Source organism: Salvelinus alpinus, chromosome 11 (genome assembly GCF_045679555.1).
Source record: "Salvelinus alpinus chromosome 11, SLU_Salpinus.1, whole genome shotgun sequence".
In the NCBI taxonomy this organism is placed as follows: Eukaryota; Metazoa; Chordata; class Actinopteri; order Salmoniformes; family Salmonidae; genus Salvelinus; species Salvelinus alpinus.
In genome coordinates, this window is record NC_092096.1 from 22,582,875 (window position 1) to 22,711,887 (window position 129,013).

At 43.5% G+C, this 129,013-nt stretch overlaps 8 protein-coding genes across 11 annotated transcripts; 5 read left to right on the plus strand and 3 right to left on the minus strand.

Annotated features, from left to right (window-relative positions):
* The first annotated feature begins 13,416 nt into the window (after positions 1 to 13,416).
* Positions 13,417 to 17,715, plus strand: pmpcb (peptidase, mitochondrial processing subunit beta). The gene is made up of 13 exons (XM_071332115.1): positions 13,417 to 13,573; positions 13,952 to 14,089; positions 14,182 to 14,268; positions 14,373 to 14,502; positions 14,639 to 14,837; positions 15,272 to 15,351; positions 15,575 to 15,687; positions 16,065 to 16,208; positions 16,294 to 16,454; positions 16,669 to 16,754; positions 16,920 to 17,008; positions 17,128 to 17,203; positions 17,496 to 17,715. Exons 1-13 carry the CDS (start codon positions 13,472 to 13,474, stop codon positions 17,558 to 17,560), a joined length of 1,470 nt encoding a protein of 489 aa, XP_071188216.1. The 5' UTR covers positions 13,417 to 13,471; the 3' UTR covers positions 17,561 to 17,715.
* Positions 17,645 to 23,409, minus strand: dnajc2 (DnaJ (Hsp40) homolog, subfamily C, member 2). Its single transcript, XM_071332114.1, has 16 exons — positions 23,190 to 23,409; positions 22,383 to 22,573; positions 21,847 to 21,922; positions 21,604 to 21,702; positions 20,920 to 21,142; positions 20,678 to 20,743; positions 20,250 to 20,341; positions 20,004 to 20,125; positions 19,746 to 19,895; positions 19,520 to 19,608; positions 19,359 to 19,428; positions 19,073 to 19,254; positions 18,654 to 18,754; positions 18,457 to 18,567; positions 18,076 to 18,230; positions 17,645 to 17,797 (listed from the first exon to the last, which is right to left on the minus strand). The coding sequence occupies exons 1-16, from the start codon at positions 23,245 to 23,247 to the stop codon at positions 17,729 to 17,731; spliced, it is 1,854 nt and encodes a 617-aa protein (XP_071188215.1). The 5' UTR covers positions 23,248 to 23,409; the 3' UTR covers positions 17,645 to 17,728.
* Positions 23,410 to 23,612: 203 nt separating this feature from the next.
* On the plus strand, positions 23,613 to 28,375 carry psmc2 (proteasome 26S subunit, ATPase 2). Its single transcript, XM_071332119.1, has 12 exons — positions 23,613 to 23,801; positions 24,274 to 24,311; positions 24,574 to 24,655; positions 24,882 to 24,981; positions 25,126 to 25,257; positions 25,374 to 25,446; positions 25,977 to 26,072; positions 26,323 to 26,487; positions 26,756 to 26,843; positions 27,078 to 27,280; positions 27,812 to 27,908; positions 28,129 to 28,375. Exons 1-12 carry the CDS (start codon positions 23,729 to 23,731, stop codon positions 28,284 to 28,286), a joined length of 1,305 nt encoding a protein of 434 aa, XP_071188220.1. The 5' UTR covers positions 23,613 to 23,728; the 3' UTR covers positions 28,287 to 28,375.
* A 38-nt stretch (positions 28,376 to 28,413) lies between these two features.
* Positions 28,414 to 43,100, minus strand: slc26a5 (solute carrier family 26 member 5). Of its 2 annotated transcripts, none has more exons than XM_071332116.1 (18): positions 42,928 to 43,100; positions 41,527 to 41,809; positions 40,839 to 40,978; positions 38,089 to 38,199; positions 35,429 to 35,616; positions 34,874 to 35,038; positions 34,347 to 34,582; positions 33,875 to 34,022; positions 33,584 to 33,697; positions 33,018 to 33,095; positions 32,642 to 32,737; positions 31,938 to 32,044; positions 31,667 to 31,736; positions 31,335 to 31,427; positions 31,001 to 31,129; positions 30,490 to 30,705; positions 30,188 to 30,242; positions 28,414 to 30,040 (listed from the first exon to the last, which is right to left on the minus strand). In XM_071332116.1, exons 2-18 carry the CDS (start codon positions 41,679 to 41,681, stop codon positions 29,901 to 29,903), a joined length of 2,241 nt encoding a protein of 746 aa, XP_071188217.1. In that variant the 5' UTR covers positions 41,682 to 41,809; positions 42,928 to 43,100; the 3' UTR covers positions 28,414 to 29,900. The 2 variants fall into 2 exon arrangements, with proteins under 2 accessions (XP_071188217.1, XP_071188218.1); XM_071332117.1 differs by having other exon boundaries at positions 41,527 to 41,806; positions 42,928 to 43,077.
* Positions 43,101 to 46,253: 3,153 nt separating this feature from the next.
* tspan33a (tetraspanin 33a) lies at positions 46,254 to 62,261 on the plus strand. 2 transcript variants are annotated; one of them, XM_071332120.1, is made up of 8 exons: positions 46,254 to 46,749; positions 57,269 to 57,326; positions 57,930 to 58,057; positions 58,671 to 58,745; positions 59,814 to 59,909; positions 60,290 to 60,418; positions 60,658 to 60,819; positions 61,188 to 62,261. In XM_071332120.1, exons 1-8 carry the CDS (start codon positions 46,651 to 46,653, stop codon positions 61,287 to 61,289), a joined length of 849 nt encoding a protein of 282 aa, XP_071188221.1. In that variant the 5' UTR covers positions 46,254 to 46,650; the 3' UTR covers positions 61,290 to 62,261. The 2 variants fall into 2 exon arrangements, with proteins under 2 accessions (XP_071188221.1, XP_071188222.1); XM_071332121.1 differs by lacking the exon at positions 59,814 to 59,909 and having other exon boundaries at positions 46,378 to 46,749; positions 61,188 to 62,179.
* A 4,992-nt stretch (positions 62,262 to 67,253) lies between these two features.
* Positions 67,254 to 79,738, plus strand: smo (smoothened, frizzled class receptor). The gene is made up of 12 exons (XM_071332118.1): positions 67,254 to 67,921; positions 69,597 to 69,805; positions 70,381 to 70,590; positions 70,939 to 71,111; positions 71,516 to 71,735; positions 72,095 to 72,218; positions 72,325 to 72,417; positions 72,814 to 72,922; positions 75,484 to 75,669; positions 76,212 to 76,360; positions 78,513 to 78,650; positions 78,986 to 79,738. The coding sequence occupies exons 1-12, from the start codon at positions 67,657 to 67,659 to the stop codon at positions 79,603 to 79,605; spliced, it is 2,496 nt and encodes an 831-aa protein (XP_071188219.1). The 5' UTR covers positions 67,254 to 67,656; the 3' UTR covers positions 79,606 to 79,738.
* A 3,856-nt stretch (positions 79,739 to 83,594) lies between these two features.
* cax1 (cation/H+ exchanger protein 1) lies at positions 83,595 to 100,509 on the plus strand. The gene is made up of 20 exons (XM_071332124.1): positions 83,595 to 83,788; positions 85,419 to 85,565; positions 87,459 to 87,574; positions 87,755 to 87,860; positions 88,228 to 88,344; positions 88,477 to 88,538; positions 89,026 to 89,178; positions 89,523 to 89,708; positions 89,917 to 90,016; positions 90,530 to 90,671; positions 91,300 to 91,483; positions 92,712 to 92,811; positions 96,550 to 96,668; positions 97,022 to 97,059; positions 97,562 to 97,707; positions 97,849 to 97,988; positions 98,382 to 98,476; positions 99,229 to 99,307; positions 99,481 to 99,589; positions 99,671 to 100,509. The coding sequence occupies exons 1-20, from the start codon at positions 83,719 to 83,721 to the stop codon at positions 99,742 to 99,744; spliced, it is 2,283 nt and encodes a 760-aa protein (XP_071188225.1). The 5' UTR covers positions 83,595 to 83,718; the 3' UTR covers positions 99,745 to 100,509.
* Positions 100,510 to 100,705: 196 nt separating this feature from the next.
* klhdc10 (kelch domain containing 10) lies at positions 100,706 to 114,190 on the minus strand. Of its 2 annotated transcripts, none has more exons than XM_071332125.1 (9): positions 113,953 to 114,190; positions 108,840 to 109,061; positions 107,273 to 107,427; positions 104,927 to 105,075; positions 104,652 to 104,736; positions 104,199 to 104,265; positions 104,055 to 104,102; positions 103,430 to 103,569; positions 100,706 to 102,902 (listed from the first exon to the last, which is right to left on the minus strand). In XM_071332125.1, the coding sequence occupies exons 1-9, from the start codon at positions 114,035 to 114,037 to the stop codon at positions 102,693 to 102,695; spliced, it is 1,161 nt and encodes a 386-aa protein (XP_071188226.1). In that variant the 5' UTR covers positions 114,038 to 114,190; the 3' UTR covers positions 100,706 to 102,692. The 2 variants fall into 2 exon arrangements, with proteins under 2 accessions (XP_071188226.1, XP_071188227.1); XM_071332126.1 differs by lacking the exon at positions 113,953 to 114,190 and adding an exon at positions 113,306 to 113,412.
* Between the last annotated feature and the right edge of the window lie 14,823 nt (positions 114,191 to 129,013).

The following is a 129,013-nucleotide window of genomic DNA, read 5'->3' on the forward strand; positions in this document are numbered from 1 at the left end:
TTCTGTTGAATTCCAAAACAAATCTCTCTATTTTTCTTATGAATAGTCAGTGTGAATTAATCTGTCACTTGTCTCTTCCTCGAACCATGTGTTTGTCATTGAAGTATGACAAACACACTCACGTCGTTTACATTTTGCCAAAGCAACCATGAGTCTGTCCTCTTGTTGTCCTATAGGTGATGCTGGAGTGGCATGGAGTTGTGACACGCATGCCACCTCACGACTGAGCAGAGGATACAACTGAGATACTTCACAATTAGTGTCATGAATTATCAATTTTTTTCCGTCTCCTTATTCTCTAGGTATCAATGTCATCTAATATCAACACTCATTACAACCACAAACGAATGATTGAGCATGATAAAGTCAAAACCTCTCACAGTTGGCAACTCCACAGTGTCCTCCTCCCAGAGTGCAAAGAACCTGGGCGTAACCCTGGACAACACCCTGTTGTTTTCTGCAAAACATCAAAGCAGTGACTCGCTCCTGCAGGTTCATGCTCTACAACATCCATAGAGTACAACCCTACCTCACACAAGAAGCGGTGAAGGTCCTCATCAAGACACTTACAGGCACTCATCAAGGCACTCATCAAGGCACTTAAGTTTACATACACTTACATTGGCGTCATTAAGGTGTACCTGTGGATGTATTTCAATGCCTACCTTCAAACTCAGTGCCACTTTGCTTGACATCATGGGAAAATCAAAAGAAATCAGTCACGACCTCAGAAAGAAATTGTAGACCACAAGTCTGGTTCATCCTTGGGAGCAATTCCCAAACGCCTGAAGGTACCACGTTCATCTGTACAAACAATAGTACGCAGGTATAAACACCATGGGACCACGCAGCCGTCATTCCGCTCAGGAAGGAGACACGTTCTGTCTCCATGAGATGAACGTACTTTGGTGCGAAAAGTGCAAATCAATCCCAGGACAACAGAAAATGACCTCGGGAAGATGCTGGAGGAAACAGGTACAAAAGTATCTATATCCACAGTAAAACGAGTCCTATATCAACATAACCTGAAAGGCCGTTCAGCAAGGAAGAAGCCACTGCTCCAAAACCGCCATTAAAAGGCCAGAATACAGTTTGCACACGTGGACAAAGATCGTACCTTTTGGAGAAATGTCCTCTGGTCTGATGAAACAAAAATAGAACTGTTTGACCAAATGACCATCATTATGTTTGGAGGAAAAAGGGGGAGGCTTGCAAGCCGAAGAACATCATCCCAACTGTGAAGCATGGGGGTGGCAGCATCATGTTGTGGGGGTGCTTTGCTGCGGGAGGGATTGGTGCACTTCACAAAATAGATGGCATCATGAGGTAGGAAAAATATGTGGATATATTTAAGCAACATCTCAAGACATCAGTCAGGAAGTTAAAGCTTGGTCACAAATTGGTCTTCCAAATGGACAATGACCCCAAGCATACTTCCAAAATTGTGGCAAAATGGCTTAAGGACAACAAAGTCAAGGTATTGGAGTGACCATCACAAAGCCCTGACCGCAATCCTATAGAAAATTTGTGGTCAGAACTGAAAAAACGTGTGCAAGCAAGGAGGCCTACAAACCTGACTCCGTTACACCACCTCTGTCAGGAGGAATGGGTCAAAATTCACCCAACTTATTGTGGGAAGCTTGTGGAAGGCCACCCGAAACATTTGACCCAAGATAAACAATTTGAAGGCAATGCTACCAAATACTGAGTGAATGTAAACTTCTGACCCACTGGGAATGTGATGAAAGAAATAAAAGCTGAAATAAATCATTCTCTCTACTATTATTGACATTTCACATTCTTAAAATAAAGTGGTAACTGACCTAAGACAGGGCATTTGTACTATGATTAAATGTTAGGAATTGTGAAAAACTGAGTTTAAATATATTTGGCTAAGGTGTATGTAAACTTCCGACTTCAACTGTATCTTCTGTCTAGACTACTGCAACTCTCTGTAGGCTGGGCTCCCTGCTTGTGCTATCAATTTATCCAGAATGCTGCTGCCCGTCTGGTGTTCAACCTTCCTAAGTTTTCCTATGTCACCACGCTCCTCCACACACTCCACTGGCTTCCAGTCGAAGCTCACATCATCTCCAAGACCCTGGTGCTTGCCTACGGAGCAACAAGGGGAACTGCACCTCCTTACCTTCAGGCTATGCTCAAACCCTACATCCCAACCTGAGCACTTTGTTCCACCACCTCTGGTCTCTTGGCCCTCCCACCCCTGCTCCCACTCAGCCAAGTCAAAGCTCTTCTATGTCCTGGCACCCCAATGGTGGAACAAGCTACCCCCAGCAGAGTCCCTGCCCATCTTTCGAAAATGTCTGAAACGCTACCTATCTTAAATTACTTTTATGGCACCCCTGACGTAAGTACTTCGTTGAGGGAAATGTACCGTTGAGGGAAATAACTGTGATGCGTTGTTGTCTCACCTAGCTATTTTAAGATGAATGCACTCATTATAAATAGCTGTAAATAAAGATTTTCCTTCAATTACTGTGTCTCTCTGTTGGCTTAGTATTATTCCACTTGTTTCTACAATCCTCCTACTCATTCAGATTTAGTGTAGGCCTAAGGACACACTGCTTTCAGCCTGATGACAATATGGCCAAATGGGAATATATGTCCCCTAGAATTTGGGATAGGACATCATGAAAGATGCCAATATGCCTCAGAGCCTCGGGAAGCCTGTGATGTCAGTATTGAGAGACCCATGGGCAAAAACGAATGGATATCTGGGTAGGACTGATAAGAAAATCCAGGAAACCCCATGCAAGCGAAGCCAACCTTAAAATAGTAGGCTATTTAAAGAAAATGGGGCCAGACTGGGATTTATTTTTCTAAAAACTAGCAAGGAATCGTTTAAACATGGTTCATGTGATGTGATTAAGTGTTCTCATTCCTGTTGGCCATCTTCCCTGACTTATTCCTGTTGGTCATCTTCCCCGTAATTATTTTATCAGGACCCTAGACTTCCCATACTTAAGCACAGGGTTTATCAGGACCCTAGACTGCCTATACTTAAGCACAGGGTTTTTCAGGACCCTAGACTGCCCATACTTAAGCATAGGATTTATCAGGACCCTAGACTGCCCATACTTAAGCACAGGGTTTATCAGGACCCTAGACATTCTCATACTTAAGCACAGGGTTTATCAGGACCCTAGACTGCCCATACTTAAGCATAGGGTTTATCAGGGTTGCAAAATTCCAGTAACTTTCCCAAAATTCCCAGGTTTTCCAAAAACTCCCCTTTGACTTTTAGAATTAAAAATATTTATATATACAGTGGGGCAAAAAAGTATTTAGTCAGCCACCAATTGTGCAAGTTCTCCCACTTAAAAAGATGAGAGAGGCCTGTAATGAGATGAGAGAGGCCTGTCATCATAGGTACACTTCAACTATGACAGACAAAATGAGAAAAAAAAATCCAGAAAATCACATTGTAGGATTTTTTATGAATTTATTTGCAAATTATGGTGGAAAATAAGTATTTGGTCACCTACAAACAAGCAAGATTTCTGGCTCTCACAGACCTGTAACTTCTTCTTTAAGAGGCTCCTCTGTCCTCCACTCGTTACCTGTATTAATGGCACCTGTTTGAACTTGTTATCAGTACAAAGGACACCTGTCCACAACCTCAAACAGTCACACTCCAAACTCCACTATGGCCAAGACCAAAGAGCTGTCAAAGGACACCAGAAACAAAATTGTAGACCTGCACCAGGCTGGGAAGACTGAATCTGCAATAGGTAAGCAGCTTGGTTTGAAGAAATCAACTGTGGGAGCAATTATTAGGAAATGGAAGACATACAAGACCACTGATAATCTCCCTCGATCTGAGGCTCCACGCAAGATCTCACCCCGTGGGGTCAAAATTATCACAAGAACGGTGAGCAAAAATCCCAGAACCACACGGGGGGACCTAGTGAATGACCTGCAGAGAGCTGGGACCAAAGTAACAAAGCCTACCATCAGTAACACACTACGCCGCCAGGGACTCAAATCCTGCAGTGCCAGATGTGTCCCCCTGCTTAAGCCAGTACATGTCCAGGCCCGTCTGAAGTTTGCTAGAGAGCATTTGGATGATCCAGAAGAAGATTGGGAGAATGTCATATGGTCAGATGAAACCAAAATAGAACTTTTTGCTAAAAACTCAACTCGTCGTGTTTGGAGGACAAAGAATGCTGAGTTGCATCCAAAGAACACCATACCTACTGTGAAGCATGGGGGTGGAAACATCATGCTTTGGGGCTGTTTTTCTGCAAAGGGACCAGGACGACTGATCCGTGTAAAGGAAAGAATGAATGGGGCCATGTATCGTGAGATTTTGAGTGAAAACCTCCCTCCATCAGCAAGGGCATTGAAGATGAAACGTGGCTGGGTCTTTGAGCATGACAATGATCCCAAACACACCGCCCGGGCAACGAAGGAGTGGCTTCGTAAGAAGCATTTCAAGGTCCTGGAGTGGCCTAGCCAGTCCAGTCTCCAGATCTCAACCCCATAGAAAATCTTTGGAGGGAGTTGAAAGTCCGTGTTGCCCAGCAACAGCCCCAAAACATCACTGCTCTAGAGGAGATCTGCATGGAGGAATGGGCCAAAATACCAGCAACAGTGTGTGAAAACCTTGTGAAGACTTACAGAAAACATTTGACCTCTGTCATTGCCAACAAAAGGTATATAACAAAGTATTGAGATAAACTTTTGTTATTGACCAAATACTTATTTTCCACCATAATTTGCTAATAAATTCATTAAAAATCCTACAATGTGATTTTCTGGATTTCTTTTCTCATTTTGTCTGTCATAGTTGAAGTGTACCTATGATGAAATTACAGGCCTCTCTCATCTTTTTAAGTGGGAGAACTTGCACAATTGGTGGCTGACTAAATACTTTTTTGCCCCACTGTATTAAAAATATGTTATTTATTAAGAAAAGCAATACCATAACATTTTTACATGGTCCATATTGGTCAATGGCAGACATGCATAAAGATGACAGCATCTATGCACTCACCACAAATGCCTTGTTTGCTAAATTCGCCGTATTACAGATTGCTCTCTGTCATGTGGGAACATGGGAAGATGTTTTGGGGTGCTGCAATTTTCTGTCGCAATTGTAGCATCTTCAGCACCACTACTTCCCGTGGCTATGCTCTCTGTTAGCCTGACCCTAACCCTAGCTTCATCTCCACACACTGGCCCAACCCTTAACCTCAACCACAACCCTAACCCTAGCTTCATCTCTAACCCTAACCCTAACCCTAGCTTCATCGCTAACCCTAACCCTAACCCTAGCTAACCCTAACCCTAACCCTAACCCTAGCTAACCCTAACCCTAACCCACACTGGCCTAACCCTTAACCTCAACCACAACCCTAACCCTAGCTTCATGTCCACACTCCGGCTCAACCCTAACCCCACAACCACAATCCTAACCCTACTGTACCTTCATGTCCACACTCCGGCTCAACCCTAACCCTAGCCTCAACCACAACCACAACCTTAAAACCTGTTTGGGTGCATGAACCGCTAGCGGGACACCTACGACAACATCCGGTGAAATTGCATAGCGCGAAATTCAAAATACAAACATCGTAATATTAAACATTCATGAAAATACAAGTGTCATACATCATTTTAAAGCTTAACTTCTTGTTAATCGAACCGCGTGGTAAGATTTAAAAAAGGCTTTACGGCGAAAGCATACCATGCGATTATCTGAGGACAGTGCCCCACATCAAAATACTTTTTCAACCAGCACAGGCGTCACAAAATCACAAATAGCAATTAAATAAATCACTTACCTTTGAAGATCTTCCTCTGTTTGCAATCCCAAGGGTCCCAGCTACACAATGAATGGTAGTTTTGTTCGATAAAGTCCTTATTTATATCCCAAAAAGTCCCAAAAATATCCCCCAAAAATGATATGCATATCCTAGCTCCTGGGCCTGAGTAACAGGCAGTTTACTTTGGGCATGTCAGTCATCTGAAATTCCGAACAATAACCAGTATGCCAAAGAAGTTAACCCTAACCTAACCTTACCTCAAACCCCACCTACCTCAAACCCCACCACCCCCTCCCTCTACTTCTAACCCAAGTGATGCTGGAGGTTCTAATTACAGGATGGACCATGCATCACAAAGGACTGTATGATCACCTCAAAACATTCACATCATATGCAATACAACACCGCCTCCTGTTCTAGCCTACAAGTCTTTCAACTCCAGCCTATTTGATCTTATGAAAATAAGGCACAGCATGTTGTATCCAAGCAACAAGATTGTTGCCAGGTGACAGACACAGAGGTCCTGAGACCAGAGTCATCCTGAGACTAAGACAAGACAGAATTTCTCTCACCTCAAAACTTCCTCAGTATCGTTCATATACCAATGTTGATTGGGAAAAGCCTATAAAAATAACTCAGGATTGCTATTCTACTACACTCACATATGAATTCAAAAGTACATTTTCAAGTCATTATATTAAGATACAGTATCATTATAGAAAAAGTATGGAAGTGTTCATAGGTGCAGAAAAACAGATCAAATGTATTTTACCTAAATTTGTCTAATTGCTGCAGTTATGGAAGCAGAGGCGGCTCATTATAAGAGAAACATCCCACAGCAAATATGGACACAGTCATTACTGGTGGGAATATCCAACGTTGCCGTCTGACTGAAAGCAGCCACTTTCATGGGTGAGCCATGTACCGAGATAATGATCATTTCCAAGGCGATACAGTGTTGACAAACGCCTTTTATTCTAGCCTGAAGCAGCTGAACTCAACACAAGACTTAAAATACCTTCATTAGATACAATCTTTTAGCAGGGAATGTTACTTTACAAAGAATCATCCTTTCAGTTATGCTTTAGTAAAACCCTCATTTGAGAGGCAAACGATACATGAAATGGTGGTTTCACTGTTTGATTTATCTGTACGTAGTGGATAAATTCTCAAAACTGTAACAAGGATCTGTGTTGTCCTGAATTTAACCCCTTCTGACCATCAGGAGATATGTTGAATAATGCGACAATTGTAATACTATGGACATAAAGGACAAAGTTGTGTGTCAAATGTGTCCCACAGCTGTAAACAGTATTCAATTAGACTAGTCCTACCCAAGAAAAAGCGGGCCACACTTTAGCCTACCTTGAACTACAAGGGGGACATAATAAGACTAGGATTCAATCAGATCCGCAATAACCCAGGTTAGTCTACTTTTTCTCCAACATTTTTTTATTGGATAACAATAATAGGCTACATTTCAAAACAGGGACATCAGTTGATGAAAATACCACCAAAAAAATGTATTAACTATAAATTGGCAGAGTCAGGATATGCAAGGCATTAATATACACGCTCAACACAACCTCATGAAGCAATATTTGAGACACAAAAAACTCCATAGTACTATTACAAATCTGCAAAGGTACTGGAGTTTGAACAGGCTGCCATCTACTGGACATCAGTAGTAAGTTCAGGATACGCCACAGAAACTAGGCACGGACCTGCTCTAAATTCTAGACATAGATATTTAGAGTTTTAGAATATGTGCGCTTTTACGCGGGGGTTTTGGTTTTCCAGCTGTTGTATTAGCTTAAAAGTGTGGGCAAAGAAACTTTTTTTGGGGGGGTTCATAGCAGCAGGAAGCCTAGCAGTTAAGGGTATTTGGCCAGTAACCAAAAGGTTGCTGGTTCAAATCCCTGAGCCAACTAGGTGAAATGTATGTCAATGTGGCCTTGAGCAAGGTACTTAACCCTAGCTGGTCTGGATATATATTTTTTTTTTTCACCTTTATTTAACTAGGCAATGAGTACAAATTCTTATTTACAATGACAGCCTAGAAACAGTGGGTTAACTGCACCTTGTCAGCTCAGGGATTTGATCCACCAACCTTTTGGTTACTGGCCCAATGCGCTAACCACTAGGCTACCTGCCGCCCTGCACTAGATCCCTGGGGAAGAGCACCTGCTAAATTAGAAATGTTTTACCTGTGAAGCCTGTTCTTATTCTCTGAATTGTGTTATTGTTGACATGGCCAAAAAACTTAAGCATAGATTGGTAACTCTTTTCTAATTTGGCACACAAAAACTAAAGGCCATGACTACGTTGGTCAAAAAGAATGGCACCGTTATAAGCAGTCTCACTTAAACCCTCATATCCATCGCCCCGTTTGACTTAGATACTTAGAAACTTGGAATGTTGGTGTCTTTCCTCACGCTGAACAAATTCACCTCAAGGGCCCATACGGTCAGTCAGGATAGATTTTCCTCCGTGTTGGAATGTTGGGAAAATCTTTGGGGGAAAAAACATATTCTCATGACCCATAAGTACAAATAACACCAAATTTGACTCAGTTTTTCACAATTCCTGATATTTAATCCTAGTAAAAATGCCCTGTCTTAGGTCAGTTAGGATCACCACTTTATTTTAAGAATGTGAAATGTCAGAATAATAGTAGAGAGAATGATTTATTTCAGCTTTTATTTCTTTCATCACATTCCCAGTGAGTCAGAAGTTTACATTCACTCAATTAGTATTTGGTAGCATTGCCTTTAAATTGTTTAACTTAGGTCAAACGTTTCAGGTAGCCTTCCACAAGCTTCCCACAATAAGTTGGGTGAATTTTGTCCCATTTTTCCTGACAGAGCTGGTGTAACGGAGTCAGGTTTGTAGGCCTCCTTGCTCGCACAGGCTTTTTCAGTTCTGCCAACAAATTTTCTATAGGATTGAGGTCAGGGCTTTGTGATGGCCACTCCAATACCTTGACTTTGTTGTCCTTAAGCCATTATGCCAAAACTTTGGAAGTATGCTTGGGGTCAATTTGTGACCAAGCTTTAACTTCCTGACTGATGTCTTGAGATGTTGCTTCAATATATCCACATATTTTTCTTTCCTCATGATGCCATCTATTTTGTGAAGTGCACCAGTCCCTCCCGCAGCAAAGCACCCCCACAACATGATGCTGCCACCCCCATGCTTCACAGTTGGGATGATGTTCTTCGGCTTGCAAGCCTCACCCTTTTTCCTCCAAACATAACGATATTCATTATGGCCAAACAGTTTATGTTTCAACAGACCAGAGGACATTTCGCCAAAAAGTACGATCTTTGTCCCCATGTGCAGTTGCAAACCGTAGTCTGGCTTTTTTATGTCAGTTTTGGAGCAATGGCTTCTTCCTTGCTGAGCGGCCTTTCAGGTTATGTCGATATAGGACTCGTTTTTACTGTGGATATAGATACTTTTGTACCTGTTTCCTCTAGCATCTTCACAAGGTCCTTTGCTGTTATTCTGGGATTTATTTGCACTTTTCGCACCAAAGTACATTCATCTCATGGAGACAGAACACGTCTCCTTCCTGAGCGGGATGATGGCTGCGTGGTCCCCATGGTGTTTATACTTGCGTACTATTGTTTGTACAGATGAACGTGGTACCTTCAGGCATTTGGAAATTGCTCCCAAAGATGAAACAGTTTTTTTTCTGAGGTCTTGGCTGATTTCTTTTGATTTTCCCATGATGTCAAGCAAAGTGGCACTGAGTTTGAAGGTAGGCCTTGAAACACATCCACAGGTACACATACAATTGACTCAAATGATGTCACTTAGCCTATCAGAAGCTTCTAAAGCCATGACATCATTTTCTGGAATTTTCCAAGCTGTTTAAAGGCACAGGCAATTTAGTGTATGTAACCTTCTGACCCACTGGAATTGTGATACAGTGAATTATTAGTGAAATAATCTGTCTGTAAACAATTGTTGGAAAAATTACTTGTTTCATGCACAAAGTAGATGTCCTAACCGACTTGCCAAAACTATAGTTTGTCAACAAGAAATTTGTGGAGTGGTTGAAAAACAAGTTTTAATGACTCCAACCTAAGTGTATGTAAACTTCTGACTTCAACTGTACATATTGTACCATATATGCTAATGCTTAAAATACTTTATAAAATCTTCTCATGAACCATAAATCAGATTGACTTCAGATTTTGTATATATATTCTAATGAATTGCCTTAACTAATGGTGTAAGGACTTAACTGTAGGCTATTTCAGTTTGCACATTACAATCAATACAATTCCTAAACCAAATTCACACCATAACACAAGAAACTACTTGATGAACACGCTCAAAGGGATGCACAAGGAGTCAATAGCAAAACAGTTAAAAGAACAATTCGAAAACCACAAATCATATTCCAAACATATTTGGTACGAGTTTAACAAAATAAGATCACTGCAATATACCAATAGACTAACGCTGAAATATTTTACAAATCTTAACCCCAGCATAGGTACACTATATATAAACTCAATACATTAAGTAATGACTTTAAGAATGATTACCTGCATTCAAGATAACCAACCTACAGCACTAGACTCAACTTCACTTGCATCATCCTTGTGGTACTGAGAGATAAACATGGTAATTATTTAACTAAAACAGAGAAAGCAACACCTCGCGGAACAACGCCTCTCCCCTAATTGACCTAGATAGTTTGTGTGTATGCATTGATATGTAGGCTACATGTGCCTTTTTAAAAACTATATGCAGTTTTGTCCTTGAGCTGTTCTTGTCTATTGATGTTCTGTATTATGTCATTCTGTATTATGTTTCATGTTTTGTGTGGACCCCAGGAAGAGTAGCTGCTGCTTTTGCAACAGCTAATGGGGATCCTAATAAAATACCAAATACCAAACTGATCAAATCAAATCCAATTGTATTTGTCAAATGTGCCGAATACAACAGGTGTACAGTAAAATGTTTACTTACAAGCCCTTAACCAACAATGCAGTTTTAAGAAAATACCTAATAAAAGTAATAGATAACAAATAATTAAAGAGCAGCAGTAAATAACAATAGCGGGGCTATATACGGGCGGTACCGGTACAGAATCAATGTGCAGGGGCACCGGCGTTGAGGTAATTGAGGTTATATGTATGTAGGTAGAGTTATTAAAGTGACTATGCATAGATAATAACAGAGAGTAGCAGCAGTGTAGAGAGGGGGGGGGGGGGGTAATGCAAATAGTCTGGGTGGCCATTTGATTAGATGTTCAGGAGTCTTATGTTTAGAAGCCTCTTGGACCCAGACTTGGCGTTCCGGTACCGCTTGCTGTGTGGTAGCAGAGAGAACAGTCTATGACTAGGGTGATTGACACAGGGATTTGAGGCGCTGGAGTCTTTGACAATTTTTAGGGCCTTCCTCTGACATCATCTGGTATAGAGGGCCTGGATGGCAGGAAGCTTGGCCCGGTGATGTACTGGGCCGTACTCACAACCCTCTGTAGTGCCTTGCAGTCAAAGGCTGAGCAGTTGCCATACCAGGCAGTGATGCAACCTGTCAGGAAGCTCTCGATGGTGCAGCTGTAAAACCTTTTGAGGATCTGAGGACCCATGCCAAATCTTTTCAGTCTCCTGAGGGGGAATAGGTTTTGTCGTGCCCTCTTCACGACTGTCTTGGTGTGCTTGGACCATGTTAGTTTGTTGGTAATGTGGACACCAAGGAACTTAAAGCTCTCAACCTGCTCCACTACAGCCCTGTCGATGAGAATGGGGGCGTGCTCAGTCCTCCTTTTTCCTGTAGTCCACTATCATCTCCTTTGTCTTGATCACGTTGAGGGAGAGGTTGTTGTCCTTGCACCACACGGTCAGGTCTCTGACCTCCTCCCTATAGGCTGTCTCATCGTTGTTGGTGATCAGGCCTACCACTGTTCTGTCATCGGCAAGTATAATGATGGGGTTGGAGTCGTGCCTGGCCGTGCAGTCAAGAGTGAACAGGGAGTACAGGAGGGGACTGAGCACGCACCCCTGAGGGGCCCCCGTGTTGAGGATCAGCGTGGCTGTGTTGTGTTGTTACCTACCCTTACCACCTGGGGGGTGGCCAGTCAGGAAGTCCAGGATCCAGTTGCAGAGGGAGGTGTTTAGTCCCAGGGTCCTTAGCTTAGTGAGGGCACTATGGTGTTGAACGCTGAGCTGTAGTCAATGAATAGCATTCTCACATAGGTGTTCCTTTTGTCCACATGTGAAAGGGCAGTGTGGAGTGCAATAGAGATTGCATCATCTGTGGATCTGTTTGGGCGGTATGCAAATTGGAGTGGGTCTAGGGTTTCTGGGATAATGGTGTTGATGTGAGCCATGACCAGCCTTTCAAAGCATTTCATGACTACAGACATGAGTGCTACGGGTCGGTAGTCATTTAGGCAGGTTATCTCAGTGTTCTTGGACACAGGAACTATGGTGGTCTGCTTGAAACATGTTGGTATTACAGACTCAGACAGGGAGAGGTTGAAAATGTCAGTGAAGACACTTGCCAGTTGGTAAGTGCATGCTCGGAGTACACGTCCTGGTAATCCGTCTGGCCCTGCGACCTTGTGAATGTTGATCTGTTTAAAGGTCTTACCCACATCGGCTGCGGAGGGTGTGATCATACAGTCGCCCGGAAAAGCTGGTTCTCTCATGCATGTTTCAGTGTTACTTGCCTCGAAGCGAGCATAGAAGTTATTTAGCTTGTCTGGTAGGCTTGTGTCACTGGGCAGCTCTCGGCTGTGCTTCCCTTTGTAGTCTGTAATAGTTTGCAAGCCCTGCCACATCCGACGTACGTCGGAGCCGGTGTAGTACAATTCTGTCTTAGTCCTGTATTGACGCTTTGCCTGTTTGATGGTTCGTTGGAGGGCATAGCGAGATTTCTTATAAGCTTCCGGGTTAGAGTCCCACTCTGTAATCCATGGCTTATGGTTGGGTATGTACGCACAGTCACTGTGGGGACGATGTCATCGATGCACTTATTGATGAAGCCAGTGACTGATTTGGTGTACTCCTCAATGCCATCATAAGAATCCTTGAACATATTCCAGGCTGTGCTAGCAAAACAGTCCTGTAGTTTAGCATCTGCTTCATCTGACCACTTTTTTTATAGACTGAGTCACTGGTGCTTCATGCTTTAATTTTTAATTGATTGCACATAAAGGAAGATTTCTACATGATAGAGTGCTTGCTTTGTTATCTAACTGATAGTGTGTCTTGACTGTCATCCTGTGAACCCCGTTCATTGCTGCCTGCAGCTATATTATTTTTTATTAATCAATATCAAGCACACAGGAAATAGACAGACTAAATAAACAGAGTATATGAAAAATTTAGAACATAACTACCAGGGGAGAGAATAGTAAAGCATTATGATAATAAAGTACATTCAAACCAAAACCTTTGAAAAAGTTACATACATTCACGGTCTTCACAGCTTTTTTATTACTAGAGGAGGAAATGGTTTTCAAGTATTGTACAATTTCATTCTTAAAGATGATAAACAATTGTTTTCTATTCATACATTTACAATTATAGCTACATTTGTACATGTATATTTATGAATATGACATTTTACTAATCATAATGACATGGCAAATGCTGGTGGGCGTGTTACATGCTCATTACGGCAGCTCACTAAATAATCGCACTTGCGCAATAGCCATGTCACAAATAATCAACATGGCGACGTCCTTACAGCGCCTTACCTCCGCTGGGAGATATCTTGTAAAACGGAATTTATTGAAGAGTAATGTCTTAACCAGGGTAAGTCTCGATATCCAGAAGGGTGACAATTTTAGCCTGTAAACCTTGGTAGAATTATCAATAACAGATACTTAGCTAACTATAGTAGCTAAATAAGAGGGATATCCAGGCAGCATTGCCTGTGTTCTGCAGGTCCTGAAGCTTTGATGAAGTATAATAATTCCTTCTAGTGATAATTGACTCTGCGTGTGAAATGATCACACAACTTACTTCAAACCAGTAGCATTACCTAGATATTTGTTTTCATAGTCTAGACTAGAATAAACTGTAATGCCCAGCCAAGTAAAACTTGCAAATGCGATCAACGTTCTCCTGTAGCTAGCTAACGTTAGTACCGTTAGTCGCTAATAGTACTCACTCCCACCCTTTTCATTGCAGTCCATAGTTGGATCACACAGACTATTGGCTACACAGGCCGCCAACCAAGTGATGTTAAATGTCCCTGAAACCAAGGTTACCACCTTAGAAAATGGACTACGTGTTGCATCTGAGGATTCCGGTCTTTCGACTTGCACGGTGAGTAACAGAGACCCTCCCACTGTTAAGTACAATCTGTCTACTATATAGTAGTGTGCTGAAGTCGGATGTCATCAATTGGTGCCTTGCAGGTTGGACTCTGGATAGATGCAGGGAGTCGTTATGAGAATGAGAGGAACAATGGCACTGCTCATTTCTTGGAACACATGGCTTTCAAGGTTAGATGACAAGTGCTACATTCACTGCAAATCGCAACCAAAGTTCCATTACCAACTTTGATACCGTTTGACATGTCTGTTCATCTGTGATGTGTGTCTGGCAGGGTACAAGGAAGCGCTCCCAGCTTGACCTGGAGCTGGAGATTGAAAATATGGGGGCCCATCTGAATGCTTACACCTCGAGGGAGCAGACTGTGTATTACGCCAAAGCATTCACAAAGGATCTTCCCAGAGGTATGACCACTGACTGTGTAGAGATTTGCTCCGCTGTCTTGTCACTGAACTGTGTGTGGCCACAGATGGATAGTGGACATTTTGCTATAAGTGTAGCAGAGACCGTTTATAATGCTCCCCCTCCCTTGTTCTCCAGCGGTAGAGATCCTGGCAGACATCATCCAGAACAGCACATTGGGGGGAGCAGAGATCGAGCGAGAGCGAGGGGTCATCCTCCGAGAGATGCAGGAAGTAGAGACCAACCTGCAGGAAGTGGTGTTTGATTACCTCCACGCCACAGCTTATCAAGCCACAGCGCTGGGCAGAACCATCCTGGGCCCTACGGAGAACATCAAGTAGGACTCTGTCTCACCTGCCTCAGCTGGGGCCTGGGTTCATTACGGCACAGAATAGGAAATGTTTTGCAACCGAAAACAAAAAAATCTGCATTCCTTATTGGACCAGGAAGCCTAGTCCCACTCGGATAGAGTCTTTCTTCCATTGTGTGCCTAATGAACATAACCCAGCTCATGAGAGAACAATGTTACAGAATGTTAACATAGAAATGTACTGTGCATAACAGGTATGATTGCCTGTCATACTGAACAGGGCATCCGGTTAACTATTCCATTACCTTTTATATCTGCAATGTTGTGAATTGCTCACTACTGAATAATATACCCCTAGACTTGGTTATTCCTATCAACTACTTAACTGTCAACTCAGATCAGTTTGCTTCATAGAAACCACAGGGGATATGCAGTGATATTTCTGCTGTCTGTGTTTATAGAACAATAAACAGAGGAGACCTTGTTGAATACATCACTACTCACTACAAAGGACCGAGAATAGTGTTGGCTGCTGCTGGAGGTAGGTTTTCTCATCTTAAAGGGACATTTAAAAAATGTTCCGGCACCATCCCAACATTTGTGAAAATGGCATGCTTTTGTAGTAATAAAGATAAGTGTTTCCAATGACATCAACCAATTAGTAGGAAATGCCTACACAATTGGTCAAAATCACACAATGTACACTGCCATTGAGAAATAGAATCCATGGAAGATATTTTGTGCTAACATTGTCTTTCAAACAGGGGTTTCACACAATGAATTGATAGATTTGGCCAAGTACCACTTTGGGACTCTTCCTGCCAGATACAAGGGAGAGGCGCCAACTTTCCCACAATGTGACTTTACTGGAAGTGAGGTGAGACTGAAGGCCCTTAATGTTTATCTCCAACAGAGGCAAACTTGCTCCCCATGGTCAACTCCATGGTAAGGGTGACACTCAGATTTCACTTTAAAGTGTATGTCAAACTACTATGCACAAAGAAATGTTTACAAAAACACATTTACTTGAGAACAGTGCAGATGCAAAGTTTGATAACAAAATGATAAACTGTCATTCTCTTACTTGAACAGTGAAAATGCAAAGTTTGGTAAGTGTTTAAAGTAGTCTTTGTGCATAAAGTTATATGGTTTGTTTAACTTTGCAGCAGTTGGTTTTTGTTTAATGTGAAATGAGTCATACTGTGGAATTTCCCCTTGTATATTGGCCAATTTGATTACGTTGTTGTTGGTTAGATCCGAGTTCGTGACGACAAGATGCCCCTGGCACACATTGCCATTGCTGTGGAAGCAGTGGGCTGGTCGCACCCCGATACCATTCCCCTTATGGTGGCAAACACACTCATCGGCAACTGGGACCGCTCCTTTGGTGGGGGTGTGGTAAGTTCTCATTCATGTTCCCAGGCATCAGGACTCCTTCCAGGTCGATTCCCCCTCTTACCATATGTGTATTGACCTTTGCCAGAATCTCTCCAGCAAGCTGGCGCAGATGGCGTGCCAGGGCAACCTGTGCCACAGCTTCCAGTCTTTCAACACCTGTTACACCGACACAGGCCTGTGGGGACTCTACATGGTGTGTGAGCCTGGCACCATCAACGAGATGATGCACTTCGCCCAGCTGGAGTGGTGAGCACTGACTGAGCCCAGCTGTCACCTGAGTGGGCAGTCAAACCAAGCTGGCCTGGTTATGCTGGAACAGGGCTGAAAATGACAATGTGAAAAATAATCTGACCCAGCATAGTTTGGGTCAGCACGGTAGTGTGAAAGGGGGTTGCCGCTCAGTTCATACTATGACTTCTTTCCAGTAAATTTGACTGACGTTTACTTTTGTTTACCTCAGGATGTCACTCTGCACTAGCGTTACTGAGAGCGAAGTTGCAAGAGCCAAGAACCTCCTCAAGACAAACATGCTTTTGCATCTTGATGGTAAGGCCACATGATCAGGGTTTGAATTACCAATGGACTTTTGGGGGTACCCAGAGTCTATCTGCGGGCACATTGACATTTCAATTCTTATGGAGGTATTTAGCCAGCCACCCTTTAATTCAAACCCTGCCAATGATCATAAAATCAAATTGACCTTTTTTCTAGGATCCACCCCCATCTGTGAGGACATCGGCAGACAGATGCTTTGTTACAGCCGTAGGATACCTCTGCATGAACTGGAGGCCAGAATTGATGTGAGTAAATGAATGTTTCGATGCCAAATGTAAGCTGTGATTAACATAGCGAAGACACTTGTGGACTGTATTGGGAAATTGCAGTGTCTTTATTTGAAATATTTTTATGTCCCTCGAAGGCCATAGATGCAAAGACCATCAAGGACGTGTGTACAAAATACATCTATGACAAATCGCCTGCCATCGCAGCAGTCGGTACGTTGTGATTTCTATTCTTATTGACATCGAGAACAGATTCTAATTCATTCTGTTTACTAGTGTGTCCCCCCTTCCAAATTAAGGCCATTAGGGGTCAAAGTTATGCAATTTCAGCTACAAATATACACACTTCATTTATGTTGCCAAAACAATAGATACAATATTGCACTCAGTCAAGACCTTACCTGTGCTGCTAGGTCAGAACAGTGGAATTGAACTGTTGAAGGTTGACTACTTACAAAACTGGTGTGGTATAAAGAGCATTCAGTACATTTCCCTCTTGTTTCAGGACCAATCGAGCAGCTCCCAGACTACAACCGAATTCGCAGTGGGATGTACTGGATGAGAACCTGAGAATTGGCGCTCTCTTTAGATACTTAGGAAAGTTAATAACAGCGAGCAGCCAACTGTACAGTATATCAACTTTTACAAACAGAGTTTAAGTTGTGGTTTCTTTTAATTTTATTATAAAATAAAGACCAACACAATAACGTTAAAAGAAGAACAGGGCTGTTTGTCTTGTCATTTTTTGCTTTTACTGCCAACTTGTTCCTGGGCGGCCTTCTTGGCTTTGACCATCTCCACCAGTTCCTGTAGGAGAGGAGAACTAGCTTTAGGCAGGCATTCAATCTGATCAGCGCTAGATCCCTTTTAAAAGGTCACTTCCCATTGAGTGGACATGTGCTCTATGCGGCGTTTACCGTGAATTCGGGCTCCACAAACATGGGAACAATGCCTTTAAAAAGGTGCGTAGCAGACTAAACGCGATCAGATTGTATCCCGGCCTGTATACTGTCATCTAAATTGTACATACAAACAGGGATTGAAACCACACACAGAAGGATCAATGATAACAAGGCCCAGCTTACCTTATATCTCTTCATACAGTCTTTCTTGGTACGTCCGGGCACAGCTGCAGCGATCTTCTCCCACCTCTCCTTGGTGCTGACTGGGTAGGTCTTCAACGCCTGCTCTAGCAGCTTCTGCTCCTCTGTGGTCCAGGATGCAGTGTTGGCTTCAGCACCTGAAGCAGTGAGAATTGAAGAGGACAGTGAATGGCTAACACTAGGAAACATCCAGAAAGAACCCGTAGTCACTACTACACCCCCCCCCCCCCATCCATCCCCATATTGCTTAATCAGATCCACAAGTGTAGAAAGTATGGAGTCAGTGACAAAGTACTTCAGTCATGGGTATAAATCCAATGGGCTTTTGTGCAAGCAAAAATTCACTACTAAATGACCACTCACCGTCGAATCTCTCAGAGGGCACTGCGTTGTCCACTGTCTGGGGCACGGCTGCATGCTCTTTGTTAAACTTCTCAAAGGCCTTCTTGTTAATCTCATCTTTCTGCCCGGGTTCTGAAAAAGTGGCAATAAAGTCAAGTGTTTTGCAGAGAATTACACTGACAAAGACTCCTACATCTGGTGACATGACAGTTGCTCACCAAGCTTTTGTAAGTTCTTGGCTTTGTTGATGACATCTTTGGCTGTCCTTTTGATGCCACTGGTGGAGTGCAAGTTCATGTAGTTGGCAATGACTTCCCATCTACAGGATAGAAAACAAAAGACGAATCGTTTAAAGTAAAAGCTTCATGAACAGAACACAGCCAAGTTCATTAGGCAAACATTGCAGATATAAATGTAATGAATATTGAACTTGTACCATTTATAGCCTCACTGTACCATTGTTTAAATGAAAGTGCCGGTTTCCCATGAGCAGTAAAACATGTCAATACAGAAATGTCATGAATAGAGTTGGTTCCTTATTCTACATATGAGAAGCAAGTTCATTATATATGTATTTTTAGGCTTGTTTGTTCTACTTCAACATTGTGTCCTGTTTAACGCAGCCCTGGGAGGGTACCTGGCGTTGGTTCCAGCAGGGAACAGGTTGACTGCTTTGATGAGCAGCGGGAGCTCTTCCTCATTCCAGCCCTTTCCACCACCCCCGCCTCCTCCGCTGGCCTGTACGGTAGTGCGGACAGCTTGCCTGGCCTGCACCTCCGCATCCTTCTCCTTTTGCAGCTGGGCATTCACCTCTTGCACCTGTACACACACACAAAACAATGTCAGTGGTACAGAAGGAAGCTGTGTACCATATTTACACCCAGTCATCATGTGGTGCCATGCCAATGTGTGGTGGTCTCTACCTGCTTCTCCACCGCTACCTTGCCCTCCTCCTTTGAACCCGATGCCAATCCTTCATTCAGGGATTGCAGACTGGAGAAAGAAAGTGATTCCCACTGTAGAGTTAAACTCCAGATTTGTATAAAGTATTACCAATAAGGCAATTTCTATTAATATCCTTTACCTCACAAGCTCCAAACGGTCACAAAGTTTCTCCACATCTTCCATCATTTTCACACTATCAGATTCATTGTCACCAAAGTAATTCCAGTTCTTCAGGGGAAAACAAAAAAAGAGGACAGGAAAATACTAAGATGAGTTGGGTACCTTAAACAGCATTACAATCTTGCCCACTAATCAGTAAATGTTAATTAATTCCCTGGAGAGAGGCCACCCCATTCAAGCAGCACCTTGCAAGTTGTCCTCAGTTTCTGCCTCTCTTTCTTGATGGCCTTCTTTTGGATCTCCTTCTCCTTCTTGGCCTGCTGGGCAACCAGTTTGGCCTCCTCTTCCTCCTTCTCTTTGGCCAGCCGTGCAGCATCCAGCTCTGCCTGCCGAGCCTGATACCAACAGAGTCAGAAACGCATTGAAGTCTATGCAGAAACAATCTGGACACAAGGGAGAGGCAAGAATAAAACAAAATGGATGTTCTAATGTGCCGGACTGACCCGCTCCTTCTCCTCTTGCTCTTTCCTCTTGGCGTCTGCTTTGGCCTTCTTCTCATTCTCCTTTCTGGCCTTCTCGTCATCTTTGAATTTCTTTATCCTGGGATCAAGGCTGTAGGCCGTGTCTTTCAACAGAAACGCACCCAAACAGTGTCATTCCATGAACCCATCTGCCAGGTATTTCAGTTTGGAGTTAGTCATTTTCTATTGCTCAAGTAAGAACAGGTATGCATGTCTAGTGGGCCTTACCAACAAGTGTCCGTAGTCTATTCATCTCTTCCTTCTTCCTGGTGGCTCTGGCTCCACGATTCTGCTTTTCAATCCATCTCCTCTCATCACGACTGAATTCAACAGATGAACGCATACAAATCAGACACTACTGAGAATGGAAGACACAGGCAGCCTAGCGGTTAGAGCTCTGGGCCAATAACCGAAAGGTCCCTGGTTCGAAACCCTGAGCCGACTATGTGAAAAAGAAAGAAAAAATTGGTTGATGTGCACTTGAGCAAGGCACTTAACCCTAATTTACTCCATGGGGGCACCGTACTATGGCTAACCCTGTAAAGCGACACATTCTGTACCTGGTGACAATAAAACATCTACAATACATAAATATAAGACAGTGCATTCCACATGGATGGTTTTGATATGACCCACCATGTTCTGATATTACTTACCATTCTGCCTTGTCCTTTTCCTCTTCATCCAAATAAGAAAACTCTCTCCATGAGTCAAAGTTGTACCTTGAGATTATGAATGGGAAACAAATTCACAATTCAAATCAATGAACAACAAATTGTGAGAAGTTTCTATACACCGCATGTCTACAATAAGTTGAGAAGGGCAGTAGTTCCCTTGTAGTTCAAAGTTTAAACTTAAAGGCATTTTCCGCATGATGGCCAGTGACGGTCTTACTTACCAAACAGAATAAAAATTATCCACATCCTCAAAGGAGGAATCCATAGTGCCAAGTTTGGGCACGTGTTTTTTGGAAGACCACCGGGCATTTCTCTCAAAAACAGGAGCATACGCCTCAAAGAAGTTATCTTTGCCTTCGCCCTTTGAGGGCACAGCGTTGTCAAAGGTAGGATCTACACTGTCAAATGCTCTTCGCTTCACAGGATCTGACAGAATTTCTATAGCTGGTATGAGATAAAAACACAAAATATTATTGTTAATAGGAGCTGAAACAGAATGTTTAGCCTCACATGATAAGAGATAACGTCTACTTTATTAGTCCACCAGATAGACATCCGTCTTCTGCTTTTATCCAACACCACCTCTCCCGTTATACACACAAACACACATTCGGTTGGAGCAGAGGGCAGCTGCAGTGCCCAATGAGCAGTTTAGGGGGTTAAGTTTGATGCTCAAGGGAACATTGGCAGATATTGATGCCAGCAACCCTCTGGTAAAACAATACTATATTTCATACTATAATCATTGTATTTGTATACAGAGGGAGTACTGTGAGGTATAACACCTATCTATCTAAGATAATTATCCAAAGGGACTTCCTTTTTTAGGATGTGCATGTGATCCCTGCGAGATTTGAACAAACCATAACCTTGGCATTGCTGACAATGTTTTTCAATGTCCTTACCTTTAGTTATGCAGGTGAAGTAGTCACCATCTCCTTCTACAATCTGCTCTCCCGCAGCTTTCCTTTTGTCAGGGTGATGCTTCAACACCATTGCCTTGTCTGTCGAAAAACATTAGACTTAATATACTGCGGTAAAACAAGCTGCTATTCTAATGAACTCTGGAAGTAATGCCAGAGAAACCTTATGGTCAACAAATATAATGTGGTTCAGAAGACGACAACAGAACACATGGAAATACTCACGGGCAGCTTTGATTTGTTTCTGTGTCGCCTTGTACCTCATATGAGCCAGTCCAAGGACAGCATAGTGATCTTGATTCTGAAAAGAGAAACGCCAAGGGGGAAGACATCCTTTACTACGTATTCCCAAAGGTAGAATTCAATACAGTGTTCCTAACGGTTCTGAAGCGAGGTCCCACTGATATAACGTCTAACTCAGTGGCAGTCGGTGCTGTTTAAGATGAGGGAGGACGATTTCTATTACAGCATATTGGATAAGTGCCATTCATATTCCATTCACCCAGCTCAATATAACGTCAATACCCATCATGAGGTTGCTACAACAGGTCAAGAGAAAAATTTGAGTAACGCAGTGTGACACATTTAATACCGCCTTGCACACTTCTTGCATGCATCTAGCTGATCTAGGGTGTAATCATTATTCCAACAGTTGCAAACGAGGGTTTCGATTGGACAAATTCAGGTATGTTTATCCCTGTTTCGTTTGTTTCCATTTAATGATTTTCAATAGAATCGGCAGAATGAATACACCCAACTACCTTCCAGTCTTTGGGGTCCAGTGTTCTCAGCAGGGGGAAATCCTCCAGCTGCAGCTCTTCATCCTCAGATTCCTCAGACAGCTCCTCCTCTTCCTCAAGCTCCTGGAAGGAGGCAGATACATTCCTGTTCCTCCTCTTCAGAAAAGCCTCGAACCACCGACCAACAGGTTCCACCTCGATCTGCACTGAGGCTGAGGGAGAGAGGAGGGCAACCATTATCACCTCCATCTGGCTGCATTCTCTAAATGGAGAATAACATTCTGCAACCTATCAAACAACTTAAATTCCCTTGTTAACAAAACATACATGTTGTATGAATAAGTGTGAGCTAGAACTGTCAAATATCCTTTAATAAGTTGAGTGGTGTCCTATTTTTTTATATATATATTTTTTAATACAAATGATCACTAAACGTCCACAAATGAACAAAACAATTGCCATGTTAAGTGTTATAGCTAGCTATGTGGGGCTACAGTATATGAACAAATCTGTGCAGCAGGTGTCTTTATTCCAAACTAAGATTCAGCAACAGCAAACACATGCACAACATCAATGCTGTCTCTCTTAGTAATTTAGCTAGTTAGCGTAACGATTTTCATAGACAGTAACGTTAGCTAGCTAGTAAGCTACAATGGTTATATTAACAATATTAATTAAATAACACTCCATACTCGTATGCGATAACTAGCTAACGTTAGCTGTTATCTGATATACCGGTAGTTAACTAGCATATTTGCTCGCTAGCTAGCTGCATGATAGCGAATTGTGTCAGTATCAGCAGCATTTTCACTCTCATTCAATGCTTACCAGAAATGGCATTACAGTAGACGACTGTAACATCCCCTTCTAATGCTTCTATCAGCATACTGGAAAGGTCTGCTATAACATTCAGCTGTGAAATGTATTCAGTTAAATGTTTTATAAAGTGCTAGTATGTCGCCCGGTTTTTCAGTGCACCACATGGGCCTGATTTTACAAGTGCCTTACTGGGTAGACCGGGCTTACACTCTTACAATTCCGATATCCCACATAGGATACCTTATGTTTAGTTCCTAAATAATAGTTTTAAATTTCAGAGACGATCTTCTCACAAACGACTGTTATGCTAATATTAAGTATGTCGCTTAATTTTTTTTAAAACATTCATACATTTGAACAGATATTGGTTGTATAAAATATGATTTTTTTAAAATTGGAACATTATGACAATGGGTCGTCAAATAAAGGTCCGACCTCCATTTCCGGTCAATTGTGCATAGCGGAAGTAACAAACCTGCTGTGTAATCCTTGTTGTGCTGAAGCACAAAATCTTCTAGTAAAACTTTATACACAGAATAACATTAGCAATGCCAGATTATTTGGGAGGCGATCAAAGGAAAATCAAAGATGTCAAAGAAGAGGAGGATAAACCTATCAGATGTATGTGATGATATTTTTGAGAACCACTGTTTATTAGCTAACGTTAGCTAGCTTGGTCAGTACGACAGTTAGCTATGATGGCTAATTTAAGTCATGTAATACATTGTCATGCACTGAATACTTTTAACAAAGATAGCTAGTTAATAACAATATGAGCTAGAACAAAAATCACACAAGCCACGGTGTTACGTGATCTTTCCTAGTAATGCTTAATATCATTAACGTTAGTTAGCTAGTTATCTAGCCAGGGCTAATGTTAGCTAGCCAGGGCTAACGTTAGCTAGCCCTGGCTAATGAATACTGCCATTTTTGTTTTGGACACCTATGTCACAGTGGGTTCTTTAAATGATCAATTATGCCTTGATATAAAGACAAGCTATTACAATAATGATATTTGCCTATTTAATAGCTATGAATTGGTTGTTCGTGAATGTCATGTAAATTCAAATTGAAATGTGTTTTTGCCCTCCAGCTTTGGATGAAGGAGACATTGCCTTATTGAAAACTTATGTGAGTATGAGCTAGTCTATACCTGTACATTAATTGATTGCTATTTCACATCTTGTAGGCCTAGCTACAATCATAATGACCCCTGTGATTATGTCTAATGGTGTAGGGCAGACCAATTCATTTTCCCGTTATTACCTATTGATTAAAGGTTGATTATCACTGATTGAAATGTCATTATCTGCTACAATAACTACATAGTCTACATTCCCTGAAAAACATGCAATTCCTTGACTGACATCTTTGTATTGCTGGTTGTGTACAGGGCCAGAGCACTTACTCCAGACAGATTAAGCAAGTGGAAGATGACATCCAAAACCTGCTCAAGAAGATCAATGAACTAACCGGTAGGCTGCAATGTGGTTATACGTAACATCCATGTGCATTATCACTCATTAAACATGTAGTGTATATTTAATAGGGATTACCTAGAGTATTCTACTCTCCCATGATGCTTGAAAATATTTAGAATGTGGCTTGCTTTTCCTTAGTGATAGCAGAACATCTGTTATTTGTTGCTTTCAGTCTGATAGACAGCGTACGTGCACTAACCTCAGCTATCTAACCATGCAGGCATTAAGGAATCGGACACTGGCCTGGCTCCCCCTGCTCTATGGGATCTGGCTGCAGACAAACAGACTCTGCAGAGCGAGCAGCCTCTGCAGGTGGCAAGGTATGGCACACTTCTCAATTTACTGTATCTCACCAGCATCATTTAATAGATTTAACGGTCTTTAAAAACAATGGATATTTTTTTAGGTTTTGTTTTCTAGTTTGAGCTAAACACCCACAAGCTTGTTGTATTTTGTTGTGGCAGATGCACAAAGATCATCAACGCGGACTCTGAAGACCCAAAGTACATCATCAATGTGAAGCAGTTTGCCAAGTTTGTGGTGGACCTGAGTGACCAGGTGGCCCCCACTGACATAGAGGAGGGTATGAGAGTCGGGTAAGGCTGAAGGGTGATATCTCTTGCTCCAATAAGTATCACGTGTGCCAATGTCCAATATTGCATTGGTACAGTATTATTGTTAGATACTTAAGTCTCCTGTGTTTATCTTTTAGTGTGGACAGAAACAAGTACCAGATCCACATTCCTCTGCCTCCCAAGATTGACCCCACAGTCACTATGATGCAGGTAAGACGTGACACAACCGCTTGATCTCAATTCAAGATCTGTTTCCTCACCTTTATCTGCACCGATTGGAAAAGTACTTGACAGCTGAAAACAATATGGTGGAAGCTCATCCTTAGGTTGGCTATCACCCGGTCCTTAGCCAACCTATCACCCCTCCTTTTGAGGAAGGGGTTTTATTCATTAGGGCAAACAGTAGCAAAACTTTTTGCAACAGAAAAAAATAAATGTTTCTTCTTGTTCAAGTTCTGAGGTGTAATCATTAGCCCAAAACATTTTTTCTACTGAAACTGTTTACTGCAAACGGAAAATTCTTTGTAACAGAGTTTCTATTGGACAAATTCAGGTAGGTCCCTCCCCCTTTGCTTCAGTTTGGTTCCTAGTGAATACACCTCAAGTAGTGCCTCCCCGTTTGTCAGTTTTCTGCTTTGTGCCTAATGTTTACGACCATGGCCTGAAGGATACTTGTCAACGTATTGTAGCTACCTGAACTAACAGCAACGTCTCTCCCTGTCTCTGTTCCTGTCTACTAGGTGGAGGAGAAGCCTGATGTGACCTACAGTGACGTGGGTGGATGTAAAGAGCAGATTGAGAAGCTCAGGGAGGTGGTGGAGACCCCACTGCTCCATGTAAGTGTTCCTATAGTCTCGATTTGTCTTTTATAATTACTCTACCAAATATCACAAAATGCGTATAAACTATACATTCATGACATTTAAAATGAGAAAGTATCAATAAGTAAGGCAATAAAAACATGGGTGAGTGCCCTCAGATTTCCTGCATTTGTGGCAGGGTTATTAGACATCTTGTACACTTAAAACATATTGGATCCTTTGTACCTCTGCTGATGTCTCCTCTCGTTGTCCGTTCTGCTTTCAGCCCGAGAGGTTTGTCAACCTGGGTATTGAGCCCCCGAAGGGGGTTCTGCTGTTCGGCCCACCCGGTACAGGTAAAACCCTGTGTGCCAGAGCCGTGGCCAACCGCACCGATGCCTGCTTCATCAGGGTCATCGGCTCAGAGCTGGTCCAGAAATACGTGGGAGAGGTGAGTCAATGATGGATGGTGAAGTTGCCCCCAGATACTGATTTTGGGTCAGTTTAGAATTTCCCCCAGTAATGGTTAATGTTAGGATCGGAGGATGGGAAGCTGATCCTAGATCTGTATATAGGGGAAACTTCAACCCTGAGCGAGTCGCAATCAAGTTGTATTGAATTGATTTGAGAACTCAGGATGATGGAGAATTAACTCAAGAATGTGGTCCTGAATCAGTGTGAGCTTACCTTGTTCTCTGTGCTTTGTTTCTCTTCCTCAGGGTGCCAGAATGGTGCGGGAGCTTTTCGAGATGGCCAGAACCAAGAAGGCATGCCTCATCTTCTTCGACGAAATTGACGCTATTGGAGGTCAGCACTTTAAAAAAAAAAAACTTGTGTACTGATTTAAATGCCAGACAACTCTGTAAAATAACACATTTATGCATTTCACAAGAAGTGGTAGTAAGTAGCCTTGTCCGAGCCAGAACAACCCATAGAGCAGGAGGCAGCTTGACGTGCACAGGATGCTCATCTTGTCACCAGAAATAGTAGCCCTGTCTGTTATTGTGCCTCGACTTACATGTGGGTTGTCTTGTCTTGTAGGGGCCCGTTTTGACGACGGAGCCGGTGGGGACAATGAGGTCCAGAGGACCATGCTGGAGCTCATCAACCAGCTGGACGGCTTCGACCCCAGGGGGAACATCAAGGTCCTGATGGCCACCAACCGGCCCGACACCCTGGACCCGGCCCTCATGAGGCCCGGGCGACTGGACAGGAAGATTGAGTTCAGCCTGCCAGACCTAGAGGTGAATACAATGTCTGATTAGAACGGGAGTAACTCTGATCTCTCGGACTCCAGTCCCTAATGGCACCCTATTCCCTTTGGATCCGGGTCTAAAGTAGGGCACTATATTAGGGAACAGGGTGCCATTTGGCTGGTCAAAAGTAGTGCACTATATTAGGGAATAATGTGCCATTTGGCTGGTCAAAAGTAGTGCACTATATTAGGGAACAGAGTGCCATTTGGCTGGTCTAAAGTAGTGCACTATATTAGGGAATAATGTGCCATTTGGCTGGTCAAAAGTAGTGCACTATATTAGGGAACAGAGTGCCATTTGGAACGTAGCCACTGACTCCTCCCTGACTTGGTGAATATGCAGAGGATTAGATTACATCATTACAAAGGTGGTAATAAAAAATGCATGAAGATGAATGAAGTTAGCTGCCAACAATTACTCCTACTAGATGAATAGTGAAGATGTGATTGGGTTGAGATGTACTCCTCAATATGAATGTAGTGGCCTGGCAGTGTGGTAAAGAATGAGGTGTTGTTTCAGGGTCGTACTCACATCTTCAAGATCCATGCCCGCTCCATGAGCGTGGAGAGAGACATCCGCTTCGAGCTGCTGGCTCGTCTCTGTCCCAACAGCACAGGTAAGATGACCCGACACCGCGTTGTTCCGGTGATGCGACACAAGGGGGCACCACTATTTTTAGTAATTGACATGTAAAAAGGTTGCGTTGGAATTCTCTACCCTGCACTCTACTGCAGCCCAATGACGGGCTCCAACCATGTAGCCCACACCCTGTCAAGCCGTATTTGGGATGCAAGGTAGTCAATCAAACAGTCACACCGTTTGTTTTGTCCTGTCAGGTGCCGAGATTCGCAGCGTGTGCACGGAGGCGGGTATGTTCGCCATCCGCGCCCGCCGGAAGATCGCCACTGAGAAGGACTTCCTGGAGGCGGTCAACAAGGTCATCAAGTCCTACGCCAAGTTCAGCGCCACCCCGAGATACATGACCTACAACTAAACAGCAGCGCCTGCATCTGGGCTTGTTTCCCAAGAGGCCATGCTCATTTTCTGTCATTCAACATTACACAATTAAAGTTTATTCCAGTTTGGACGTTTTAAAGTTTTCATTCAATCACACGTTCATCTGTACTATAAAACTGCATTGTTTATTGATGTAAAAGTCTTTAGCTGTAAGATATGTACAGTACATTTAAACCATCCATTTGAATGGTATATTATTATCACAAAAATATTGATAACTTTCCAAATGTACAAATTCATAGCTTTGTACCAACACAACATACAGCACTAGATGAGTGACTTAAATCGGACCAAACGCAGTGTTCAGCGGCTGTAGTGACTGGTTATTCATATAGTAAATTCAACTGCATATCACTGATTTAAAGACACTTGACAAAACAGCAGATTATTATCTGAAGTGGCCATCCTGACCCTGATTAGTTTGTTGTAGATTTGCACAATGACTGGAACTGTAATGATGCATTTCTTAGATATTCAGCAGGAAAGGGGTAACAAGAGGCCAATCGTTGAGGAAAACATCACAGTAAAAGTAACATCTATTCAACATGCCAGAGCTACAGTGGTGGGCCTATTCAGTGTTGCTCTCCTGGATCTCAAATGTAACCACTAAAGGGGGTGCTCTGAAAAGACCCTCGGCACTCAACAAAATGTGACCTAAAAACCTGAGTGTTGCTATTTCTCTTCTACTTTGGGACAATGCTGTGACGAACACAAGTGCTTGAAACCATTTCAAAGACGAAGTAAATTCATAAATGGCTTGCTCTTAGCATAAAACGCCAAGAGTACTGCACGCTGCAGCCCATAGGAATGTTAGCAAAAAACTAAACCCATCTTTATTAAATATATCTCAGCTTAAAACAAAAAGTTGCACTTGGAGATGGGCGTTCAGCCTATCTCCAGTCCCAACTCCCCTGGGTCACCTAAGCCTTGTTCACACTGCAGGCCTTAATGCTCAAATCAGGGTTTTTTCATCCATTTTGGGATACTGACTGTCCAAACTACCAAATCAGATTAGTTTGTGTTCAGACAGCAGTCAATTGCTGACATGGCTACGCTAGTTGTCATAGTAACAATGGGTGTGTGTGCAGTGGTGTAGGCTGATTGGTGGTGTTTGTGCTTCCTAGCACTCAGAAGTTATGTAGCAGGCTAAGGTGACGACTCCTGCCATGGACGTTTCCCAGTTGCTTTGAATGTTCAAAATCAAAATAATTTAAAACAATTAACAAGCTAGTTAACTACCACGTTCTTGTCAGAGTAGCTAGCAAGCATCAAGAGATGCCAAATAACAGTCTAAAAACACCTTGAGGGCAAATAAATCAGATTTCACTGTTCAAACATGTCAGATGGCCAGGAATCAGATTTGTATCTGACTTCCACCTACGAAGGTGGTTTGAAATGTGGCTAGAAATATCCTAATCCATTTGCTGTTCAGACTGCAGGAACAAAGGAACAGATTTGAATTGTTTATATATCTATATATAATAAAGGATTTGAGTCACTTCAAACTGCCAATGTGAACACGGCTTTAGAGCATCCTTAGGTGCATGTGGCCCTGTGTCCCCTCCCCCTTGATGTCCCCCGTCGGACAATGTCATTGGATGGCAGGGATGGTGGGCGGGGCAGTCCGGCGCCGACAGTGCAATACGGCATCATGGACGGTGGGGAAGACCATTTCTGGGGTCGCGACCCCGGTGAAAAACTGCAGGGTGCGGAGTTCAGCCAGCAGAGTTCCTGTTAGGAAACAACACACAGCTGGTAGGTAGGCCTATATCTGACTGACTAGTGTTATCGTTGCTCAGGCTAGTGTCTTAAACAACCTCTAGTTCAGTTACCCTCAGGTTTTTTAATAGTAATCTAGACCAGTATGTTATAACTCACTGCTGCAGCCAGCGATGAAGACACACACATCCACAGCTGCATACTCCTTGATCACCTGCAGAGAGAAAAACTAATGAGAACACCACGAAATGAGGAAGTTGGAAACTTAAGAGTCGATCAGCAGTAACACCAGAGTCCTGTTCAGAAGGGCCCAACATTACGATAGAAATGTCATGAACAAAGCTGACATTACGCCCAATTCTGCATGACAAAGGCATATCTGTTCTACAACATATCTGTTCTGTAACGTTACACTTCTGAACAGACTCCAGTGCTCTGCAAGTCGAGATAAGGTCCCTTACCAACTTAATTGCTTTGGCTCCCACAGAATCGATGAAGTTGACGGGGGTCCAGTCCAGAATGAGGGTGTGGACAGGACAGAGGGGCTCTAGGAACCGGGTCTCCTCAGAGTCTGACTCTGTGTGGGTCTCGGCCACCTGCCCGTTCCCCTGCACCTCCAAGTGGTTCTGGGAGCCGCCCCCTGCCACCACTTCGTGAGTTACGCCCAGCTCCACATCCTGTCCCAATCACAAAACGACGGAAATTGTATCAGCTAATCATATAGGAGAATGAAGGAAACCAAAATTGTACCAGGCAATCACACCTCTTTTGGCTTCAAACCAACCACAACAAGACTAACAGCAAAAGCCTCTTAGAAAATGACTACGGGAAGGCCTTCAATTCTGCCCGTCTGTCTGGTGTTCTGGTTACAGTGTCAATATGTGGCGTGTTTCAACAAGAAGCAGGGGAAGTAAACCAAATAGTGATATTGTGAGTGACAGAGTAGAAAAATCCCATATTGAATGGGCTCACCAGTTTGACGACAGCTCTCATTTTTTGTGGTGACTTGTGGTTCTGGCTCTCCCTCTCTGCGCTCTGCTTCTTGAGTTCTCTTTTTCGGGCTTTCCGTATAGCCTGGAGATGTACGGGGTCCACTCCTGTCTGTACACATGTTTAAATATGACGAGACAGGATGGGCCAAGCTGTTTTTTTCCCAATGCAAGGATCCCTCACTGAACTGTAGTGTAGCTACAGTCTACAGGAGAGATGGACTAGTTTGCTAGGCCTAACATAGTCGGACAAAAATGAAAACTTATGCAACTCTGCATATTCCACACACAGAAACACACACGGCAGCTGAGATTACCTTCTCTTTGAGGGCGTTCAAATAAAGGTCACTGTTTGCAAAGTAGATTGAAGAGTTTGAGTGGAAAATCTTAATCCCTGTGCATTCAGCTGCCTGGAACACAGAGGCAGAATCACAGGTCTCACTCCTCATCCAACACCATGTACCTTCTCAGTCTATCCAAGGGTAGTTACAGGCCAGTTACGGCCACTAAAAAGTTCATTTATAAAAACCTTGTCCGCCATTACAATTTTTTGTGACAAACTACCGCTAGGCAATTGTTCAATACTTTAATGAAACCTAGCTTTTTAGTGCCTGCAACTGTAAGACCATACAGAGAGTTACAATATTACTTTTTCATATTCATCCACGTCACAGTACAGGCCTGTGTCCAGGACCTGTCCCAGGATCACACTCTTTGGGCTGTGGAGAAGAAGGGGGCGAGAGATATTGAAACGTTTTAGCACAGTTATTTCATACATTTCCATTGGACAGATTAAAACTGAAAAAATCTAACTTTTTTCCAAATGAAGCTGGTGATATGAAATGGTTACCAGTGATCGTGAAGGGGATATTAGATTCTAAACTTGAATATATTTCAGAAGTAGTAGGATGGTTTAGTACCTCTGTGTTCTGTAGATGACACTCAGGATGGCAAATCCTAAGGCCACCAGAAGTCCAAGATCAAGGCCCAACAGCACAGAGGCCACAAAGGCTACCAGCCAGATAGCCTGGAAGACATACAGACCAAAGCAACAATGGTTACAGATCCATAGTATAGGCCTTGTCCCAGATCTCTTTGTGCTGTGTATCCAACTCCTACAGTCACTGTCATGCAATGACCATATGATCATACGGTAAGACAGCGCAAACTGATCTGGGACCAGGCTTCCATAGCAAACTGATCTGGAACCATGCTACCATAGCAAACTGATCTGGGACAAGGCTACCATAGCAAACTGATCTGGGACCAGGCTTCCATAGCAAACTGATCTGGGACCAGGCTTCCATAGCAAACTGATCTGGGACCAGGCTTCCATAGCAAACTGATCTGGGACAAGGCTACCATAGCAAACTGATCTGGGACAAGGCTACCATAGCATGACATGTACTGAAGGAATCTGTCCAATTGGGTTTTCTGGTGCGATGTGGTCATGGTGCGGTCAGATCATTTAAATTGTTTACATTTGAGTCAATTCAGAAAGTAAACCAAATTCTAAGTTTTCTACATTGAAAAGCATTTAAGATAATTGGAATTTCAATGTACTTCCTGAAATGACCCTGGGTCAGACGTAATCAGAAGGAGTTGTGTTGAGGTCCAGACTCACCAACTCGATCTTGCTGGTCCTCCACAGGGCAGGGATGTCCCTGAATTGTTTAAACATCCCCAGCAGGTTAACCATGATGATGGCAGCCAGCGCGGTCTGAAAGGACAGGGGGGAGGGATCAGGGTTGAGTTGGGGTGAATTACCATTCAAAAGAATAGGATTGGACATTTCAATGCAAATATTTATTATATAGGCTACTGTAATAGCGATTCAAATTCCAACATCAATGCGACTTTTTAATTGGTTGACATTTTGCAAGGGATATATTAAATAAAGATAGTGCCTCTGACAGGACTGTTTCCCTTCCTCATTCTTCCTTAGCCGTCTCATAGAACACCCGCTGTAGGTGGAGTTGGTCGGTAACAGTTACACCCACCTGTGGCAGAGGCTGGAAGACAAAACCAATGGCCACCACCACCAGCAACACCACCATAGACGACAACAGACCCGCAATCTGCAAAGACACACAGAGATAAGGTAACACACCTATCATTTAGCCTTCCTTGAGTCTGCACAGAAGCGTCTGTTGGTCTAATCTTTATGGCTTCACGGCGCCAATTTAGCTCCTGTTATGAGGTGACACATGTAATGAAAGGACAACTGTGTTATGTTAATGGCCATACACTCAGTGTGGGCCCAGCAAACAGGATGGGTGTGTGTATGTGTGTGTGTGTGTCACTGTATCAAATCAAATTTTATTTGTCACATGCGCCGAATACAACAGGTGTAGACCTTACAGAGAAATGCTTACTTACAAACCCTTAAAAGTAACAATTAAAGAGCAGCAGTAAAATAACAATAGCGAGACTATATACAGGGGTAACGGAACAGAGTCAATGTGCGGGGGCACCGGTTAGTCGAGGTAATATGTACATGTAGGTAGAGTTATTAAAGTGACTATGCATCTATGTATGTGTGTGTGTCTGCGCGTGCGTGTGTTACCTGCGTATTGCCCCCAGTGCTCTCCTGCACCAGACTGCGGGACATGGAACAGGTGATGGCGAAGGTGTGGAAGAAGGAGCTGACAAAGTTACACAGGCCCAGGGCAATCAGCTCCTACAGGGCAACACAGAGCCAACGGGTTAGACTCTGGGGTAAAGTATCCCATAGGTACAGATCTAGGATCAGCTTCCCTCCCCCAATCCTAACCATTAGTGGGGGAAATGCTATGATGTTCTTTGACATCTCCACTCTCCAAGGCTATAATAGCTACAGTACTGTGGAGAAACTGACCTGGTTACCATCCACACTGTAGCCGTGTTTCAGAGCAAAGATCTTGGCCAGAGAGATTCCCATGGAGAAGCCCACCACCGCTATGGCGATAGAATCCGTTACCAAGTTGGGCAACAGAGAGAAGTCTGGGATTGCAGGTGGAAGCAGCCTGGAAACAAATAACAAATATTGTCTGAAAAGTTGACTGAATAGTAACAACTGTTTGTACAGTACATGTCTTCTGATGTTGTTACTTGTGCATTTTGACTCACTAAACACTTTTTGGACCATAATATGCCACCAATACCTTTTCCCACTATAGAGCTGACCTGATCCGTACTGGCTTGGATATTGGGTTATCGTATTGTGCTTTTCAGGTTCTAGTAACCATGTAGGATGCATACAGTAACCCGTTTGGTTTGGCTGGGCCGAAGGCCAGTTCAGTACAGCTTGGTTTGGATCGAACCAGTAGTGTGAAAAGTCCTTTTCTTACCCGGATGGAATTGCCCCGACCACGTCCACTTGGTAGTTCTCTGACAGACTGAGACCATAGGAGATCCCCGTTGAGACCATGACCACAATGATCTCTCCAGGGATGGGCACAGGCAGCTTCTTCTTGAAGCGCTCGTTGAGGTCCTTCACGCAGTAGAGGACCACCATGCAGACCACGCCCACAATCAACGTGGTCACGTTGGTGCTGGTGATGTCACTGAACACGGCCGTAACACTCTGGGAGGAGAGAGGGGGTGTGAGAGACCTGGGAGTGTGTCCCCGAGAGCATTGCATAAAACTCACAATCTATATTTATCAGCAATTAATCATTTGTCGATTTGTAACTAAACCATGCAGGCTTGTAAACTAGGCCTAATGCCCATGTATTACAGCAGAGTACATCCACGGACTCCTATAATGTGGATGACTTTCCTGTCTGCTGCCGTTTAAAATTTAACCACTCCATTCCTCATGCAGGGGACCCCATCCAGCGGCAGAGGCCTCTGAGAGGCCCCGTCAGTGACTCACGTGAAGAGCGGACAGGGGCCCACTGAAGCGCGGGGTCTGGATGCCCAGCAGGTATTTAAGCTGAGAGATGAAGACGTGGACTGCCGCGGCCGTGGTGAATCCGCGTACCAGGGGCTCCGTGAGGTAGATGGCCACAAAGCCAAACCGCAACAACCCCAGGACCAGCTGGGGGGAAAGGAAAGAAGGAGACAGACAGAGAGAAAGACAAACAAGGGGAGAGTAGATTATGACGATGTACTTGCATAATAAATGTCAACATAGATAAAGTAGGTTGACATTAGGTCAACTAAGTTGCGGTCCTGTGGATCCCACTACGGTTGAGTAAACAGTGAGCGCTGAGCAACCTGTTGAAACCACAAACCCCCAAGGTTATGGGATGATCCTTATCTTCAACATGAAAACTTTGACCTCTTATTGAGAGACTGACTAGTGGTGGGAAAGCTAGTGGCAACAAGGAATAATCAGTGGTCTCATGCACTTACTGTCCAGCAGAGAGGATGCTGGGTTATTTGAGGGGACATTTTTCTGAAGGTGGAAGAGGGGAGTGTAACCCACCTGTATGACTCCCACCAGGGTGGTGAGGACTACGGCTACGTGGACCCTCCTGGCATCGCGGGCCTCTGTGTCGATGAAGACGGTGGTGTTGGTGGCGGTACCATTCAGGGCCTGGATGGTGAACATGGAGTCAGGGGCCTCCCTCACCACCACTCCTCCAATCATCAGGCTGATCACCGCAAACGTGCCTGCAGAGAGCACAGCCACAGCCTTAACATTAGGGGTGTCAAACTCAACTCCTGGAGGGCTGAATGTTAGCTGTTTTTGCTATTTCCTTTCCATTTGTGGTAGCAGGCTGCCTCATGGTTAAGAGCGTTATGACACTAACCGAAATGTCGCTGGTTCAAAATCACAGAGCCGACGAGGTGAAAAGTCTGTCAATGTGCCCTTGAGCAAGGCACTTAACCCTAATTGCTCCTGTAAGTCTCTCTGGATAAGAGTGTCTGCTAAATTACTCAAATGTAAATGCAAAATGTGTTCAATTAAGACCAAGACAACCAGGGAGTTCCTTACTAATTAGTGACCTTAACTGATCAATGAAGAACAGGAGAGAAGCGAAAACCAACCGACACTCGGCCCTCCAGGAATTGACTTCCGACACCGCTGGGGGTTAATGGTTTAGGGGTATGGGCTTTTAAGGGACAGGGTTAAGGAGTTATAGGGTTCAGGGACACAGACAAAGGGCTTAACACCTGGCAGCTTATTGATACTGAATATGATGACATCACTCAAATAAAACAACAGAAGTATAAATGAATTCAATGAAATGAACTATGAGGAGCACTCTCTCTTCAGCCGGGTGAGTCTGACTGACCATTGCCTCTCATCCTGTATGGCTCAATTGGTAGAGCATGAACCGCCAAAATTGTGGGTTCGCTTCCCGGGGCCACACACACGGAAAATGTATGCACGCATGACTGTAAGTCGCTTTGGATAAAAGTGTCTGTTAAATGGAATATATTATTATTTCATGACATTGACTCATAAAACAGTTTGACTTGGTAGCTTTGGCACTCCCCCTTGGTCAAATAATGATCATAGCACTCATTCCCCTCGAGGTTATCAGTCAGTCGCCAAGGTGCCAGGTTCTTTATCAGTAATTGTTTAATAGAGAGGGGAGACATCAGTGCCACACCAGTGCAAACAGCTGTGAACCCAGTCCAGGCGCCTCTGCCGGGGCAAGTCTCTGTGTCTGGTAAAAGAGGTATGAAGCCATGTAAAAAGTCATGTTAAAAAGGTGTTCTCATTTCCAGGTCAGGTTTGCTTGTGTTAGCTCGTTACGTTTGCAGCTAGAGATGTTGACACGGGCTTTTGCCCAAGACTTGAACGGGTGCCAAAATATTCCTTCATCCCTGCCTCAGAGGGAGAGAAAGCAGTCGCAAGTTACTACAGCAACTGCCCTCCTTAAGGCCACAATTTGGGCGGAGGCCATTTTGTTACAACTGCTGCCGCTAACTATTTCCAAGACGGTTTTAGTTCTTCTTTTCTTGTTGAAGTGTTTAATGTGATTCACTGACTCACCGAGTTGTCAAAAGGAGACAAACGTGACAGCTGAAATTGGAGACAAGGCTATGTCTGCCTTGAATGTTCCCATAAATCTAGCCTGTCTATGTGCAACAGATGGGGTCACTATATGCCAAGAGACCTGACCTCACCCAAGCTTAACAAGGACACCGATCAATTCCCAAAGTAAACCATTTCAAAACTTGGCTCATTTCCTGAAGTGTCATGAAAAAAATAGTTTAGCTATTATTCTGGTCACTTTATCTGTTACTCTTAAACATATTAATCTCTCAGAGGTAACACCCAGACTCTTGGTTGACTGGGCTCCCTGGGTGGATGAGAAGGCTTAGTCCCATATAGCACCATATTACCTTCAGAGTGCACTACTGTTGACCCGGGCCCCATAGGGCTCTGACCAACAGTAGAGCACTAAATAGGGAATAGGGTGCTATTTGGAATTCACCTGTAGTTGGCGTGGTTTGGAATGGTCAGTCTGTACTTGGCACAGCCATCGGAATACAAAACTCTCTGACCAAGAAGTGAAAAGGCCACGGCTGTCCAGGGGTCGAGACCTACGGGAAAACTATGTGAATACAACCAGGACTACTTCATTGGAACACCCAGTAGGAGTAACATCCATTATCACCACAGGGAAGCTGCAGGGGTAGTGTTCAGTAGGGCACAAAGTAACAAACCGGTTTGCAAGGGAAAACAAAAACCAATGTTCTTATTAGAGACGTTCGGGTAGTATCTGTACCTCCACGCTTCAAAACATTTACTTAAGCAATAAGGCCCGAGGGGGTGTGGTATATGGCCAATATACCACGGCTAAGGGCTGTTCTTAAGCACGACGCAACGCGGAGTATACAGCCCTTAGCCTTGGTATATTGGCCATATATCACAAACCCCAGAGGTGCCTTATTGCCATTATAAACTGGTTACCAAAGTAATTAGAGCAGTAAAAATAAATGTTTTGTCATACCCGTGGTATACGGTCTGATATACCACGACTGTCAGCCAATCAGCATTCAGGGCTCGAACCACCCAGTTTATAACACTGAACACGACTCCGCTCCTGGTTAGCCACATTATACATCTCAATAGTGTAAAGTGACTTCCTCTGCACTAGTTGGAGCTCCGTCGTCGGGATGGCTCACCTATAGATATGTGTCTAGAGGTCCCAAAGAAGGTGTAGAGCAGGACGGGGTAGAAGGAGGAGTACAGGCCATACACAGGAGGCACGGCAGCCAGCATGGCATAGGCAAGACCTGGGGAGAGAGGATGGGGGGAGAGATGGAATGATGTTCTACTACCCAGTGCATACACACATTGATACAACAGTAGCTAAGATTGGGAGAAGTCTGTCCATAATAAAGAACTACTCTACCTTCTTAACAGCAACGCAGGTCCTACAGGTTCTAGTTTTGTCGCACCTGGACTACTGCTCAGTCGTGTGGTCAGGTGCCACAAAGAGGGACTTAGAAAAATTGCAATTGGCTCAGAACAGGGCAGCACGGCTGGCCCTTGGCTGTACACAGAGCGCTAATATTAATATATGCATGTCAATCTCTCCTGGCTCAAAGTGGAGGAGAGATTTACTTCATCACTACTTGTATTTGTGAGAGGTGTTGACATGTTGAATGCACCAAGCTGTCTGTTTGAACTACTAGCACACAGATCAGACACCCATGAATACCCCACAAGACACACCACCAGAGGTCTCTTCACAGTCCAAGTCCAGAACAGACTATGGAAGGCACATAGTACTACATAGAGCCATGACTACATGGAACTCGATTCCTCATCAAGTAACTCATGCAAGCAATAAAATCACATTTAAAAAAGATAAAAATACACCTTATGGAACAACGGGGACTGAAGCAACACAAACACAGGCACATGCATACACACACACGATAACATATGCACCATACACCCACATGGATTTTGTGTTGTAGATATGTGGTAGTAGAGTAGGGGCCTGAGGGCACACACTTAATGTGTTGTGAAATATTTTTTAAATTGTATAACTTCCTTAATTTTGATGGACCCCAGGAAGAGAAGCTGCTGCCTTGGCAGGAACTAATGGGGATCCATAATAAATACAGTACCAGTCAAAGTTAGGACACACTTATTCATTCGAGTTAAAAAAAAAAAAAATTATACTATTTTCTACATTGTAGAATAGTGAAGACACACTCTTGGCATCCAGGTGAAGCTGGTTGAGAGAATGCCAAGAGTGTGCAGAGCTGTCATCAAGGCAAAGGATGGCTAGTTTGAAGGATCTCAAATATAAAATATATTTTGATTTGTTTAAAACTTTTTTTGGTTACGACATGATTCCATGTGTTATTTCATAGTTTTGATGTCTTCACTATTATTCCACAATAGTAAAAATAAAGAAAAACACTGGAATGAGTAGGTGTGTCCAAACTTGACTGGTACTGTATATGCTGAACAAAAATATAAACGCAACAATTTCAAAGATGTTGCTGAGTTACAGTTCATATATATAAAGAAATCAGTCCATTTAAATAAATATATTAGGCCCTAATCTATGGATTTCATATGACTGGGCAAGGGCGCAGCAATTGGTGGGCATAGGTCCACCCACTGGGGAGCCAGGCCCAGTCAATCAGAATGGGTTTTTCCCCACAAAAGGGCTTTGTTACAGACAGAAATACTCCTCAGAAGAAGCCGGACGTGGAGGTCCTGGGCTGGTCTGCGGTTGTGAGGCCGGTTGGACGTATTGCCAAATGCTCCAAAATTACATTGAAAGTGGCTTATGGTTTTAAAAAAATAACATTAAATGATCTGGCAACAGCTCTTGTGGACATTCCTGCAGTCAGCATGCCAATTGCACACTCCCTCAACTTGAGATTTCTGTGGCATTGTGTTGTGTGACAAAACTGCACAGTTTAGAGTGGCCTTTTGTCCCCAGCACAAGGTGCATCTGTGTAATGATCCTGCTGTTTAATCAGCTTCTTAATATGCCTCACCTGTCAACTGGATGGATTATCTAGCCAAAGAATGCTCACTAACTGGGATGTAAACAAATTTGTGCACAACATTTGAGAGAAATAAGCTTTTTGTGTGTATGGAAAATTGTTGGGATCTTTTATTTCAGCTCATGGAACCAACACTTTACATGTTGTGTTTATATTTTTGTTTAGTATAAAACAATCTCTTCAGAAAGGCAGCATCTGGCATTACCACTTCAACACTCGTCCCTTATCTCCAAGCAGAAGCTGGTGGCCTAGCAGCCTTGTTGTTGGCTCAGCTCATGGCCGGTCTCACCAGTGGTGTGGCACTTTTCTTTATAGGTTTGTACCGACAGATGTATCATTGAATAAAATCCTTTTACAATATGAAGAAAATACATCCTCCAAATGCAACATCTGTGTATACCTACACGTTGGCTCAAATACATGTTTTTTTTTTTATTACCCTCAAGCACTAAATTAGACCCTCCTAACGTCAAAATTGTCAATGATGGTGATCGCCTATCGTGAATGACAATTTGTCATGTTTTTACAGGTGACATTCCAAGCTGCATCTGCCAAACCAGACATTTGATCTCTGCGTTGTTAATGTTAAAAGAATATGGAGTCTTCTTGAATGATGTGTAACTACTGTTTCGTGAGTGAATTTTAAAGCACATGTCAACAACAAGCCATATCTGTATTTGATTTCAATCAAAGCATAAACTTGTAGGCTTTTTATTGGAACGTGTTGTTGAGTTTTAGTCGCTTTAAAGGGAAAAATCACAAACATTCAGCACAATCAACAATGATTCAGCTTCGATATAACTTTATTAAAACGAGCACCATTCTGAAAAGTGCCGCCCCTGACTCTAAACCCATCCTGGGAAGTGCAGCAGGATACCCCTGACTCCAACACCACTGACCTTGAGGTAGCTGCATGACCCCCGTGCTGAGGCCTGAGACCAGGTCCCCAAACAGGTACTCCTTGACAGGATAGGACGGCAGCCATGTTAAAATGGGCAGGAAGCTCAGAGCAATGGCTTTGGCCTTCTCTGATGAGCAGCTGGGAAGAGAGAGAGTGAGTGAGTAGGTGTGTGTGTGTGTGTGTGTGCTTAATCAGCTTATCTATTAGGGAAGCTTCCTAGCAGCAAGTAAATGGGTGTGTACTTCTACTAGTGTAATACTAGACAAATTGTCAGATAAAAAAATAATAATCATAACTTCACATAAGCTTTGAGTCGCAACAAATTTCCTGAAACAAGGTATTGCATAATTCCACATCCCAGTCACACACTCAGCAATGTTCTTCAATCCAGGTCATCAAAACACTGATAGGTATGTCTACTGGGCTGGAACAACACTTGAACACACTGTGGGTCCCAATGACCAGGATTGAAGAACACAACACTACAGTCTGTTCATATCTGTAACAGGGTTGTGTTCTTTAGTCGCCTGACGGCAGAAAACAAACTGTAACAGGGTGGGACTACCTGGACCTGTCCAATAAGAACCACAAATGTTTTCCATTTTCTGTTGCAAAACGTTTTGCTACAGTGTGTACTATTAAACACAACCCAGGTCTGTGGACACTAACTCGATGTATATGCTTACTGGAGCTGCTGTGCCAGTCTCTGCCTGATGGTCTTGGGGGTCCTCTCTCTCGGGTGCAGGAGCTGGGTGTGGAGGTAGGCCTCATTGAACACAGGCCGTTCCACACGGTACATCAGCGGTGGGGACGCATCCTCGCAGGGCGTCACATGTTCCATAACACAGACAGGACACTGGGCATGTCAGAGAAAGGGGGCAGCTCCTAGCTTAAGTAGGCTCTTTCTCTCTCTCTCTGTGTGGTTCGCCGTCTCCTTTTCCACACGTCCTGCTTCCTCCCGCTGCTCTGCTGAGAGAGGAAGACAAAACAGTCAGTAACTGTTTAGACCAAATGTTTTTGAAGAAAAGCGTTGTTTTGACCAAACTCCAGCAGGGTTGAGCACCATGCGGCTGGTAGTTCACATTAATAGAGTAGCCCTATTTATGGAGATTACAATGCGTTTCTGATTATTTTTGGGGGGGGGTAATGTTTTCAGACATATGGGCTATCTTTTCAAGCAAATATTTTTGAACTGATATTGCAAAATTGTGACCAAATTTTCTGCTCCATGTGGAAAAAGAAAAACAGGGGTTTATTCACTAGGAACCAAAGGGGAAGAAACAGGAAGTGAACTCCTGAACTTGTCCAATAAGAAACTGGTTTTCGTGGCAAAATGTTCTGTTGCAAATAGTTGTACTACAGTTGGCACTAATGAATACACCTCATGTGTGTTCTACATAAGAAAGTTTACACTCCAAAATCAATGCAGAGATAGGAGCCTATTCGTTGGGCTAAAGAACAGTCCAAACTACACTTCAGACTGACTGTGGTAGCCTGGCCTACACAACATGGCAAACCAGAGGATATTGACCTTTCAGGTTGAAAGCTACTTAGAGGAAAGGTCTCCAGCAGCCTTACTAAAAATAGACATCCATATTCTTATCATATACTTTATAGACTTCTGCGGCAATGGTAAACATGATCACATTACTCTTAATCAGAACAACGTCTAAAGCAGGGCTTTCCAACCGTTGTTCCTGGAGAGCTACCCTCCTTTATAGGCATTGACGTAAAGGTATAGGCTATGACTGACTACTTACTGTAAAATCAGAATATTTAAACAAAAATTCAACATGAAATTAAATATATTAAACTGAACTTCTGGAACCCTGACAACAAAGACGTGAAGTTATAACACCATGTGTATAGTAACTGGCTGTTCCTCGTGATTTTGTTAGATGCCTAGCGACTTGTGTCATCACTGACAAAACACAACCACATCCTCAAAATAAAAGGTAGCTAACTAACGTCAGCCACATGTTTTAACCTGAATTGCAGGTTACAGAGGAATGTGTAGCGGAAAAGTGATGGCTATCTACAGAATGAAAAGCGAACATGACAGATGCGAATGAAGGACCATTTCTTACCTTCCCGACCTCAGCCTAGGAAGTCACACTCTGACGCGATTGACCCGAATTCAATGTTAGAAACTGACCGCGCATCTAGGCTCCGGTTACAGCTTAACACCGGGAATGTAGTTTTACAACCGTCGACACTCGACAGCCGCATACTCCACCAGAGGAAGATCACTTGATGGAGTGGGGAGCACGTCAACTCTGACGTCACTAAACCAGTGATCATGGGACTTGTATTTTCTTTCCTACAGTAGTTGGATAATGATAGAAATGTATTCCCCTTTTCTTATTATCGTTATTGGTGCTATCTATATACGTATTATAGTTCTTTGGTTGGTGTTTTTCCGAAGTATATGCATCTACATTTCCTAAATACTCACCTAAATTAGAAAAAATATATATAAATTGGTTTTGTTTCAGTTTATCATACTACATAATTCCGTGAATGTTGTCAACACTGACAATTGCCTTGCAGATAAAAAAATAAAAGACAGAAGATCACTCATTCTCCCATGGAATAGTAGTCCGGTCGGCCTGGCCCTATTGATAGGCATTGCTATCCAGTGTCCTTGGGACGTTCCTACCCTAAACCCTAACAACCCAGTCTCACATATTGTGAAATAGACACGAATTGCCTATTGGAAATGTGTGACAGACACACGAAAAAGTATATGTTTTCGTGTGCAGTACACGATTTTGTATACAGTGCATTTCCATCACTGATAAAGACACTAGGTTACTTAATACAGAAACGAAAGGGAGGGGCGTATAACGCGAAAATCTAGCAAACCGAAGGTTGTGTGTTCGAATCTCTTCATGGATAACTTTAGCATTTTCGCTACTTTGCAACTACTTTGCATGTTAGCTAACCCTTCCCCTAACCTTAACCCAACTCCAAAACCTAACCCTTTAACTACTTAGCTAGCATATTAACCACAACCTTAACCCCTAACCGTGCTAATGTTAGCCTCGGCAAATTGGAATTCTTGAAATGTACACAAATGCGTCAAGAAAATAGTGTAATACACAGGAAATGCGTTGTGATGAAAATCGTGCCTGTCACGAATTTCGAATAAGTCATTTGTGTCTATTTCACAATAAGCCGTGACAGTGTGTTGAACGTTAACCCTTACCTTAACCATTTTAAATGTCAACTTCAATGGTCTACGGACCCCATACAGATACAAAGGCGCTCTCGAGTGGCCTTCTTGTGTAAAATAAATATATTCATGAAATATTATTAACGTGCTCAAATAATATTCCGACAGATGGCGCCATTGTGTGCTTTTTACAAGCTCGTGTCTCGGTTCTGCTTGTTTTTGAGCAGGGTACGTCACTAATCACTAGATGTCTCAGTTCTGCTTTTTGACATTATATTGCTGGCATTAAATTATAGATACTTGGTCAAAGGCTTAGGTCACCTATACTGCCTAAGTACTGTACTTTATAAAGGGGCAGGTGGGTCCTGCATTCAAACATATGGTTAGGAAATGGTCATGGATCTAAATGTTGGCTGTGTGTAAACTTGACAACTTCAAACCTTCAAAGTCAATCTTAAATGGCCAATTGGGTGTACCAATTTCACCACCACTACTATATCCACCACTAATTTCATTACTACTACTTATCAGGCAAAAAATAACAACTTAGGTTGGGTACATTCATGTATTTTCTCTACTCTATAGGCTAGGAGCATGCCGTACTGAACAGAGGACCCTTTAATCCATAGCCTCCTTGTAAAAATAAGAGGACCAGATCCAACTTGTCTGGTGCTAGCAGGCAGCCAGCTGGCACTAAAGGGCGACCCCAGAGGAGGGCTACCTGGAAGGCTGCCAGTGACTAAGAGAGTCCCAGTTCTCAAAAGCCTCCTGGACAGGGTCTGTGTAGTCTAATACCCTGCCATAACAGCATTCTCCCTTTACACATCACACCATTCATTACAGGCCATAAGAGTAAATTATTTGGTCCTTTTTATTTTATTTTGTATCACTTTAAAAAAAAAAGAATGGTGATCTCAGATGAAGGCACATGGTAATCTGAATTTCCTCACAATTCAAGGCATAAATACTATTCACTGTTCTCTCTTTGTGCATCTGTTTTACTTTGTAATCATATGAGAACATCAATCTCAAAGGAACTGCCTGTCTCAATTCTGCATGTCCGGACAAAGCCATGACCTAAGCAAAACTGTCATGTTGAGTCATTCACACTTTGTCAGATTATTTAAATGCCCATTGCAGTCAAAGTTCAGTTTTTCTATGTTTTGTAGCAATTGTACAACAGCTGATTAACTAACACTGTAAAAGCGTTTAAAAAATCCTGATAGTTGCTGCTTGAAAATCCAATCGACATAGGACCTTCTAATCAGCAGGTTTTCATGGGCGGGAGTTTCGGATTGCCAGGTGACGTCACCAGGCGGTAATTTGGTTAATAGACCAATAACAAAGAGAGTTCCAAACATAGAGATCCTATTAAATTACTAGAGGGGGTCTATGTTATAAACCCTCAAAGTTCCAGAATGGAGTGAAAATGGCAGCCAAATTGGTCAGGGACAAATCCAAACTAGTCTATGAATGGCCGTTGAGGCATAATCCAGATTTTACTTATGCAGAAAAATATATGTAAGGCATGTGATATACCCGAAATTGTGTATTAAAATATTGTCAGATCATTTTAAATACCGTTTTTATACACATTTTCTGTATAAATAGCCTCTAAAATACATGATCCTAAATGTCTACATTTTTGTTTTCTTGGAAAGCTGTGAGTGCTATATTTTAAATTCTTAAAATTTATTATTTTACACAATATCTGATCGGAATGGCTGACCTTTAGGCCATCATAAGAAGTGTCAAGTCTCGTCTAGTATTCTAATTCCTAATTCTGCCAATAACAGCTAGTTTTCCGTTTTCCCCTCCCAACTCAGACCACTCACAGAAAGTCCTAGCAAAATTCTTGCTTGAGAAATAGTTTTTTGCCCATTTTTTATTGAAATCTATTACATTAATGTACTTAGCTAATTGTTACCCATAAATTATTTGATATTGATATAAAAACGGCTAATTGGGCCTTTAATGTGAAACTGACAAACCCTTTACATTAAAGATATTTGACACTATGTTAGGCTAAATCATGTAAACTTGAGCAAGTGTGTATTTATTGTGTAATTTGTGTACCAGTTTGATCTTCTGTAGTCAAATGCACCTATAGCCTCAAACCTCAAGCATAACATTGGTTTGTTAATCATGTTTTAATTCATTAAAGCAAATTAATAGTTTTTATTTTGTATTGTTTTGTAATTGATTACATTGCAGATACCAAACAAATTCAAAGTTACGCATTCGGCTACATCCGTCAATCATTAATCACAGTAGGACAAGCAACTTTGAAACAGGTGACCCGCGTCGCACAATACTGAGAAAGACGCCCTCTTTACAAACCCAAGGTTGCGCTGCGGCTGTAGGCTTTTGCTCGTGTCTCTGTTGTGTATGTAGCCTATTTTCTCTAGACTTGTCTGAATAAGGAAATGTAATAGGAATCCAGCACCACCGAGTGTGAGTAGTGACTCGCCCTACAACTTAGGCTACTGTACTTTACTCCGTAAATTAAAACCGTAAATAAAAAGTAGCTATAAACGCACGTATGAATGCGTTGATATACCTGGACTATTGCGGAAAGACCAAGGAAGGTGATAGCCTACATTTACGCACGGATTGGGAATTCTGATTTTTAACCATGGGGAAAAGAGCCGCGCTGGCGACTTACGATAAAGAGTTCAGCTTTGTCAGCCCAGTTGTCAAATATCTACTTTTCCTTTTTAACTTAATATTTTGGGTAAGTATTTAATATGTTTAGATTTCTGCTGGTTTTGTCTGCTGATTTTGCGTAATCTGTGCACCTCACTCTGCCTAATTTAAGTTTACGCACACATTTTCATTGTACAAATTTGCTGTGAAGACTGGTTAATCATTGATTTAGGCTGTTAGTTTATTATTGTGTGAATGCATGAGAAAATCCGCCTCACTAAGAAGACACATTCTTTCTAAGCCCCACAAAATAGTTATGTGATACAATCATGTATGATATCAAAAGCCCCCCCCCCCCCCCCCCTAATGACCATTCACTGGGCTGGTTTTTCTAACCATTGGCCTTCAGGCAACATATTCAATAGGATGAAACATTTAGCAATGTTTTTATGCCTTTGCTTCTATGCTACAAAACAATCATAATCAATCCTTAACCTTGGAAAATAACCAATATTGCCTATTCAAAGGAGTACATGATCGAGAAGTAGAGGTTGTATTCTGCTTCATGTTTGACACCAATGACTCCTACTAGTGTCATACTAAAGGAGTGCTTATTTGCTGATGAACATGTTTAAACAGCAGCTACAACATCACAGCTGTGATAGTGGTGAGGAATGGAGCTGCAGGCATGCTAAGGAATGCCTGCACATACCTTGCAGCTCTCTCATTGGTCAAAGTGTCACCTTGTTTTGGAACTCATTTGTGTTTAAATAACCAATTTTACTCCATTAATAATGGACCTAGTCTTGATAGACGTTGGCTGCTAGAATACGTTTAGACCTAAATTAATAGTCTTTATATAGAGGGGATCCAGACTCTCATTTCAATAATAATGTGAAAACCAATAGGAGCAGTAAACAAAACTCCATTATACACTGCTCTGTATATGCCAGTCCACTGTCACAACTCCTTTTTTAACCAAGCTGTTGCCAAGCAACGCAAAGTTTCATTTATTCATATGCTGATGGTGCAACATGGGGTTCTGTGAAAAGGGGGCCCATGCACTCTCCTCTCCAAATCTGTTTAGCAGTCAAATGAGCGTATCAAATATGCCTTTTAGATACTTCAATCACATCCTAGAAAGCTGTTGAAACAGTTCTGTGAGAGTGCTATTTGCTCTTTTCTTTTTTGTTGTTGCTAGACCTCATCAAATGCTTGTTACAGTTGCATTTTGCATGTTTGACTATCAGAAACTAATCTTGGCCCCATTTTTTCCCTTTTGAATGAGCTTTCCTTGTCACAGTTTGTATCAAAATATGTGAGGAGGACCCCATCCTCCTTTCCCCCCCAATCACTGTGTCACCAAGCACTGATGTGCCTTTGATGGTGATGACACTAGTGTCAGCGCTGTTCTGAGCGACCTATGACACATTAGGAGATAGGAGCTCTTTGAAATATCCAGGCTTGGCGTTCTGTATTGAGTTCATACCTTTGATATGGGCCCTGCTTTAACATCACACAGCATAGGCAATCATCCCATGCCTTGGCTGTCAGTGTAGGCACACATGTCTATAGTGTCGGCAAAGGCTAGAATCTGGCCTAGTGCCCTTTGACACAACCTCTCGCTCTCTCTTTCCCCACTGCCATCATCTCTCACGATCTGTTCAATAGAAAAACATCTGGGAAAAAATGTGCCACTCTGAATCTGCTTTGTTTATGATTGTCAGCATGCTGCTTGATTTAGCTACTTCCCCAAACATTGTCCTTGAGTACAGAATATCTATAACAACTATAAAAAGGCAGCCAGCTGTTAAACATTAACAACTCTGGAAGCAGAAGTTTGCAAACTACGCAAATTGAAAGTACAGATGTGTCAGCCTACTGTCAGGTGCTTGGGGGAACCGTAACTTTCACTCACTGTTCAACACTAAGGGGATTTCTGACTAAGACGCAAGAACAAGCAGCCTTGTTATTGCAGACTGGGATTTCCAGTGTTGGGTTTTAGTCCGTACTGCTTTGCAGTGTTAATAGGTTTTGACGTGGATTTATGTCCAGTTCTGCTGTGTTTACATTCCATAACTAGCGGAAACCTAGCATAAACCTTTGCCTACCTTAGCTCTGGTCCAGGGTGTTAGTACGTATTCCTCTACTAACACCTTAGCTCTGGTCCAGGGTGTTTAGTAGGCATTCCTCTACTAAGACCTTAGCTCTGGTCCAGGGTGTTTAGTAGGCGTTCCTCTACTAACACCGTAGCTCTGGTCCAGGGTGTTAGTACACATTCCTTTACTAACATCTTAGCTCTGGTCCAGGGTGTTAGAACACGCTCCTCTACTAACACCTTAGCTCTTGTCCAGGTTGTTTAGTAGGTTCTTCCTCTACTAACAGAGAGGAGTTAATTAACTAGCAGAGGTAACTCTTTCTGGTTGTGCAACGAGACCAGAGCTAGTCCTTCCTATGCATAGCAGATAAAGACAGATTCATAAACAGGAAATGACCTGGCTTGAGGTTAGCTATGTGCAAAACAACATGTAGGCTACAGTGTCAGTGTGTCCACACCCGGATGTGCCCTCAAAATACTTTCCTTTCAGGTTTTATTCTTCATTATGTATGATAATGGTATCATTACATCTGCTAAATTTACCACATGGGTCACCTGCAGAAGTGGACATGGAAAAAGAGTAACTCAGGAACACACTAATGTAAAATAATTTCATTCACCATAAACAATTTTTTACATGTCAAAATGATTTCACTCCCAGAATGCCGACGGAACCAGGTTTCCCACCCTCTCCACCCCCCCCCCCTCCCACCCCTCCCCCCCCCCTCCCCCCCTCTCCACCCCTGGCCACTTCTACATTGATTTACAAGTTTGAACATGGACGTCCTAAAAACAAACTCCTGATTGTTACAGTCCAGTCCCTCACAACGTACCACAAGCAAGAGCTACTCTTCGGCCTTGTGCAAACAGGATAAGATCTTGTAAAAACTTGCATCTCTGGCTGTGAGGAATGCATTTTTGACGTAGTTTTTCACCCCCCCTGGCTAGCTGGAGAATGTGTCTGGGAGGACACATCTAACACCCTGCGTAGACTGTTAAAAGCGAGGGAGTCATCAGTATTGCTACAAATGTGAACTATGGTGTGAGAGATTATCTGAACAAACCACCAAGGAAGATATCTATCTCTAGTGACCACATGGCAATTCCATTTGAGGTACAGAGCTGTAGGAAGGCCACTCATTTTCTGTTTCCATTTTCCCTAAATAACTTAGAGGGCAGAATTTACACCACAACCAATGAATCGCTCAACTCAAACTAATGACTGGATAGATGGCTCAAGAGTTTATTCTCTATCTTTGCATACATAACAACAGTGTTTTTGTAAACTATCCATTTAGCCTCCTTTGTGCAGAGGAAGACTAGTCCTTACTCGGAGGACAGACTAGGCTTTTCCCTCCAAAGTGCAAGGTGTGGTAACTGGATACTGGAGTGGGAGAGGGGTTGCTGTGTGCTCCTTGTTATGTTGGTGAAGCTGCAGGTTGGAGTAAAAAGTGAAAGGGCCATTATAAGAAAAGCCCTCTGATCGCTGCCAAGTTGTTTATTTAGTCAAACGAGAACGAACTCTATAGAACAGAACATATCCCAACTCACTAGTTCTGAACTGTGAACCATCAGCCTATTATGGATAAAGTCACTAGTTGAACGTTGTTCGTCGGTTCCGTTATATGATTCTCAGTGTGCTAAACTGTATATTTGAGAATCCAATTTAGTTTTACATTGTATGCCACTTTTACTCACTCTGACTAAAACTAGTGTAAATACTACAGCACACCCACTTTGCAATGGTTCTGTTCTGTTCTGACATGCACTGAGTTGTTTTTGTTTAAGTTTTAAGTTACATACACATTGCTAGTGTTGTAGTCAAGTGACTAAACCTCAAGTCCCACTAGAGTCCCAAGTCACTAGCGTTGGAGTTGAGTCACAAGTTCCTTGCTTATGCTAAAGCTTGTGCTCCGACAATCTTTCAAGCTACAGTTCATAGCGTAAAGAAAAATAGCTAGCTTAGTATACTGAACAAAAATATAAACTGGGCCTTAGGATCTCGTCACGGTAACTCTGTGCATTCAAATTGCCATTGAATCAATGAAATTGTTCTTATTGTCTGTAGCTTATGCCTGCCGATACCATAACCCCACCGCCACCATTGGGCACTTTGTTCATAACATTGACATCGGCAAACTGCTCGCCCACACTATGCCATACATGTGGTCTAAGGTTGTGAGGCTGGTTGGATGTACTGCCAAATTCTCTAAAACAACGGAGGCGGCTTATGGTAGAGAAATTAACATTAATTTCTCTGGCAACAGCTCTGGTGGACTTTCCTGTAGTCGGCATACCAATTGCACGCTCCCTCAAAACTTGAGACATCTGTGGCATTGTGTTGTGTGACAAAACTGCACATTATTGTCCCCAACACAAGGTGCACCTGTGTAATGATCATGCTCTATGATCATATTATTGATATGCCACACCTGGCAGGTGGATGGATTATCTTGGCAAAGGAGAAATGCTCACTAACAGGGATGTAAACAAATTTGTGCACAACATTTGAAAGAAAAGCTTTTTGTGCATATGGAACATTTCTGGGATATTTTATTTCAGCTCATAAAACATGGGACCAACACTTTGCATGTTGGGTTTTATATTTTTGTTCAGTGTATATTAATAAGGCTTGTTAGGTAATACAAGAGTTGTAGATAGCATGTTGAATTATGGGAAGGAGAGAAACTTTAATGAACAACTAAAGCCTGGTTCACATGGCAGGTGGAAGTGACTCAAATCCTTTTTTTGTTGTTGCATATCCCATTGTCATCTGTTATTTTTCCTGCAGTCCGAACAGCCAAAAAGCACATGGAATAGGATATTTCAAGCCACATTACAAACTACCTTCATAGGTGGTTTGAAGTCTGATACGTCACATGGCCAGGAATCAGATTTGTGTCTGAACGGTCAAATCTGAATTATCAAGTGGTTTTTAGACTGTTATTTGGCATATTGTGTTGCTTGCTAGCTACTCTGTTGACAGTTTGACAAGATCATGTGGTAGCCAACTAGCTAGTTAATTGTTTACAAACCCATTAGTGAATGTGCTAGAAAGCTACCCAACTAGCTAGTTAACTGCTGTGGCCAAAAAGGACTCCTTTTGAAAGTTGGATCATCTTATCCTTTTGAGGCTTTAAACGTGTCCTTGAACTATGATTTTGAACATTCAAAGCAACTGGGAAACGTCCATGGCAGGAGTCGTCACCTTAGCCTGCTACATAACTTCTGAGTGCTAGGAAGCACGAGCACCACACCACCAATCAGCCTATGCCACTGTGCACACACCCATCGTTACTATAACAACTAGCATAGCCTTGTCAGCAAATGACTGCAGTCTTAGCACACACACACATCTGATTTGGTCACTTGTAACTTGCTGTTTGGACAGTCACTATTCCTAAATGGATTTGGAAATTAAAACTGATTTGAGCATTTAAGGCCTGCAATGTGAAGAAGGCTTAAGTTACTAGTGATCAAGACTGAGTTCAAGTCACCACAATGGTTGAGTTAAGAATCATGAAAAGTTCAGGACTCGTAGGCCTACAGCACCTCTGCAGGGTGTTAACTGATAATCAATGTTTTCCCCTTTCATTGTCAATCTGTGTGATTGACAGGAGAGATGACCCATGGGGCTGACTTGTCACCACCATAACAACCAGAGTTGAAGTATGGACATAGTTTCTCAGTGAAAGTGTTGCCAATGGAAGAAGATATGAGACTTGTTCTCCACATCATAAAAGGAGACCTGACCCTCCTCAAAATCCACAAACACCCCCACTCTCCTGAGCTTCTTCTTAAGGCAGATTGCGGTGCAACCAATAGGACAGACCCAATCACCTAGGAGTCGTGCATTCCAGAATCCATTTTCAGGGTACCGTAACAGGAGGGCTCTGTTTGTGGACTCTTTAATTACTCCCAAAACCTAGTAGTTTTTCCCTCAACCTGTACCTCGTAGTAGAATCTTCCTGAGGAGAAGCCCTCCTTTCCCATGACACTGGGAATATTCCAATTTCTTTCCAGGTCATATTAGAGAGTATGTTGCCTGTATCCATCTCTCACTTTTTTCCCGTCCTCAGACAGAACAAGATAGCGATGTCTTGTATCAGGGTCCAGAGTCACATCCACTGCCCATTGCTGGACCCTCTTCATCTCAGCATCACACAACTTCTCCATCTCCTTGGTAACGGTATCCTCCAGCTGAGACACAGCTCTCCTTAAGTTCCCCACACACAGATCACAGTAAACACTGATCTTAGTCCAGTCCCTGGTGTTCATGGGGTGCACAGGGACGGGAAGCTCTGGACTAGATGAAGGTGGTCCGCAGTGTGTGAAATCTGCTCTAGCTCAGTGCCTCTCCTCTTTAACTCAGTGATTTCCTGCTCCAGCTCTTTAATGAGCCCTTCACCCCGCCTCTCTGCTGCTCTCTGCTTCTTCTCAATCACCCCAATGAGCTCAGCCTGGCTTCTTTCAATGAACTCCACCAGAGCAGTGAAGAACTGCACATCTGCTATTTCTCCATTTGCGTCTTTCTTGCTGACCTCCACTGAGCGTTTTGATATCATTGATCTTCTGCAGTCGCTCCCGGATCATTTGCTGCACTTGTGACTCCGTCTTCCCCAGCTGAGCATTCCTCTCCCCGAACTCTTCCTCGAGAGGGACGGTGTGGTGAGTCCTGTGGTCAGTCTCTGTGCAGAACTGACACACACACACGTCTGGTCAGTCCTACAGAACAGCTCCATGAGTGTGTTGTGCTTCTTACACATCATGTCTTCCAGGTTCTCCACAGGGTCGATCAGTTTGTGTCTCTTCAGTGCTGGGGCTATCTGATGAGGCTGCAGGTGAGTCTCACAGTAGGAGGTCAGACACTCCAAGCAGGACTTGAGTGCCTTGAGCTTTTTCCCAGTGCAGACGTCACAGGACACTTCTCCAGGCTCGGCAGGCTGCCACTCCAGAACCTTGAGATGCTTCTTACGGAGCCACTCCTTAGTTGCCCTGGCTGTGTGTTTCGGGTCGTTGTCATGCTGGAAGACCCAGCCACGACCCATCTTCAATGCTCTTACTGAGGAAGGAGGTTGTTGGCCAAGATCTCGCGATACATGGCCCCATCCATCCTCCCCTCAATACGGTGCAGTCGTCCTGTCCTCTTTGCAGAAAAGCATCCCCAAAGAATGATGTTTCCACCTCCATGCTTCACGGTTGGGATGGTGTTCTTGGGGTTGTACTCATCCTTCTTCTTCCTCCAAACACGGCGAGTGGAGTTTAGACCAAAGAGCTCTATTTTTGACTCATCAGACCACATGACCTTCTCCCATTCCTCCTCTGGATCATCCAGATGGTCATTGGCAAACTTCAGACGGCCTGGACATGCGCTGGCTTGAGCAGGGGGACCTTGCGTGCGCTGCAGGATTTTAATCCATGACGGCGTAGTGTGTTACTAATGGTTTTCTTTGAGACTGTGGTCCCAGCTCTCTTCAGGTCATTGACCAGGTCCTGCCGTGTAGTTCTGGACTGATCCCTCACCTTCCTCATGATCATTGATGCCCCACAAGGTGAGATCTTGCATGGAGCCCCAGACCGAGGGTGATTGACCGTCATTTTGAACTTCTTCCATTTTCTAATAATTGCGCCAACAGTTGTTGCCTTCTCACCAAGCTGCTTGCCTATTGTCCTGTAGCCCATCCCAGCCTTGTGCAGGTGTACAATTTTATCCGTGATGTCCTTACACAGCTCTCTGGTCTTGGCCATTGTGGAGAGGTTGGAGTCTGTTTAATTGAGTGTGTGGACAGGTGTCTTTTATACAGGTAACGAGTTCAAACAGATACAGGTAATGAGTGGAGAACAGGAGGGCTTCTTAAAGAAAAACTAACAGGTCTGTGAGAGCCGGAATTCTTACTGGTTGGTAGGTGATCAAATACTTATGTCATGCAATAAAATGCAAATTAATTACTTAAAAATCATACAATGTGATTTTCTGGATTTTTGTTTTAGATTACGTCTCTCACAGTTGAACATATTGTACATATGATAAAAATTACAGACCTCTACATGCTTTGTAAGTAGGAAAACCTGCAAAATTGGCAGTGTATCAAATACTTGTTCTCCCCACTGTATACTCCAGAATGTTATGAAGAGTGATCAGATGAATTGCAATTAATTGCAAAATCCCTCTTTGCCATGCAAATGAACTGAATCCCCAAAAAACATTTCCACTGCATTTCAGCCATGCCACAAAAGGACCAGCTGACATCATGTCAGTGATTCTCTCGTTAACACAGGTGTAAGTGTTGACGAGGACAAGGCTGGAGATCACTCTGTCATGCTGATTGAGTTCGAATAACAGACTGGAAGCTTCAAAAGGAGGGTGGTGCTTGGAATCATTGTTCTTCCTCTGTCAATCATGGTTACCTGCAAGGAAACATGTGCCGTCATCATTGCTTTGCACAAAAAGGGCTTCACAGGCAAGGATATTGTTGCCAGTAAGATTGCACCTAAATCAACCATTTATCAGATCATCAAGAACTTCAAGGAGAGCGGTTCAATTGTTGTGAAGAAGGCTTCAGGGCGCCCAAGAAAGTCCAGCAAGTGCCAGGACAGTCTCCAAAAATTGATTCAGCTGCGGGATCGGGGCACCACCAGTACAGAGCTTGCTCAGGAATGGCAGCAGGCAGGTGTGAGTGCATCTGCACGCACAGTGAGGCGAAGACTTTTGGAGGATTGCCTGGGGTTAAGAAGGGCAGCAAAGAAGCCACTTCTCTCCAGGAAAAACATCAGGGACAGACTAATATTCTGCAAAAGGTACAGGGATTGGACTGCTGAGGACTGGGGTAAAGTCATTTTTTTCTGATGAATCCCCTTTCCGATTGTTTGGGGCATCCGGGAAAAAAAGCTTGTCCGGAGAAGACAAGGTGAGCGCTACCATCAGTCCTGTGTCATGCCAACAGTAAAGCATCCTGAGAACATTCATGTGTAGGGTTGCTTCTCAGCCATGGGAGTGGGCTCACTCACAATTTTGCCTAAGAACACAGCCATGAATAAAGAATGGTACCAACATATCCTCAGAGAGCAACTTCTCCCAACCATTCAGGAACAGTTTGGTGACGAACAATGCCTTTTCCAGCATGATGGAGCACCTTGCCATAAGGCAAAACTAAGTGGCTCGGGGAACAAAACATCGATATTTTGGGTCCATGGCCAGGAAACTCCCCAGACCTTAATCCCATTAAGAACTTGTGGTCAATCCTCAAGAGGAGGGTGGACAAACAAAAACCCACAAATTCTGACAAACTCCAAGCATTGATTATGCAAGAATGGGCTGCCATCAGTCAGGATGTGGCCCAGAAGTTAATTGACAGCATGCCAGGGCGGATTGCAGAGGTCTTGAAAAAGAAGGGTCAACACTGCAAATATTGACTCTTTGCATCAACTTCATGTAATTGTCAATAAAAGCCTTTGACACTTATGAAATTATTGTAATTATACTTCAGTATTCCATAGTAACATCTGACAAAAATATCTAAAGACACTGAAGCAGCAAACTTTGTGAAAATTCATATTTGTGTCATTCTCAAAACTTTTGGCCACGACTGTAGTTTAAAGGTAAAATCCGACTTTAACCAGAAAGGATTAATAGCAGGATGTGTGTAGCAGGAAGATGACTTATCCTCACCTGCTACAGTAACCTCTCTCTCTCCACTCTCTGCTGTGTGGATGGGTATTTTCTCTCTCCTCAGAATCAGACGGAAACAAAAATGTAATGTTTTATACAATTCAGAGGTCTCCAGGGGGAAGATTCTGGTTCTGAAAAGCAGCTTAAAGTTTCTGTAGTCGAATGTTAACTTTCACTTCAGCAGAGTGACATCCCCTAGCTCGTGCCTGGCTGTGTGTGTATCTGCTCCATAGAGTTATAACGATGGTCTGCTCTTAAAGGAGAAGAGTTTCATTTCCAGAGTGAGCTGTTTCTCACATACCTCCTTACTGTTTTATATACATTTCCACACCGAGGTTGGAATAATATTGTGAATATGATCATGCCCTTTTACTGTAAGAGCTGTTTGAAAATGTACTTTTGGCCTGCCTGTGACATCACCAGGTAGTACATTTGGTAACAGACCAATAAAAAAATAATTCCAAACCTCTCTGCCAATAACAGCTAGTTTTCAGTTTTCCCCTCCCCACTCAGACAACTCCCAGACAATCCTAGAAACATTTTTGATTGAGAAATTGCTCTTTGCCAAGAAGGTATTTTTGTTTTCAATTAAAATGGTCAAAAACAAACAATCACAGTAAGGTAATTAATTATTTGATATTGAGATAAAAACATCTGATTTGGACAGTTTAAATCCCTCCTGTTCTCCTCCTTTGAGACTGTGTCTTTCTCCTGTGTTATACTTTCACAAAGACACTATGTCCAGGTTCATATTTAGTCTACTCTCATATCGTTCTACTCCATATGCCTAGTTACAACAAGAAAAATAACATCGTGACTTTTTTCTTTTCATTTTATCAGATGATCTCATTGGTGTTGATGTCTATTGGCATTTACGCGAGGATGATGAAACATGCCGGTAAGTGATCCTCCATTGACTCAATCGATGCATACATTCAGTGTGAATTTCCAGAGCTGTTTGTATGGCATTCTAGTGGTGCTTTCATACTGAGTTCAATAGGCCTAGGTCATGCACCATACTGTAGCTAAACGTTTTTAAACGGAAAACAAAAATTTGTTTCTTATTGGACCAGGTAGTCTCATCCCATCCTGTTTCACTCCATTTCTCCTGTTTTGTGCCTTTATGAACACGACCCTGGTCGCAACACCAAGGCAGAAATGCCAAGGCAGTACAGGACGTTTATAGAGTATGTCATTTTGTTTGTGGTTCCAAAGTTCCCTCTGTTAGGAAGAATGTCAAATATGCAAACGGCTCACAACTTCTTCTAAGGTTTGATGAATATCCCCACTATGTTTGTAATTCCTTCTAAGATAAGAACCAACTTCAGTCATTGTAAACAAATCAAGCTCTCTCTCTCTCTTTGGCGCCACGTATACTCTCTCCCTCTCTCTCTCTCCCTCTCTTTGGCGCCACGTATACTCTCTCTCTCCACTCTCTCCGGTACATGATTCTTTCACTTGCTCTCTGTCCCTTCTCTCCCTCTCTTTCTCCCTCTCCCAGAGGCAGCCATGGCCTGTCTAGCGGTGGACCCTGCCATCCTGCTGCTGATCGTGGGGGTGCTCATGTTCTTCATCACCTTCTGTGGCTGTGTGGGCTCCCTCAGAGAGAACATCTGCCTCCTACAGACAGTCAGTGGTCTAGCCCACTTCTAACTCTTTTTAAAAGAGCATCCTCAAATCAAAATCAAATCAAATGTTATTGGTCACATTCACAGAATACACAGAACAGGTGTAGACTTCACCGTGAAATGCTTACTTACGAACCTATTCCCCACAATGCAGACTTTTAAATATTTGATAAATAAAACCTTCATGCCTACCTACCTTCCTTGAAGAAATCAGTGATCTGTTAAGGATTGGTGGGTGAAAGCAATAAGATAGAAATGGTGCTTTCACATAGCCAAACGTATGAATCAGTGATCTCTACCTCAAGGAAGGCAGGCTGGAAGGAAGGATGCATTCTAACAATATTGGAATTGGACCACTGCCAATTATCAGCTGTGTTGTGCTCTATCATTTGAATAGCCCAGTATGAGATACTTTAGTCCTCCTCAGGTTATCTGCTGATGGGGGGGTTTGACCCCTGAAAGATTACCAGGCTAATACATTCTTATCCATAAGACTTGAGTGACATGCCCTCAGACTGAACAAATGATTAACTCTTCCTCTCTCTCTCTCTTTCTTTTTCCTTCTTTCTTTCTTTCTTTCCTTCCTGCCTTCCTTCCTTCCTTATTTACTCCAGTTCTGCATCTTCCTGACTATCATCTTTCTGCTGCAGCTAGCTGCAGGTGTGCTGGGCTTCATCTTCTCAGATAAGGTACTGTATCTCCACTAGGAAAGGATAGAATTATCAGAGTATCACTATGAGAATTGTGGGGGTATCACTGGGAATTATGGGGGTATCACTATGGGAATTATTTCTATTGGTTGTATCATGCAGCATTTTATTACCCATAATAAACTGTACATGTCGGTTCCCCCTAAGAATTTTACTCTGGGAACTCATTCCCACACGTCCCGTCTCCTCCACCCCTGCCTCTAGCTAGGTCATTATACCTTGACCAGGTCCTAATATTCTGTCCTTCTCCAGTTCTTGTTAAAGAAGTGCAACATCTCTCTTTGAGGTCAATTCAATAGATTGTTACTGTCCCCAAAGGGCAGTTCTTGTGCAGAATAAAATCTGCGTAATTGAAACGTACACACAGCATATACAGCAAGAGGAAAATAGAAATCATTGAAAGAGAAAGATTTGCCGTGAATTCATAATATTTACAAGAGCAGCCAACGAAAGGTATGCTTTAGGATTAGACTTTCATACATTGTGACTGTTGAATATGGTTGGCTTTCTAATGTTCTATTGGCTCCGTTAGTGCTCATATCAGTTCATTTAAGTAATTACCGTAAGATAAGGGTCATAAATATGATAATGACGACAAAAATGCTAATGTACATTTAGAAGAGGAAGTAATTTTTTTAGGCTGTTTGCCAGTCTGTGACTTGTGGCCAGAGAGCGCCCTCTGCTGCTAGTTGCCTTCAACTGCACTTCACCGGTCGATTTAATTCATCCAGCAGCAGGCTGTTGGTTTTCAGAGGAATGTACTACGTGTAAACTTTGTGTGCGCGTGCCACTGTGCGTGCTTGCTTGCGTGTGTGTTCATGTGTGTAAAGACATAGAACGCAGCTTAAAGAAAGTCAGGTCTGTTTTCTAACTATGGGGGTATTATATTACCAGGATTTACTCAGGATAAATAAATGTGTGTAATTCAATGGCCCCTGCTTGTGGGAACAATCTTGTCTTGCTCAGGGTACAATTGAGTGTATTAGTTGATTGACTAAACAAATTATTTAAAGCAAATGTCATCTTTCTTTTCTGTATTTTTTAAAGGCACGGAATAAAGTGAGTGAGATTATCAACAATGCCATCGTTCATTATAGGGATGACATTGACCTACAGAACCTCATCGATTTTGGTCAGAAAGAGGTGAGGAGTGGACCACGTATAACTGGAAAACAACACTGTCTCACTGTAATACTTGTTGTTCCCAAATAATACACGTTGAACTCAACAAGTACTGTACAGCGACGGTAGTTACACTACTGTTTATTCAGTATTGAAGGTTCTCTGTCAGATTTGGTCGAGGTTTTGAGATGACCCTTTTAGGTTCCTCTATCGTCCTCAACTGAAAACAACAGTTCAGTTCATTGTATAGGTCTTAATCAGAAATGTGTCTCACAAGCTCTTGAGTTAAAAGACAACATCTACACACCACACTGAGTTTCACACAAATACAGACTGACAGCTGTTGACTACACAGGCTACACAATCCATTACCAATGACTTGTTTGTCCTCGTCTCCTCAGTTCAGCTGTTGTGGAGGTGTCACCTACACCGACTGGTCTCAGAACATGTACTTCAACTGCACCACAGACAACCGCAGCCAAGAGCGCTGCTCTGTTCCCTTCTCCTGCTGCCTGCTGTCTAAAGATGAGGTCAGGGGTTAGAGACCGGGGCCTTGGGGTATTACAATCATCTTGCCAGCAACTTGTTACAGTGGTTAAATCATGACAGGCTACAGTTAAGTGTGCTATTTTTATGTTCCACTTTATTGTCAAGTGTGGTTTAGTTTCAACAGAGCACAATGTGCATGCTCATGTACGTGCTTGTGCATTCTTGTGCACGTGCATTGTAATTAAAATGTATCTCTCTCTGCCTCTCTCTCTCTCTGCAGGCGGTCATTAACACAATGTGTGGTCGGGGGATGCAGGAGCTGCCATTCCTGCAGGCTGGTGCCTTCATCCACACCAATGGCTGCATCGACAAGCTGGTCAACTGGATCCACAGCAACTTGTTCATGCTAGGGGGCATCGCCCTGGGTCTGGCCATCCCACAGGTAAACATCACACACACACTTGTATAGTCTATTTCAGGGTTGGGGTCCATTCGAATTGATGTCACTCAATTCCTTCAAATCAAACATTAGAAATACATAGCTTCTCCTTTTCATGTTATTAAGAAGTAATTGAAAGTAGATTTAGTTATTTTAATTGTTAAATTGGAATTTCAGTTTACTTCTTGAATTGACTGACTTCAATTTAATTTGACCCCAGCCCTGGTCTATTTAGATTCACATTGTAACTCTATGGGCACATCATCTAGAAGTGTAGAGAGGGTCAGAAACCACATGAAGTTACTTCTCTAAAGTCACTTCATTGCTCACCCAGCCTCTATTGTTTTCCTGTGTTCTCTCTCTGTCATTAGCTGGTGGGGATCCTCTTGTCTCAGATTCTGATCAACCAGATAAAGGACCAGATTGAGCTTCAGAACTACAACCTGCAGCACCGTACAGACCCTTGGCAGTAACCTGGTCATGATCAGGTCCTACCCGATCAAACTGGACCAGGACTAGATCATCAACCCCAGGGTCACCTAGGGGGTGTGGGAGTCTGGAATTCTACCCCCTTCTGCTGGATGGGGCTCAAGCTTTCATGTAGATGTTGTTCAATTTCAAGGCTGCTTGATCATTTCAATGGTGCAAGGACTGGCTTTGAGGCCAAAGATTCTGGTTGGATGATCCACCATTTGACAAGAGTCGAGACGTCGAAGTGGTCTGCTCTCTTTCTGCGTTCTGATTCTTATGCATGTCTATTTTTGTTCAGTATATATTCTAACCAACTGAGCTACCAGAACCAATGGTTTATTTCCTGAATGGGTTGATGTGGCTGAGGGACAAGAACCATGTGAAATGGCTGAGAAACCAAGATTCCGAAAAAGTCCAGATGCCTGGACAGTGTGTCAATGTCTACTTGTTTCGTTTTAGCTCACCCAGTATCCCGGATGGTTAGCGTTTTCACTTTATGATCAATGGAATGGTCAATGTTGAAACTCTGCCCACCCAGTGACCCAGGGGAGCTATAAGGAATGAATCTAATCAGGAAGTACTCCAGCCAGACAGCCAATGGAGAACTCCTCCATTCACACCTATTCGTCATTTGACTCATCTCAAATATGGCACGATCTGTAATTTATTGAAAAGGGAAAAAACCCAGCAACCGGAGTACAAACAGTGCTGAAATAATGTAGACTCTGTCCAGTTGCTTTTTTGTCAATGCGGTTTACGACATTGATCTGTTATTTGTATCCATCCAGTTATCCCCTAATACTCTCATAGGGTTGAGAACAAGACAATTCTGCCGGTACTTCTCAAATATGGAAGAGCAAACCCAAGTAATGTAATAAAGCTCATTAGCTAATGGTGTTTATGTTAAATCTCCCAACTGTAGTTTTCCATGCATGCTATAACAAGTTTTATAAACTGGGTCTTTTGATCGCTGATTGGCTGAGAGCTGTGGTATATCAGACCATAAACCACGTGTATGACAAAGCCTTTCTTTTTACTGTGCCAATTATGTTGGTAACCAGTTTGTAATAGCAATAAGGTACCTCGGGGGATTGTGGTATATGGCCAATATACCACGGCTAAGGGGCTAGGCATATACCACGTGGTATATTGGCGATATACCACACCCCCTCGAGCATTATTGCTTAAATAAGTCATTGCACCTACAGCCTTTACAGTAAAGTGTTACCCAATTTATTTCTACACATTTTAAGGGATATTCCAATTTAGTTTTACATCAAATCCATTCACACAGAGTAAATTGTTGCCCCCCCCCCCCCTTTGCCTCCAGAACAGCCTGAATTCTTCAGGGCATGGATTCTACAAGATGTGGCGTTCAAACGTTGCTCTATAGGTATCAAGGGACTTAACGTTTGACAGGAAAACATTCCCCACACCATTACGCCACCAGCATGTATCGTTGACACTAGGCAGGATGGGGCCATGGACTCATGCTGCTTACCCCAAATCCTGACTCGTTGGACCAGACAATGTTTTTCCACTCAGTTGTCCAGTGTTGGTGATCGCGTGCTCACTGGAGCCGCTTCTTCTTGTTTTTAGCTGATAGGAGTGGAACCTGGTGTGGTCATCTGCTGCAATAGCCCATCCGTGACAAGGACCGACGAGTTGTGCGTTTCGAGATGCCGCCTGTTAGCTTGCACGATTTTTGTTTGTCTCACCATTCTCGGTAAACCCTAGACAAGCCCAGGAGACCGTCCGTTTCTGAGATCCTGGAACCGGCGCACCTGGCATCAACGATCATACCACGCTCAAAGTCACTTGGGTGACTCGTTTTGCCCATTCTAACATTACATTTACATTTACATTTAAGTCATTTAGCTGACGCTCTTATCCAGAGCGACTTACAATTTGGAAAGTTCATACATATTCATCCTGGTCCCCCCGTGGGGAATGAACCCACAACCCTGGCGTTGCAAGCGCCATGCTCTACCAACTGAGCCACACGGGACCACACTGAGCCACACGGGACCACACGGGACCAACATTCAATTGACAACAACTGAATGCCTCGATGCCTATCTGCATGCTTTATATAGCAAGCCATTGACAAGCGACTCGCTGTCTGTAGGAGCGACCCATTTTCGCGAACGGGGTGGTTTACCTAATAATCTGGCCAGTAAGTGTATATTTCAAGCTAAATTGACTGTAAATACATTCCTTTCAATAAATCATATCGTTTACATATGAAGCATTGTGGGTATCAATACAGACCAATAATGTAATTGTAGTTTATTACTCACTGAGCTACTAGGGGATTTCCCCATTTGAAAGCGCAACAGAAAGGCCTGATTTTATAATAAACAGTCTTATTTTCCGTAACGCCTTTTACACAAGCACTGGTGTTTAGATTGGCAAGCGCAGCAACACTGGAGTTTACACTAATGCTGTTACTCTCCATAACATAACCATGTTGGGCCGTCGGCTAGCCCTGTTGGCATTTCCCCTCACCGGGGTTGTGTTCATTAGAGCACGCAACGGAAAATTAAATTGAGCGCTTCTTATGGGACAAGTCCTGTTTTAGTCCGTTTTGTTCCTAATGAACACGACCCAGTTAGGTCCACTGGGAATACCAGTTTTGTTTTCTCAAAATGTGGGTCAACATACTGTTACTGGTCAAGACTACTGGTTAGCACTGTATTTAAACGGTACAGACGGGTGTGGAATTCATTCTAGGAACTGACCCATGTAAAATCCTAAGAATTAACATTAAAAAAACACAATTTTACATGTTAAAATTATTTTCCCAATTCCCCTTAGGTACAGAGAGTATTTACTTTGAATGTACGTGGTACAATGGTAATTACTCTCTTATGTAAAGACAATAGCTTATGAATTCTTTATTTGTTTCTTTGGGAATCATCACAACAAGCACTCCAATCCATGTATCAGCTAGTTGGTTACCAATTGTGTTGAATTCATGTAATTAAGTGCCAGAAACTACCCAATGACACCATTTGTAATTGTCCTAATAAACACCAGGTAAATACCAGTGGAAACGGTGGTCTAAAAGGAAGTGTTACTGTATATTTAAGAGTCTCATGACATTCTTTCCCTGTATTGTACTCCCAGATGGCTTGTTGTGACCTGTCAGTGGGTGGGTGATGAGGACATAGGGGTTGAGGTAGCGTGAGAGAAAATGACACATGGATATAGGCATAAATGGCTACTGAACTGCAACCTCTTTATAATCTTCAATAGGACCATTGTGACAACAGGTTACACAGCTCCATGTTCTATTACTGCAGCAAGTAGTATCAAGTGAAAGCATGAAAATGCAAAATGCAAAATGCAAAGTACGCTATCCACAAAGACTAAATGTGTGTTCTATAGTCAATCAGTTTAACAAATGTATTTTGTTTTATTGTCTAATCTGCAGTTTCACAGATTGTACCAGCCAGTGTTGCAATACTTAACAAAAGTGTAGTATGGTTTTGCTACTGCCCACAATACAACATGTTTAATTAGAAATGCAGGGGAAATTATAAGTGAGTTGAGTGTATTTTTATTTTTAAATGTTCATGATTTGGTTGCAAACACTCAAGTTCATTCCAGGCTAGTTGGGGCTGAAAGTCTAATATAGCTGTGAACAGTCAGACGTAAAACATTAAAATGGTTCCTCTCCACCCCGTTTGGCGAATGAAAACCTGAGCTTAGATGCATTCCTGGCCTGAAATTGGATGTGCCTGGGCTTGGGAGCACACACAATCCTGCATGTGAAGCACTTCTACTCCATACACCTTTCTGCTATATGCACATGGCCCTGCAGTTGTTTTAACTAATTGCATGAACTATAACATTATAGGCCTACAGGCCAGGTGTTCATAATGTCAGTGTTAAGGGGAAGTTATTCAGAGGCAGGCATTGAGACATCAGCGACAGTGTGTTCTGTAGGAAGGCTCAGGTTCATTAACACACAGGACTTAGGCACAGTCCCTACTACTAATATGTATTCCAGGGGACATTCTGTTACACAGACCATTATGAAATGAGAAGTCACATTGGCACTTTTCTCTCTGCTGTAATAACTGACCTGTAGATGTGAGTCTGTCTCTCTCTTCTGGTGCTTGCGTGCGCGCGCAGAGAAAGCAAGAGAGATTTGGCCAGGCGCTCCAGTGAGGGGCCCACGTGCTCTGTGTGTGGTCCTGGTCTCTCCCTGACTCATTCTCAGACAGCCATGTTGCTGTGGGTTTTAAGGAGGCCCAATGCTTCACTCAGAGAGAACGACGGGGGAACATGGAGCCCCCCTCATTCATACAGCACAGGCCAAAAACAAAACATCCATTGTCATTTCAACCAGCAGGAGGTAGGCTGTTGGAGCATTACATCTAATGCACTGCCCCATAATGGTCAGGTTAGAGAGAGGCTTTTGATCACATCACAAGCATGAAGAGGATTGTTTGAGACTGTATGGTGTTCTGTCTATGTGAATGATGAAACATTCATTAAATCTACAGTGTGGCTGTCCCATTGGTTGATATAGACAGAATCTTAAATCTGACCAATGTCAGTCACTTATGGCTTCATTTACAGTTAACTTATAATCAACCTCTGGAACTTTTCTTGGTCAGTTTGAGGTCTCATTCGGGTGAAGAGCAGTGCTACCTTAACTGGGAGAGAGAATCCACATTTCCATTATGAGGGTCTCCTAGGAAACTGAATTAATATGGACTGCAAGGAAATAAACAAGACAAACTTTTTTTACACATCCAAAATGCCATGAAGTTATTAATTTTTTATAATTCCACCAGGCCATCCCATTCCCCAACCAACACCCATACAGTAGGCTGCATACTCATTTAGAAACTGTGCAATTTAAGCAGAGAAAATTACAATCTTGTCTGATCTTTTAGAATCAAAGTAGCCTAAGGAGTGGATAATTTACTTGTTTATGTCCACGACAACAAACTTTCCCTGAGTGGCTACTGGCATACCACTGGCGGATAAACTCGCAGTTACCATTTTTGTGGTGGTGAATGAACAGTCTTTGGAGTGGGCTGACAAAGAAATATAGCCTACTGTGCTCGCATAATCACTAAGATTTAAATTGTATGGCAAAGTGAGGCTCTAGTTTATTCACAGATTTGAAGTACTATTGAAGAGACTACTGAAATGCTTGTTCACACCAACATAACTGATCAGTCTATGATTGCAAATCTACTAATTCTTAACAGCAACAAGTGCAAATGTAGGAGGTACGGTCAGATGTAAGTAGTGGAGGACAATATGGGTCTTTTGAGATCTTTCAAATACTTGTTTTTGGAAATGAGCAAAGTGAGTGTCTTACTGGTACTCCAGTTATATAGCCAAGCTATCATTGCTCATTATGTATATATTCCTTGTGTTACTATTTTTTAAATATTATTTGTATTATTTATTGTATTCTGCAGTGTTGGTAAGGGCCCATAAGTAAGCGTTTCACTGTCTACACCTGTTGTTTACGAAGCAGGTGACAATACCATTTGATTGTGATTGATTTGACGAATGTGTTATGTCAGAAATAAAGGCTCTAAATGAACGGACGATTAAACAAACAAGCATACGAAATAAAGGTACACAGATGGCTTTTCTACTGCAGTCTGTCCTAGCAGGAGAGAGATTGTTTTTGGTATTCCTATAAGGCATAGTCTTACACATGGAGAGGGGGATGGGATGAGAGGGGTTTGTTACTTTGGCTCTCCCCCACCATGTGCATACCAGAGGCAGAACAAAATAGCAGACACGACTGCAAGCGAGAAAAACAAAGACCAAACTCCATCAGACACATCGCAGAATTCTATAGGAATCCCCCAAAACGGCCCTTTTTTGGGATAGGCCTACATAGATGAAATGAAAATAGTTTTTTCAGCAAAAGAGGGGAAAGTGGGAGCGCGAGGGGGATGGAGCGCGTAGACTAGAGATCATGTTACAGTTTCAGACTTTTCACGGCAAGTTGTGGGGGAGGGTGGATCTGTTACTTTGATTTCTTTTTAATAGGCATATCCAACAAAAACAGCGGAAGGAATAGTTCCACTTGATTTTAATTGAATATCATGCATGGATTTTTTCGTTTTTTGGTTGCGATCGGATTGTGTGTAGGGAATTCCAGTGATAAATCAAGGATTATACGACAAAATGCTAAATGAAAAAGTTTGGGACTGCGTGAAAACTGGGAAAACGTTTCGTTTCATTGTATCATAATGTTACATTCGGCATCAAATGAACAAGAGCACTTCGTGCTATTTTTATTAACGGTTACTTTTTAGATTACTGGAATACAAAGTACCATTTTTTAATTCCTGGAAACAAAGTTGCACCGTTGACTCTCCCAAGATGTCTTCCCGTGGCTGGAGTTTCATTGTTGGTGTGTTGGGGATGCTTTGCGTTTGGGCTGCCTCCTTTCTGGTTAGTCATGCGGTAACGGTACAGAGAAACGAAACAATTTTCAATGATTTCTGCAAGAAAACTACAACATGTGAAGTGCTTAAGTATAATACATGTCTTGGGTCCCCACTACCGTACACGCACACGTCTCTTGTCTTGGCTGAAGACTCAAGTACCCAAGACGAAGCATTTGAGAAGTTGGCCATGTGGTCTGGTAAGCCTGTATTTGGTTAATAAGCATAGGTACAAAGGGGTCATGTTGTTCATTTACTGTAATTGAAATTAAATTAATTGACAAACGTATTATACATTTGTGTTGTGTTATTAAGTGCAGACCCCACTCCCTCTATTAGCATCGGATAAAATCTAGATGCTCATATTGTCATTTGCAAAAGGAAACGTAAAATAAAATCTATGTATTTTATACGTTGAACTTTCACTAGTGATTATTCATTGAACTTTCGCTTGTGATTATTTAGTCTTAACTTAACCTTGCCATTTGACATAAACAGAATGTTCTATTTTCAGTAAAAACAGTAGCACGATATAATATTTATGTAATAACATGTATTACACTGTGCTATTAAACATTAAGGTAGATTTGGTTATAGTCACATGCGAGGTCAGTAGGTTAATTGGTATAGTATAGCCTGTTAACTAGGCAATGAAATGTTAAGGGCCCCTCCAAATGGATAGTTTTTGTAATTACCAAATACATGGGAATAGGACTTTTGCAGGAAATGGGGGTTAAGAGCAAATAAAGAAAGGAAAATAAAAGATTCTCTGACGTGTTAGATATTCCTGCACATGCATAAACACTCATTAGTGAGCCATCAACCTGAGTTTCCTTCCACTAATCCTCAGCTGATCTGTAGAGTGGTTCCCCTCCCCACTCTCCACCCCCACCATGGGAAAAACAACAGACCACACAACTAGTGACCTTCCAAGTGCATGATATTGTAACGCTAGCTGCCTCATCAAGAGGTTTGGAGCTGTTGCCGTAACAGCTGAGGTGTTGAGTTGAAAGGCACTGGGCCCAGCTACCAATCCCAGTCAGGGTCAACGTCCAGGTCCTACTTATCTCCTGACCCTAGTGACCACCATCATCAACATCCAGGTCCTACTTATCTCCTGACCCTAGTGACCACCATCATCAACATCCAGGTCCTATTTATCTCCTGACCCTAGTGACCACCATCATCAACATCCAGGTCCTACTTATCTCCTGACCCTAGTGACCACCATCATCAACATCCAGGTCCTACTTATCTCCTGACCCTAGTGACCACCATCATCAACATCAAGGTCCTATTTATCTCCTGACCCTAGTGACCACCATCATCAACATCCAGGTCCTACTTATCTCCTGACCCTAGTGACCACCATCATCAACATCCAGGTCCTACTTATCTCCTGACCCTAGTGACCACCATCATCAACATCCAGGTCCTACTTATCTCCTGACCCTAGTGACCACCATCATCAACATCCAGGTCCTACTTATCTCCTGACCCTAGTGATCATCATCCTCACCACACTGAAGTGATGAATGTGTATTATTTTTATCCAGACTGGTCTCATTCTGTATATGCTGTAGCCAACACTATTATAGTTGTCATATCATACCGTACTTAGATAGTTGGCATGACAATGAATGAACAAACCCAGAGAGGAGTTTGATAAAGCACAAACAGGCTGGAGCACCAGGTTTGTGTTCATTAGGGCACACCGTAGCAAAATGTTTCACTGCAGAAAAACGAAAATGAGTGTTTCTTATGGTACCTACCTGCCAATTTCTCTCAGTTTAGGAGCATTCTCAACCATTTGGTGTCTACTGAAGTCAACCCAAGCTACATTATTGTCCCTCACCTCCCTTCTCACCCATGCAGGTCTGAGGAACGCCCCTCGCTGCTGGGCGGTCATCCAGCCCCTGCTGTGTGCCGTCTACATGCCAAAGTGTGACAACGGGCAGGTGGAGCTTCCCAGCCAGCACCTGTGCCAGGCTACGCGTCGCCCCTGCAGCATCGTGGACCAGGAGAGGGGCTGGCCCAACTTCCTCAAGTGTGAGGAGACGGACAAGTACCCCATGGGCTGCACGGTATGGTAGATGCTCTCACTATGCATGTGTCCAGATGGGGTTATAGGCCAATTATTGAGGGGGCTTCAGCACTGTCAACCCACTGGGCACACACTGGTCGAATCAACGTTGTTTCCTCGTCATTTCAATGAAATGACATTGAACCAACGTGGAGTAGACGTTGAGTTGTAGTCTGTGCCCAGTGGGTGGCCCCTCCATGGAGCCACCCATCTAGTCAACAGGCTAGTGTCATTGTTTTTCAGTATAAAATGACTGTCGATATTATACTATATAATACTATAATATATTATATACAGTGCATTCAGAAAGTATTCTGACCTCTTGACTTTTTCCACATTTTGTTACCCCTGCGGTGCCTTGTTGCTATTATAAACTGATTACCCAACATAATTAGAGCAGTTAAAATAAATGTTTTGTCGTACCCGTGGTATACGGTCTGATATACCACAGCTGTCAGCCAATCAGCATTCAGGGCTCGAACCACCCAGTTTATAAAATACTATATAATATTGAGGCGTATACCTCATATACCTGACATTATGAGCTCACTGTGCCTTCCGTCCATGGTGAGACAGAACGAGGTGCAGAAGCTGAAGTTCAACACGTCGGGACACTGCGAAGCCCCCCTGGTGAAGACAGACGTTCAGGCCAGCTGGTACAAAGATGTGGAGGGCTGCGGCATCCAGTGCAACAACCCCCTGTTCACCGACGAGGAGCACTCGGACATGCACGCCTACATCGCTGTGTTTGGCACCGTCACCCTGCTCTGCACCTTTTTCACTCTGGTGAGCTTCACACGGCAGTGTTGTGGACAACATTACCCAGAATTCCAAGTGTAACTTGCAGCTGTTAGAAACAACTTTTTTGACTTGACTTTTAGCTTTTATATTTGAGATTACAAATGGAATGAAGATACTGGTATTGTAACACACATACCATTCTTGTTCAGATAATGGGTTCATACTGCTTTTCACTGAAGTTGTCAAAACAATGCTTTTTATTAGCTGATATTGTTATTAATTCGTGGAGAGCTATGTGTTTCAGTGAGTTGGCCTTTCTAAGGACAGCAAAAAGTGTTTTCCATTTATATTCATCTTTTCTCTCCTTCTCTCTTTCCCTCTCTCCTTTCACAGGCCACCTTTCTGGCGGACTGGAAGAATTCAAACCGTTACCCCGCTGTCATCCTCTTCTACATCAATACCTGTTTCTTCATGGGTAGTATCGGCTGGCTGGCTCAGTTCATGGATGGAGCTCGCAAAGAGATCGTGTGTAAGAGTGACAACACCATGCGTTTAGGGGAGCCCTCGTAAGTAAAGGAGAACACTTCATATTTTATTGTCAATCAGTTGTGGTTTTTGCTTCCGACCTAACCCCCAGAGACATACACATACACTGTACACGCACACACACACACATTGAAGGGGTTGAAAGAAAGTGGGAGTATTATGAGATAAGATGTGAAAATACAATTTGAAGGAGTATTTCTTGAATCTTCTGGTGAGGTTTGTAGGTCTTGTATTTAGCTAGTACAGGAGTCAGGAGGTTCGTTTTCACAAGTTCGCTTTGTTTCTCAAACTTGATTGGTTGGCTGATTGATTGACATTTTCAGACAATTAATAACACCCATACAGCCAATGCAATGGCAGTGTACACTTAAAAATAATTGAGTCATTAACTTCCTTCGCTCTCTCTCTCTCTCTCTCCATCCAGGTCTACCGAGACTCTGTCGTGTGTCATCATCTTCAGCCTCGTCTACTACTCCCTGATGTCTGGGGTGATCTGGTTCGTCATGCTGACCTACGCCTGGCACACGTCCTTCAAGGCCCTGGGCACCACCCACCAGCCCCTGTCGGGCAAGACCTCATACTTCCACATGGTCACATGGTCCGTCCCCTTCATCCTCACTGTGGCTATTCTAGCCACTGCTGAGGTATGGAACACCTACCATTTCTTTTAGCCATTGAAAATAATAATTTCAGTGATTTGCGATTTATAATAATTATGATAATAACACATTATACATGCTTATGACAAGTCTCACAATGCGTTGTAACTGAATCTTAATGCTTTATACCAGCAGGCTTCAAGTTAAGTGTTACTGTGTTATTTTGCAATAGGGTAATCCCAAACAGTGTCTACAGTTCAGAGACAAATTTATTTATTTTCATGATTGTCTTTCATGATGGAAAGACAATGACTCAGAATGTCTTGTTTTCCAAATGATTTATCTTTTATGCCGTTATGCCATTCAAACACGTATGCGTTTCTGTTCTCTGTTGTTTGACACAGGTGGACGGAGACTCTGTCAGTGGGATCTGTTTCGTGGGCTATAAGAACTACCGCTACCGTGCTGGCTTTGTGTTGGCTCCCATTGGAGTTGTGCTTGTCATTGGTGGCTATTTCCTCATACGAGGTGAGTTCTCTCAAACCCAAAAACGAGACATTTTCATATTTCAGAATTTAAACGCTACCAAATAAACAGACGTTCCCAAAGTGATTTCCTCTATTTGTGTCTGCAGGAGTCATGACGTTGTTCTCCATCAAGAGTAACCACCCAGGTCTTCTGAGTGAGAAGGCAGCGAGCAAAATCAACGAAACAATGCTAAGACTTGGTATGACCCCTTAGCTGTCAATCACCAGATATCCAGAGCCAAACCACTGGCATAACAGTGTAACAAACCTAGCTAGTGTTGAAAAGACAGATAACCACTTTCACAAGGGAGCTAGCTTTCTTGGAGCAGTGGTTAGATCCACTGCCTTTGGGTCAGGCGATCCTAGTTAGACCTAGCACTGCCCCCCCCCCCAAAATGCTACAATAGCATGCTAGAATAAACCTTTGATAAAGCCACTTAAATTGCCTCATCATAGATTGACTGTAGATTCTGTTGCACGATATATGTTATATAACACTTTGGTTTTATCTTCATATAAAGTATATTGTGTCCTGACTCCTGAGGTTTCTGTCATTTGAAATATCCCTAATCATTTGTGTAATTCCTCTTCATCAGGTATATTTGGGTTCCTGGCGTTTGGCTTTGTCTTAATCACGTTTGGCTGCCACTTCTATGACTTCTTCAACCAGGCTGAGTGGGAGAAGAGCTTCAGAGAATATGTGTTGTGAGTTCCTTTTCTCCTCATGTTGCCTACAGTAACCCGGAACTATATTCAACAGGTGTTGAGGACCTAAGGACTTCTGGGCCCTTTTGGAATACTCTAAAAAAATATATACAGTGGGGAGAACAAGTATTTGATACACTGCCGATTTTGCAGGTTTTCCTACTTACAAAGCATGTAGAGGTCTGTCATTTTTATCATAGGTACACTTCAACTGTGAGAGACGGAATCTAAAACAAAAATCCAGAAAATCACATTGTATGATTTTTAAGTAATTAATTTGCATTTTATTGCATGACATAAGTATTTGATCACCTACCAACCAGTAAGAATTCCGGCTCTCACAGACCTGTTAGTTTTTCTTTAAGAAGCCCTCCTGTTCTCCACTCATTACCTGTATTAACTGCACCTGTTTGAACTCGTTACCTGTATAAAAGACACCTGTCCACACACTCAATCAAACAGACTCCAACCTCTCCACAATGGCCAAGACCAGAGAGCTGTGTAAGGACATCAGGGATAAATTGTAGACCTGTACAAGGCTGGGATGGGCTACAGGACAATAGGCAAGCAGCTTGGTGAGAAGGCAACAACTGTTGGCACAATTATTAGAAAATGGAAGAAGTTCAAGATGACGGTCAATCACCCTCGGTCTGGGGCTCCATGCAAGATCTCACCTCGTGGGGCATCAATGATCATGAGGAATGTGAGGGATCAGCCCAGAACTACACGGCAGGACCTGGTCAATGACCTGAAGAGAGCTGGGACCACAGTCTCAAAGAAAACCATTAGTAACACACTACGCCGTCATGGATTAAAATCCTGCAGCGCACGCAAGGTCCCCCTGCTCAAGCCAGCGCATGTCCAGGCCCGTCTGAAGTTTGCCAATGACCATCTGGATGATCCAGAGGAGGAATGGGAGAAGGTCATGTGGTCTGATGAGACAAAAATAGAGCTTTTCGCTCTAAACTCCACTCGCCGTGTTTGGAGGAATAGAAGGATGAGTACAACCCCAAGAACACCATCCCAACCGTGAAGCATGGAGGTGGAAACATCATTCTTTGGGGATGCTTTTCTGCAAAGGGGACAGGACGACTGCACCGTATTGAGGGGAGGATGGACGGGGCCATGTATCGCGAGATCTTGACCAACAACCTCCTTCCCTCAGTAAGAGCATTGAAGATGGGTCGTGGCTGGGTCTTCCAGCATGACAACGACCCGAAACACACAGCCAGGGCAACTAAGGAGTGGCTCCGTAAGAAGCATCTCAAGGTCCTGGAGTGGCCTAGCCAGTCTCCAGACCTGAACCCAATAGAAAATCTTTGGAGGGAGCCGAAAGTCCGTATTGCCCAGCGACAGCCCCGAAACCTGAAGGATCTGGAGAAGGTCTGTATGGAGGAGTGGGCCAAAATCCCTGCTGCAGTGTGTGCAAACCTGGTCAAGAACTACAGGAAACGTATGATCTCTGTAATTACAAACTAAGGTTTCTGTACCAAATATTAAGTTCTGCTTTTCTGATGTATCAAATACTTATGTCATGCAATAAAATGCAAATTAATTACTTAAAAATCATACAATGTGATTTTCTGGATTTTTGTTTTAGATTCCTTCTCTCACAGTTGAAGTGTACCTATGATAAAAATTACAGACCTCTACATGCTTTTTAAGTAGGAAAACCTGCAAAATCGGCAGTGTATCAAATACTTGTTCTCCCCACTGTATATATTTTTTCTCAGAACATGGGAGTAATCACCAATATATGACATGACATAATTGATAAAAGTTTTGCCTTGGAAAGTTTCCTTACATCAATCCAATATGACAGACGAGGGATTACTTCAAGGAAGGGAGGAAGGAAATATGCATTTAAGAGTATTGGAACATGGCCCCAGTTGTATGATGTAGTAGGAGATTTAAGAGTATTGGAACATGGCCCCAGTTGTATGATGTAATAGGAGATTTAAGAGTATTGGAACATGGCCCCAGTTGTATGATGTAATAGGAGATTTAAGAGTATTGGAACATGGCCCCAGTTGTAAGGTGTAGTGGGAGATTTAAGAGTATTGGAACATGGCCCCAGTTGTATGGTGTAGTGGGAGATTTAAGAGTATTGGAACATGGTCCTCAGTTGTATGGTGTAGTGGGAGATTTAAGAGTATTAGAACATGCCCTCTGTTGTATGGTGTAGTGGGAGATTTAAGAGTATTAGAACATGCCCTCAGTTGTATGGGGTAGTGGGAGATTCCCAGCAGATGATGCTGTTGAGACTGGTGGTAACCACAGCCCTACCGGTTTCTTGTGCTGTGATTGCAGCCTTATTTCTCCACTCTGTTGACTTTGAGTGGACTGGTATGAATTTCACCTCAGAAATGTAAATTTCTCTTTCCTGTCTCAACAAGTAAACAACTGGTTAATGTCAACAGTTCAGTATGTGAATATGCCCCATTTATATAGCTTTACAGTGGGTGTGGGTATGTCGAGTATTTTACCACAGAAAATGCAACTGCCTGTGTAAAAAGAGCTCTTGAGGGTTGATTGATGAACCCTGCGCTGGTTTTGAACAGGTGCGAGGCCAATGTGACGATCGCTCATCAGACCAACAAGCCGATCCCAGAATGTACTATCAAGAACCGTCCCAGTCTACTGGTGGAAAAGATTAATCTGTTCTCCATGTTCGGCACGGGCATCGCCATGAGCACCTGGGTGTGGACCAAGGCCACTATCCTCATCTGGAAACGCACCTGGTGCAAGTAAGCAGCCATTTCCTTTAGAACACACTCAGAAAATTAGACTGGGCGGCAGTCCCTTTGTAGCAAAAAGTTGTTGTCTTGTAGATAAAGAAAATAGTACATGAACTTTAACAACAATATTCCAAGTATGGAGTTACACATTTTATTATCTCTGAGGCATTCACACAGCATTATCTGTGTATTAAAGCTTTAATCCGCATAAGGTGAAACAGCGCCACTGTTCGCCCCCGGCGCATTTGTTATTATTTTTGTTTTGTTGATGAAACGGAGGAGAGGAGTACCAGCATCACAGACATTTTGTTTTCTTCAGTACATACTATGCTGTTCTATCGCACCTGCAATGATGTCTGAGCGAAAAAATTCAATCTTCGTTGTTTGATGCAACTTCTTGGTTGTTGTAGTATCTCAAACGGACGTGGTAGTTTCACCAAGTACGGATTTGAGCTTTAATGTCTGCACAATTTACCATGATTGCCACGTCAAGGGATACGTCAACATTGTCTGTCACATTGTCATTTATCTACTTGTTGTTCCTGTCATAGGGTTATCGGCCGTAGCGACGATGAGCCCAAGAGGATAAAGAAGAGCAAGATGATAGCCAAGGCCTTCTCCAAGCGCAAGGAGCTCCACAAAGACCCGGAGAAGGAACTGTCCTTCAGCATGCACACTGTCTCCCATGACGGGCCAGTAGGTAAGTCCCCAAAGACCCGGAGAAGGAGCTGTCCTTCAGCATGCACACTGTCTCCCATGACGGGCCAGTAGGTAAGTCCCCAAAGACCCGGAGAAGGAGCTGTCCTTCAGCATGCACACTGTCTCCCAAGCATGCACACTGTCTCCCATGACGGGCCAGTAGGTAAGACCCCAAAGACCCGGAGAAGGAGCTGTCCAATGGCTGAATTGGATGCCTCTCAGGGAAATGGCACATTTTAGTGCTGAACTGAAAATTCAAACATTCAAAAAAAAATAATAATAATATGCAGATGAAATGCCATATTTTTTTTTATCATTGAGGAACTCCTGGCTGATATTAATGGAGATTCCACTACGCTTCAATGTTACAACTAAAAGTGAATGTCATTGAGAAGTCTGTCTGACACTAGCAATGAATGTCATTGAGAAGTCTGTCTGACACTAGAAGTGAATGTCATTGAGAAGTCTGTCTGACACTAGCAGTGAATGTCATTGAGAAGTCTGTCTGACACTAGCAGTGAATGTCATTGAGAAGTCTGTCTGACACTGGAAGTGAATGTCATTGAGAAGTCTGTCTGACACTAGAAGTGAATGTCATTGAGAACTCTGTCTGACACTAGTAGTGAATGTCATTCAGAAGTCTGTCTGACACTAGCAATGAATGTCATTGAGAAGTCTGTCTGACACTAGAAGTGAATGTCATTGAGAAGTCTGTCTGACACTAGCAGTGAATGTCATTGAGAAGTCTGTCTGACACTAGCAGTGAATGTCATTGAGAAGTCTGTCTGACACTAGCAGTGAATGTCATTGAGAAGTCTGTCTGACACTAGAAGTGAATGTCATTGAGAAGTCTGTCTGACACTAGAAGTGAATGTCATTGAGAAGTCTGTCTGACACTAGAAGTGAATGTCATTGAGAAGTCTGTCTGACACTAGCAGTGAATGTCATTGAGAAGTCTGTCTGACACTAGACGTGAATGTCATTGAGAAGTTTGTCTGACACTAGAAGTGAATGTCATTGAGAAGTCTGTCTGACACTAGCAGTGAATGTCATTCAGAAGTCTGTCTGACACTAGCAATGAATGTCATTGAGAAGTCTGTCTGACACTAGAAGTGAATGTCATTGAGAAGTCTGTCTGACACTAGCAGTGAATGTCATTGAGAAGTCTGTCTGACACTAGCAATGAATGTCATTGAGAAGTCTGTCTGACACTAGCAATGAATGTCATTCAGAAGTCTGTCTGACACTAGTAGTGAATGTCATTCAGAAGTCTGTCTGACACTAGTAGTGAATGTCATTGAGAAGTCTGTCTGACACTAGAAGTGAATGTCATTGAGAAGTCTGTCTGACACTAGCAATGAATGTCATTGAGAAGTCTGTCTGACACTGGCAGTGAATGTCATTGAGAAGTCTGTCTGACACTAGCAGTGAATGTCATTGAGAAGTCTGTCTGACACTAGTGAAGTGACACTAGTAGTGAATGACTGAGTCATCAGATAATGTAAGCACTGAGGCGGCTGTGGCCAGCATGCTTGCTTATGTTGGAGGGACTGTATGAACTGTTAGTTATTGAAACACTGCAGGGGACTCCAGGGAGCCTTCTACCATATAAATAACCTCTTTGGGGTTTTTACTGAATGCATAGTAATGGTTGAGCTCTTCTACTATATAATGCATAGTAATGGTTGAGCTCTTCTACTATATAATGAATAGTAATGGTTGAGCTCTTCTACTGTATAATGGATAGTAATGGTTGAGCTCTTCTACTGTATAATGGATAGTAATGGTTGAGCTCTTCTACTGTATAATGGATAGTAATGGCTGAGCTCTTCTACTGTATAATGGATAGTAATGGTTGAGCTCTACTGTATAATGGATAGTAATGGCTGAGCTTTTCTACTGTATAATGGATAGTAATGGTTGAGCTCTTCTACTGTATAATGGATAGTAATGGTTGAGCTCTTCTACTGTATAATGGATAGTAATGGTTGAGCTCTTCTACTGTATAATGGATAGTAATGGTTGAGCTCTACTATATAATGGATAGTAATGGTTGAGCTCTTCTACTGTATAATGGATAGTAATGGTTGAGCTCTTCTACTGTATAATGGATAGTAATGGTTGAGCTGTCTTGTCTTCTTTCTCATTGGTAGCTGGCATCAACTTTGACCTGAACGGGGAGCCATCCAACGAGATGTCTTCAGCCTGGGCCCAGCATGTCACCAAGATGGTGGCCAGGAGGGGCGCCATTCTGCCGCAGGACATCTCTGTCACCCCTACAGGGACACCTGGTGAGAGCTGCCACCTGCTTGTTGACATTGTCTGACATCTGCACTCTTCTTTGAGTTCATTGTATTCTTTCTTGAAACGATAACAGATCGTAGACAGTTGGATTGGTTAAAGCAATGGGATAAGGCCTTTGCTTTCACTTATCCAGTCATGTACAGATTCAAACAGGGCCTATGTTACTAGCCTGGTTAAGCCAGACTGAATGCTGCACTCACAATGGCAGTATTCAGTATTTTATAACCGGGCTACAGAATTGTCAGTTCAGCCACCAGTCTGATTTAATCCTGCTACCATGTTACCACTATGAGTCTGAATCTCACCCTGCTCTTTCACCCAGTTCCACCGCCAGAGGAGAGGAACAAGCTGTGGATGGTGGAGGCGGAGATCTCCCCTGAGATGATGAAGAGGAAGAAGAAGAGGAAGAAGAGGAAGAAGGAGGCGCGTCCTCTGGAGGAGCTGGCCGAACACCAGGGCTACCGTCGGCGAGAGTTTGGCACCAGCTCGGTGCCACGGCTACCCAAGCTGCCCGGCCACAGGAGCCTGGTGGCCAATCTGAGGCAGCACCAGGAGGAAGCTGAGGACGTCCTTCCAGGCTCTTACTCTGAGTTTAGGCCCTCTCATCCCCTGCCCTACCAGGAGAGGTACGGAGGAGCCCTGGGGGCATCCTCTAGCCAGAGGAGCAGGTACCCTGACCTCAACCCCCTCTCCCTCAGCGACCTGCCAGAGGACCTCGGCCTGGGGCCTCGCTGCCGCCCCCAACAACCACCCCCCTCCTTCTGGCAGCCCAATGGAGCGTTCCACTACTCCGGGGAGGTGGCGCCTATGGCAGGGGTGTCTGGGAGGACAGACTACGTGGGGAGGTCGCATGGGGGTCAAAGGAGGGCGGAGTGGGGGCAGATCCACTCTAGAACCAACCTGATGGAGGAGGAGCTTATGGATGCTGACTCTGACTTCTGAGAGCGACCATGTGTGTGGTTGTGGGGTTTTCTGTTTTTTTTACAGACTGTGAGAGAAAAGTGCTGGATACTTACACTTATGGTGCTCCTTTGTCACTGCCCAACAGTCAAGATGAAACAGGACTCAAGTCAAGTTAATTGGTCAGATCTGTCTCATTTAAAGGGAAGGGCTAAAGGAGAACTGATCAGGCCAAGGGTGAGTTTCATAAAAGCTTCTTGGCTTATATCCCACTGGGCACGAACTGGTTGAATCAACGTTGTTTCCACGTCATTTCAACCCCCCAAAATCTATGTGATGACGTTGAATCAATGTGGAAAACTGATTGTATTTGAAACAAGTCATCAACGTAAGGGCATTTCGTATTTCTTTCACCCAACCTTTAAGCTAAATCCAATGAAATGGTGACATTTGTTGTTGATTTCACATTGAATTCACGTTAGTTAACAACTCAACCAAATGTAAATCAAAACTAGACGTTGAACGGACTTCTGTGCCCAGTGGGGTGGCTCTGAATTTCTCTTAACAAATTACAGTAGCTACAGTTTCATAAAAATGTGTTTAAAAATCTATAGCTGCATTTAGACAGGCAGCCTAATTCTGATATTTTTACCACTAATTGGTCTTTTGACCAATCACATCAAATCTATTCACATCACATATTTTTCAGAGCTGACCTGATTGGTAAAAAGACCAATTAGTGAAAAAAATATCAGAATTGGTCTGCCTGTCTAAATGAGCAAAATTAATTGAATAAAGCACTTTTCTGTTCTACAAGTGGTCTGGGTCTATAGTTGTGGAGAGAAATAGTACCTCGTTAGCTACAGCTTTTGGGAAACGCCTCCCAGACTAGTCAATGCTGTGTGATTTACCGAAAATCATTCCACTTGTGGCATTGGTCAGAAAACGGACATGACCACCCATGTTGCAACAACTAACTTCTGTTGTCAGAAACATTTCATTGAATGATGGCAGCAGAAGAGGCAGCTCAACTCAACTCAAATTGGATGAGGGTCACCATCACTGACATGATCCCGGGTCACTATCTCTTGGATCAGATATCACTCTTGTTGATTTCAGTCTCATAGCCAATCATTCATGATATGACTTCCAAGACTCTTCCAGGGATCTTGTCGTTCCCTGAGTCATTTCATGCATCTTAGGGTTCATGTAAGTCGTGTAAAGTGGCTTCCTTGTCTCTTTTCCACGTCATTGCTGACTTTAGAAAACTGGACCGGTGAAAAGTAATTCCATGTAGGCGTTCTCCATATTGCTTTCAACTAGCCTGTGTTAATAAACAAAATATGACTAGATCTGTAACGATGGAGAGGAAGCCACTTTAGATGATTGACATGCAGCCTCATCTGATGCAGAAGCTATCAGGCTCTGGAAGTTCAATGTCTTTGTATATCATCGTCAACTAGTAGTCTGTACTTTTGTCGCAGAAATATAGAACTGTTTTTATATTGCCTGGTGCAATCACACAAAAGTGAGCTTTTTTTCACCTGAGGAGAAAGAGAATTGATTAGGTTTTTATACCAGTGGAAATGAAATACACCACTGAGTGGGAATCAATCACTTCATTTCTTGAAAGTGTTCTTGCACATGTTAGCTACATCAGTTAAATTGTTACGTTTTTTTTCTGTACAATTGTATTAAAAAGGGTTATTTTTTTACTGTAGTATGTAGTATTTCCACATGATTTTTTACTTTATTGTCAGCAGTGCTTGACTTGGACTGAAATACAGTAGGTGCCGGTACTCATTTTACATGCTGGTACTGTTTTTATTTAGGTGCAGGAGCTCCACAATACTTTCCAGCTAATATTCTATAAGAAGAACAGGAGCTCAAGCAGTAGAAAAATGTGAGGTGCCGGTACTCAGCTCCGGTGAGCTCCTGCCCAAGTTAAGCATACGTGTAGACAACCTTGGCTATACTTTGTTGAGTTTTCTGTGTTTTTATTGTATAGGACAGTGCTATACATTGCGTCATGTTGTCCTAGAGTTGAGCAAAACACCTTTATTCTCTTTGCTTGTAATTATCTGCTACAATTTCTAAATGCATGCTTCTTGTGCTTCTCTCTCTATGTGTAGTGCACCTATTCATTTATTGGGTCCTAGGACGCAGTGGAGGCTGCTGAGGGTGAGGATGGCTCATAATAATGGCTGGAATGGAGCAAATGGAATGGCATCCAGCCATTACCACAAGCCTGTCCTCCCCAATTAAGGTGCCACCAACCTCCTGTGCAAGGATGCAGCATACTTGTACAATTCTAAGTTGTTATACTGTATGTTTGGTTGGTTTTCCGTGCTGAGGTACATTACAGATTTGCTCAGCAAAAGGGAAATGTCACTGAAACTCGTGATGTAGTTGTACCGATGCTGTAACCAAAGTAAGTTAGTATTAGTGTCTTTGCGTCACACTCACAGCAGAATAAAGATGGTGCCGAACTACAGATGTAGAATCTTAATTTGATCAACCTGTTGCAGGAGAAATTTAAAACTTGTACTGCATTTGAGGTTTAAAACGGCTTCTGAAGTTTGTAATTTCCACTTTGACTTGATTTTCGCTTACGAAAAATGGATCAACCGCTACAAAAATTGTCATTAATTATAATCCACATAATAACTCACATTTCCTGTTGCTGCAGGATTATGTTTCTGCTGTAGCAAACTGGCTCAAATTAAGATCCTACATCTGTAGTGTCAATGTTATGATAGTCCTATTAGCTAATGTGTATCAGAGATTATTTATCAAATGTCCATGTCTGGAAGATAAATTAAGCAAGCTGTAAAGCACTGCAATGAAAATAACACTGTAACATTTGTTTAATACATTTGGACATTTCTTGCACCATCAGTGCAAACGAATGTAATTTCCGTTAAAAAATATGTTTTGTGAAAAGACATAAGGGATCTATCAAGTGTATATGACATCAACTGTAATATTTCTCATGTTGGATACTGACCAGCTAGTTTATTCCAGGGGAAATGAACCCTGCTATACTTTTTGAGGTATTGTGAACATTCTCAGAGTTTTCTTTTGCTGTCAAAGATAGAAAAATACAGTCCATCTCTTTGTGGGTTCTTTATATTGGCAAAATCCATTTCCCTATTGTCTGTGTAGCTTACTGCTGTTTCTCTCCACAATCATATCTTGAACACAGAATTGTATTACTTTGATCATGAAGCTGTATTTTTGTATAATTATGTAAATAAAAGGAAACCTAGAATTCTGTTGTTGTTTTTGGATTAATTTATTGAGATTTGTGAATAAAACATATTTCTAGTGTTGATGGACCATAGTTCTGTTGTCCTACACTTGTTGGAATAATGTTTCCTTTCACATGTAGTTTTTAGGTCTCCACTCAGTATGAAATGTTATTTTCCTTGGTAAAGTAAATCGGCCAGGGGAAAACAACTGGCCACTTTTGAAAGTCCTCGGATCAATTTCCCCCAAAAAATACAATAAAAAAAACTCACTCGGGGTCTCAATTTACTGCTGCCAGTTAGAATAGTAGAATACAAAAGGTGCCATTTCGAAATTTGGTTGGGCATCAACAGTTTTTCTCTTGTTAGTACAGTCACAGATAGTCAGTCAATTAGCCCACCATGTCAGCTAACATTTTTTAGATTGTTAAATTAGTTTAGCGTCCAGCTGACCCAACTTAGTTCATGGTCGAATTACCAACAGGGGCCCCATTGATTGTGTTAGTCTGTCTCACTCAGATATTATATTAAAAACTTCAAACAACTGCCCCCACCCGCATCAATGTTGGCCATCCCTGAAATAGGTCTACACAGCATGACAGAAAAACATATTATTCAATAGAACATATTTCATCATAAACAGCGTAAGTTATGAATTGGATTTTCAAACAAAGTTGTTTTATATTTAGAATGGGCACAGGACATGACACAGAGTCACTACACATCCCAGAATGCAGTCGATGGAGAAAAACAAGATATGAGGATGATCTACAATTCCCACGAGTTGTTTGGATACATGCATGTATGTCATCAATGGTTAGGAAGCGCACAGAGAACCGCTGAGGAAGGGGATTGAGTTGATAAAGCCGGCGTGGTATTAGTTCTATGGGAATTATAATCAATAATAATGTCCCACATTAAAGTTCCTATTGTTGATACGGAGAGCCGTAGGCGGATGTCCACGGCTGAAAGTTCAGGTAAGAACAAATCGTAAACGTTCCTTCTATCAATCTCGGCGGTTTCCTTAGCACGCGATATTCGTGCGTTTGCAACATTGTAACAAATGTTGTATCGTACATAGACACAGCTCTCAAGGTACACTTGCATTTGTTTTGTAAATTTCATAGAAGGTTTGACATTTTGAAAAACCTATATTTGTGCCTTGTCAGTTAGTGTTCAATAGTTAACCTGTGTTGTGTATTGGTAGGCTGCTTTCCTTAGATTTCCACAATATTTAATTTGTGCTGAGGAGCCCCTAAATATTTTTTTTACACTTAATATATCTAGGATAACCAGGCCTCACAACCCTGTTTATTCACAGTTCCTGTGACAAACATCTGAAAACTGCTTGATAATTTGCTCAGACCCCCAATATGTATTTCTGTTCACAGATATTGGAACCAGATTCTGAAAATAGTTTATGGACTCTTATTACCAGAGAGATTGTAGGCTACACTGGACTATTACTTAAGTCAGGGTTTCCCAAACTCGGTCCTGGGGTCCCCTGGGTGCACGTTTTGGTGTTTGACCTACACTACACATCAAGCTTTGATCATTTGAATGAGCTGTATAGTGCCAGGGCAAAAACCAAAATGTGCACCCAGGGGGAGCCCCAGGACCGAGTTTGGGAAACCCTGACTTATGCTACAGTAGTGGTATAATTACGACGACAGGAGGAGGAAAGCTCAATTTAAGATATGTCAACATGAGGAGGAATGCTTTCACTACATTTGTATTTAATTGAAAATATTATCAATCTGCTTTCCCTCAGATTAGGACAACTGTGAGTCTATTGATTGACCTGCCCGTCTCATAATTGAAGTTGCATGAAGACGATGTCACATGTTGATAAAGAATCCCTTCCCTTTGTTCAGTTAGGAGTCTTGGGACAGTGATGCTCATCTTAAGTCCTGTGGAGATTACGTTTAGGGAATGTCAGGAGAGAGCATGTTGGATTTACAAGTAATTGTTGCTCTTTGGATTTTCCATGTATTACCATTTCAAATTCTCTGAATTGAACTTAGAAAACGCTGCTCGTCCTTTTTAAAAGACATGAAGTTGTAAAGTTATCTTGCTCCCCTGTCAAAGTGGTAAACCGCCACAGAGGCATTAAAGAGGCAACATTTCTGTGCATCGTCATGGTGCTTGTTAAATCCACTAACATTTGAAATCCATAGATAATGTCATCAGTCTCACCAGTATCCCTGCACTGAAGAATTGGGTGTCGCTGCATGTGACTGTCAGGAGCTTTCCGTTAGTCACGCACTGACTTGACGGGTTTAGTGCATTGGTCCACACAGGTCTCACATGACCTGACCAACTGGGATCCAGAGTTATTCCTGACGAGGAGAAACTCCTGGCCATAGTTAATGCCATATGGATTCTGTTTGTCTAACAATGTTGAGTTTAGTTCTTTGGGGGATACCTACCTCTACTAATAAATGTATCATTTTATTCTGAACGTTTTATTTTACCTGCATCTTCTCAGATGTCATTTGTTACCCTACACAAGTTATGTTGATGAATAAACACTTATAATAATGGAGACATTGAAGGGTAGGTTATGTTTCATATCAATGTTTGTTTCTCTCTCGTTTGTCCCCTCAGATACCCAATGGGACCATGACCCCAGGGTCTACCGCCGTACATCCCAGTGTGACAGACTGTGTGTAGACATTGGCAGCCATGTGGCCGAGACCCCCTCCCCAGATGTCTCCCACCAACACACCCCCAAATTCTTGTCTGCACACAAAGGTGAGGCTACAGCCTGTCCTGGCAGCACATAGTCACAACCAACACTGACTGTTTGCTAAAGTACCCATGATGCTCTGTACAACCGATAGCATTGGTGTAATATACACTGCTCAAAAAAATAAAGGGAACACTTAAACAACACAATGTAACTCCAAGTCAATCACACTTCTGTGAAATCAAACTGTCCACTTAGGAAGCAACACTGATTGACAATACATTTCACATGCTGTTGTGCAAATGGAATAGACGACAGGTGGAAATTATAGGCAATTAGCAAGACACCCCCAATAAAGGAGTGGTTCTGCAGGTGGTGACCACAGACCACTTCTCAGTTCCTATGCTTCCTGGCTGATGTTTTGGTCACTTTTGAATGCTGGCGGTGCTTTCACTCTAGTGGTAGCATGAGACGGAGTCTACAACCCACACAAGTGGCTCAGGTAGTGCAGCTCATCCAGGATGGCACATCAATGCGAGCTGTGGCAAGAAGGTTTGCTGTGTCTGTCAGTGTAGTGTCCAGAGCATGGAGGCGCTACCAGGAGACAGGCCAGTACATCAGGAGACGTGGAGGAGGCCGTAGGAGGGCAACAACCCAGCAGCAGGACCGCTACCTCCGCCTTTGTGCAAGGAGGAGCAGGAGGAGCACTGCCAGAGCCCTGCAAAATGACCTCCAGCAGGCCACAAATGTGCATGTGTCTGCTCAAACAGTCAGAAACAGACTCCATGAGGGTGGTATGAGGGCCCGACGTCCACAGGTGGGGGTTGTGCTTACAGCCCAACACCGTGCAGGACGTTTGGCATTTGCCAGAGAACACCAAGATTGGCAAATTTGCCACTGGCGCCCTATGCTCTTCACAGATGAAAGCAGGTTCACACTGAGCACATGTGACAGACGTGACAGAGTCTGGAGACGCCGTGGAGAACGTTCTGCTGCCTGCAACATCCTCCAGCATGACTGGTTTGGCGGTGGGTCAGTCATGGTGTGGGGTGGCATTTCTTCGGGGGGCCGCACAGCCCTCCATGTGCTCGCCAGAGGTAGCCTGACTGCCATTAGGTACCGAGATGAGATCCTCAGACCCCTTGTGAGACCATATGCTGGTGCGGTTGGCCCTGGGTTCCTCCTAATGCAAGACAATGCTAGACCTCATGTGGCTGGAGTGTGTCAGCAGTTCCTGCAAGAGGAAGGCATTGATGCTATGGACTGGCCCGCCCGTTCCCCAGACCTGAATCCAATTGAGCACATCTGGGACATCATGTCTCGCTCCATCCACCAACGCCACGTTGCACCACAGACTGTCCAGGAGTTGGCGGATGCTTTAGTCCAGGTCTGGGAGGAGATCCCTCAGGAGACCATCCGCCACCTCATCAGGAGCATGCCCAGGCGTTGTAGGGAGGTCATACAGGCACGTGGAGGCCACACGCACTACTGAGCCTCATTTTGACTTGTTTTAAGGACATTACATCAAAGTTGGATCAGCCTGTAGTGTGGTTTTCCACTTTAATTTTGAGTGTGACTCCAAATCCAGACCTCCATGGGTTGATAAATTTGATTTCCATTGATAATTTTGGTGTGATTTTGTTGTCAGCACATTCAACTATGTAAAGAAAAAAGTATTTAATAAGAATATTTCATTCATTCAGATCTAGGATGTGTTATTTTAGTGTTCCCTTTATTTTTTTGAGCAGTGTAGTTTTTTGGGCTGGCTAAGCTCTACACCCTTGGGAGAAACAAGATTCATGAAATTCTGCTATATCAAATCATGTTTAAATGTCCGTATGTTAGTGTGTGATACTTCATGGAAGACTGCTCATCCATTCTTCTTGTCTTATGTTTTTCCTCGTCTTGGCCGGACCATTTCGTCCATTTGTTTGGCAACCTGGTGTCTGTTCCCTCAGGAGGCACCACTCCTTGTCACTATGGGGAAGAGGTTTGGCAGGATGGCTCGAGCTTGAGGACTACCATCCGAGCAGAGAATGAAGTAGAGGCAAACAAACTGGCCAACAACTACAGGGTGGGTGGAGTGTTGGACACAACGGAGAGAGAAAAAGCCTGGCAGTTTCTGTCCTCCATGTAAAACAGTTTTCATTTGAATGATTTACAAAATATCCCTTCAACTTGGAAGTGATGGTGTGTGTGTGTGTGTGTGTGTGTGTGTGTGTGTGTGTCTGGTTGTGTGTGTGCACATGTTCAGTTTGGCTTCAGAAAGTGGAAGAGTCACGTGACTGAGAGGCCCATCGAGGACAGGTCGGACATTGTGAGGGAGCTCTACTCAGAGCTAAACTTTGTCAGACCCCAAGGTTAGTGTCTGTCCTCCTGCTCCTAATTCACTTGCCCCCTGCGGAACCTCTAATATGACGATCATTAGAAAAGGTGCGGGTCGTGTTCAGTAGTCACCAAACGGATTATCTCCCCGTTTCGGGGGCAGTTATCTATCTGCACATGTCCAATAAGAAATGTTGGTTTTTGTTTTCCGTGGCAACGTTTTTGAAAACATTTAGCTACCATTTGCCCTAATGAACACGACCATGGCTTGATGTGAATCATTTTCTAAATGTTTGATGGAAAAATACTCAAGATTGCAGTGTTCTATAGATATAGAGTAGACACTATATGTTGTTGAATAGAATACACTGTCATTTTTTTTTTATATCTCTTTGATTTCAGGTTCATTGATCACTTGTGGAAACATAGCATACTTGATTTTATTTGGATGGTGGATCTCTTTAGCCTACCTCTTGGTCTGTGTCCTAATGTTTCTGACCATCATTGGAGTTCCTTATGGTAGGAACCCCTTTCATCTAATACACACATTATTTTAATGTTCTTTTAAGTAAAATCTGTATTACTTTACGTTGGGATGACGTAAATCTGAATTTCAACTCTAATATTTTGGGGTCTGGAATCTTATTTCAGGGAAGCTGTGTTGGAAGTTGTCATGCTACTTTCTGTGGCCATTTGGGAAGTCCATACTGAAGGTAACAGTTATGACAGTGGTTGATTGTGCTATTGTCTTGGTTCGTTCTCCATTGATTATTGCCTGGTCAGGGTGACGTTTAGCCTGGAGGAACCAGCTTGATCACTGTGTTCATCATTCTCCTTGCTCCTCATACACCGTTACGACAACTAGGTCCAACAACTCAACAATAAATAACTAAAGACTTGAACACCCAGCTATATTCATGGTCTTGTTAGAAGTGTGTGCAATTGTCACCTCAATACTCTCACTCTCTGGGCCCCATTTTAATGGTGTTGTAGTCAAACTGATGCTCCTGATACTATTGTTTAGTGTTTGTTGGAATTTATCAATAAGGTTTAATAATGTATTATTAAGGCTGTTATTGATGTTAGGTCTAATCAGACAATACAGATGTTTTTATTTCCATCGCTCTCTTGCTCTCACACATTCTCTCCTTCGCTCCCTCCATCCATCCCGCTCCCTCTTTCTTTCACCTGGATGTTTAGCCCAGAAGCCTGGTCAGGCGATGCTGTGTGAAGTTCCCTCACTGCGAGGCCATCCCAGAGGAATCTGACTCAAAGGAGGTGAAGGAGTCTACACCCCTGCTCATGCCCCCTTCTGTCCCCATCGAGATCCCCCCACAACGGACGCGTTACTGGGTGAGTCTTGTCCCCTCGCCTATCGCCTCAACCCCTGTGTGGGCTAATATTTTCTCAAATAATATTTATGTCAAAAGTTATATCCTTATAAGAGTATGTTGTTTTCCTTATGTGGATTGCGATGGAATATGTTTAGTTTGTTCAGACTAACAAGTCTAAACTCAATCGGAGTGCCTGATTGGCTGCTCTGTTTTCAAGCTTTTGCCAAGACCATTTCATAACCAGTACTTTTTCACATCTCTCCCCGCTATGTGTGTGCACGTGCTTTTGTTTGTGTTTGCACGTGTGTCTGTGCCTGCTTGCTTGCCTGCCTGGTCTCCTGTGCTGTGCTCTGCTGGGTGCAGTGTCGTGTCAGTACCTATGTGTGGTTGTTGCTAGGCTACCCTCTCCTGGGGCTGATCCACGGCCTGGCCTGCTTCCTCTCCTGGATCCTGGTCTTCACCATCCCCGTGGCCAAGATGAACGCCCGCACCCTGGCCATCATCCTCCTCATGCCCCCCGAGGACGTCCACATCCACCGGCTGAAAAAGGTGGCCGCGCTCATCCAGATCTAACCCTTCCATGTCGTGTTGATATTATCACAGCCTCTGAACTAGTTACCACTTTAATCCAACCCATTAACTTGGCCCTGTGGATTTCAAATAATGCCACAGTTTTCTTTTAGAGGAATCCTTTTACTAGATTTGGAAATGTATCATTTGTCGATTGCTTTGCTATGTTTTTCTGTCTCTTTTGCAGCCGCAAGGGTGTGAGAGCCAAGTGCTTCTCTGTTGCTACCACGCCTTCAATTGGTACTACTACAAATACACCTTGGATGGAATCAATGTGTTCGCTGTCAGTATCCTTTAACAGACCATTATGGTTGTGATTATCTATCACCTGACTCATGTCAGTGAACTGGTGGGGGCGTTCCAGGTCGTCTTTATGCAGTCACACGGCTTAGATGATCAGACCTGGAGAAGTGTTTAGTGTCCTAGGAACCACATTCATTTGCTATAGCGATATTATGAGTTGGGCAGCGTGACTACAAAAAAGATGACCTGGAACACCACCAAGGACCTAATGGAATGTCCTGCAAGTTGCACCTTTTACCCTGTCCAGCAGGGGTCAGCATTTCTGCTTAGTGGTTCTTTACAGTGCATCACCAGTTTGTTTAAAGCAGACAATCAGCAGGTTTGAGGGAATCAGTTTAAGCAAAAAGAGGTATAAAATCGTTAATTTGGTTCACACAATGAGTAGTTATTTAGGATGCAAGGTTATTTATAGATCTGTGATTCTGCAATGTAGTTGATATCCAACACAGCGCTGTAGACTTTCCACTGGTGCTCCTTAAAGCGGTGTGCCCACCCAGACCTGCTGCCCCTGGTCATCACAACCCTGGTGGTTGGCTACGTGGACACAGAGAACCAGTTTGTCAGCTCGGAGGCCAAGTTCGCCGCTGCCGTCAGCTCCATCATCCCACTGTCCTATTACATTGGCATGGGCATCGCCAGGTAAGACAACCCCCCCCCCCCTCCCCCTTCCCACACAGTCTGCTCTGTCAACATGGACAAAATACCAGAACCACAGTAAGAGGCTAGCTTAGCGTCAAATTGTTCTCATTGTTTTGAACAGATGTTAAGTCCACATATGGCAGTTAAGTCCACATGTAGAGTTTATATGATTCACTTTTTTGTCCGGTTGTGTAATGGTAGTGAACCAAAAGTGATTGGTTGATGAGTCGGAATGTTTGTGGATGTAATGACGTGCTTGTGCTTCGACAAGGCCCTCTGAATAGAATCACCCCTGAGGCTGGTTGATAGTTATGTTAAATTTGGTGGTGGTAAAATTCCGTGTTAGTAGTTAAAATGGTGCATCTCCCTGCAGTATCTCAGCCCAGAGTAACTCACTGTCTGTCTCTCTGCAGTATCTCAGCCCAGAGTAACTCGCTGTCTGTCTCCCTGCAGTATCTCAGCCCAGAGTAACTCGCTGTCTGTCTCCCTGCAGTATCTCAGCCCAGAGTAACTTGCTGTCTGTCTCTCTGCAGTATCTCAGCCCAGAGTAACTCGCTGTCTGTCTCCCTGCAGTATCTCAGCCCAGAGTAACTCACTGTCTGTCTCTCTGCAGTATCTCAGCTCAGAGTATCTCAGCTCAGAGAAACTTTGCGGTGGGAGCAGTGGTGAACGCCACTTTTGGCTCCATCACAGAGATGACCTTCTACATCACTGCCCTGCTGAGGGGTCACAAGGCCGGCACCAAGTGCTATGAGGAGATCGTCAAGGCCGCTCTCACTGGAACCTTGCTGGGCTGTATTCTCTTTATCCCAGTGAGTGGCACCTAGAAACACACAGGCATCTCACTGATATACACAAAAACATAACCCTCGAAGACTGACACACAAACACCGGTGTTTATTTCCTAAACCAAAATAGTGACTAAAATATTACTCAAACAGCTACTTTTCAGTGGCAATTGATGAGACTATAACTGAATAAATAGACCCAGAAAACTAGAACTAAGGAAGATGTTCTATTCTGCAGTGGAACAGATGCACCACACACAGCCTAGCCTACATCCAGCTGGTGAGCTGCGGGGGAGCAAGCGATGTGTGTGGCCAGACAGGCTCAGCTCCGCCTCCGATTATACACATCACGCAGGCGACTCTCTTTCTTCCCCGTAGCTAACCAGTCACCACCAGCCTTCTATTAGATACCCTTTGCCTGGTTAAAAAACACAAGATGCTTCATGAAATGTAAAAACAGTAGCAGCTTTAAGTTGAATAGTAGAACAACAGTCTAGCTATGTTCTTCTCTCCCTTGAGTATAGAATATTTTTTGAATTTGTAGACTTGCTCAATCCCTCGCACTTTCCCCACTGCATTTCATAGCCCGGTTCTGTAGCCAACATACTAGCCACTTTTCCTTATTTTCCTCAGAGAAAATGGTTTGGTTTTAGCCCTTACCGTTAAAAAGACATGACCCATAATACCGTCGCTACGCATTTTACATTTATAAATCATATCGCGGGCCGTTCTAAAACTAGGCTACTTGCAGACCGGACTGTTACCCATTTGTTTAGGCTACACCTTGTTCAGTCATGTTACCTCATTAGCTAGCTATAGCCAACCACCTGGGGCACGTTCAGCAGGATGCAATGTTTTGGAACGTTCAGATAGAAATATGCTATGTAGAACAAACCTGCCTCTCTGACATAAGGGATAATGTCGGCTCTATTCATGGTATTTTTTTATCTGTAATGTTTTTCAACTGAATGTGGCCCTGGTAACATTACCAGTAGCCTATATGCAAACATTTGGTGGCACAGAAAGGAAAATGGATAGCAAACAATTTGAGTAAATCCCTCTTCCCACTATATCTGACTGGCTAAATAACTTTATTTTGACTTAATGTGGACCCAGCACTTGGACTAGAACTCGAACACGGGGACTGGGATTTCAGCCATAAGAGACTCTGATTTTCACTTGGCCTTGAGCACAGGGGACTTGTGACTGGAGGTTTAGTGACTGGACTACATCATGTCTCCTGTCTACCCAGGGTATCAGCATGATCATCGGGGGCTTTAAACACAGGGAGCAGAGGTTCAACAGCCGCTCTGCAGGGGTCAGCTCAGCCCTACTCTTCATATCAGTAGGAGGTAAGAGCGTGAACACGCATGCACAGATGCACACGCACATAAGTAAGTGTGTGTGTGTGTGTGTGTGTGTGCACGCACAGGCAAGTCTCTCGAGATATAGTGTCTGACTCTGTAAAGCCAGTTGGGTTCTCAGTACATCGCGCCGAGATGTACTCTCCAGGAAGCAGAAGGGTGGAGAGGTATATGTTTTATGATTAACGACTTATGGTGTAACATACAGGAACTCAAGTCCTGTTCACCCAACCTAGAATATCTCAATCAAATGCTATCTCCCAAAAGAGTTTTCGTCAATAATCGCCACAGCGGTCTACATCCCCCCCCTCAAGCCGATACCACGACGGCCCTCAAAGAACTTCACTGGACTTTATGCAAACTGGAAACCACATATCCTGAGGCTGAATTTATTGTAGCTGGGGATTTAGGCAGAAACTCACAGGGAGCACCCGTGGTAAAGACTATTCAATGCTGGTCTGACCAATCGAAATCCACGCTTCAAGATTGTTTTGATCACGCGGACTGGGAAATGTTCAGAGTAGCTTCAGAAAAGAATATCGACACATATACCGATACGGTGAATGAGTTTATCAGGAAGTGCATAGTAGATGTTGTACCCACTGTGACTATTAAAACCTACCCCAACCAGAAACCGTGGATAGAGAGGCGCATTCGCGCAAAACTGAAAGCGCGAACCACCGCACTTAACCACGGCAAGAAGACTGGGAATATGGAAGAATACAAACAGTGGAGCTATTCCCTCCGCAAAGCAATCAAGCAGGCTAAACGTCGGTATAGGGACAAAGTTGAGTCCCAGATCAACGGCTCCGACACGAGACGTATGTAGCAGGGTCTACAGACCAAAACTAGCCATGTCGCGGACACCATTGTCTTGCTTCCGGACAGGTTGAACACCTTTGCTCGCTTTGAGGATAATACACTGCCACCGACGCGGCCCGCTATCAAGGACTGTGGGCTCTCCTTTTCTGTGGCTGACGTGTGTAAGACATTTAAGCGTGTTAACCATCGCAAGTCTGCCGGTCCAGATGGTATCTCTAGCTGCGTCCTCAGAGCATGTGCAGACCAGCTGGCTGGTGTGTTTACAGATATATTCAATCTCTTCCTATCCCAGTCTGTTGTCCCCACATGCTTCAAGATGACCACCATTGTCCCTGTACCTAAGAAAGCAAAGGTAATTGAATGAAATGACTATCTGTCATCATGAAGTGCTTTGAGAGACTAGTCAAGGATCATATCACCTCTACCTTACCTGCCACCCTAGACCCACTACAACTTGCTTACCGCCCCAATAGGTCCACAGACAACGTAATCGCCACCACACTGCACACTGCCCTGTCCAATCTGGACAAAAGGCATACCTATGTAAGAATGCTGTTCATTGACTATAGCTCAGCATTCAACCCCATAGTACCCTTCAAACTCATCCTCAAGCTCGAGGCCCTAGGTCTGAGCCCCGCCCTGTGCAACTGGGTCCTGGACTTCCTGACGGGTCACCCCACACGGGTGCGTGCTCAGCCCCTACTCCCTGTTCACCCATGATTGCGTGGCCATGCACGCCTCCAACTCAATCATCAAGTTTGCAGACGACACAACAGTAGTAGGCTTGATTACCAGCAACGATGAGACAGCCTACAGGAAGGAGGTGAGGGCTCTGGGAGTGTGGTGCCAGGAAAATAACCTCTCACTCAATGTCAACAAAACTAAGGAGATTGTGGACTTCAGGAAACAGCAGAGGGAGCACCTCGCTATCCACATTGATGGGACCGCAGTGAAGAAGGTGGAAAGCTTCAAGTTCCTCGGCGTCACTGACAAACTGAAATGGTCCACCCACAAGGACGGTGTGGTGAAGAAGGCGCAACAGTGCCTCTTCAACCTCAGGAGGCTAAAGAAATTTGGCTGAACACCTAAAACCCTCAAACTTTTACAAATGCACAATCGAGAGCATCCTGTCGGGCTGTATCCCCGCCTGGTACGGCAACTGCCTACAACCACAAAGCTCTCCAGAGGGTGGTGCGGTCTGCCCAACGCATTATCGGGGGCAAACTTCCTGCCCTCCTGGACACGTACAGCACCCAATGCCATAGGAATACCAAATAGATCATCAAAGACATCAACCACCCGAGCCAATTTGTATATAACTCCAGAATGTTATGAAGAGTGATCAGATGAATTGCAATTAATTGCAAAGTCCCTCTTTGCCATGCAAATGAACTGAATCCCCCAAAAACATTTCCACTGCATTTCAGCCCTGCCAAAAAAGGACCAGCTGACATGTCAGTGATTCTCTCGTTAACACAGGTGTGAGTGTTGACGAGGACAAGGCTGGAGATTACTCTGTCATGCTGATTGAGTTCGAATAACAGACTGGAAGCTTCAAAAGGAGGTGGTGCTTGGAATCATTGTTCTTCCTTTTTCGACACGTGCCATCATCATTGCTTTGCACAAAAAGGGCTTCACAGGCAAGGATATTGCTGCTAGTAAGATTGCACCTAAATCAACCATTAATCAGATCATCAAGAACTTTGAGAGCTGTTCCATTGTTGTGAAGAAGGCTTCAGGGCGCCCAAGAAAGTCCAGACAGGACCGTTTCCTAAAGTTGATTCAGCTGCCGGATCGGGGCACCACCATTACAGATCTTGCTCAGGAATGGCAGCAGGCAGGTGTGAGTGCATCTGCACGCACAGTGAGGCGAAGACTTTTGGAGGATGGCCTGGTGTCAAGAAGGGCAGCAAAGAAGCCACTTCTCTCCAGGAAAAACATCAGGGACAGACTGATATTCTGCAGAAGGTACAGGGATTGGACTGCTGAGGACTGGGGTAAAGTCATTTTCTCTGATGAATCCCCTTTCCGATTGTTTGGGGCATCCGGAAAAAAGCTTGTCCGGAGAAGACAAGGTGAGCGCTACCATCAGTCCTGTGTCAACACTGCAGATATTGACTCTTTGCATCAACTTCATGTAATTGTCAATAAAAGCCTTTGACACTTATGAAATGCTTGTAATTATACTTCAGTATTCCATAGTAACATCTGACAAAAATATCTGAAGACACTGAAGCAGCAAACCTTGTGGAAATTAATATTTGTGTTATTCTCAAAACTTTTGGCCACAACTGTATAAACTGCGCTCCACACTTCTACGGTATCTTAGTCACTTTTAAATTGTGTTTACATATTGCATCACCCATCTCATGTATATACTGTATTGTATTCTATACTACACAACTGGCTGTTTAACAGCCATCTCCAGCACATCAGAGGCTGCTGCCTATAGACATAGATTAGGAATCCCTGGTCACTTTAAGGAAATGAAACACTAGCCACTTGAGTAATGCAAGACACGGAGACATTATTCATCTCATATGTGTAAACTGTACTCTATACTATTCTACGCTATCTTAGTCACTTTAATTGTGTGTCAATATTGCATCACCCATCTCATATGAATATACTGTATTCTATACTATGCCACTGTATCTTAGTCCAATGCTGCTCTGACGTATATACATTCTTAATCCCTTCCTTACTTAGATTTACGTGTATTTTGGGTAAATGTTGTGAAATTGTTAGATATTACTGCACTGTCGGAGCTAGAAGCACAAGCATTTCGCTACACCCGCAATAACATCTGCTAAACACGTGTATGTGACCAATACAATTTGATTTGAAGTCTGAACACACATGCACATCTATGAACAAGTTCACACACTTTGTTCTGTCCCGCAGGTGTATTTGCCCCAACCCTGTTCTCCAAGGCCTACGGTAGCCTGGTGTGTGCGGGATGCTCCAGCTCTCCAGCCAACACCAGCAGGCCCTTTACCTGTATGGACTGCCACTATGACATGGTTAGTACCTACATCTCCTGTTCGCCTGCTGCATCATCATTATGAACTATTACATTGACTGTGCTGCTGTGATGCGTCTCTGGGTCAAATAATACTTGAACTGCACTTGATTGAGCTTACCTGGAGCAATGGAACCAATGACCCAGTGGCCAAAAGGGTTAACCCTAACCCATCCATCTGGTATTCCAGACAGGCTTCATTCAAGTATTTGATTGAAAACAAGTATGATTTGAAGCCTTGTCTGTAGTGACTACTGCGGAAGTGTGTTATGATGATGTCGTGAGGGGTGTTTGTGGGTAGTCCCAAATGCTTAACCATGTATTAAACTAAAGCCATATTATGTTTCTCAACAGAGTGGAAGTAACGAACCCTTATATCTCAGACACATTGAGTAAGTTCCAATAAAATACCCATTCTGTCCCATGGTTTGTTGGTGTTACCAGTCAGTAGGCCTGCTACTCTGTAGTTACTTGCTGTATGGCTTGTTTTCCAGTCAGTAGGCCTGCTACTCTGTAGTTACTTGCTGTATGGCTTGTTTTCCAGTCAGTGGGCCTGCTACTCTGTAGTTACTTGCTGTATGTCTTGTTTTCCAGTCAGTGGGCCTGCTACGCTGTAGTTACTTGCTGTATGTCTTGTTTTCCAGTCAGTGGGCCTGCTACGCTGTAGTTACTTGCTGTATGGCTTGTTTTCCAGTCAGTAGGCCTGCTACGCTGTAGTTACTTGCTGTATGGCTTGTTTTCCAGTCAGTAGGCCTGCTACGCTGTAGTTACTTGCTGTATGTCTTGTTTTCCAGTCAGTAGGCCTGCTACTCTGTAGTTACTTGCTGTATGGCTTGTTTTCCAGTCAGTAGGCTTGCTACTCTGTAGTTACTTGCTGTATGGCTTGTTTTCCAGGCCTCTGGTATACACCATCTCCGTGTTGCTGCCCTCAGCCTACCTGATCGGCCTCATCTTCACCCTGAAGACCCACTCCCACATCTACGACATCCAAGTCAGTGACGGGCACGACCACCACCAGTGCCCACCGGGGGGCGCCAGCGGTGAGCCCACCAAACACTTTATTATTTCAAGCTTTTCCCATAGGTTCTAAACTTTTGTGGTGTCGTGGTTATATAGTAGACAGGAACTGGAATGTGTGATACTTCATTGTATTGGTTTCTAATGTTTGTTTGTGTGTGTAGGTGGTCATGGCACGGTCGTCCACTGGTCCAGGTTGAGGGCTCTGTCTGTGCTGATCATGGCCACGCTGCTAATGGCTGCCTGTGCCGACCTCACCACGGAGCACATCAAACCCATCCTCGACCACTCCGCCATCTCCCAGGTACGCCCACACCTGAGCCATGTTCATTAGGCCACAGCGTAGAAAAATGTTGTGCAACAGAAAATAAGCATTTGCGTTTCTTATTGGCTAGGTTCAGATGGTACGTCCCCGTTTCACTCCATTCTAAACCTCTTCCTTCCTTTTCATGCCCATTGACCAACCGAGACCATACCCAGGGGAATAATAATATGATATGATTCTTGTAATTGGGTAGAAAATGTCTCTGGAAAGCTTATTATTGAAAGCCCCTGTCATTTTATAAAACAGAATTTTACACGCATGATGCGACCTGCTGTTCAGGATAAGCGTAAGGATAGCCAAACAACTTTTACAATGTTATGTCCTGACTATGTAAAGGCTAGTGCAATGTGTCACTGTCTGTCATTTCTGCAGTATTTCATCGGCGTGACCGTGTTGGCGATGGTGCCAGAAATTCCTGAGATCTTCAACGGAATCCAGTTTGCCCTGCAGAATAACATCAGTCTCAGGTAAGCCACTATCAAGCTCTAATACTGCGTTTTCACTCTCCTGATGGATCTTGTCTCGTCATGCATAACCTAGTATCTCTAGACAGACCGGTTGCCTCCCACAATGTACCAATGTTCAAGCATACACTGTACATAGGGGCAGCAGGTAGCCTATTGGTTAGAGCATTGGGCCAGTAATCGAAAGGTTGCTAGATCGAATCCCCGGAGCTGACAAGGTAAAAATCCGTTGTTCTGCTCCTGAACAAGGCAGTTAACCCACTGTTCCGAGGACGTCATTAAAAATAAGAATTTGTTCTTAACTGACTTGCCTAGTTAAATAAAACATAAACCAACATCAGTTTGGCAGAGAGGAAAGGGTGGAGTTGAGCACTGGGAAATCAGTCCAGAACCCTGCCGTAAACATTTCTGGTAGCTAGCTTGATGGAGCTTGCGAAAGATATTTTACACTCCCAATGAGTGTATTTCTCCAGTTACTAGTAGTATTACAAGCTTACAACAACCACTGACTGGCTGTGGCTAAAATTAGCCTAGCTGTCCGCGTCCGCGTTGTGTGTCCCCCTCTGTCATGTTTCCGAGGGGATTGTTTTTAAGCCCCACCTACCCAAACTCGTCATTTGTTGAGAGTTGTCTGTCTGAAGATCACCCTTATTGATTTGGCCATGAAAATCTGACATGATTCCCAGAGCAAGTGCTGTTGCCCCCCTAGGCCCGGGGTTTCCCAGAACTGTAACCTCACATTGATTTGTCTGCAGCTTGGAGGTGGGAAACTGCATAGCAGTGCAAGTCTGCATGATTCAGATTCCCTTACTCATCTTGTTCAACACTTTTTATGTAAGTCGTTTTAAATCTTTATCTGCATTGTGTTTAATTGCATCAGATGTGCACTTAATCAATATAATTGTCAGTATCTCACTTGTTTCTGTACATAAAGCCTCAAGTTTTGATCGTAGACTGTAGTGGTCAGTGAGAAGATCCCATCAAACAGGACTCCATCTCTTTTCCAGGATGTGGGATTCATGCTCCTGTTCAGTGACTTGCATCTTTGGGCCAGCATCTTTAGTGTGATTGTGGTCAACTACATTTTCATGGATGGCAAGTCTGACTACTTTCAGGGTAAGTTGTTGTGCTTGGTTCACATTGCTATGCCGGATATCACGGATTAGACTGAATTCCAAACCTCTGTTTCCTTTCCAGGGACTGCTTTGGTGGTGGTTTACCTCATTCTACTGGCGTTGTACTTTTTCGCCCCATCACCCCGTGCCTGTTGAGCTGCTCCGCAAAGAACTTCAACTCCTAGAGTCCTGTCAGTCACTATTTACAGGAGCTGCCTTTGTGTTAACTATTTCGATGCCATGTCGAGTTATATTCTGTCTTTCAGTCGTATTCATAAGGGCTCGCAGTGGGAAGTCCAGGTAGTCCCTCCCTGTTGCAATTTGTTTTCTTCCATTTGTGCCTAATGAACATGACCCAGTTCTGGGCAAATGGCCCTTTACCTTTGGAATTATTTGCATTATGATTTCTAAATTAACATTCCTTCTATTTAAGCACTGCACATCCTGGGGTGTATGTAAACGACATGTAGGAGACATGTGTTTTCAGTAGGATTTTGGTAGATTAAAATGCAAATGTTAAAGCAGGGTATGTTAATATTGAATTTATAATGTGGTCACAATTGTGCTTCACATTCATTGGCCTTTGGGTATTAAGCTGGGTTCATATGGACCAATAAATCTACACATGGTGTAATGCTAGGATTTGTATGGGAAAAAGTACACATTTACTGCCACTTTCTTGACCTTCCTGTTCTGTTTTCTATTCTTGTGATTTTCTTTGTTGCAAAGTATTGCATTGGATAAGGTGCAGCCAGGTCTATTTCAACAAGGTCTTGTACCTGAGCAGGCAGGTAAACAACCTTCCACACAGCTCTCTGTAATTTAATGGTATCTAGTCATAAGCAAGGGCATGCCAATTTCAATGTGCTTGTTGCACAGAGGATGTTATGGTGGTTAAATAAATCTTGACTATTAGGCAAACCTAGATAGTACTTGGTAAAGTGTGCACTACAAGGGTTCATGCAAGGATGACAGCTCATTCCATGCCAGTTACCATTACTGTTGAAGCAGACAAACCATTCCCAGATCGGTTTGTGCTGTCTTGCTTCAACGACCATCGGCAAGACCGCACAAACAGATCTGTGACCAGGCTAAGCAAACGAAGGTGATACCAAACTATTTACAGTACATGTTTATTGACTCGTCAACAATCGAAACAAAACATTCACAAATACAATTATCAATTCAGCGATCGCCTAAAAACCATTTGCTGCACAGCAAGGATTCAAGTCCAAGGGAGATGACTTTTCCAACTTAAGGTGACTAATGACATCATGCGGAGAAGAGGTGTAATAAAATTAGGACAGGCACAGATTTAGGCATTTCCTTGATGGGGAGTACGGAATCATGAGTTTTCATTAACATTTTAAACTACCCCCTTGGCAACGATCAATAAATACAATTTTGTTCCACAAGGCAGATTTTAATGGCATTGAATTCAAGGTGCCATAATATTTGGCGTTAAACCACGTCCCCAGCTCAGCATATAATCTGAACTGTGTTGATTATCTGACCCTGGCACTCTGTCTGCATACATTGAGCCTTAACAGCAGAATACTGTTCAGATTCAGCCCCCAAGTACAACATACATGAACTCTAAGTCATCCATAAATACAGCAGCATAAATACATATTCCCACATTATTGCTGCTTTAACTATTTGTCCAATGATTGCTTGACAATGGAGCAGTTCAATGTGTTTGGAAAGGGCACAGAATGAAAAGATTCAGCAATGCATTGTTGACTGATCTGACAAGTGATGCATATGTTATCTTTAATGTGAGGGGAAATTATAGAGAAGGAGAAATGATCCCAAATGGGAGTCATTTTTAGATGGTCAGTATGTTTGGATCAAGCTAAACCATTACTCATGTTTCCTTCTCCTTTCTAGGTTGTGGTACTTCAATATCATTGAAACTTTGGGAAAGGCACTGAATCAGATCAATGTTAGTATTCTACTTAAAACAGATCCCCCAAAATCTGTTTATATTTATGTTCTACTAGCAAAGATGGAGTAAAAGTTGGAACAGAAATTGAAAATTTTATTTAAATAAAAACATTTTAAAGTCATTTAAGGAGCACCATATTCACAGTGATGGGATGATTTAGTTTACAAATGGACTTACCACAAGCATACTAAAGTGACTGATACAGTTCAGAATGAATGGAGACCAGGTGTTTTGACTCTTACCCATCTTCCATTGATATTATGTTTCTACTATGGTGGATATAAGTCCCTTGGTCAAAAATAGTGCACTACAGAGAGAATAGGGTGCAATTTGGGACACTGATACAGATAACTATCACAGAGAACTATATCAGAGATAATTGTTCCAAATACCTGTATGTATATCCGAGATACCTGAATGCATATCAGATAAGTGTTAAATGGGTATTAGGTGAAAGGGAATGGGTCTATTAGAGACCCAACTACAGTAGCATCAGTCTGTTCTTCACACATAAACTATTAAAATCAGACACTATCTGTTAATAATAAGCCTTGAATAGGGAAAAGTGCTGACGACAACCTCCGTCGAAGTCTGGCATGAGGGTGGTACCAATATTACCTTCCCCTTGTCACACAAAAACATGCCAACTGGTGTAACTTTCCTAATTGTATGTAGAGAGAAAATAAATGTGAGAGAAATGCCAAACAGGATGTCTCGTGAAAATACATACAAATAAACGTCCTTCAAATAAATAATCATTCCTCTGAAATGTCTTTCTTATTAAAGTCATGAAGGCCAATATAAAATGAGGAAGTAGTGAGGGTCGTCGTGAATCTGAAAGCCGTGGAGCAAATGATTTCTGGGTCTGCAATGGGTCTGTAGGCAGGCGGATTGAGAGGCTAGAGGCGTGTGTGTGTGAGACGGGGGAGAGACGTAGACGGGGGAATGGGGCGGGGTCAAGAAACATTCCACTTGGATTCCCTTTAAAATCATCAGACGTCCAAACACAAAAAGAAAAAAGGCATCCCATTGTTTTTGGTTTTAAGGCGGGGCTACGTAGGCAGAGGGACCATCAACTCCTTCAAGGCGACCCCCTTAAAAATAAATCCTGTGTTCTCCGTCCGACATCTCCTCCCGTCCATCCATCCTCCCACCTTTATTTCAAGCGCTCGATGAGTTCCTGTGTGAGGCCCAGGTGGAGGAGCTGCATGGTGGGCAACTGAGCCAGCTGGGGGTGGGCCTTGAGCAGACGCTCCCAGCACAGCTCCAGCAGGCTGGGCACCACCAGCCAGATCTTAAACAGGGAGCCAGTCCGCTTGTTCTCGTGGATGTTCACCACACCACCGTGGATGTACATGCAGCCAGCCTGACCGGAGAGAAGATCACAATCAGAAACCTTTATCGCCATGCAAGTCAGTCGCACAGAGAGAGTGAGTGAAATATGAGCGGGATATTGAATTGTGGTTATTGATTTAGGATGATCCTGTGTTTTTGTTTTGGCAGTGTAAGAATATACTGACTAATCGTGCCAATAAAGCTAGTTGGATTGGAAACAAATGGGCTTAGGCCAGAAAGATGAAGGGACTTACAAATGAGTTCTGAAATGAGGTAGAGAGGGGGAAGGAGACATAGCACCTTATTAAAGGAACATCATCAAGTGACACTTTGCTTCTTGAAAGTCCAATATCTTTGAAGTTTGACTGCTGACATGCAAAACATTTTGGGACTGTATCAACATTGGTAGTTTTTGAGTGGCGTTTCCTTTTAAGTCTACTATGCTAGATCTTGAAACCAGCTAAATGCATATAAACTGAATGGGACACTATAACAGTTCTACATCAACTACTACATAATAAACAGCTGAGGTTTCCTCTGGTGTAGTGCCCTACTGACCGGGGTCACAGCAGCACAGTGGAAATAGGCTGGCTCAGGCATCACTGCTGGGAGCTTGGTCCACTGGAACGTCTGCAGGTTGATCTTCCACAGATCAGCCACTATGACTTCACCGTTGTAACCTCCGCATAGAAACACATCTGAGAAACACAACATCATGGGTTAGACTGAGACCAGTTAGAATATATTGATGGGATGACGAAAATGACCTCTTTTTTTTTCAAACCCTATTTGAGACTTCATTGAATGGAACTGTTGAATGAGATGCGGAGGCAGACAGAAGCAGACTAATGAAGACTTCTGAAAGTGGCTCTGATAAAACCACCACCGTTAAAACAACCACCAACTCTCAAATGATTGGCATCTTACCATTCAAACAATGAATCCTGATCTAGGATTTCTTTTTAAACATTTTTTCTCAAATGTAAAATCTTTAGCCGAAAGTGTAAATGCATGTGGTTGTTGGAAAAATACCAGTATCGGTTTGATGGGCACCGATGAAAGTACACTTTCTAAATGACTGTCCTTTTAGGTTAAGTGGTCCGGAGTGGGCAACGATACCACTACACCTCCTGTACAAACATTGTAATACTACTGCTATGGAATAAAATGAGAAGAATCTCACCGTTCCGTATCTGCACACAGCTGTGACATCTCCTGGGAGCAGGGTACCCTGTCAAAACCCAAAGCAATTGGATGAGTAGTGATATGTGAAGAAAAATACCCATAGACAGCACATTCGTTTTCTATTAAAACATCAAACACAAACCTATTTTATCATGAGGCTTGGTTGAGATCTCCTCCCAGGAGTTTGTCTCCAGGTTGTATGCATGTATCTGGTACAAAAAAAATAGGAAATGAGTTCACCTCCAACACACACAAACATAACCCGGCCACATAACCCAGCCTCATAACCCAGCCTCATAACCCAGCCTCATAACCCAGCCTCATAACCCAGCCTCACTCAGTGACAGAAGTCGCTGCTTCCTCGATCTTTATGGCTTTACAGCACTAAAAATAGCCTGAAAACCACCAAGTGACCAAATGACCCAGATTAGCTGTCTGTTTGCCTAGTCAGACTCACTACCATCACAGGTTTACGATCATTCTTCTGACCTTCCTTGAAGTTATCACAGATCTGAATTGGATGGATAGGTGAAAGTGATTGGAACAGGGCCACAAACTACCACAGGTTTATGTTGATGACAGATTGGTGTACTACCTTGTCCAGAGGATAGGAGGTCCAGGAGGTCCCTCCTCCCAGGATGTATATCCTCTGACGGTCGTGTGCTATTTCATGTCTGTACCTGTGACACAAACAGACGTGACTCATTACTTATGAGGCCCTCTGCTCCTCTAGGAGCTGAAAAGAATAAGTCAGGTCATGCTACCCAGTGACTGGGGTGTATTCACTAGACACCAAACAGAAGGAATTGGACTGAAACAGGGAGGGACAATGACATGATCCGGTGGGACCGATTAAGGCGTGATGCTCACCGTTCCTCAGGCAGGTCGTCTGGTGGGTTGTTGGGTTTGAGGTGGATCCACTCTCTGGTGTTCAGGTCCAGTCTGTGCAGGTCTGTGCTGTAGATGTAGCCCGTCGTTCCCCCAAACACATACAGGAAGCTGTTAATGATGGCCATCGCCTTGGGGAGAGAGAAACAAAATGGCTACCAAATCAAACTTCAATGGAAATCAACAACAATAAATATTTTTATTTGCAAGGATTGCCTATATCTACTTTTGCTATATAATATGCTCCCCTGGGATTCTTTAATGCCTCTACCTATCCCTGTGGACATTTGTCTACCATGAATTCTAGTTAAGTCAATCAGATTTTATTCAAATTTTACAAATGCATGTCAAAGCGCATAAGAGCTTTCTAATCTAATGTTCATTACCTCCAACTCAATACCAGTGTCTACAAGTGAAAACAGTGCATTTCTACATTTTGTAGAACTAAATATGACGTTAAAAAGTTCTATCCAATGACATCATCAAAAGTTAAAACATTTTGAAAAACTGTGATTTTCAAACACTATGAGATTCACGGCGACGTGGGCAGCAAGAAAAAAACCTCCCTCTGGCTAGAAACGCGTTGCAGGCTTTGAAAATCCCTTGTTTCACTTTTAATCCTACCCTGTGATGTCACAGAGAAGCAGTTTTTTCAGGACCCTTCTTGTGTTTTTAACTACAGATCACAGAAAGGTGCTGTTTTCACATACAGTGACTTGAACTTTACACATTTTGTTATGTTACAGCCTTATTATAAAATGTATTAAGTATTCAGACCCTTTGCTATGAGACTCCAAATTGAGCTCAGGTGCATCCTGTTTCCATTGATCATCCTTGAGAAGTTTCTACAACTTGATTGGAGTCCACCTGGGGCCAATTCAATTGATTGGACATGATTTAGAAAGGCACACGCCTGTCTATATAAGGCCCCACAGTTGACAGTGCATGTCAGAGCAAATACCAAGCCATGAGGTCGAAGGAATTGTCCGTAGAGCTCCGAAACAGGATTGTGTTAAGGCACAGATCTGGGAAAGGGTACCAAAACATTTCTCCAGCATTCAAGGTCCCCAAGAAAACAGTGGCCTCCATCATTCTTAAATGGAAGAAGTTTGGAACCACCAAGACTCTTCCTAGAGCTGGCTGCCCAGCCAAACTGAGCAATTGGGGGAGAAGGGTCTTGGTCAGGGAGGTGGCCAAGAACCAGATGGTCACTCTGACAGAGCTCCAGATTTCCTCTGTGGAGATGGGAGAAACTTCCAGAAGGACAACCATCTCTGCAGCACTCCACCAATTAGGCCTTTATGGTAGAGTGGCCAGACGGAAGCCACTCCTCAGTAAAAAGGCACATGACAGCCACTTGGAGTTTGCCAAAAGGCACCCAAAGACTCTCAGACCATGAGAAACAAGATTCTCTGGTCTGATGAAACCAAGATTGAACTGTTTGGCCTGAATGTCAAGCGCCACGTCTAGAGGAAACCTGGCACCATCCTTACGGTGAAGCATGGTGGTGGCAGAATCATGCTGTGAAGATGTTTTTCAGCGGCAGGGACTGGGAGACTAGTCAGGATGGAGGCAAAGATGAACGGAGAAAAGTAGAGAGATCCTTGATGAAAACCTGCTCCAGAGTGCTCAGGACCTCAGACTGGGGCGAAGGTTCACCTTCTAACAGGACAACAACCCTAAGCACACAGCCAACACAATGCAGGAGTGGCTTCAGGACAAGTCTCTGAATGTCCTTGAGTGGCCCAGCCAGAGCTCTGACTTGTACCCGATCGATCATCTCTGGAGACCTGAAAATAGCTGTGCAGCGACACTCCCCATCTAACCTGACCGAGTTTGAGAGGATCTACAGAGAATGGGAGAAACTCCCCAAATACAGGTTTGCCAAGCTTGCAGCGTCATACCCAAGAAGACTCGAGGCTATAATCGCTACCAAAGGTGCTTCAACAAAGTACTGAGTAAAGGGTCTGAATACTTACGTAAATGTGATATCATTTTTTTTAAGCAAACTTTTTTTTTTAAGTTTCTGCTTTGTCGTTATGGGGTATTGTGTGTAGATTGATGAGAGTAAAATATTTTTTAAATCCATTTTAGAATAAGGCTGTAACCTAACAAAATGTGGAAAAAGTCAAGGTGTCTGAATACACTGATATGGTACTGGAGATAATGAATGAGGTTGAAAAGTGGCGGAAGTGCCCTTTAACAGGAAACGGAGTGTAGGCCTAAACCTCAGAAGAGTCCAGAGCAAGCCAAGGAGGCAGTGGCAGACAGAACCAGTAGAGAAGATAATCAGAGGTGAGCCAGTAATGCCAGATTTGATTGGCCTACCTGTCCGTAGATTCGGTTGGGCTTCTTCCCTCGGCAGTTGAGCAGCGACCACCGCTTGTACTTGACGTTGCAGACGTGGACGTCATTCCCGTTGTTTTCCCCAAAGGGAATCCCAGTGCCACCAAACACCAGCAGATTGTTTCCATGTAAAACAGCTGAGGGACACAATACTGAGGGTTTAAGCTGGGTCGTGTTCATTAGGGCACACAGTAGCAAAACCTTAAGACATTTTGCAACAGAAAACAAAGTGTTTCTTACTGGACTTATTTTACAAGCATTTCGCTACACCCAAAATAACATTAGCTAAATATGTTTTCAACCAATAAAATTAGATTTGAAGTCCCTCCCATTGTCATGGCTACTGGACACATACCCAGCGGTCTGACAGCAGGTGGGATTGTCCATCTGGAGGCTTTTCACCAAATCACTAAACTTGATAATCCATTGTCTTCTGAGGTCATAATATCATGGGATGACGAGGTAAAACCGAAAAATCATCCACAGACCAATTATTTATCAAACAGTCCATTTGATGTTAATGAGGTGTAGAAATGCTCTTTCGTGATTTAATACATCAATGAGTTAGCTAAATCATATTTTACTAACCAAAACTCGTCACAAGTGACTGGGTTCTAAATCAGTTTAACCCCCACCAGCATCTCATTGGCAGTGCTTGTTCATTCAAGCATTCTTTCATACAATCACAACTGGTTTGATTTAATTAAACATTTTAGATGTGGAGAATTCTAGGATATTTAATTTTACCCTCTTGATAAGAAGTGACCATACTGTATTAAGTTGTTATTGATGGATTACATGCATTGGAAATGAAAAAGTAAATACTGCAACCTGAGTTTTCCATTCATAAATGTCCAGGGTAAATTACTACAGTAGATGGGCCCTGGTATTTCATTTGTACTGAATGACTGTCAAATCTGTGCTAAGTCTGCTCAATGAGCTACATTTATACTCCAGATCAGTGGCGATTTTAGCATGTAAATCTTGGTGGGGCAAATTAAAACAAAACAAGTTTTTATATGCATGCCAGCAAAGCCACTACACAACACCAACTGAGCCACACGGGACTCCTGAACATAATACCCTTCAGTACCCCTGAACATAATACCCTTCAGTACCCCTGAACATAATACCCTTCAGTACCCCTGAACATAATACCCTTCAGTACCCCTGAACATAATACCCTTCAGTACCCCTGAACATAATACCCTTCAGTACCCCTGAACATAATACCCTTCAGTACCCCTGAACATAATACCCTTCAGTACCCCTGAACATAATACCCTTCAGTACCCCTGAACATAATACCCTTCAGTACCCCTGAACATAATACCCTTCAGTACCACTGAACATAATACCCTTCAGTACCCCTGAACAATAATACCCTTCGGTACCCCTGAACATAATACCCTTCAGTACCCCTGAACATAATACCCTTCGGTACCTGAAGATACTACATCAAGGGACACCGTAGGCTAAAAGATCATTTTCACTGTAGTGTCCCTTTAAATTCCATACCTGAAAAAAACAATCCTACTGGTTCCCTTACCTGACATGGAGGCCAGCTCGGTGGGCATGTAGCCCTCTGTACGGATCTGCTGCCAGGTGCCCGTGGCAAAGTGGTACCTCCACAGCTCCCTGAACAGCGGGTAGTCCTCGTTCTCCTGGCCGCCCGACTCATCATAGTCCGGATTGTACCCCCCGAACACGTACAGGTTGGTGTTGTCTGCCACGCAGCGATGCCCGCTCCGAGCTGGGGGCATATGGAGACCTGTGGGGTGGTACAGAGTGGTAGAGGTATTAGGAGGAGGATGACAGTAAGGGACAAGGTGGAGAGAGATGTTAAGCTACAGCGGGCTACAACTACAGGAATCACACATAGCCTAGTTGGCCATCCTTCATCAGTCCTGTGTTAATCTTCATGGGTTCACATCATGCTGCCATGATAATAAAAGTTGATCAAAAAATATAAACTGTTCTAACTAGAAGATGTAAACAGGACAGCTTGACTAGTTGATAGAGCTGCAAGATTCTGGTAAACTTACCAAAAAATAGAAAAACAAGGAAAATGTTCCCTTGTGGGGACATTTCCCAGATCCCCAAAAAGGCAAAGGATATTTTAGGCTTAGCTTAAGGGTTATAATCAGGGTTAGGAAAATAGTATTTTTGATGGGAATAAATGTTTGGTCCCCACAGGGATAGAAAAACAAAGTGTGTGTGTGGATTCACTGAAAACAAAACGGCTCAGACTTAGGAACACAACATTCAAAAGGTCCCACCGATGGGGCGCTCTTTTCCACAGTGACTGTCCACCAAGAGAGATCACAAGAGCCCTGCCACCTTCACCTTTCAGCTGCATGACTTTCCTCTCTGCAGTAAAAACACAGAGCTCACCACAAATAGCCTAATTCCTAGGCTGGGCATTTGGTCCATAACCTGCAACACTGCAGCTGATACCAGTGTTCCCAGCCAACATAATGAAAAAAGTTCAATTCTCATTTGGATGCATCAATTAAGTAGCCAGCCACATAAGGATTAGGGCGAGTAGTCAGCTATTAGACTGGCAGCTGGCACGTAGAGAACACGCCGATTCTTACATTCTAATCATTTACCAGACGCTCTTATCCAGAGACATTTACAGTAGTGAGTGGATACATTTTCGTATATTTGTAAGTACTGATCCCCCATGGGAATCGAACCCACAACCCTGGCGTTGCAAGCGCCATGCTCTACTGACTGAGCTGATAGTCAGAGAGAATCAACAAAATGGGTGGGTGCTGGAAGGTGACAAAAAGACACTAACATAAGGCGAATGTGATTTTCATGGCCCGGTGACCCGGGTGGGTGGAGAGTTCACTTAATGATCAATGAAATGGTCTAAAATGGAAGGGTCTGCCCATCCGGGGCACCGGGCCATGCAAAACGAACTCGCCCAGACACACTCACACCCAACCTAGAGGCCATACTAATTTTCTTAGGGCCCGTCACCACAATCAGAGTCGGCAGTCGGTCAGTAACACACACATCAACCACTTGTTTCTTAAACATCAGCAGCAGAGCAAGGGGTCCCTAATGACTCAAGGGGGTCAAAATGGCCTCTTCTAACATAGCACCATGATGATGCTGTGATGAGATGCAGATCCTGGGTTAGGCTAACAGAACCCAGGACATTGTTTACAGGGTAGACATTTTTCAGAGACCGTGGGTTGCAGTGTGAACTACAGAGGGCAAGCTATCCAAAACATGTTTACCATGTCCAACAGCATAGCGAGAGTCCGTGCTAAACAGAATAACCCGTTTCTGCAGCAAACTGTGTACAAGAGAAAGAAACACTCATTCCAGAGACCTAGAATGTTACTGGTTTGTTTATAACAGGGTGTTGGGCCACCACAACAGCTTCAATGCGCTTTAGCATAGATCCTACAAGTGTCTGGAACTCTATTGGAGGGATGCGACACCATTCTTCCACAAGAAATTCCCTAATTTTGTGTTTTGTTGATGGTGGTGGAAAATACCATCTTAAGCACCGCTCCAGAATCTCCCATAAGTGTTCAATTAGGTTGAGATCTGACAGACACACACACCACCCTTTAAACCCCCTATGCTCCTTTGAGACCCCTCTTTCTCTTCTTCTAGCCATGCATGGTAGTCAAAATAATTGGAATTTCTATACATGACCCTATGCATGATGGGATGTTAATTCCTTAATTAACTCTGCAACTCCACCTGTGTGGAATCACCTGCTTTCAATATACTTTATATCCCTCATTGACTCAAGTGTTTGGTTTATTCTGTCAGGTACTTGTCCATTCACACCATATGTGAAACACTGATACTCTCAGCGCCAGGCTTGAGACCGAGATAAAGCTTTACCACGCCAAAACGACACTCAACTAACAAGCTAAAAGACGAGATAAGAAATGGGTTGAGCACAGGTCATTCTTCATCTTCAGTCTCAATGTAGGGCAGGCATAATCAAATCCACTCTACTAGAATCCAAAAATGCTATACTTTAATGAAGTACAGGACCTAGGCTACCTTAGGTCAAGGGAAAGGGAAAACCTAGTCAGTTGCACAACTGAATGCATTCAACCGAAATGTGTCTTCTGCATTTAAACCAACACATCTATTCTAGGTTTGAGAACATTCCACCATTCAATGCCACTTTCACATAGCACGAACCGAGTGGGGATGGTGATGCAGTTGTATAATGCAGTATAATGGACCAGGCATGTGTTTTGTCCATCAGCAGACAGACAGTGCCAAGCTCAAGAGGCTGGCTCGCACCCAAGCTCTGCTACCAAATCCCACTGTCACTGTCCATTGGCCCAGTTCCTGTCACACTGTTGTTATCCCAGGCCCTAAACATCCCAATGCTTTCTGTTCTCCCAGGCCCTAAACATCCCCATGCATTCTGTTCTCCCAGGCCCTAAACATCCCCATGCATTCTGGCACTCATGTCCTCTCTATGTTGCTAGGTGGCTTTTTTCAATGTCACTCAATGTCCACATATTGAAAGAAACATACATAAGCTTATCTGGACATACGATCTATAAGTGTTTCTGTGTCTGTACAGTAGCACATTTCACCAGCCGCTGAAAACCAGCCTAGGATTACATCTGCTCAGTGATCATGAGTTACAGAGAAGAGTGCATGTACATTGGCATGCATGTAGCCTAGCCTCTTTCCACAGCATGTGGCCTATCCTCTTTCTACTGCATGTAGCCTAGCCTCGTTCTACAGCATGTAGCCTAGCCTCGTTCTACAGCATGTAGCCTAGCCTCTTTCTACAGCATGTAGCCTAGCCTCGTTCTACAGCATGTAGCCTAGCCTCGTTCTACAGCATGTAGCCTAGCCTCTTTCTACAGCATGTAGCCTATCCTCTTTCTACAGCATGCAGCCTATCCTCTTTCTACAGCATGCAGCCTATCCTCTTTCTACAGCATGCAGCCTATCCTCTTTCTACAGCATGCAGCCTATCCTCTTTCTACAGCATGCAGCCTATCCTCTTTCTACAGCATGCAGCCTATCCTCTTTCTACAACATGCAGCCTATCCTCTTTCTACAGCATGCAGCCTATCCTCTTTCTACAGCATGCAGCCTATCCTCTTTCTACAGCATGCAGCCTATCCTCTTTCTACAGCATGTATTCTCATTAGCACATGTCCTTCGTGCACACACTCAACATAATTTTAGAAGAAGGAAGGCATTGCCTAGATATTGCACAACAGCTAAATAGTAGGCCACACACAACTATACCTACAGAGAGCAATAGTAATGGCGTCTTTTTGTAGGCACTAACTCCGCCATGGCTCATTAGCCAAAGCCTATGGGGAATTTATATTGATAAACAGAGAAAATAAGGTCTGTGGTAAACACAGGCTTAGGAGATCTTATACGTTTTGTGATAATCTTCATTAGCTAATGTCACTTTAAGCATTTATTTAATCAAAACAAGCACATAGTCTTCATAATTCATAAAAGTCCTGTTAATTGACTGATATTATCTCATAGGGGGGAAAAAAACATAAGATCTCCTAAGCCTGTGTTAACCTCAGACCTTATTTTCAGTGTTTATTCCAAAACCCCATTCTTTCCCACCATAGGAATTGCTGAACGAACCAGATGTAACTGATTTCCTGTATTTAGGACTACAAGCTGGCGAGCTCTATGTTACTATGAACAAGGGTTGCCGCCAGCTGGCTAACAACTGTTGGACTATGGACCACAGTACCTGGGGCTCCGGATGCAGTCCTTGATGTAACAAACACAAATCCATCCGGCATCACTATATATGTGATTATTAAACAGCATTCGATTATATTCCTGTGTATTGCCAACAATAGAAGGCATAATGCCTGAGGACCAAAATCAATTTCTCATCTTGGTGGTTTGGAGTCAGTGTCGAGGTCATTCGCATACTGTAAATCAATCAATACCGTGGTCAATAGCTTCAGTTAAATGTATGAATCACGTTCTACTAAACAGATTTTTTTTGCAAGGATGGAGGATCACCTGGAGTTGAGCATTTCTGCAGCTGAGTCGACCACCAACCATCTTTCCATAATCATAATGATGTCAGTCTAGCGAACGTTATGCATCAAGCATTTGTATAGCCAACAGCTGACCCAGAATCTGGCCTTATTAATGAACGTCTCCTGTAAAGACAGATTCTGGTTCAGCCAACAACATGAAGCGCAAAAAACTGACATATGTGAAATAACGTTAGCTAGAATTAACGTTAGTCAGCTAAAACATTTGCAATCCAGCTAATAACGTTAGTAGATTAGGCTAATATGAGATTGTTTACGTTCATATTTTATTCTTAAACGGTGTTTCCATGGTTTATTGCTCTCTGACCAAACCAAAATAAACATAGATAGCTAATTACCTACCTAGGTAACGTTAGCTAGTTAGTGGTTCAGACAGAGGCTAACTAGTTAGCTACCTAGGTCGCCGCTATTGTTACATTTGGTTAAACATCTTGCCTTTCAATGTCAATAGCACAAAAACCCAGTTATCCTCTGCAATCAAGATTAGCGGACTTTGTCAAAGATATTCATTGAATTGGTTTCATAACAGTAACGTTACCAGCGGACAGGTCTCTAGTAATATGGCTAACGTTAGCTAGCTGGATATGCTACATGTTGTTTTTGACTGACCTGCTACTCTGACTGGAGGCCTCACTGTCAGTTTCTCGAATTTATTCAGTTGTTCCGAACTGCGATCGCCTTCTGCGGCCGACATCGTTTTCCAGATCCAAGACGATCAACAAAATGTTACTCAAAATTGCGACAAAATGCTTTAAGGTGCTGATAATACATTACAACAAATAAAACATTACATTATTCCCAAGGAAAGCCATTTACAAATGCACCGTTCATGTGTCCCTGACCAATCAGAGAGCCTGTTATTGATGTGCATCGCGTAGGAAAGTTATTGGGTTTCCACTAGTTACCACAGCCATCGTAAATATTCATGAAAACAAACGTTTTATTTTTGGTCTTAATGTAAGGATAAGGTTAGACATAAGGTTGGCAGTGTGGATAAGGTTAGAGTTAGGTTTAAAATCATATTTTGAGAAGATACATTTAAGTAATGGGCGGGGTTTACTACTTTGTGGCTGTGATAACTAGTGACGACCAAATTATGGGCGGGGCGAGGTACATACTATGTTGGAAATAATTTATTTTCAAGCCAGGGTGCATAATTGAGCGCTTTGCATAGTTCATAGAACGTCCTATTTTTCTAATTGTCCATAAATTACTTGGATTTAATGCAAAAAGTTTGGCATATGTTTCCTAATGATGGATTAATCATGAATTACCAATTAATAATACTGTGTCACTGTGACTTGGTTAATAGAAAAAGGCTTAAAGTCAAATGAAAATGCATTTATTCATACCTAGGCCACATGAAATTGTTGAGGAGGAAAATATTCATCAGGGACGAAAACACTTTATTGACACCATCAATTCATGAAGCAAAAGCACATCACTGACAATAGTCATAAAACCCTAGAAGAAGTGTTGGATATTCCCTCTTGGATTTCTGGACAACATCGAGCTGAAAATAAACAAGAGGGAAATACATTTTATTTATTGAAAGAAGCATTTACGTTTTAAACAGTGGCCTGTTGATCATTTAAATTCCACAATATGAAATTATATGAAGACAAAATGCCTCTATCTGTAGGTTCACTTTCTCAGGGTAACTGAACTGATTGGATGGCAATGACTTCCTTACCCTCCCTGTCCTGGATGGCTGTGCTTATTGCCAGAGTTACAGCCACAACCAGTTGTGGTTCTAGCTTATATGGCTCCCTGAGGGGAACCACCCCTTCACCAATATGTCTGTGAAACTATATATTCACAGTATTATGAATGAATTGTGTTTTATTTGGTAACATTTTGTAGTGTGACTGAATTTACTAATTTAATTAGTACTGTACAAAGTTAGAGGTGCACTATTTGATAGATTCCCCCGCTCCCCCTACCTTGGGCTTCCAGTGGGGAGACCTGAGGTCAACCTACCCCCGCCCCCTCCCCATCTCGTACTTCTGAGTGGAAGACCTTCCCAGGCAATAGCCTGCCTAGCTCACAAACTTGAATCAGGGCACCCACTCCGACAAGGTTAATTGACCCACAGTCCCACACGGTGACATGATATCATTGACGTGACTTGAAAATGAGCGATAGAAAACCGATCGCGTAAATGTCACCAATCCAATTTTTTGCGGCTGCCCATGTCGCCTATACCTAAATCCGCCAATTGCCACAACAGACTGCAAACAGAGAAGACAATACTCACATTGTACATATAACTCGCCAGCCAGCATTCTACAACATACCCCAATGGTCCTTGGGGCTGGTGTTATGTCTTATTTTCTCTGTCTCCTTTCTCTCTGTCATGATGTCAGCTGAAAGTGTGTGTCTTTGGACAGTGAGGTGGAAGATGGACCCTGATGAGGCCACTGTTGTAGATAACCTGCTTATGGCCATCAGATGGTACCAGACAAACTTTGAATTGAACTCCAGCTCTTGCCAAAATAGTTTGTTTTGCTTTACACAACTGAACTGCTTCCAATTGGCTCATTCGTCCCCCTTCCTCTCCCCTGTAACTATTCCCCAGGTTGTTGCTGTAGATGAGAATGTGTTTTCAGTCAGCTTAACTGGTAAAATAAGGGTTTAAAAAACTGTGATCTCAAATTCTTTAGTGCAAGGGAAATTGATGGGTTCATTCTCTGCTAAAGCTTCTCCACAAATCTATGGATGGATGATGCCAGAGATATCCCTGGTCACAATTTTGGTCCTGGCAGACATAGAAGGGAAGAGTTCACTATGGAACCATTGCTCTCATCCAGGCTGTTGATGGTCACTGTGTAAGTGACCTTGACTTCAAGAAAGAGCTGGAGTTCAATTCAAAGGGTATGTAACAATACATCTGCCACGCTGATCCTCAACACGGGGCCCCTCAGGGGTGCATGCTCAGCCCCCTCCTGTACTCCCTGTTCACCCATGACTGCGTGGCCAGGCACGACTCCAACACCATCATTAAGTTTGCAGACGACACAACAGTGGTAGGACTGATCACTGACAACGATGAGACAGTCTATAGGGAGGAGGTCAGAGACCTGGCCGAATGGTTCCAGGATAACAACCTCTCCCTCAACATGATCAAGACAAAGGAGAGGACCGAGCACGCCCCCATTCCCATCGACGGGGCTGTAGTGGAGCAGGCTGAGAGCTTCAAGTTCCTTGGTGTCGACATCACCAACAAACTATCATGGTCCAAGCACACCAAGACAGTCGTGAAGCGGGCACGACAAAGCCCACTCCCCCTCAGGAGAATGAAAAGATTTGTCATAGGTCCTCAGATCCTCAAAAAGTTCTACAGCTGTACCATCGAGAGCATCCTGACTGGTTGCATCACTGCCTGGTGTGGCAACTGCTCAGCCTCCGACCGCAAAGCACTACAGAGGGTAGTGCGTACGGCCCAGTACATCACTGAGCCTAAGCTTCCTGCCATCCACGACCTCTGTACCAGGCGGTGTCAGAGGATGGCCCTAAAAATTGTCAAAGACTCCAGCCACCCTAGTCATAGATTGGTCTCTCTGCTACTGCACGGCAAGCGGTAGCAGAGTGTACCTAAGTCTAGGTACCTAAGTCTAGGTACAAAAGGCTTCATAACAGCTTCTACCCCCAAACCATAAGACTCCTGAATAGCTAATCAAATGGCTACCCGGACTATTTGCATTTAACATATCTGTTTTTTCCTGACACTTATTTTTCTTAAAACTGCATTGTTGTTTAAGGGCTAGTGAGTAAGCATTTCACTGTAAGGTCTACGCCTGTTGTATTCGGCTCGTGACAAATTAAAATGGATTTGATTTGGTCTTTCTTTACTTCTAATTGGTATATTTCACCCCTGCTGCAGTGCAAAGAGCCTGGTTGATCATGTCAACCACTGGCCTCTGGTACCCATGTGTGGGTAAGAATCCCGGCACCTACTGGCCCGTACTTTGATCTCCTTTCTCTCTGTGTCCACTTCATTTCACACTGTTTCTGTCAATAAACAATCAAATCTGTAAGGAGAATGGCCAGTTGTGCAGCCTTGTCACAGGTTGTAACATCTGATGTGTGGTGATGATGCCAAAACCCTGTGTGCTGTGCACAACCAGTTGATTCCACTAGCCTTGATTTGGCTTGCTGACCCTGAAACAAGCTTTATTAAATATACCACGGCTTTGGGCTGTATCCAGGCACTCCGCGTTGCGTCGTGCTTTAGAACATACCTTAACCGTCGTATATTGGCCATATACCACACCCCCCCGTGCATTATTGCTTAAATATGTAACCTGACAAAATTCACATATAAATATTAGTTATAGATCTATCATTCTACTTGAAAGCAAGTATAAGAAGCTGTAGATCTGTTCAATGTGCGCTTTTTATATACTTCCCGTTTTTAAGTTTTGTTTTTGCATAATTTTACTTTTGGTTTTGTACACCAGCTTCAAACAGCTGAAAATACAATATTTTTGGTTAAGGAAAATATATGTCACAGTGGTTTAGATGGTACAATGATTCTCTACACTATACTAGCTTATTTTCTCACATAAACTGAAATTATGCGAACTATTCGAGTTTTAACAACCAGGAAACGATTTCATTGCTAGCAATATTAGTCTATGAGTGCAAAGCCCTCCTCAGGGAGTGTGCCCGGGTGCCTACCTGATCCTTCTTATGATGCATTTTGCATCATATTGTTGTGGCCGGTGACACTTTGCTTCCCGAAAGTCTGTCATGGATATTCACCACTAAGGACTCAAACTCAATGTAAATGAATCAATCTTCATTATAACGGCCGGAGAGGTTCACAAACTCAATCCAAGCTTGATGAAATCTCTGAGGAGGGCGTTCCCTTTCAGTACTCTTATACTGCTACTCAAACAAGTCAAATAAGCATGATTGACATTATTCATTATTCATCATTAAAACGTTGGTTCCTGCACGTGACTGACTGACACCTCACAAGGCTTCTTCTCCCAAAGCTGGGACCTTGAAACTGAGATACTACTTTTGGTTCCCAGAACAATGTTCTGGGCGTACTGCCAATTGGTCTGAGGAAGAGGTCACAGTCAACTGCATGAACAAAGATAGAGGGAGAGGAGATGCTGTGTACAATTCAATGTTATCTCTTCAGACAACAACATTTTCCCTCACTTTCCCTCCTTTTAACACTCTGTGATAATTATCGTTCAATTTTAAGCTATCAAAGGTGGTTCTATTCTTCTATTAAAGTAAGCGAAATCAACACATTAAACCAAACACTTCATACCTTCAAACCCTTCACTCTGGGTTGTACAATCTAAAAAGCACACACATACACAAGGGATCTGTAGACTCAGATTGTTTCCAAGCTCTTACCACAATTGGGTTGCATTGACCTGTTCTGTACGAACTTCCTGTGACATCAACTAGTCAAAATATAAAACCTGTTTTTTAGCAAATCTGCTAGGGCCTTCAAAAAGTTGGTGCTGACTTATCAGCTCAGTATTCAGTACTAAAACATTGACTTGGATTTACTCCAATTCTGGACAGTGTTCCACATCATGGAAACAGATGATTGTTTTAGATGACATTACCTTCTTACTTAAATCACTGGTATATTCAAACTATCGAATTAATATTATATTAGTCCCAAGGCTCAATCCCTCTGTTCATCATGTGACCTTGTATTGAAACATTTACTCCTTCAAATTACTAAGACATTGCCTTATTAGAGTGCTATCTGAAAGCCACGAATATTACCATTCACTTTGTTACTTTCACTCGTCTCCATATCTGTTTCCTTCAACAAGACCCTCCCTTTCTTCCCAATAGGAAAGACCCTCTCAATCACTACTGCTAATGCACACGGATCACTATCAACCTGTGTTCTGCTTTCACCGCCACTGTAAGGTTTAAAAACAAACAAAACAAACATGATAACTTTTTCTTTATTGGAAGGCAGTGTTTGCATTTAAGTCTACTCTTAATATTTATTACCAATTTCTGTTGGATATTCACTTTCTGCTTCACACTCATTAAATGTCCATTATTTTGAGGTTCATATGTAATGCGCCGAAATTATAAAATACATCGGCCAATTCAGAAGGGGAGCAATAAACTTCGGAGAGAGCTTCCTTTTTAAAGTAGCTATCTAGATTAGGGTTTCTTTCTGGGATCAACAGTCCACTGTCATTGGAATATTCTGTCCATATGGTTTCTGTTATGCAGGTGAATGAGGACCCAAAAGCGACTTAATAGAAACAGAGTCTTTATTCCAGTCTTAAACAAAAACGATACTCCTGGATATTATCTTAGGTAAATCCAAAACAGGAAAACTGAAATCCTCTCGTCAGTAGAGAGGAACGACTGGAGACGCGACCACAGACTGCAGGTCGCTTCGGGAAGGCACAGGCCGTAGCTGACATAGACACCTGCTCACACGCAGCATCTGAAGAAGGCAAAAACACGACAGGGCGGAACAAGGACACAGAACAGCAAACATCAAACAAGGATCCGACAAGGACAGAAGCGGAAAACAGAGGGAGAAATAGGGACTCTAATCAGAGGGCAAAATAGGGGACAGGTGTGAAAGATTAAATGAGGTAGTTAGGAGAATGAGGAACAGCTGGGAGCAGGAACGGAACGATAGAGAGAGAGAGCGAGAGAGGGAGAGAGGGAGGGGGAGAGAGAGGGATAGAAAGAGGGAAAGAACCTAATAAGACCAGCAGAGGGAAACGAATAGAAGGGAAGCACAGGGACAAGACATGATAATCAATGACAAAACATGACAGTACCCCCCCACTCACCGAGCGCCTCCTGGCGCACTCGAGGAGGAACCCTGGCGGCAACGGAGGAAATCATCAATCAACGAACGGTCCAGCACGTCCCGAGATGGAACCCAACTCCTCTCCTCAGGACCGTAACCCTCCCAATCCACTAAGTACTGGTGACCACGTCCCCGAGAACGCATGTCCATGATCTTCCGTACCTTGTAAATAGGTGCGCCCTCGACAAGGACGGGGGGGGGGGAGGGAAGACGAACGGGGGCGCGAAGAAAAGGCTTGACACAGGAGACATGGAAGACAGGGTGGACGCGACGAAGATGTCGCGGAAGAAGCAGTCGCACAGCGACAGGATTGACGACCTGAGAGACACGGAACGGACCAATGAACCGCGGAGTCAACTTGCGAGAAGCTGTCGTAAGGGGAAGGTTACGAGTGGAAAGCCACACTCTCTGACCGCGAGAATACCTAGGACTCTTAATCCTACGTTTATTGGCGGCTCTCACAGTCTGCGCCCTGTAACGGCAAAGTGCAGACCTGACCCTCCTCCAGGTGCGCTCACAACGTTGGACAAAAGCCTGAGCGGAGGGAACGCTGGACTCGGCGAGCTGGGACGAGAACAGAGGAGGCTGGTACCCAAGACTACTCTGAAACGGAGATAGCCCGGTAGCAGACGAAGGAAGCGAGTTGTGAGCGTATTCTGCCCAGGGGAGCTGTTCTGCCCAAGACGCAGGGTTTCGAAAAGAAAGACTGCGTAATATGCGACCAATCGACTGATTGGCCCTTTCTGCTTGACCGTTAGACTGGGGATGAAACCCGGAAGAGAGACTGACGGAAGCACCAATCAAACGACAGAACTCCCTCCAAAACTGTGACGTGAATTGCGGGCCTCTGTCTGAAACGGCGTCTAACGGGAGGCCATGAATTCTGAACACATTCTCAATGATGATTTGTGCCGTCTCCTTAGCGGAAGGAAGCTTAGCGAGGGGAATGAAATGTGCCGCCTTAGAGAACCTATCGACAACCGTAAGAATCACAGTCTTCCCCGCAGACGAAGGCAGACCGGTAATAAAGTCTAAGGCGATGTGAGACCATGGTCGAGAAGGAATGGGAAGCGGTCTGAGACGACCGGCAGGAGGAGAGTTACCTGACTTAGTCTGCGCGCAGTCCGAACAAGCAGCCACGAAACGGCGCGTGTCACGCTCCTGAGTAGGCCACCAAAACCGCTGGCGAATAGAAGCAAGCGTACCCCGAACGCCGGGGTGGCCAGCTAACTTGGCAGAGTGAGCCCACTGAAGAACAGCCAGACGAGTAGAGACAGGAACGAACAGAAGGTTACTAGGACAAGCGCGCGGCGACGCAGTGTGAGTGAGTGCTTGCTTTACCTGTCTCTCAATTCCCCAGACAGTCAACCCGACAACACGCCCTTCAGGGAGAATCCCCTCGGGGTCGGTAGAAGCCACAGAAGAACTAAAGAGACGGGATAAGGCATCAGGCTTGGTGTTCTTATTTCCCGGGCGATAAGAAATCACGAACTCGAAACGAGCGAAAAACAACGCCCAACGAGCTTGACGTGCATTAAGTCGTTTGGCAGAACGGATGTACTCAAGGTTCTTATGGTCAGTCCAAACGACAAAAGGGACGGTCGCCCCCTCCAACCACTGTCGCCATTCGCCTATGGCTAAGCGGATGGCGAGCAGTTCGCGGTTACCCACATCATAGTTGCGTTCCGATGGCGACAGGCGATGAGAAAAATAAGCGCAAGGATGGACCTTATCGTCAGAATGGAAGCGCTGGGACAGAATGGCTCCCACGCCCACCTCTGAAGCGTCAACCTCGACAATGAATTGTTTAGTGACGTCAGGAGTAACAAGGATAGGAGCGGATGTAAAACGCTTCTTGAGGAGATCAAAAGCTCCCTGGGCGGAACCGGACCACTTAAAGCACGTCTTGACAGAAGTCAGAGCTGTGAGAGGGGCAGCCACTTGACCGAAATTACGAATGAAACGCCGATAGAAATTAGCGAAACCGAGAAAGCGCTGCAACTCGACACGTGACTTAGGAACGGGCCAATCGCTGACAGCCTGGACCTTAGCGGGATCCATCTGAATGCCTTCAGCGGAAATAACAGAACCGAGAAATGTGACAGAGGAGACATGAAAGGCGCACTTCTCACTCTTCACGTAGAGACAATTCTCTAAAAGGCGCTGGAGTACACGTCGAACGTGCTGAACATGAATCTCGAGTGACGGTGAAAAAATCAGGATATCGTCAAGGTAAACGAAAACAAAGATGTTCAGCATGTCTCTCAGTACATCATTAACTAATGCCTGAAAGACAGCTGGAGCATTAGCGAGACCGAACGGCAGAACCCGGTATTCAAAATGCCCTAACGGAGTGTTAAACGCCGTTTTCCACTCGTCCCCCTCTCTGATGCGCACGAGATGGTAAGCGTTACGAAGGTCCAACTTAGTAAAGAACCTGGCTCCCTGCAGAATCTCGAAGGCTGACGACATAAGGGGAAGCGGATAACGATTCTTAACCGTTATGTCATTCAGCCCTCGATAATCCACGCAGGGGCGCAGAGTACCGTCCTTCTTCTTAACAAAAAAAAACCCCGCTCCGGCGGGAGAGGAAGAAGGCACCACGGTACCGGCGTCGAGAGAAACAGACAGATAATCCTCGAGAGCCTTACGTTCGGGAGCCGACAGAGAGTATAGTCTACCCCGAGGGGGAGTGGTCCCCGGAAGGAGATCAATACAACAATCATACGACCGGTGAGGAGGAAGAGAGTTGGCTCTGGACCGACTGAAGACCGTGCGCAGATCATGATATTCCTCCGGCACTCCTGTCAAATCACCAGGTTCCTCCTGAGAAGAGGGGACAGAAGAAACAGGAGGGATAGCAGACATTAAACACTTCACATGACAAGAAACGTTCCAGGATAGGATAGAATTACTAGACCAATTAATAGAAGGATTATGACATACTAGCCAGGGATGACCCAAAACAACAGGTGTAAAAGGTGAACGAAAAATCAAAAAGGAAATGGTCTCACTGTGGTTACCAGATACTGTGAGGGTTAAAGGTAGTGTCTCACATCTGATACTGGGGAGAAGACTACCATCTAAGGCGAACATGGGCGTGGGCTTCCCTAACTGTCTGAGAGGAATGTCATGTTTCCGAGCCCATGCTTCGTCCATAAAACAACCCTCAGCCCCAGAGTCTATCAAGGCACTGCAGGAAGCAGCCGAACCGGTCCAGCGTAGATGGACCGACAAGGTAGTACAGGATCTTGATGGAGAGACCTGAGTAGTAGCGCTCACCAGTAGCCCTCCGCTTACTGATGAGCTCTGGCTTTTACTGGACATGACATGACAAAATGTCCAGCAGAACCGCAATAGAGGCAAAGGCGGTTGGTGATTCTCCGTTCCCTCTCCTTAGTCGAGATGCGAATACCTCTCAGCTGCATGGGCTCAGTCTCTGAGCCGGTGGGAGGAGATGGTTGAGATGCGGAGAGGGGGAACACCGTTAACGCGAGCTCTCTTCCACGAGCTCGGTGACGAAGATCTACCCGTCGTTCTATGCGGATGGCGAGTGCAATCAAAGAGTCCACGCTGGAAGGAACCTCCCGGGAGAGAATCTCATCCTTAACCTCAGCGTGGAGTCCCTCCAGAAAACGAGCGAGCAACGCCGGCTCGTTCCAGTCACTGGAGGCAGCAAGAGTGCGAAACTCTATAGAGTAATCCGTTATGGATCGATCACCTTGACATAGGGAAGCCAGGACCCTGGAAGCCTCCTTCCCAAAAACTGAACGATCAAAAACCCGTATCATCTCCTCTTTAAAGTTCTGATAATCGTTAGAACACTCAGCCCTTGCCTCCCAGATAGCTGTGCCCCACTCCCGAGCCCGACCAGTAAGGAGTGATATGACGTAAGCGATCCGAGCTCTCTCTCTTGAGTATGTGTTGGGCTGGAGAGAGAACACAATATCACACTGGGTGAGAAGGAGCGACACTCAGTGGGCTGCCCAGAGTAACATGGTGGGTTATTAACCCTAGGTTCCGGAGACTCGGAAGACCAGGAAGTAGCTGGTGGCACGAGACGAAGACTCTGAAACTGTCCTGAGAGGTCGGAGACCTGAGCGGCCAGGGTCTCAACGGCATGACGAGCAGCAGACAATTCCTGCTCGTGTCTGCCGAGCATTGCTCCCTGGAACTCGACGGCAGTGTTGCGAGAATCCGTAGTCGCTGGGTCCATTCTTGGTCGGATCCTTCTGTTATGCAGGTGAATGAGGACCCAAAAGCGACTTAATAGAAACAGAGTCTTTATTCCAGTCTTAAACAAAAACGATACTCCTGGATATTATCTTAGGTAAATCCAAAACAGGAAAACTGAAATCCTCTCGTCATTAGAGAGGAACGACTGGAGACGCGACCACAGACTGCAGGTCGCTTCGGGAAGGCACAGGCCGTAGCTGACATAGACACCTGCTCACACGCAGCATCTGAAGAAGGCAAAAACACGACAGGGCGGAACAAGGACACAGAACAGCAAACATCAAACAAGGATCCGACAAGGACAGAAGCGGAAAACAGAGGGAGAAATAGGGACTCTAATCAGAGGGCAAAATAGGGGACAGGTGTGAAAGATTAAATGAGGTAGTTAGGAGAATGAGGAACAGCTGGGAGCAGGAACGGAACGATAGAGAGAGAGAGCGAGAGAGGGAGAGAGGGAGGGGGAGAGAGAGGGATAGAAAGAGGGAAAGAACCTAATAAGACCAGCAGAGGGAAACGAATAGAAGGGAAGCACAGGGACAAGACATGATAATCAATGACAAAACATGACAGTTTCTGGCATCTGAGACAAAATAGACTGGGAGGCAGTGTCAGACCCCCACTCCTCCTGGGAGTGCCCTCTCCTCAATTTGCCTGCTTACTCATCGGTTTAATATATCATCTTTTGGGATATCAACGAAAACTCTATCTGGGGTACAATAAACTGTAGCATTAAGTTTAGTTAACAAGTCTCTACTTAACAAGTTACGGTTGGGTGGGTGAATACAGAAAATAATTTTCAACATTCATTGATCCTATGGAATAGGGCATAGGTTTTGTTTCACAATGTATTACTGGGGTGGAGGAAATCCCAAAAGCGTTTATAGTTTTATTGGTTAGGGGTAAGTCTTGTACCTTTACCAAAAGTGGAGGTAGTAGCACCCGTATCCACCAACATAGAAAAACCCTGGAATGAGTAGGTGTGTCCAAACTTTTGCCTGGTACTGTATTTTTGGAGAGGACATAACAGGTTTAGGCAAAGCTTTAATTGCCTCTAATCTATATTTGGAGAGGGCGCGACCCTCAGAAGTAATGTCATGACTCATGACCAAATATCTATCTTTGGAGAGGGCGCGACCCTCAGAAGTAATGTCATGACTCATGACCAAATATTTAATGGAGCTTCGGCATAATTGCATCTTACTGGGGGAAACTGGGGGAAACTTTATGACAACTTTCTGCCAAAAAAATCAACAATGACCGAGCGTCCTTGTGACATAATTCTTCTGATTGTGAGCAAACCAACAAACGGTCAACATACTGAACCAAAATACGCCCTCCAGGAGCAACAGAAGAAGAGAAGAGAAAAGAAAGAAAGCATTAGCTAAATGAATTACTGAAAAACAACAACTACATGGAGGCCCCTGGGATAAACAGTGTTAGGCATCAGGGGTGCTCTAGCATCTACAGCATCATTTACTATTCTAAGGTCTTGCACAACACGATAATCACCAGATTGTTTCCTAACAGGGAAAATTGGTCTGTTACATGGCGAATTCGGGCAGAGAACCAGAGCGCCTCTTTCAACAAGTGCACTATGAATGGGAATGGCTACCCAGACTATTTGCATAGCCCCCCCCCCCTTCTGCGCTGCTGCTACTCTCTGTTATTATCGATGCATAGTCACTTTAATAACTCTACCTACATGTACATATTCCCTCAATTACCTCGACTAACCGGTGCCCATTGACATTGACTATGTACCGGTACCCCCTGTATATAGCCTCGCTATTGTTATTTTACTGCTGCTCTTTAGTTATTTGTTACTTTTATTTGTTACTTTTTTTAAAGTATTTTCTTAAAACTGCATTTTTGGTTAAGTGCTTGTAAGTAAGCATTTCACTGTTGTATTCGGTACATGTGACAAATAAAATTTGATTTGATTTGAATCCCTTTTTGGCTTCTTTGCTGAGAGGGTACTGAGCTTTGTAAGGTCTGTGGGTGCTTTTTGGAACAACCACAACTTGCGCAGCTCCTTTCATGCGTGCAATGTCGGTCTTTGATTTAGTCCACAGTTCTTCAGGTATATCTTTTAGCCAATCATTGATCAACAGGAATTGGTTATTTTCTTGGTGTTGTCATTGCAGTAGCACAGTATGGGGAATAGAAAGTTGCTGTTGGAGCTGACCACTTTCTCTCTTCTTCCCAAGCCACCCAATCAGTTGTTTCCATCACTTTCTTCATTAGAACAGCTACATCTTTCCATTGTGTTCCGGGAGCCTTTGATAAGCTACAGCGGGGAACAGAGCCAGGGAGTTCATACAGACTCATCTAAGTATCCGTCAGCAACACTCCAGCTGCTACGAAGTCTTTTCCTCTGTATATCCCATTCATGGTTATCTCCACTTTCTCTTTTTGTTTTGACAATCTCTGTTGGTATTCAGGGTCCTCTTCACATAAGGGAACAGCAGCAGTAGAATGTAGGTGTTCAGACACTTCCCGGTTAGCATGCAATGGGGAAGCAAGGGATAGCTATCTCAGCTGTCCCTCAACATGTTGATCATTCAAGTGCCCAGCATAGTAACAATTCATCAGGCATGGGAAGATTCCATTTTCTCTCAATCCCAATGACAATCCTTCTTCAGTACAGGCAACAGATAAATTCATTTTTTATTTGAGGGGGGCAGACAGGGCATAATTCTATGTTTGATTAGCTCAAATGTCAATAAAGGGGTTTTGGGTGGACAAAATTGGTCAATTTTAGCAGTTGACAGGTCTCTTCTGGTTCTTCATCATTGTTTTCTTCATTCATTTATTATTCTGTTTCCGCCTCATCTCACGGTTGGTAGCCCCTCATCCACCTCCTCTTCCAAATGGTTTGTCCACCTGCACGACAACAGGTGGTGACGGCCACTCTCCTTAGCCTTCTCCTACTCCAAGACAGTGTCTTGAGAAATGCCCTAACTTCCCACTGTTGTAGCAGCTCCAGTCTCTCCTTCCGTCAGCAGGAGCCCCTCGTCCAGGACAGTGTCTTGAGAAATGTCCTAACTTCCCACAGTTGTAGCAGCTCCAGTCTCTCCCTCTGTCAGCTCCTAATCCAACGGCTCCTCCACCTGGCACAGGCCCACCCTCGAGTGGGTTATGAGGGGGTGGGAGGCCACCATCTCCGTCTGCTGGTGGAGGATTTGGTAGTGGCGGATACAAGGGGGGCCCCATGAAATGGTTGCCCTCGGAGAAAGGCCAGCCAGGCTTCTTCTCCTTCTTTCTTTTCAAGTTGGCCTCTCACAGAAATCTCCATCTGTCCATCTGGTCCAGTCTTATGTTTGGTTTCAATCAAATCAAATCAAACTTTATTTGTCATGTGTGCCGAATACAACAGGTCAGCACACCCCTAACAAATGTTTTATCCATTACACTACACGGCCCTTTTGGTTACCAGCATGGATCCTCCATCCTGCTCTTACTATTTCCCTTTCCCATATTAAATCCTTTGTTGAACTCTTTAGAAAAAACATCCAGTTTATCACACCATCCCACACTCACACAACTCTCACACCGGGGCTAAGCCCCTGTTCAGTTAATTAGTCAATCATACAATACTCACATCCACATTCACTCAGTACTATTCCCAAACACATTCAGTAATCTCCCTTATCACTCCTTATGCATCTTCAACGATTATCTTGTTGTTACTTCCTATGCATACATATGTATCTTCAACGGTTCTCTTGCCGCTACTTCCTGTACATATAAAATAGCACCTTGTGCTCAATAACACCTTGTGCTATTATCATTGATTCTCAGACCACGTAGACACTTCTCATAAATGCCTGAAGACAATTGTCAGTGGGGTTTTTCCTTCCCTCACTCTAGCCTTCTCCTAAGGCTAGTTATAGCGTTCTCTTAAGACTTTTGGGCTCCCGAGTGGCACAGCGGTCTAAGGCACTGCATCTCAGTACTAGAGGCGTCACCACAGATCCTGGTTAGATTCCAGGCTGTATCACAACTGGCCGTGATTGGGAGTCCCATAGGGCGGTGCACAATTGGCCTGTCCGGGTTAAGGTTTGACTGGGGTAGGCTGTCATTGTAAATAAGAATGTGTTCTTAACTGACTTGCCTAGTTAAAAAATAAAAAGACCATGTTACCTTTCTTCATTTTTATGTTTGGTTTTATTGTTGTATTTTTTTTTCTTCTACACATTCATTTAAATTGACTAACTGAAATCAGTTGAGTTGTCCTTCTAGGTTTCGTAGATGTGTTTCCTCCCAGACGTGTCCCACAGTGGAGGTCTGTTACGGGTGGGTCCTCACCCTCTTTAAGTGAGATGGGAATTTCCCTTTATGCCTTCCCAAGAATGTGCCACCGGTGTTCCCTCTCAGACCTTCACTGAAGGATCACGTCGAGAAGATCAAACATCCTGTTCATGACGCCAGGATTGTCGTGGAAATTCACCACTAAGGACTCAAACTCAATGTAAACGAATCAATCTTAATTATAATGGCCAGAGAGGTTCACAAACTCTATCCAAGCTTGATGAAAACTCTGAAGAGGGTGTTCCATTTCAGTCCTCGTATACTGCTACACAAACAAGTCATATAAGCATGATTTAC

What these genes read in the sequence shown, in the direction of transcription:
- dnajc2 (XM_071332114.1), bottom strand. Translation starts at nt 23,247, where the DNA reads ATGCTGATAGAAGCATTAGAAGGGGATGTTACAGTCGTCTACTGTAAT. An exon ending in CTACTGTAATGCCATTTCTG is followed by an intron (nt 22,574 to 23,189) that starts GTAAGCATTGAA and finishes TCTCTCCCTCAG; the next exon opens with CCTCAGTGCAGATCGAGGTG. An exon ending in GAAAAGGACAAGGCAGAATG is followed by an intron (nt 20,342 to 20,677) that starts GTAAGTAATATC and finishes TGTTGAATTCAG; the next exon opens with TCGTGATGAGAGGAGATGGA.
- cax1 (XM_071332124.1), top strand. Translation starts at nt 83,719, where the DNA reads ATGTCCCACATTAAAGTTCCTATTGTTGATACGGAGAGCCGTAGGCGG. An exon ending in AAACTTTGTCAGACCCCAAG is followed by an intron (nt 87,861 to 88,227) that starts GTTAGTGTCTGT and finishes CTTTGATTTCAG; the next exon opens with GTTCATTGATCACTTGTGGA. An exon ending in TTATATCTCAGACACATTGA is followed by an intron (nt 97,060 to 97,561) that starts GTAAGTTCCAAT and finishes CTTGTTTTCCAG; the next exon opens with GCCTCTGGTATACACCATCT.
- pmpcb (XM_071332115.1), top strand. Translation starts at nt 13,472, where the DNA reads ATGTCACAAATAATCAACATGGCGACGTCCTTACAGCGCCTTACCTCC. An exon ending in TGGAACACATGGCTTTCAAG is followed by an intron (nt 14,269 to 14,372) that starts GTTAGATGACAA and finishes TGTGTCTGGCAG; the next exon opens with GGTACAAGGAAGCGCTCCCA. An exon ending in GTGACTTTACTGGAAGTGAG is followed by an intron (nt 15,688 to 16,064) that starts GTGAGACTGAAG and finishes GTTGTTGGTTAG; the next exon opens with ATCCGAGTTCGTGACGACAA.
- klhdc10 (XM_071332125.1), bottom strand. Translation starts at nt 114,037, where the DNA reads ATGTCGGCCGCAGAAGGCGATCGCAGTTCGGAACAACTGAATAAATTC. An exon ending in CGAGCTGGCCTCCATGTCAG is followed by an intron (nt 107,428 to 108,839) that starts GTAAGGGAACCA and finishes TGTGTCCCTCAG; the next exon opens with CTGTTTTACATGGAAACAAT. An exon ending in CAAGCCTCATGATAAAATAG is followed by an intron (nt 104,103 to 104,198) that starts GTTTGTGTTTGA and finishes GGGTTTTGACAG; the next exon opens with GGTACCCTGCTCCCAGGAGA.
- tspan33a (XM_071332120.1), top strand. Translation starts at nt 46,651, where the DNA reads ATGGGGAAAAGAGCCGCGCTGGCGACTTACGATAAAGAGTTCAGCTTT. An exon ending in TCGATTTTGGTCAGAAAGAG is followed by an intron (nt 59,910 to 60,289) that starts GTGAGGAGTGGA and finishes TCGTCTCCTCAG; the next exon opens with TTCAGCTGTTGTGGAGGTGT. An exon ending in TGGGTCTGGCCATCCCACAG is followed by an intron (nt 60,820 to 61,187) that starts GTAAACATCACA and finishes CTCTGTCATTAG; the next exon opens with CTGGTGGGGATCCTCTTGTC.
- psmc2 (XM_071332119.1), top strand. Translation starts at nt 23,729, where the DNA reads ATGCCAGATTATTTGGGAGGCGATCAAAGGAAAATCAAAGATGTCAAA. An exon ending in CAGCCTCTGCAGGTGGCAAG is followed by an intron (nt 24,982 to 25,125) that starts GTATGGCACACT and finishes TTGTTGTGGCAG; the next exon opens with ATGCACAAAGATCATCAACG. An exon ending in GAGGAGGGTATGAGAGTCGG is followed by an intron (nt 25,258 to 25,373) that starts GTAAGGCTGAAG and finishes TTTATCTTTTAG; the next exon opens with TGTGGACAGAAACAAGTACC.
- smo (XM_071332118.1), top strand. Translation starts at nt 67,657, where the DNA reads ATGTCTTCCCGTGGCTGGAGTTTCATTGTTGGTGTGTTGGGGATGCTT. An exon ending in TGGCTATTTCCTCATACGAG is followed by an intron (nt 72,219 to 72,324) that starts GTGAGTTCTCTC and finishes TTGTGTCTGCAG; the next exon opens with GAGTCATGACGTTGTTCTCC. An exon ending in AGCTTCAGAGAATATGTGTT is followed by an intron (nt 72,923 to 75,483) that starts GTGAGTTCCTTT and finishes GGTTTTGAACAG; the next exon opens with GTGCGAGGCCAATGTGACGA.
- slc26a5 (XM_071332116.1), bottom strand. Translation starts at nt 41,681, where the DNA reads ATGGAACATGTGACGCCCTGCGAGGATGCGTCCCCACCGCTGATGTAC. An exon ending in AGACTGGCACAGCAGCTCCA is followed by an intron (nt 40,979 to 41,526) that starts GTAAGCATATAC and finishes CTCTCTTCCCAG; the next exon opens with CTGCTCATCAGAGAAGGCCA. An exon ending in GGACCAGCAAGATCGAGTTG is followed by an intron (nt 32,045 to 32,641) that starts GTGAGTCTGGAC and finishes TATGTCTTCCAG; the next exon opens with GCTATCTGGCTGGTAGCCTT.